Consider the following 119,228-nt stretch of genomic DNA (forward strand, 5'->3'; position numbering starts at 1 on the left):
TGCCAGGAGGCAGGGCCAGGCCGCGAGACGCCAGGGGGCAGCAAACCCACACCTGAGCCCCGCTCTCTCCTGGGCGGGCTTTAGCCTCCACCGCGGGGTCAGGGAGCTGGTGGGCAGGGGTCTGGGGCCACACTCCCTTTAAGACTGTGACCCCACGCCCCCTACTGTCGGGTTCAGTGCGGGACACTTCTCAGCCCTGCTGCCACGTGGGAGAAGGTGGGGAATAAAAGGGGGGCGAGATTTGGGGGACCAGGAAGAGGTATGCTCGGGGAGTTCCACTCCTTGCTCTGCTCCGTCATGCTGGGCGGCCACAGCAGGGGCAGGGAGGGGGGAAGGAGGTCAGGGCGAGCCCCCCCTGCTGAGGGGCACCAGCCCACCCCCGACTCCTGGTGTGTACGTGGCAGGGTCCCCGAGTCAGCAAGCTCTCGGAATGCTCTGCTGTGATCTGGGGACCATGACGTTCCTGCCTTGGAACCCACGACTTGGGCGCCATGCGGGGCTCACACAAGCGGAGGCTCCCCCAGGAGGCCTGGGGGGGGGGGAAGCTGTGGCTGGCTCAAGCATCCTGAGGGTCTTCTTTGTCATTAGGGGCCAGGGGAGTGGGCTGGGCATTGACCACGGTTCCAGAGAAGAGGCCAGCAGGGCAGGGGTCTAGCCCAGGATACCCTGGCACAATGCCCCACCCCAGCAGGCCCAGTTCCCTCCCCGTGCGCTGGGCAGGGGCCCTGAATCTCAAGGGTGGTGGTCAGCTTGGGCCAGAACTTTTATTCAAGCCCCATGTTATCCAGCTCTGAGACATACATGGTATGTACCCTGCACGCATCCGCAATGCATACACCTGCATCCCACGGGGATCTCACGTGCCCCTTGCCCCCACTGGTGTCTGGCAGGTGGCCACGCCCTTCAAATGCACAGCATCCCCCCAGCCCACTCCCTCTCTAACGTAAAGCATCCAGCCCTTTCCTGGCCTGGAAGAAGCAGAGGTCCAACTGCAGGGCCTGGCTGGGATGACCAGGCACACCTACCCTCCCCCAGGCCCCTCCCCACTTCCCTGCCACGGACGATCTTGACCCGTTACGGCCTCTGTAACATACAAAACCCTTGTCCCCAGGACCCCTCCTTCAAGGTTAAGACCCAGGCACTCCCTGCAGCTGACGGCCCCACCAGCGGCAGGCTGGGCTGCTCAGCCTTGGCCCCGGCGCGGGCAGGAAAAGGATGGGAGCCACATTCCTTTCTTCAGGAGGAGCGCTGCGCCTGGCCAGCCCGGGCCCTCTCCTTTGGGTCCAAGGGGCCTGGCAAAGTCCCCACCAGGGCCTCACCCGGACCCTTGTGGGAGGGGGCTGCGCGGGCGTGCTGCTCTGGGGCGGCGGGAGAGGGGGGTTCTTCTGCAAGTCGCTCTTCAGCTCCGCCTGGCTCTCCATCCTCGCCTGGTGATGGGAGGGTTCAGGAAGGCTTCGCGGAGGCGGCGCGCCGTGCCTTCCCTGGATCCATCCGCGGTGCTCTCAGTGCTGGGGTGCTGCAAAGAGTGAACCCAGCTGGTGACCGCGCAGGGGGAGCGGGGACTGGCGGGGTGCCGAGCCCCCGGTTTGGGTGACACCCCCGTCACAACCCCCTCCAGCCCCCAGGCTGGGCGCGGAGCTCACCAGGGAGGGTGCCACCTCCGTCTCCGTGATGTCCCTTCCCCAGCGCAAACGTCTCGAGCAGGAGGGAGAGCAGAGCGGTGGCGTGGCATCCGCAGTACCCTGCCGGGACCCCCGGGGGCGCCCTGCTCTGCTGTCACACCAGACCCTGATTGGGCTTCACTCTGCGGGTACTCACGAGGCCACGCCTGCCGCCGGGCGCGAGAGGCTGGAGCGCCTGGCGTAGGACGGTGGCAGAAAGGAGGTAGTGGTGGTGCCTTTATGGAACTGGGTCGGGGTGGGGGGGCCCAAGGGCAATCGGGCTTCCCCACCTCCCCACTCTCGGCAGCCAATCGGAGGCTGGAGCTGGACAAAGCTCGGGACACCGAGGCCGCTGGGCTGGGTAAGGACGTTCCTCCGCCCCCCGCGGGTGGGGGCGTGGGCAGGGCGGTCGGGGACACGTGGGGCGCAAGCTGGATGCCCTGCCCCTGAGTCCAGCCCTCAAAGCCCCACAGCCCGGCCCCCAGCGGTCCAGCAGCCTCCCCAAGATGCAGGGCCAGGAGAAGGGTCCTTCCCTGGGGTCTTAGCATACGGAGCTGCTCCTTCCCTGACACCAAGGACAAGCGTCCCCGCTGGCCACCCTCTGGTCACTGCCTGTCCACCGGTGACACCCTTGGTCCCTCTTATGACCCTCTCCAGTTCCTCACACCTGACCAGGAGCTCTCTCAGCCAGGGAACCTGCTGGACCTGGCCATTCTCACTGGGTGACAAAAGTGGTGCAGGGGCCGCCCAGGATATGGGAGCAGCATAGAGATACATCCTAATCACAGAAGGGTCCTACCAGCAGAGCTGCACCCAGGGGTCAGGGCCCCCGGACTGGGCCAGCACCTCTGCCCCTGGGAGTTCCCACCCTCCCCCTTGCTTTTGAGAAGCCAGGCTCCAGCTGCCACCTCCTCCAGGAAGCTCCCCTGGCCTCCCCCGGCCTCCCCCAGGCTGGTCCTCTTCTGATGTGCTCTGGGCAGCTAATTCCTGGGGCCAGGTACCCTGCCTCCCCTCCCTGCCAACCCCACCCCCGCTTCTCCAGGACCTGCTATTTTTAAACAGCTGAACTTAGGGGGCTCTTACACCAGCCCAGGGAAGTGGCAGTGCTGTCCCGCATGTCAGATGAGGAAGCTAAGGCCAGGGAGGAGGCCTTGCCCAGACCTCTGCCCCCACCATGTCCCCCTCCTGTCACCGGCACTGTGGGGCAGAACGGGGTTGGGGTGCGTGAGGGTTTCAAAGTAAATGGGAGGTGAGAGAAGCAAGGCAGTGTGCCAGCGAGGTGATGGCCCAGCTTGGATGGCGGGGTCGGGGGGCGGGCAGCCCGATGGCAGCGGCAGGCACAGCAGCAGGAACGTGAGGTCTGAGAGAGGAGGCCCAGGATGAGTGATGGGGCCCAGGAACCGTGCCAGCCTCGGGCAAATGGCATGGGGGGGGGGCGAGTGGCTGGCCCGGGTGGCCCCACAAGGCTCTCCCAAGTGCCCAGCCCCAGGGACCACGGGGCCCTCGGTGGTCAGTGGGCAGGCGCCGCCCCGTGGACACAGGCGCTGCTTGGGGGTGGCCGGGTAGGCTGCGGCTGAGCCTCTGCTCACCCCGCCCGCCTCCGGGCCGGGAAAGGCTGGGAGCCCTTTGTGGGAGAGCAGCTGGCGGCCGGCCTTTATGCGGGGCTGTGGGAAAGTCCCCGGGCCAGCCTCTCACAGCCTCTCAAAGGCAGGGATTATCTTGGGGCCTGCAGGACACCCTCTCAAGGACATCCCTCCCGGCAGGGGTGGGGGCAGGGCGCCTCCGCAGGGGTCCTGTCCGCCAAGCCCTGGCCCTACAAGCCCCTTGGCCGGGAAGGGTCACCTGGGTGGAAACCCTGCCCCCAGCCGTCCAGCTGCCAGGCTCAGAACCACGTGCCACACAAGAGTGCCCCCCACCATGCCCCTCTGGGGCTCTCCCCTCTGATTGTCCAGGCCCCTGGCCCTTTGGGGGGCTGGTCAGCAGAAGGTCATGCTCGGGGCTGTGCCCGCACTGGGCTGACTCAGGGCAGACCCAGGGATGAGGTCAGGGGGCCTGGAAGGGGAGGGTGGGCACACTTATTTAGCACCTACTGCATGCAGGCTGAGCGGGACGTGCACCTTCTCCCTGGAATTGCTTGGAATCCTGAGGGAGGCAGGACCACTCCTGCTCCACAGAGCAGGGGACAGAGCAGGCCCAGCTCCCTGCTGAGGTCACCCTGTCCTGGGTGCACCTTGGCCCCGTGCCTGGCCTTTTCCTGTTCCATCAGCTGGCTTCCAGGTGGCGCAGACGTAGGCGGGGATCACCCACCCAAGAAACGGAACAAAGTGGGGTGGGCGGAGGCAAAGGCTCAGGGTGACCCTGGCGTTAATACCAGCAGCAGCTGCGAGGCCACCTGAATACTCTGCTTTTGTCCCCTCCCCCCATCCTCAGCACATGCCCACAGTGGGCTGTTATTAGGCCCATTTTACAGATAAAGATACTGAGGTCCAGAGAACCCAAGTACTAAGTGGCAGCACCTGGATTTGAATCCTGAGCCCACAGCGCTGTCCCAAGTCCGTGCTGCCTCCAGAGGCCCTCTGGCGGGCACATCCAAGGGGTAGCAATCCGCAGGGCTGGGGGCAGGGAGGCAGGTGGCCCCCTGGTCCCCTCGTCCTGCTGTCATGCTGTCATGCCTAGCGATGCCAGGCCGGGCGTGCACGGAACACCCGGGGGCTGTGGGGCAGGAAGGCGACGCTGGGCCAGATGTGTGGCCTTCCAGCCGCTGCCGCTTCCCCAACCTTCAAAGGCAACCGGGGCCCCGCCCCGCTGGGACGACTGCTCCCCAGATGGCCTCTGGGCCCGCAGCTCTGCACACAAAGCCAGGCGGCCCATGTAAATGAGTTTGTCGCCGGGCACGCGCCTTTTGTGCCGGATGAATGTCCTCAGCAGGGGGGCGGGGTGTGGGAAGCCACCCGGAGCGGGCCTCCCGCCGAATTCTTGCAAGACTGGGGGCGGGCAGGGCTCTGGGGCGGCTGCTGGTGGAGGGGGAGCCCCAGAGCCAAGACCCGGTGGCACAGCGGTGGGCAGCCCACACCCCCATGCCCCATACTCCTGGGCTTTCTCAAGTAGCGCCAGACAAACAGGGCTCCATGAGGCCAGCGAGACCACTGGAGTTCTCTGCACAAGCAGAGAAGCAGAGGCCCTTGGGGGACTCACAGGGCAGTCCTCACTCTCCCATGGGAGTGCGCTCCAGGGTAGGTGGCGGCTGCCCCATGGGGCCCAGAGCCTACTGGGCGAGCCCAGGTGGTGGCCTTCTGGACACCTCTGGCTGAGACCAGGAGCCACCTGAGTCCTGGAGGGCAGGGGCAGGAGACAGGATGAGGCCACTGCCAAACTCAGGGACAAGCAGAGAAGGCAGGGCCAGATTCCGGAGCCCTCACCTCTACCCAGCACCCCCGAGCCCTACCCCGCGCCAGGCTCTGGACACTCTGCCTGGCACAGAGCAGCTACTTCAAGTGGGTCATCACTGCCCAGCTGGGGGTGGGCAACCTTGCTCTGGCCTCCCCCCGCCTAAGCTTTCGGCCAGCTGGGAGCCCAGGACTGGTTTAGCCACACTTGCCTTCATCTGTGAACCAGGGTGCCATGTCCCCTGCCCCACTGAGTGGGTCCAAGGAGACACCCAGCCCAGTGGCTGTGGGAGCATCAGGTGTGCCCCGGGCCACTGCTGAGCCTCACTGAGGGGTCCCCACAATGAGCTGGCAGCCCAGAGCCCCTGACAGCTGGCTCTGACTGCCAGTCATAATGCGGGGTCTGCAGGAGGTGGGAGCCCCAGCAGGTACCCACGGGGAACGCTGATGAAGTTGTTTGGCGTCAGGGCAGGGGTCCTGTGGGGGTTGGGGAGGAGCTGGGGCATCCAGGGATCAGGGAGCAACGACCATGAAGGGCATGGAGCCCGAGCCCCACATCTGTGACCCCTCAGGTCCCCCTAATACCTGGGAGCCGAGGGTCCCGGCTGGGACGGTACCTGCGGGGCTGGGGTTCTTCTCTCCTTTCAGCCGTTACAGGATGGGGGGAGGCGGGCCTGGGTCAGCCCCGTGAGGCAAAGAGAAAGGACTTCCAAGCTCAGCGCCCCAGAGCTGCAGGTCCCCTTCCCACCCCAGCCCCCATAAATGATCACCAGCAGGCAGCCCCCAAGCCCCATGGGGCCCTTTGTCCTCTGCTGCCAGCCCCTAAAGCCCGCTTCCTCTGAGCTGCTGCCCCTCAAGAAAGCAGGGTACTCCCACGCCCGTGCTTGCTTTGCAAGCCCCCAGTGACCTGACCAGGAGGCCGGGCAGCTCCCTAAAGATCAGCCAGGCCAACGCAACAATCAGTGGGGAAAATGAGGCCCAGGGCCGGCTGCCTGGTCTCCAGCAGGCCCACAGCCGGACCGCTGGTGGAGGAAAGGAGCGGACGAGCCAGTCTAGGGCCCCCGATGAGAAAGTGGGGGCAGCCGTGTGAAAGTGACCTCAGCCAGGGAGGGGGCGCTGGATGCTTTTAGGACAAAGTGGGTCTTCCCCAGGTGTGCAACAGCACACGTGCTCGGGGCAGGGGGCAGGCACGGACCCACCCAGTGGGTGTGAAGGGGAGGATTCCCCCCAGGCCGTGGAAGAAGCACAGGGAGGGGCCTGGGGGCTGAGTGACCACCTTGGTGCTTTCTCCGGGGAGGGGGAGCTGCCCCGTCTGCCCTAACCCAGGGTCCAGCCTGGCCTCAGCCACCACCTGGGCCTCAGTTTGCTTACCTGTACGATGTGCAGAAGACCCTCAGCCTCAGCAAGGCCCCTGAGCGGGGCTCCCACACCAGCCCCAGAAGCGAGAGGGATGGGCGGGGCAGGCCCCCCCCCCGGGGGGTGGTAAGGACAGCAGTTAACACAGCGACAGCGTGGTGGGCGCCATTCCACCCTGCAGGTGGGGCAAACCTGCCCCACAGTAAATATGTCAGGGTTTAGGTGACTGTGTTTCACGCGCTCAACTCTGCCTCGCATTGGGAAAGCAACACTCCTCATAGTAAAGGAATGGCCTGGTGTGTTCCAATAAAATTTTATTTCTGTAGGCTGAAATTTGAATTCCATCTCATTTTCACTCGCCTCGAAATAGTCTTCTCCTTTGAATGTTTTTTTAAGGATTTAAAAATGTAACAGAGTCCTTCTTGGAAGGCACAAAAACGGTGCCGGGCCTGATGCTTGCCCGGTCCTCAAACGGGATGATCTCCAAAACCTAGCAGGTGTGCGCAGGCATCGTCCTCGTTTTACAGAGAAGAAAACCGAGGCACCGGCAGCGTTCGTGGCCTACCCGCGTCATCCGGTGCCGAGGTACCCCGGGAGGGGCCTCCGGGAGTCCTCCCGCCCCAGGCGCCGACCCGCGAGCCTTCCCCGGGGCGCCGGGCAGCCCCGCCGGGAGCTGCGATGCGCGCGCCCACCCGCGCCCCTCCCGCGGCCGGCGGGCTGTGGGTCCGCGCTGCCAGGCGGTTCCCACACTGCGCGGCGGGCGCGGAAGCGTGCCTGCCCCCCGCGGCATTAGTGCCGGGCTCTGCCTCTGAATGAATGAGGGCGGCCGCGGGGGGCGAGGGGGGGCAACTCCCAAAAGACCATCTGGCTCCGCGTTATAATAGAGCAATAAAGGGCTTGTCTGCCTTTCAGAGGTTGGGAACGAGCTGCTCTCTGACACCGCGGGGTTTTTAACCAGCTGGGGACAGCGACCCGGCCCTGCCCCGGCCTCGCGGGGAGGGGGCGGGGCGCGGCCACGTGGGCCCGCGCGGCCCCTAATCCGGAGGCGCCCGTGAGACGCGCGGCTCCCGCGCTTTCCCACCGCCCACCTCTGCGCGTCCCTGTGGCCACCGCCCTGGCCCCTGCTTTACACCTGGGAGACTGAGGCCCGGGAAGGGGGTGGTTGAACGAGCCTGGGGTCTATGCCCATGTCTGCCAAGTCTGGAGCACAGCCCTTTTGGGAACCTGGGGCCTGGTTTGGTCCCCAAAAGCGGGGGTCCCCAGGTCTGGCCTGGGGACTTGACAGGACTGCAGAAACTGGCTAACCACCGTCCCCCCCCACCCCGCCTTGGAGGGCAGGGGTCCCCTCAGATCTACGGACACCCTGCCCCAACCCCACAGTCAGGTCCCAGGGTAGAGCCTGACCTCCGTGAGATGAGAGAAGGGGGTGGGGGAAGCTGGGCAGCCATCCAAGGGCAGCTTCGGGGGAAGGGTCCAAGGCCCCCGAATCACAGAACCTGATCGAGTCATCAGGTTTGTGACCTGATCCCCCAGCTGGCCAGACCCGGGCCAGGCAAGCCGCAGAAATGGACACCTGCAGCCCCAGCCCAGCCCTACCTCCTGGGCACCTGCACACAAGCCTTTCTGAGCATCCCTCCCGGCTCGGAGCCCCCAGCGGCTCCCGCTGCAGAGGGAGAGGTTGCTGTGTGGCCCTGAGGCACAGAGGGCCCTGTCCCGTGACTCCGTGGCCCTGACTCGGTGCACTGGCCATCCTTCAGGCGAGAGCCACAGGCAGCCCACGCGATCAGCCCCAGCAGGGGGGGCTCCTTCTGGGCCGGGGGGCCCAGCAATGCCCCAGCCCCGCTTTGGCCACCCTCGTTCATCTCCAGCAACCTGGAGCCAGTCCCTCCCTCAGGTGGTCTTAGCAGGGAAAGCCCATGCTACACAGGTAAACTGAGGCCACAGAAAGCCAGGGGCAGAGCCCAGTCTCAGCCTGGACACCCCCTGTGCCCACCCCGCCCAGTCCCTCCTCCCCTGAGACCCAGTCCCCGGCAGTACACCCCTGAAATGTCGGAGGGAGGGAGACTTCCTTCAGCGAGGACGGTCTGTGTCTACACAGGCGGGGCAGTACAGACCCCAGAAACTGGGAGCCAGCTGCGGAGTCAACCTACCAAGGGAAGGGCATCTTGGTCCCACTCAGCACCCAGCGTGAGGCGCCATCACGGGCACTGGTTTTGCTCCCAGTGGCAACCTGGAAACCACCCTGCTTTGGATGGGGGCCCAGCCTGGAAAACTCGGAGCTTAGGGAGCAGCTGCAAGACAGAGGCTGAGAGTCTGACCCCCAGGGTCAGGCCTGGGCAGGGGCTCTGGGGCCTTAGGGTGCGAGAGAAAATCTCTAGGTCGGAGCTAAAGGGTGGGTAGAAAGGAGGCGAGCGCAGAAGACAAAGCCGCCCGCCCCGCCTCTGCCCCTGGAGCCTCCACCTCCTCTGACCTGTGGGCCCCAGCTTCCTGGCTCACTCTGTGGCCTTGGGCCAGTCCCCTCCCCTTTCGAAGCTTCAGTCTCCTCATCTGTGCGATAACAGTCATCCTTCACTCCCAGAGCTGCTGTCCAGATGCAGAGCCCCTCCTCTGGGGCTCGGCGTGCAGCAGGCGCGCAGCAAATGCCAGCTTTACGTTAGTGCCCTGTGAGCTGGGGGCAGCCTGGCCTCGAGGGTTGACTGGTGTCCACCTAGGATGATGAGATGCCCAACCCCTGACAGAGGAGATGTGGACACAGGATGGCAGACCCCCCCTCCCCAAATCACCCCCTGCAGCCTGCTCTCTGTCCTGGGGCTGAATGGGCTCTGCCACCAGGAACCCCCCACCCAGCAGCACCCAGACTCGGCTGAGAAGCTGTCTGCAGCCCCAGCTGCCCTGGGGAGAGGTCTGGGGGCCACCCCTCTGCAGCCTGGCTTCCTTTATGGGGGCTCCAGGCCGAGGGGCAGGAGAAGGCATCTGGCCCCTGCCCCCCTTCCTCGGGGCCTCAGGTTCCCGCTCTGTGTAAGCGTCTCCCCACCCACCATCACTGGCCTCCAAGTCCCCCTCTTGGGTCCAGCATAACCCTGGGGAGGAGGGGCTGGTCCTGAGCACGGAGGGCCGTGCTGGAGGGAAGGCCCGTCCCCGGCCACCCTGAACCCCAGCCCCCTCCTGGGCTCTGGGGCTGACTGACCCACCCTGTGGCCCAGGACCACAGCCACTCCCAGGTAGGGTGGTGGCAGTCCGCGGCCGCAGGCCTCTTGGCAGGCGACCGCACCCTCAGCACCTCAGCTTCCTCGGTTTCCCCCGTGAAACGGGGATAATCTTTCCTGCCTCTGAACGTGGCTGGAGGCCTGGATGAGCCATGGTGCCACACTGGGCAGGGCACTGACCCCTAGACAGTGCAGGAGAGGGGCTGCTGACAGGGTCTTCCTCACACCCACCCGGGGCCCAGGGTCCACCTACTCCAGGAGGGGTGCCCAGAGCAGCGATCCGCCCAACTCAGGCCCCCCTCCCGTCGGGGCCTCTGACGCTGGGCAGTGGGCAAGGAGGAGAGGACGCCTGAGGTGTGCCCACACGTTGACCCGCCAAGGAGAGCGGGCCAAGCTGAGGGGCTGGGGGGCAGTGCCAGGCCCTCTATCTCCAGAGCCCAGGCACGGGTGTGTATTCACAGGCATGCATGCAAGGGCACACGTGCATGGCACACACATGGGCACACACACAGGCGGGCACACGTGCATGGGCGCACATGCACAGGCACACACACAGGGGAGCCTCTTCCAGCCATTCTTGGACACTTCTGGTGCCTGCTTCCGCTCACCCCCAGGTCCGTATCCCACCATTCTCTTTTCCTGGATAAAGCTTCCCAGAATTCCTCACCTGGGACACACCCAGTCTCCCTTCAAGGACCTCCTCGGGCATCACCTCCTCCAGGAAGCCCTCCCTTGGCAACCCTGCCTTTCCCTTCATCGCCCTACATCCAGGGCTCTTCTGAAAAAGTCAGTGTCTCAAGCCTTCCCCAAGACGCCCCCTTGCTCCCTGGGGCCCCTGTGGGAGCCTAAACGTGCCTTTTTAGAAATTATACAAACAGTAGACACTCCTTCAAGAAAATCTGGAGAAAGCAGACATAAGAAAAACTAACCAAGTTTCTGGCCCCCAAAATGTCAGCATTTGGGAGGTTCCCTCCATCTCTCTGCCAATGTCAGGTGGACACTCGGTCTTCGATGTAACTCCATGGTGGGCTAACTACACCCCCAAAGTGACCTCCTACGTGCAAGGTCTCCCCAGCCCCAAGTTCAGCCCCCATCCACCCCCCAGGGCAGGGGCCAGGCCTCAGTCCCTTCTCAGCCCAGGTGTGCCCAGGTGTCTGCTGCCCCAGGGAAGGGAAGGGAAGGGAAGAGTCCCGCAGCTGGGAGGGAGGAAAGAGCCCCCTCTCGCATCCAGTTCTTTGGTCTGGTTCTGGGGGGCGCGGGGAGCTAGGGCAGAGGGGGGCTGGGGACTGCAGGGCGGGGTTTCCTCCCACCCCCCAGAGCACTCCTCCCCCAGAGCGGCCACGCAGCCGGAGGTTCCCACACTCTGGACCCTCCGCCGGCGCCGCGACAAAGGCAGCCTGCGTGCCTCGCAGGCCGCCTGGGAGCTGCGGCCGCCCTTTGTCCACGGTCCTGGCCACCCGCCATCTGGAACAAGACTCCGACCAGGGGATCGAGGGATCAATGCGGCTGCTCCTGCACGCCACGGGGGAGACGCATGTCACCCCTCCCCGGTCCCCTCTCCACGGCAGGCTCCACTCACGTCAGCGCCCCAGGTCCACAGCCCGGGCTCTGCGCCCCTTCCCCTCCCCCATCCCATCTCCGCAGGTCCAAGTCCCAGCTCCCACCCTCACCCTCCAAGTGGCCTCAGCAACCTCTCGGTGCCTGGGGGCTCTCGGAAAAAGGAAGTAATAATACTGCCTGGTCCCCAGGCAGGTCTAGCCTGGGAAATATACCAGAGCTCTTAGCCCTGCCTAGTACATAATAATAATGATAAATGCTCAGAAACCCTCTGGTTCCTGTCTGTGAAATGGGGCAGGGACACTCCCCTCACAGGGCAGTTCTAAGAAGGCAGATTCCTGTTCCCTGCCTGGTGCTTAGTAGATGCTCAGAAACTGGGACTCTTACCCCCATCCAGCTCCCGCCTGGATCCCCAGGGAGAGACCCCAAACCCCCTCCCCACCCCCAGATAGACTCAGCAACCTATAGACACCGCCTCTCCAGGGCTCCCAGGGGCCTGGCTGGCTGGGGGCAACTGTGAGCGGCACCCAGTCCAGCCTCGCCCCTTCACACCTGGGGACCCGAGCCGGGCGCCTCCCTGATGTCCTGGTGCTCTTTCAGTGGCCACCGCAGGTGGACCGGCTGGTGATGGAGGGCTGGCCGGGGGCGCCACTGGAGGGCAGGAGAGGGGCACAGCACTGAGTCTGGATGGGCCCAGGGCGAGAGCCGTGGCACAGAACCACCCCAGGGGGCACCAGTCTCTGGGCTGTGCATAGCCTAGGGTCCTTGTGGTGGCACATGGGGGTGTCACAGTGAGTTGTCGCTGTCCCTCCTCTCCCAGAAGGCCAGCCTGCCCACTCCCCACACCCCAAGAAGGAAACCCTCCTGGGACCAGAAACAGCCAGGTTGTGGACAGCCTGGGACTTCACAGAACCCTGTGGATGGCACAACCTGCTCCGGGGAATCTGGCCCCGGGCTGAGGCAGAGGCGGCAGTGCGAATCTGGGCAGAGGCCAGTGGGTACAGCAGTGTCCCTTCCACACCGGTCCAGCCTGCAGGGCACTGGGAGGTCCAGGGCAGGGTCACTTGGGGCTGGATGGGGGGTGGGTGGGAGGGAGCGTGTGGCTCTTCTCCAAGGAATCCTTTTTTATTTTTTTTTTTAATTGCGGTAAAATACACATAACATAAAATAACCTTAATTATTTATAAGTGCTCAACTCAGAGGCATTAAGCACATGCACGCTATTGTACAACCATCACCACCATCCGTCTCCAGAACTTTCTCATCTTCCCAAACTGACACTCTGCCCCCATGAAACACTCACTGCCCACCCCCTCCCCCAGCCCCCGGCCCCACCCTCTTCCTTTCTCTGTGAGTGTGACTCCTCCAGGGACGTCACAGAAGCGGGATCACGTAGGATGTGTCCTTTCGTGGCTGGCTCATTTCGCTCTGCACGGCGTCCTCAAGGTCCATCCACGTTGGAGCAGGTGTCAGAATCGCCTTTCTTTTTAAGGCTGAATAATATTCTGTCTTATGGATAGACCACATTTCACTTATCCATTCATCTGTTGATGGACACGTGTTGTTTTTACCTCTTGGTGATTGTGAATAATGCTTCTGTGAACATGGGTATGCGAGGGTCTCTTTGAGACCCCGCTTTCAATTCTTTTGGGTACAGAGCACAAGTGGAATTGCCACATCACATGGTAATTCTACGTTTAATTTTGGAGGAAGCACCACACTGTTTACCACAGCAGTTGCACCATCCCTATGAGAAGACCTCCCTTGTCATGGGGAGCAAATGCCCCTGGAGCACCGCCCCCAACATGGTGCCCTTTGCTTTGCAGTCAGCCTGGGAGGGGTGGAGTTGGGGTGTGAGTTATTTAGAAATGGGTTATGGGGCTTCCCTGGTGGCACAAGGTTAGGAATCCGCCTGCCAATGCAGGGGACACGGGTTCGAGCCCTGGTCCGGGAAGATCCCACATGCCGCGGAACAACGAACCCCTGTGCCACAACTACTGAGCCTGCACCCTAGAGCCCTCTAGCCAGAACTACTGAGCCCGCGAGCCACAACTACTGAGCCCGCGCGCCACAACTACTGAAGCCTGCGCGCCTAGAGCCCATGCTCCGCAACAAGAGAAGCCACCACAATGAGAAGCCCGCGCACCGCAACGAAGAGTAGCCGCCGCTCACCGCAACTAGAGAAAGCCTGCGCGCAGCAACGAAGACCCAACGCAGCCAAAGATAAATAATTAAATTTTTTAAAAAAGGAAACAGGTTGTGGTCCTAGATTCCTGAATTCTAGCATAATCATACCCAGCTCGTGGGTTTGGCCTGGAGCCCCACATCCACAGCAGGCACCTTGCCTCAGTGGCTGTTTCTAGACACCTCACCCCACCCTAGACTTACCGAGCTCTCCAGGGTGGAGGCAGGACTAACTCTCCCCGCCCCCACCCCCCCAGCTGCTGGGGGCAGCCAAAGCGGAGGATCCGAGCCCCCTCCACGTTCTGGGATGCTTCCCGCTAAGCCTGCCAGCCAGGAGAGGCCCTGGGCTCTCCCCCCCTCCTCCCTCCTCCGCAGCCCCCCCAGGCTGCTGGGCCACTCACCTCGGACGGACGTGTGAGCCGGGAGCCCAGCGACTTTCCCACACTTTGGCCCCATTCACAGTGTTAAACGGCCCACAAAGGCCAGGCGTGTGCCTCGGAGGCCGCGCTGCCATCTGGCCCGCACTCGGGGAGGGATCAAGCCTTTCATCCGGCCGGGCTGAGATTTAACACCATTCATTTCATATTTCCCACAACTCAAAATTGGATCAAAGCTGCTACTGTCCAGGGGGAGGGGGGAGGGGAGGAAGGCGGGAGGAGTCAGCCCCCCACGGCCCACCCGCCACCCTCACCTCCACCCTGGCCCACTGCGGGTGGGCGTGCAGCTGGGGTGGGGTGGGGTAGGGGCTGGACCACGTCTCTGGCACGTGTCTCCTTTGGGCCGAGAGCTGGCTTGGGGGAGGTGGCCAACTGCCCCTCTGAAGCCGGGCGGGGGTGGGGGGCGGGACAGGGGGACGGGCCCGGCCTGGGTGCTGCCCTCAGTTCCGGGCAGAGCCCTGGGGCCCCCGCTGCCAGCAGCCAGGCAGTCAAGCATACGCCCCTTGTCCCTGCATTCCCTCTTCCTTGGCCAAGCTCCTCCCTGGCGCCAGGTGCCAGGCTGGCAGGGTGTGGGCGATGGGGACACAGGCAACTAAGCCATCCTGCCCTCCCCCCGACAGTCGACCCCCAGGGAGTCCACAGGCGGGCGAGGGACCCCCCAAAACGTGCTGGTCGCCCAGCGTAAGCCCCACTTTTGGTGCAAAAATGGCTCCACTGAGCGTCACCGGGTGCCCCTTGCAGCCTGTGGGATCTGCCAGCCCACGCCGACAGTGCCAGCCAGGGCTGTGGAGCAGAGGGCAGAGCACATGTCTCCAGCATGCCCATCCCGTTTGCCTGGGTGCCCTCTGCCCCTTTGCATCAAACCTGATCGGACCGGATATCTGTGGTAGGGGGTCCACCTGCTCGAGAGGAGCCCAGGCTCAGGGTCACCCACCTCCCAAAGCCAGCCTGGGGCCTGTGTCCCCTTCAAGAGAGGGGCTCTGGGGGAAGAGCAGGTGCCAAAGGGTGAGTGGGGCTGCCCTCCACTCCCTTCCAAAGTCACCTGAAGTTTCGCCCCCGGGAGCCCCCCAGCCTAATCCATCCCAGTGGGTGACCAGCAGGCTCTTGGGGGCTGTCCTGTGCTGGCTCCAAGCCAAGCCTGCCCTGGCCGTCCTGACACCATCCTCCTGCTTCCCGGATGGGCCCATCTCCGGGTCCCCAAAGGCTCCCTGTGCTGCGGACTTCTTGAGCAGGCCCACCAAGCAGGCCACTCATAGCTGTGAGTCACTGCCAAGACCCTTGTTAAGGCCCTGCAATTCCCAGCTGCACTCGGACGTGGCTGCCGTCCAGGGAACTGTGCTCCTGGATTTAAACTCTGGCTAACGCACCCTGATGCCAGCCGCTGGCTGCCCGGGCTGAAGCCCTGCCTCCTCTTTGGACCTTGCTGGGTCCCGCCTTGCCCCTAGAAGGTAGCCCCAGCCGCACCCCCTCCCGCAGTCCCTGCAGAACTGGATTCCTGGCTGCAGAGAATCAAAGTAAAGTGATTGTTTTGGGTGGAGGGGGGCTCCCAAGAGGCCCTCCCCTAGGGACCCAGGGTGGGGCTGGTGGCCCCCCAAGCAGCGGCTGGCCCTCAGCTGGGCTGACCAAGTACCGGGATCAGCGGTTCCTCCAGTGGGTCTGAGCAGGTACAGCGTTCGTGTGGGCTCCAGGCAGGAGCCTCATGTCTGCCACCTGGCACCCCCTTCCTCACCACTGGCAAAATGCCTAGGGACAGCAAGCCCTACAAGCGCTCCTAAGGCAGTGCAGAGGGTAGCACGCAGCCGAGGCTTCCCCCGAGTCACGCAGGAGCAGTGACCACACACCTGTACGGAGCACGCCCGGAGCCACGCGCCCGCCCGTGCTCCATGGACAGCCACGGTCAGACTGCCATCCAGGTGGGGGTGGGGTGGGACCCTGGAGGCCACCTGCTGATTCAGAGCACCCCAGATGCCACAGCCTGATGAGCTGCTCCAGGGAGGAAGGAGTGCAGCTCCTGGGGGGACCGCCTAGGTGCCGGCCTCCCTGCTGGGCGTTTCGGGTACTCTGGCTCCCTGAAGCTCCCCAGAGCCCAGCCCAGCGTGGCAGCCCATTTTCTAGCTCTGAAGTCACGTGTCTCAGGTGACAGCCTGGGGACTTGCCACATGTGCCAGTAGGTCTGATCCTGAGAGCCTGGGCTCCTCTTCCACCTGTGCAGAGGGAGGTGACCGTGTCTGTTCAGGAAAAGTGCGGCTTCCTCCATCCCCCTCGCCTGTCAGGGACGGTGCCCATCCTCCTGGAAGCCGCCACACTTGTGCATTCTAAAGCTTCCCCTTATCTGGGCTCCTGGCCTCTGCCAGCCAGCAGCGGGAGTCGCTGGGGAGGGGGGGAGAAGGGAGAGAAGAAGGGAAGGGGGGGAGGGGAGGGAGGGAAGGGGAGGGGAGGGGCGCAGCTCCTTCCTGCCCCCACCCTTGTCCCCGCGGCCTGGGAAAAGGCAGCATATTGAGGCGCGGGGCTCCCAGCATCAGGCCCCGGGATGCTAATGAGGGCGAGCGCGTTCCCACAGCCCGGACATTGTGCCGCGCGGCCCACCTGCTCCTCGGGGAGCGCCCATTGTGCCCGCGCCAATTCACAGGCAATTTAGCGTGCGCTAATGGGCCGGCGCCTTTGTGCGGCCCGCGCCGCCATTGGCCGCGGAGTGTGGGAACGGCCGCGGCGCCCGGGCCCCAGGCGCCAGCCCGCCGCCCGCGCCTATATAGGGGCCGGGGCCCGCGCCAGCACGGGACGCGCCCGCTCCGCTCCCTGCTTCCTCGCCTCCTCGCCTCTCCCCGCGCCAGGCATGGCCCCCAGCACCGTGGCCGTGGAGCTGCTCAGCCCCAAAGAGAAAAACCGAGTAAGTGCGCGGCCGCGGCCCCTGCGGCCCCCGCGCTGGCGCGGCCCCGCTGACGCCCCCTCCTCCCGCCCGCAGCTGCGGAAGCCGGTGGTGGAGAAGATGCGCCGCGACCGCATCAACAGCAGCATCGAGCAGCTGAAACTGCTTCTGGAGCAGGAGTTCGCGCGCCACCAGCCCAACTCCAAGCTGGAGAAGGCCGACATCCTGGAGATGGCCGTCAGCTACCTGAAACACAGCAAAGGTGAGCCGCCCGGCGCCCTGGAGCCCCGGCCCGCGCGCCCCCCGCCCCGCCCCGCGCCCCGGGCTCCCCGGCCCCGCTCACCGCCGCCCCGACTCCCCGCAGCCTTCGCCGCCGCCGCCGCCGGCCCCAAGAGCCTGCACCAGGACTACAGCGAGGGCTACTCGTGGTGCCTGCAGGAGGCCGTGCAGTTCCTGACGCTGCACGCGGCCAGCGACACGCAGATGAAGCTGCTCTACCACTTCCAGCGCCCGCCGGCCGCGCCGGCCGCGCCCGCCAAGGAGCCCAAGGCGCCTGGCTCCGCGCCCGCGCCCGCCCCGGCCAAGGCCGCCGCCGCCGCTGCGCGCCAGCCCGCCTGCGGCCTCTGGCGGCCGTGGTGACCCGCGGGCGGCCGCCCTGCCCGGAGGACCAGAGGGCCAGCGCGTTCCTCTGGCAGAGGGAAGGGCCTGCCCATCGTCCGGGCCGCCCCTGGCTTGGACTGGCCCCTTCTCCGGAAGGCTCTCTCTCCAGGCTGGCGGGCCAGCAGGAGGCTCATTCTCAGAGAATGTGCGTGCAGTGTCCTTGTCATTTAGGGCCCATCTTCTGCCAAATGTCTGACCCCATGGGGTTGCTCTGTGTTTGCATTTCAGCAAGTGACTTCTGGGAAGTCCCCACTGCCGGGGTTCTATGATATTTGTAGGCGGCGGGGCTCGGCCAGCCGGCGCCCCATGCGTAGAGGGCTTTCTTCAGATCCGGTGCTGCCAGGCCAGTGGGCCTGGCGCAGGCCGTGCCGTGGGCACATTTGCCTTTTGTGAAGGCGGAACTCAAGGTGTATCCTCGTAGGAACGAGTGTCAGCCTGGACGGGCGTGGAAGGACAGGGCAGAGCCGTGGGCGCAAGGCCCCTGGGGATGCTTTGCTGTCTGGTCGGGGCTCACACCGGTGCTGTGTGGGGCGGCTGGGGGTCTCCACCACGATCCTTAAAGGATTCCCGTGTGGGTGGGTGCGCGTGGGCACAACTTTGTACTCAGAATTTGAACTCTCAGTCACGTGGGAGCCACGGGACTGCTCTAAAGACTTCTAATAAAATCCGACTAGTTCAGCCCCCTCCGTGGTCTGTCTCTTGTGCCTCACACGTGTCCTTGGTGGCCACCGGGCAGGCGGGTCTGCAGGGATGACGGGCAGTGGGCACTATCATGGTATGCAGCCACAGGTGGGCAGTGTCCTTGCCAGTGACCCCCCTGGACACAGGAAGAAGGGCTGGGCTCCTGCTGAGGGGAGAGGGGAGGAAGGAGGGCAGGCAGAGGAGAAGCCCAGAGGGAGGAAGCGGAGGAGGCGACAGGCAGGGAGGGAGGAGGGGGAGCAGAAGCTGGAAATGAGGGGTGAGGGGTCAGGTCAGGAGGCTGGGGAGAAAGTGAGTGAGAGGCAGGGAAGCAGGGGAGAGGCAGGCTGGAAGGGAGAGGGCCTCACGGAACACATTAGGTCCCCCGTGTGCAGTAGGAGGGGACATGGCGGGGGACCTGGGTTCCCGCTCTAGGCCTCTCACTATAGCTCCCTGCAGGTGGGGGTGGTGACGAAGTGACAGGAATGTCCAGCTCTGTCCAGCTGAGAGCAACCCAAAAGCCACAGCCTGCAGCAGACCTCTTGCTGCAGCAAAAAGGGTGTAGCTGGGCCAAACACACAGAAGGTGTTTGCCCCTCCATGGTCCTCCCTGCCCGGTGCCCCTGTCCTGAGACAAGCTCCTGGGGGCACTTTCTCGGCTGCCGCACAGGTGGCCAGCTGCCCTGCCTTCCTGCAGGTGGACCGCTCACCAAGGCTGAAACAGGCAGTGCTGGCAATGAACCTGCCAAGGGCAGGCCCTGGCCTCAGAAAGGGCACCTATTTTTAGGCAGGCCCGGGGTGTTGGTTGAGTCTGCAGGGACCCAGAGGAACCCAGACTGGCCCTCCCTCCTTCCTGCTTGGCACCTCTCTTTGCTCTGCCTTCCATCCCTTTCTGTCCACTCTGCAGCGGAGGTCCATAGCGCCCCTTCCAGGCCAGTACTGCTAGTGGCCTCTGGGGTCCCTGCTGAGCCCTGGGAGTGGTGAGCAAGGGATGGGAAGCCCCTCTCACACCCCTCACGTTTATTGCTTGTGCGGCAGGCACATCATTGAAATTAGTGGGGGCAATCGCTGCCCTCGTCGGTGTACCTCCTGGTCAGGCTGACCTGGTCAGGCAGCTGGTGGCATGCTCAGACCGAGGCTGAGGTCCAGAGACTCTAAGTAACTGGCCCAGGGTCACCTAGGAGGCAGGTGCCAAAGCCACCGCGGGCCCTCGGCATGCTTCCAACACTGGGCTCTTTTGCAAAGTGCCCACTGCCTTTGAGGGGTACACGCCCCTTAAGAAGAGCCTCCACGCCTTCCCAGAGACTAGCCCTGGAAGCCTGTCCCCAACACCATATGGAAGCTTTCTCAGCTTGTTCCCTGCAAACTCCCACAGACTCCCTCTTTCGCCAGAAAATGGCCTCCTCCAGGAAGGCTGCCCGGCTTTCCCCTGCACTTTCTGAGGATCTCACCATCATTCACACATCTTGCCCAGCTGCAAGGGTAGCTCCTACTCCGGGCGGGGTGAGAAAGGCTTCTAGAGGGTAGGGTCCCCAACTCCCCCTGTTTGCATGGGGTTTTTAACACCCACTGTCCTGTACTCCTAGGGAACCAAGCTGGTGGGTCCCAAGTGTCTTCACGTGCAGGTGCCAGACTCACAACCGCAGTCACTAAAGAAACCGATTACCCTGGTGGTCTCCAAACCCCAGGTGCCCCCTCTGCACTAGCTCATATCATTTGAGGTCAGCATCCGGCCAACTCAGTGAAGGAACAACAAAGACGACGACAGCCCAGAGGTTTTGTGTTGAGCTGCCTCGCGGTCCGGTCTGTGGGACCCGCGCCCGCCTGCCTGAGTCGGCCCTCCAGCCGCCACCGTCGCGGCGGCGGGAGGGGCGAGGGCCGGCCCGAGCGCTCATTAGCATAATCTATGCGCGGGAGGCGTTTAGCAGTCAAATATATGCGCATATATCTCCATGGCTGATGAGGCTGGCCGAGCACATTCAAAATGGCGGAGTGTGGAGCGAGCGGCAGCGGGAGCAGCGGGGACAGCCTGGACAAGAGCATCACACTGCCCCCCGACGAGATCTTCCGCAACCTGGAGAACGCCAAGCGCTTCGCCATAGACATAGGTCGCCGCGGGCGGGCGAGGGGAGCGGGGCGGCGGGGGCGGGCGCGGGCGCGGGCAGCGAGGCCGGCGGGCCGGGGCGGTGGCAAGGACGAAGGGCGGGGCGCGGGCCGTCGGCGCTCACGGCCTGTCGGGCCTTGTAGTCCGCGGGCAGCCGGCGGCGCCGCTCGCCGCGGCAGCCGGACTACAGCTCCCGGCAGGCGCCGCGCGGCCGGAGCGGGGCATGCCGGGGCTCGTAGTCCCGCGGGAGAGGCGGCCTGGTGGCAGCTCTGGCATCCCGCCTCAGGAGCGGGGGTGGGGGTCGGCCGCCGGGCGGCGCAGCTCTCCGCCTGCCGGAGATCGGGGGCCGGGGCTTTGGAGGACCTGGGCGCAGACCTCAGGTCGGAAGCACCCCGAGCCCCGCCCCCCGCAGGGCCCTCCTTCCCTCTCCGACGCGTTGACGCCTCCCGGCGACCGCTTTCTCAGATGTGGACACTGAGGCGCGGATACCCGGGCGGTCCGCGGCCGGTCCATGCCCTCCGGCCCGGGACCCCCGCGCGCCTGGCCCGCCGTGGCCGCTCAGTGAATGCTGGGACGGACCGTGCGCTTCTCCCCGGAGGGGTTGGGCCGCCCCGCTCCCCTGTCCTTGGGGGCGGTCCCTGGAGTCACGGGCTTGGGGGAGGGGCGGCGTCCAGAGAAGTGGGGAGCGTCCTGAACCCCCACCTGCAAAGCCGGAGGCCGGGCGGAGCCAGGCAGAGGGCGGGCGAGGGCAGCTGTGAGCCTGAGGTCGTCCCCGCGAAGGGGACCCGCCAGCCGGTGCCCGGCTGGACGTTGGGCCAGAGACGGTGAGCGCGGAGGAGCCGCCTGGGGGCTCAAGTCAGCCCCTCGGGGCCCCGTGCACTCCTGATGTGATGGCAGCCCAGTGGCCGTGTGCCTGGAGCTTCCGCACTTCATGCTGCTGCCCTAACCCGGGGGCTGGGGGCTCTGCTCCAACGAGTCGGCACCTAACGTTTCTGAAGCGCCCCCAAAAATTGGCTGGCCACAGGGCTTACGTGGGTCGTTGTGCGTGGCCCTAGCTTGTGGCGCGGAAGGAGGGGTGCCTGCCTGTCCTCCAGGGCCCAGCCCTGTCAGGGTTCCTTAGCAGAAGGACACTCAAAGGCACGTTTTCAGTGTCCGTGTTTATTTCCTCTCTGAAATTTCCCCCGGCTCTGGGTCCTCTGTGTGGTTCTTTAAAAGACGTGTTCATTGCTACTAAGGACAAACATTTGTGTGTTTTTTGTGGGGGGGCAGGGTTTGCCCCCTCTGCGAGGTTTGTGGGGTCTTCATTCCCCGACCAGGGATTGAACCCGGGCCCTCAGCAGTGAGAGCGCCGAGTCCTAACCACTGGGCCGCCAGGGACTTCGCAGGGACAGACTTTTGTTGGTGTAGCTGACGGGAGGTCACGGCTCAGGGCTTCGGTCCTCCGCCCAGGAGTCCGCAAAGCCGGAGCGCTCCAGCGGTGTGGTTCACAAGCAGGTTTCCGGTTTCCTCTCCCCTCCCCAAGCCTCTCAGTCCGGCTCTGACGGGGCACCCCTCTCCGCTGGTGGAGTCCCTGCTTCAAGAGCCTCAGGGACGCTTTGTGTCAACGCATACTTGAAGCTGACCTGACTCCAGGTTTCTGCTGGGCGGAGGGAGGGTCCCTTGGGTGAAGCAGAAGGGGCCACAGGGCAGGATGTGCACGGAGGTGGCTGGAGGTGGAGGACAGCCCCGCACCAGGCCCCGGGGTTCTGGATGAACTGGCGGGTCCTGGCTCAGGTTCCTCCCATCAGTCGAGGATGCTGTGGGCCCCGGGGTGGAGCGTGGGGTGGGGTGGCCTGCAGAGCCCATGGCGCCCACCAGAGAGCGCGGGACTGTGCCGGCTCGCCTGGTCACTGCCCTCGGCACGTGTGACGTGTGCGGCCCCGGGCCGAGCTGGCATTCACTCTAATCGCAAGGGACCCTGAGAGCAGATGGGCTTCCGCAGGCGCCCCCTGTGCTGCTCTGTGAACTCACCCCGGCTCAGACTGACCGCACTTCTCCGCTCGCAGCCCCGTGCCCCATCCGCTGTCTCCTGGCTGGGGTGGGAGCCAGGTCTGAGCAGTGCCGGGCTTCGCCCCACTGGGGGTGCATGGTGTGCGGTGCACAGAACCCAGCTCGCCCCGCACGGCCCCCCACAGACCCCAACACTGTGTTTTGGTTGTGATTTATAGCTGACTTGAAGAGCACACTGTCTGGAATTGGATTTCTGTGACCCGGGTAACTTTTGATGAGCTTCTCAAAAGATGTGTTCATCCCTTTGCGTTGCCTGTCTTTTTAGGAAACGATTTATTCACAGAGGTGAATCGGGCAACAAGCATTTCAGTGAAAGATGCTCTGGGCCAGGCCGGGACTGGGGGCAGGGAGGAGGGATAAGGAGGCTTAAGGCCAAGTTCTGCGTCTTAAGCTCACGGTCTGGGGATGAGAGCAAGCCCAGGACGACGGTGTTCAGTGACCAAGCGTGGCCCAACGAGGCCAGGTCGCAGGACGTCCCGGGAGGCCCTGTCCACACTGCCAGGCAGGCGGCTCCGATGGGACAGGTGTGATTGGTCTCGGAAGCTGGGGTTTGATATTTGTTACCTGGAAGAGCTTTGGCCTTAGGATACTGTGTTTCCAAATCTGTGTTTCTGACTTGAGCGTTTGTGGTATATTCTCTTAGTATTCTGTCACAAAACAACAGTTGTTAATAATTTTAGCCGCCTTCTCAAGGCAAGGCGTTTCCCCCTTATTTTTGTCGGGCTGCCTAAGAAACACAGTTTGTTCCAAGGTCACTTTGCAGAGCTGAGCCTTCTGCCTCTCTCTGCTCTGCCGTTCGTGGCTTTCACGCCGTGAATCACCTGTAGCCTCCCAGATGCCTCCTCTGACTCAGGAGAGGGGCTCGCCAGAGCTCCTCCTCCAGAAGGACTGCTCTGGGGATCTTTTTAACTTGCCCAAAGGCCTCGTCTGCTTCCTGATATTCTGTCTCTGGTCACACGCCAGGGGCGTCCAGGCTTCCCGGGGGCGTTAACAAGTCCCCGCCGCCCTCTGCAGGGCCTCCCTGGTGAGTCCGGGCCTCAGCTGCTGCTCTCCGGCCTCTTCCTTGCACATTCCTGGTGAAAACGCCCCTCCCCTGCCCGTCCGCTCTGGGAAAGGCTCCTTGCATTGCCTTCTCCACCTCTTTCCACGGACCCGTCAGTTGTGTGCTTTTCAGTAAAAACAGTGGATTTGTCAGCTTTTTCCTTTGGTTCATCCTCAAGATCAGAGTTTGAAACAGAATTTTCCTAAACCACTGACGATCGCCGAGTCACCCAGAAACAGCAGGTTCCTTGCTCGTCAAGGACTCAGTGCTGGTGGAGAAACGGACAATCTCCGTTTCCGTCTGGGCCCTGAGGAGGAACAGAGCTCTTCAAGGAAGGCAGAGTGTGTTTAGGTCTCACAGTTCATTCCCTTCCTCTGTTTGGTGCCCTGCAGGGTTTTCAAGTTCAAGTAGCACCAAACTCCTTGTGGGCAGGACCCAGGTCTGGCAGAGGAGGGCCTGTTTAAGGGCAGCCTCGGGTCCCTTCCAGCCGCTTCTGAATCCGCTGCATCTGTGTCTCCCCCGTAGGCGGGTCGCTGACCAAGCTGGCCTACTACTCCACCGTGCAGCACAAAGTTGCCAAAGTGCGGTCCTTCGACCACTCAGATAAGGTGAGCCTCCTGGGAGGACCCCGGGCAGGCCCTGGAAGCTTCTAGTGCCGATGCCCCTCCCTCCATGCTCCCAGCTTAGTTCCCCTTCCATCCCAGCCCTGACAAGAGCCCCCCCGCCTGCTCGTGCCTCCCCCCCGAATCTCCCACCTGCATCGGCATCAAGACCCCCACGGACTTCAGGGTAGGCAGAAGTCGTCGGCGCTGCCGAGGGTACTCAGGGGCTGTGTCTCAGCGTCCCCTCCCCGAGGCAGTGCACACACGTGGGTTCCCCACCCTCACCCCCAGGACACAGAGCAGGACCACGAGCCGCCCTACGAGATCTCCGTCCAGGAGGAGGTTACCGCCAGGCTGCACTTTGTCAAGTTCGAGAACACCTACATAGAAGCCTGCCTGGACTTCATCAAAGACCACCTCGTCAACACCGAGACCAAGGTCATCCAGGCGACCGGGGGCGGGGCGTACAAGTTCAAAGACCTCATCGAAGAGAAGCTGCAGCTGAAGTAAGTGGGGACCTCGGGGCGGGGAGGGGGAGCTTGGGGGCCGGTTGGCCTCCGCTCACGGGGCCAGGCCCTGACGTGGTGGCCGCAGTGTCCCATCTCCTGCATCACCCCGTTCGCCCGGCTCTGGGGACTCCTAAGACCTCAGGACCGAGTGAGGCTCTGGGTGGCTGGTGGGTGGCCGCGGGCCTGAGGCCAGGCTCTGGGCCGGCTGCAGTGGGATTCAGGTGGCCGAAGCTCAGGAAGGCTCCGGGGACTGAAGATGGTGGGTGGGGAGAGGCGAGGGCTGAAAGGAAAGGAACGGAGCCCCGAGACCAAGTCTGCCCCGCTCCCGTGGTGACGCGACGCTTGCCGTCCCGCTGGACGGAGGGTCCCGGGGCCACGGCCCTGCCACGGGGGCGGGGAGGCGGGGGCCACTCGTGCCGTGGCCCGTGCCGGTGCCATGGCTGGGCTGCTCCCTGGCAGGGTTGACAAGGAGGACGTGATGACGTGCCTGATCAAGGGCTGCAACTTCGTGCTGAAGAACATCCCGCAGGAGGCCTTCGTGTACCAGAAGGGCTCCAACCCCGAGTTCCGGTTTCAGACCCACCAGCCCAGCGTTTTCCCCTACCTCCTAGTCAGCATCGGCTCTGGGGTCTCTATCGTGAAGGTGGGGCCTGGCTCGTGGGAGGGGACGGGCCTCCGCAGCGCTTTGTTGAGCACTGGCTGAGTGTCGGAGCCGTGCCGGGCACAGGCACGCGGGCACAGGGAGGCGGACACAGACCCAGGCCTGCCTCTGGCGCTCACGGGCGCGAGGCCGCACGCGGAGTGCCCGGCGCGGGTGGCCCGCGGGGAGGTGGGCCCCCTACTTCCAGCACGAGCACCTGCCGAGCCCACCCAGACTTGGCCTTCAAGGGCGCCGCCACCCAGGGCGGGGGATACCCCTGAGCCACCGCGTCCCCGGGACCTGCTGGGCAGTGGCTGGGGGCCCCCTTGCTAACACACCTGCCCTCGTTTCGCTCCAGGTGGAGACAGAGGACAGGTTCGAGTGGATCGGCGGCAGCTCCATCGGGGGCGGCACCTTCTGGGGGCTTGGGGCTCTGCTCACCAAAACTAAGGTATTTGGGCAGCTGCAGGAGGGCGCTCCTGGCTCCGCGGAACAGCCTGTTTCCTGGTGCCCTCAGCAAAGGGGTGGCGGCTCTGGGGTCGGAGGCTTGTGCTTGGCTGGGAGCGTTGCGAAAGTGGCTCTTCCCTGTGCCTCGTCCTGCTTCCCGAGTCTCTGGAGGATGGGCGTCCAAGTGGCCAGAGTGTCACCCAGCTGGGTGGTCCACAGAGGCTGCCCGTCTCCCCCCACCTCTGGGCCATGACAGGAGAGGGCCTTCCCTACCCAGCGCCGCGGCTGGCCTCCTTCCGTGGGCTCGTCCAGGGCCATGGGGCTCTGCCAGCTTGCGGCGCCTCAGGTGCTCCCGTCTGCTCTGTCCCCACAGAGCTTTGACGAGCTGCTGCACCTGGCCTCCAGAGGCCAGCACACGAACGTGGACATGCTGGTGCAGGACATCTACGGGGGGGCCCACCAGACCCTGGGGCTGAGCGGCAACCTCATCGCGAGCAGCTTCGGGAAGTCGGCCACCGCGGACACAGGTACCGGCCTCTCGCCCGCTCTCACTCCCGGAGGCGCACGGCGCCCACCTGGCCGCTTGCCCAGCGTGCTGCTTCCGTCCCCCCAGAGTTCTCCAAGGAGGACATGGCCAAGAGCCTGCTGCACATGATCAGCAATGACATCGGGCAGCTCGCCTGCCTGTACGCCAAGCTCCACTGCTTGGACCGGGTGTACTTCGGCGGCTTTTTCATCCGCGGCCACCCCGTCACCATGCGCACCATCACCTACAGCATCAACTTCTTCTCCAAGGTAACGGGCCGCCGCGTCCTTCCTCTGCCCTGCCCGCCCCGGGCCCGGGCCCGGCCCCCGTGTCTCCAAACTCGCAGGCCTGAGAGGGGACGGGAGCAAGGCGGGACCCAGCTGAGCACCTCCTAGCCCCTGCCCCCAGCCCCTTCCCACCCACTAGCTCCGGGCATCCTGCGCTTGGAGCGCCGTGGCCATCCCTGCGTTTGGCACGTTGCCGGGGGTGGGGTCTAGGGACCGCCTCCCACTGTCCGCAAGCTCCAGGTGAGGTTCTAGGTGTCGGTCACGGCGTGGGGGGATGTGGCCCCCAGCAAGGGTGGGGAACTGGGTGGGTGTCTGTTTTGTGGAAGAAGTTACTCACCCTCTCAACCAGGGCTCCCCACGCCCCGGGCTGCGGACCGGTACCGGTCTGCGGCCTGTTAGGAAGCAGGCCGCTCCCCATCTCACACATTACCACCCGAACCATCACGCCCCCCCCCACCCCCGTCCATGGAAAAGTTGCCTTCTGTGAAACCGGTTCCTGGCGCCAAAAAGGCTGGGGACCGCTGCTCTAAACGATGGGCCCTTGAATTCCGCGTGTGCGTACAGCCCCGTGGACAAGCGCCGAGTTGGGAGGGAGGCCACCTGTGTCGGGTGGACTTGCAGCCTCGGGCTGAGTGGCGCTTCAGGGGCCTCTCCGTGGCAGGGGGAGGTCCAGGCGCTGTTCTTGAGGCACGAAGGCTACCTGGGCGCCATAGGAGCGTTTCTTAAAGGAGCCGAGCAAGACAGTGAGTACGGCGTGGCCGTGGGGCGTGGCCTGTGTTGGGCAGCGGCATCGGGAGGCGGGGGGCCCTTGGGGAGTGACTGGAGTGGCTGCTCGTGCTGAGTGACGATCGAGGGCTGTGGGTGGACGTGGTGTCTTCGTGGGCTGTCCCCGGCAGTGGCAGGAGCCTTTGCTATGATTCTCCTGCGGGGCCAGTGGAAACCGACTCGCGTGGGCGCCACATCATCGACCCATTGGGTCCTTGTGAGCGACGGGGCTCCGTGCAGGGGCTGCGCACATGGTCTCGCCTCCGAACGCCTCGGCCCTCCGGTGCCCTCCGGCTCCTCCCGGCCGTCTGCCCAGCTGTCGCTTCAGATGCACATCCGGTCTGTCCTCTTTGAAGGACACGAGAAGGAATCGCAGGCGTGATTCTGTCCAAGGAAGCACAGGGCAGACTGCTTGGGGGTCAGCGCCAATCAGAGCAGCCCAGGCAGACCTTCACTGCATCCCTAAGTCCAACTTCTTACTTGAGATAAACCACGGATACCTTTCGGAAGCTACTGCCCAGCTTGCGAGGTCTCCGTGCCAGTAAGAAATAACGCAACAGAGCAACGCCCCCGGCTCGCCTGGCGCCAGGGAGACCTTCGGCAGCTGGTCCTCCCGGAGGCAGTCCGGCCGCCCAAGGTTTACCGAGCCGCTCGCCCCTCGGTTGACGCCGGCTCTCTTGTCCGCAGACCCGAACCAGTACAGCTGGGAAGAGAACTACGCCGGCAGCTCCGGGCTCATGAGCTCGTCGCCCGAGCTCTGCCCGACGCAGCGGGCCAGGAGCGGCACTGTGAGTACAGGGTCGGTGGCCCCGGGTCCCGCGTGCGCCGCCTCCGCTGGGGCCTCCTGGCGGTCCCCGAGGAGAGCCCCTGTGCTGCCGTGGCCGGGCTCAAAGGCGCCTCCTCGTGGTGCAGGCCGGTCACGAACCGCAGACTGGGGCCGAAGGGAGACGTTGCAGCCTGCAGCCGGCTGTCCTCTTCCTCCTGTAGCGTCGCACGTTCTTCGGGCGTTCAGCCGGAGCCCTCGGCGCCACGCAGTCCCCGCCGTGTTTGCAGGGAGAATATAAAGTTTCGGGAGCACAGGGGGTCTTTCCTAGGGCCCTGGGACCGTTCACAGCAGAATCAGGTTAAAACCGTGGGTTGCAGGCACCAGCCTGGACCCCTTCTCTTAGACCACATTCTCTGCGTGATGGTTTCAAGGCGGTACCGGGCATGCAGAGTCTGCGAATTTCCTCAGGAGATTCCACCCTTTCCTCATTCGCCCCTTGGGGTGAGGCCCACCATGTCTGGATGGGGGCTCCCCTGGCCAGCCGAGCGGTGGGGAGAGGGTGTCCCAGCTGGGACGGGATGGTACTGCCGTGGCCCCGTCCTGGCCCAGATCATCGCTGGACGAGCTGTTGCCGGCTTACTGACATCACGCCCCTGAGAACCCAGGGAGCGGTTTATCAGAATCGCACGGGGGGCTGGAGGACAGGCCCAGGCCTGCAGCTGCCTGGCCTGGCCTGGCCTGTGCACACAGGTCGGGACGCCACCTTCAGGACAGGTTGCTGGCCGTTTGGAGGGAAAGTTGCTTTTTAGTCATAGACGCAGATTCTCTTGTAAATCAGTGTAAACATGGCAAGAATGTGCCTCATCCGCCTCTCACTTCCTGGGGAGAGTCCCCCGCGTGTGGCACCACCAGTTCCCACAGCTCCGCACCACATCTTTCGCAGCCAGCTGTGCGGGGGTAGCTGGGCCCTTCCCAAGGGCAGGCGCCAGGGGCAGGTTTGGCAAGGCCCAGGCCCGGTCGGAGCCGTGACGGGCGTGCAGAGAAAGGCCTTAACGTCTCTGACTTGTCGAAGGGCGACGTGGATGCCGGCCACACGGACGGCAAGATGAAATGGGTGGGCGGGCCAGAAACCTTTCAGCCAGCGCTGACGTGCAACACGGCCCCTCTCCGTGACAGCTTGGGCACCCCACGCGCCTGTCGTGCTGGGGTGGCCCTGCGAGTGGGCGTGGGGATCCCCAGGGGCAGGGGACCAGGCCGTTTCTCTGGGTGTCCACAGCCAAGGCCAGGCCGAGCTCAGGTCTGAGCTCCCACTCATCGGGGGGCAGGGCAGCCCCTGCATGCCAGCCGGGCAGGAGGCAGCCATTGCCACCTTTGACCCCTATGGAAACACACCGGCTCCTTCCCTGCTAAACGTGCGGTCACATGGCGCGTCCCCAAAGCCAATCTCTCCCTCGTGGGGTGGATTTTCTCATCCAGACCATCCCTGGTCCGAGCACACCTGCCGCCTCACCCTGCTAGTGGGCCGGTCAGCAACACAGGGCCAAGTCCCAGGTGGGCAGCTCCCTGGAGGGTGGGGGGCAGGAGGGGTGCCTGGAGGACGAGCCCTGAGCTCACTCGCTTGTCACGTCCCTGGAGCAGCTGCCTGCCACAGTTCTCATCCGAGAACGGGGCCAGGCGCACAGGACCCTTCGTTTGAAAGACACTGCCGTGGGCATCGAGCATCCCGGCCTTGCTGAGCGTGGCAGGGGCAGTGGGTCTGGATGCGGGGCGTCGGGGGAAGGGGCGGTGTGTCCTCGCCTGGGAACCGACCCTGGGCAGGAGCCGCAGGACAGAGCCCGGCGGGCAGGGAGGGAGGACCAGAAAGGCAGTCGGTGTGCAGGGGTTCAGAGCGCGGAGCAGAGAGCACGGGGTGCGGCAGGAAGACAGGGAGGGCGTGAGCGGACCCAGGGTCGGGGCATCGGGCTCAGGCCCCCGGACAAGTGGAGGGCTCGCCCGGGCTGAGAGAGGCCGTGAGAGGGCGGGCAGGGCCCTGGGCCGGGGAGGGACCGGGCTCTCCGTTAGCCGCGCACGGCAGCTTCCCTTCGAGCAGGGAAGCCGGTTCCAAGGCCTGTAGGAGGGGGTTTTGGTGTTTCAGAAAAGACACGGCTGACGTGCCCTCCCACTTCTCGTCCTCCCAGTTCGACTTGCTGGAAATGGACCGTCTGGAGAGGCCGCTCGTCAACCTGCCTCTCCTCCTGGACCCGTCCTCCTACGTGCCTGACACGGTCGACCTCACGGACGACGCGCTGGCCCGAAAGTACTGGCTCACCTGCTTTGAGGAGGCCCTGGACGGGGTGAGGGCCTGGGGCGAGGGCTGGGGGCGGGGCTGGACAGCCCCAAGAAGAAGACAGCCGTCCGTCCAGGAAACTGGCTGTGGGCCTTTGAGGTCCTGGCTATCTCTGACTGTCTCAGGTTCCCAAGGGGCGGTGAGAGGCGGGATGGAGGAGAACAGGCGTTTCCAGGAACCTTTTATTTGAGGTGTAATTCGCAGTTCCCAGGTGGGAACCTGACTGAGTAGTTTGTTGGGACGTGGTGTCAGCGAGGTGCGTCCTCATCAGCTCGCAAGTGGCTTTCCCGGCTACCGTGTCTCTTTAAAAAGCAAGCAGTTCGCACACGGCTCAGGGGCAGCAGTGGCTGGCCTCCGGGCTCAGGGGGGTCAGATCTCAAGGCCTGGGAACACCCATTCCTCCATGAAGCCCCTCAGAGAGGCCCGTGGGGTCTGTCTTCAGGGCGAGGGGTCCCACCCTGCTCTGGACCCTGCACACCACCAGTCCCCTCAGCAGAGCAGGAGCTGGTGTCCAGTGGGCCCTGGGGCTGGTATCGGAGGACATGGATATGAGCTTTGGGTCAGGGCTGGCGGCAGCCCCGTTCCCACCTGGCAAGGGAAGCCCCCAGTGGCTGCCACCAGTGCCTGCCACCAATGCCTGCCATCCATGGGCTGGGGGCTGCCCTGAGCACTGCTGGCCGCCCCGTCCTTGGTAGGTCGTGAAACGCGCCGTGGCGAGCCAGCCGGGCTCCGTGGACGCAGCCGAGAGGGCCGAGAAGTTCCGCCAGAAGTACTGGGACAAGCTGCAGACGCTGCGGCACCAGCCCTTGTGAGTGGCCCGCCTGCTTGCCCTGGGCCAGAGCCCTGAGAGGCGGCCTCTACGGGGACGCGCGCTCGCACCCGAGGGCCGAGTCCCTCGAAGTTTCCCAGGAAGCTCTGCGCCCCTCCCCTGGCACACACTCGGGGACGCTCAGCATGACCGGGTGCCGGCTCGGCCTCACCACCCCGCTGGCCGCCTGGGCTTCTCCTGTTGGCGCCTGGACGCCACGAGGACGCCCCTGGGGGTGGAGGGCGCGATGGGCAGCGCAGTCAGCCGTCCAGCCCACTCAGCCGCCCTCCGCCTGGCTCTGTCTTCAGCGCTTATGGGACGCTGACCGTGCGCAGCCTCCTGGACACGAGGGAGCACTGTTTGAACGAGTTTAACTTCCCCGACCCCTACTCCGAGGTGAGCGCCCCCTTCTCGTGGGTGGGCACATGCTTGCAGGGGGCCGTGGGGAACGGGGCATCAGTCCCGTCCTGTCCAGCGAGCGGGTGTGCTGGCAGCCAGGCTGCATCCTGGAGCCGCCCTGGTGAGGGTCCATCTCCCAGGAGCGCTGGGCCGCGGCCCCTCGGTCGGCAGCACGGGCTGAACAGCTGTGGACCGAAGCCGGCACCACTGTGACCTCGTCAGCAGCGTGTCCTGGGGCCTCTGACCAGCAGCCGGTGAGGGTGGCGGGCGTGTGGCACTGAGGCCCCCTCCCCTCTTCCTGGCCTCCTGAGCTCAGCCGAGAAACTCAAAAGAGTTGGTGCCTGAGGATGTCCGTCCTGGCCACGAGCCATCCAGGGCCTGGCTGTGCCTCCCTGGGCTCTTTGACCAGGAAGCCACGTGCCCTGGAGCCGTGGGCGGGGTCCAGGGCCAGCCGACCCCAGCTCACTGCCACCTCCTCCCTGCCCTGGCACAGGAGTGTCTGGGGACAGTGGGTCTGGGTGCTGAGGATCTCACGGTCAGGGCAGCGGGCACCCGTGGGGGTGTGGGTCCTGCGCCCTCAGCCACGGCGCGGTCAAACCTGAGCCTCCGCCCTCAGTGCACACTTCACACCTGCACCGATATCAGCGTGCCCCCCTCGCTTGCTCTCAGCCCGCGTGGTTCCGAGTCAGCGCTGCTTTTAACCTGACGCGATCTGGGTTTGTTTAGCCTCCTGCAGTGGCGTCACGTGGGCGTCTTCCGTCCCCCAGGGCAGGCTCGCTGTTGGTGGCGTCTCCGCAGCATCCCGGCACGGTGCCCTCCTCTCCCCGCTCTGCCGGGGGCCTCGGGGAGGCCAGACCACGTCTTCATTCGCGTCTCCCCGCAGGTGAAGCAGAAAGACAACGGCGTGGCATTAAAGTGTTTCCAGAGGGTGATCCACTCTCTGGACGCCCTGGGCTGGGAGGAGAGGCAGCTGGCCCTGGTGAAAGGGCTGCTGGCGGGCAACGTCTTCGACTGGGGAGCGAAAGCCGTCTCTGAGTAGGTGCCCGCCGTCCTCACAGCCCCCGCAGGCCCGTCCCCGCCCCTCCTCCTTCCAGCTCGGCCTTAGAGCCACAGCCCCTGGGCCCGAACTGACGCCTGGGCCACGCGTGGCTCCGGCAGTCCCAGCCTCGGCCGGCCCAGCTTGGCCCTCGAGGAGGTGGAAGTGGGGGCACCGGGGGTTCTCGGGGGATGGGGTGCTGCTCGGGGCTTGCTGGGCACGTGTGGCCTCGGGAACGGATGGGACAGTTGCTGGGACCCCACCTCCCTGCCCGCCCGCACGCAAGAGTAGGCGCGTGGAGGGCTGCAGGTGTGGGTGTTTTCAGTGTGAAACTCCACGTTCACAGTGACTGTGGAGTGGGCTTAGACGATACTGGGTGTTTGGAGTAAATAGGTGCCTCGTGAAGTTCAGCGGTGGGCACGCGTCTCCCCAGCCCCCCAGGGGTCCTGTCCCGGGGTCCGCCGTCTGGTGCCTTCCCCGGGGCTCCCGTGCAGGGGCCTTGCTGCGTCACCCAACGTGCGCTTTTGGACCCGGACACCCAGGACAGCCGCCGCCCCCTCCCTGCCCTCGGCACTGGCTGCCCCTTGGGCGGCACGTTGGGGCGAGGCTGGTGGCCGGTGCTCCCCGGGGGCCTGGCCTGTGGCTGCAGGCACCGAGGCTTCCCCGTGCCGCCTCCCCCGTCCTCGAGCTGACGCGGCAGCAGTGACGGGTGACAGTGCGCTTGTCCAGCCCGGGAGGGGCTTTGTGGCCCACGGGAGCGACGGAGGCCAAGGTCCGGGGCTTTGGTGACTTTGTTTTCTCCTCCCCTGTGCAGCGTCCTTGAATCTGACCCCCAGTTCGGGTTTGAGGAGGCCAAGAGGAAGCTGCAAGGTAGGGGCGCCCAGGGCTCTCCTCCGGTGCCAGGACTGGGGCCGGTGGGGGGAGTAGCGAGGCGGCCGCGCGTCCCCGCTGAGCTGGGGGGAGGTGAGGACCGGCTCCCCGGAGAGGCCGGCGGGCGGGTGACCGCGTCCCTGTGTCCCACAGAGCGGCCCTGGCTCGTGGACTCCTACAGCAACTGGCTTCAGAGACTGAAGGTACATGGAGCTGTGCCCCCCTGTCCTGTGCCCTAGGGGCCCGGGCGGGGAGGTGGCGCGGGCGACGGGCGCAGAGCTGCCTGGGGTGGGGGGCAGGCCTGCGCGGTGCACCGAGGGCCCCCAGGAGTGTCCCCCCCAGCCCCCCGCCCCGAGCTACAAGCACGAGCTGACTTCCCTGCTCCAAGCCTGACTTCTGCGGGACAGCGATGAGGTCACTGGCCTCAGGTCAGAGGTCCTTCGGGCTAGCAGTTCTGGAAGAGGCCGGGGCTGCCCCTGTGCCCCAGTGCCCGCAGGACCCAGCAGCCGTCGCCCGGCCGCGGGGAGTGGAGCGCGGAGGTGTCTGGACCGCTTGGACGCGCCTCTTCCCGACTGAACGTCCTGGTTTTGTCTTACAGGGGCCCCCTCACAAATGTGCCTTAATTTTCGCAGATAACAGCGGAGTAGACGTCATTTTGGGAGTCTTCCCCTTTGTCAGGGAGCTTCTCTCTAGAGGGACGGAGGTGAGTGTGGAGGGCCGCGTGGCGGGTCGCTTGCCCGGCTCCTGTGCTCGGTGGGGTTGGCGTTGCCCTGGGCCCCTCCGTGGGCAGTGGCACGGCAGGAGCAGAGGAGGAGACCTGGCCGGTCACGTCCTGGGGCTTAGGTCAGCCTGACCGCGGGGCCCTGGGGCCGTCTCCATCCTGCCCAAGAGCCGGCCCAGCCGTGAGAGGTCGCCGGAGGCCGTGCTCCTCCGCCGGCAGCCCCAGGTGGGTGGGTGGGTGGCGGGCGGGCGGGCAGGCGGGCGAGCCCAGGCTGGCTCAGTACTGCCGGCGGCCAAGGTCCCTAAAGAGCCCGGGCGTCCTGCCGCAGGTCATCCTGGCGTGCAACTCGGGACCCGCCTTGAACGACGTGACCTACAGCGAGTCCCTCATCGTGGCCGAGCGCATCGCGGCCATGGACCCCGTCGTCCGGTAAGCTGGGCGGGAGGCGGGGGCGCGGCGGGGCAGCCTCCTGGGGCGCCGCCTCACGGGTGCCGACCCCTGTGCTCGGCAGCTCGGCGCTCAGAGAGGAGAGGCTGCTGCTCACGCGGACGGGCTCCAGCTCCCCGTGTCTCGACCTCAGGTGCGTGGCCCCTCCGCCCCCGGGTCCCCCTAGTCCCCGCAGAAGTCAGCTGTGCCAGCCGCAGCCCCGGGCGGGGTCCAGGCGCCTCTTCCCTCGGGCACCTGGCCGAGGGTGGGCTCAGTGAGACCCTGGGAGGAAGGAGCAGGGGCCCCGTGTCCCCACCTTGGATAATTATCCTTAGATAATCAGTTCATCACTGTAGTGCTTTCCACCCTGGGGCTTCTAGAATCTGGAGCGGCCCGTGTAAAGGAGGGCACATCTGGGCTCTGGGACCGTTAGCCTCTCAGTCTGTTAGCCTCTCAGTCTGTTCCGGTGCTGATTCTCCAGTGTTGACTTAATCCCCTTCCAGGTCCACTAGTATCCAACAAGGAGAGACAATAAAAACCTGTAAAAAGGACTCAGATTCTTTAAAGTTCAAAATACAAAAGTATCATTAAGGCCCAGTTTTCAGAACCGGCTTCCTTGTAGTAACGGGAGCTCAGCTGCCATGGGTCCCCGAGACCCTGGGCCCCGGGCCCCGGGAGGGCGGCTGCCGGGCTGGCTGTCTGGGGAGCAGGCTGGACCCAGGGCTCACGTAGTTGGGGGGCCGAGGGTCGGGGGTCTCCAGCGTTCCCGCCAGTCGCCACCCTTGGCGGGAGGCAGGATGCGACATCTGCCCCGGGTGCAGCTTAGTGCAGGGTGCCAGGCACCCCCCCCTGCACCCTCCTCACTGCCCCCTTCCTCCCCGAAGCCGCCTGGACAAGGGGCTGGCCGTGCTGGTGCGGGAGCGCGGCGCCGACCTGGTGGTCATCGAGGGCATGGGCCGCGCCGTCCACACCAACTACCACGCGGCCCTGCGCTGCGAGAGCCTCAAGCTGGCCGTCATCAAGAACTCGTGGCTGGCCGAGCGGCTGGGTGGCCGGCTCTTCAGCGTCATCTTCAAGTACGAGGTCCCGGCCGAGTGAGGCGCCGCCGCCGCCGGGCTGCTCTGCCCGCCGCGTCAGGAGCGTATCTCGACTGCAACAGGGACCCGCGTTCAAATCAGAATATTTATATTGTGCTTCTGTGAGAGAGCCGGCTGCACCCAGGTGTGGGCTCAGCGCTCGTGGCCTCGGGCTTGGTGTTTCTTCAGTGCTGCCGTGTTCGTGGTGGGGAGACACGACTTTTGTCCCGTGAGACGTTCTTATTGGAATATATTTAACTGTTAAATAATCTTTTATATATATATACATATATATATATATAAATATAAATATATACATATACGCCTCTGACGGGACGCTGAGGTCAGGGCACAGCGAATGGTTTCCAGAGTGAGAACAGAGCGTCTCTGCCTTTGCTGTTTGGTGTGAGGGTGGGCAGCCCCCCCGGGGGGCCCTGCCCACCCCTCCCCCAGGGAACCCAGCAGTGGGGTCTCTCCCTAGGTGATCTCTAGAACTCTTAGGCCCAGCTTGGCCCATGGGCCATGGCCGCTGCGCTGTCACGTGGCCTCCAGCATCTCTCCCCGGCGTGTCTATCTGGAGAAGGCCTCCCCCTGCGCCCCAGCCCCACCTGGCCCCGCTGCACACGGGAGGGACGGACAGGCTTCGAGCAGCACTCCTGACTCCAGAGCTGCTGAGAGGAGGCCACCGGCTTCGAGGCCCTTGAGGACTTTCAGGGGCTTGGTGGCTGGTCCACTGTCCTGCTCAGAGCACCTCAGACCACGTGGGTTCTGTCGCCACGGCCTTGAGTCCATGCCCAGAGCCCTGCCTAACAGCAGGCAGGCGGGGGGCTCACTGGGCCCCATGCTGGAGGTGCTGCGAGATGGCGGGGGCTCCTCCTCCGCTGGACCCGTCCCTCGGGGTGCGGACCTGAGCCTCAGGCAGCACGTCGCAGCGGGAGAACTGGCCGCGGAGCTGCGAGGCTGCCTGTGTGTGCCATTGGTCTCAGGAACGAAGAGCTGTGTGCGGGCCCTACTGCCGTGGCCCCGGGCCCTGTGCACTGAGGAAGCCCCACTGCCCAGCACCCAGGTCCCTCGCTGCTGGAGCACCCAGCAGCGTGAGGACGGGCGGGATGAGGAAGGCCGGCGGGGCTGCCCTGCAGGGATCTGAGCCCCGCCCTCTTTGCCCAGGACCCCCTCGCACTTGCCCTGCTGGGCCAGGGAAACCGGGGCCCTGCACCCACTTCCGGGAGGCTGAGCTCAGCGGTCCCGGACCTGCACTGAGCCTCAGAGGGTGCCCAACCCGTCCTGCGCCACAGCAGCCCCCCTGGGTGACCCACGTGCTGCCCCCCACTCTTGGATGGACGGACCTCAAAGCACTTGCTCTGTCGGCAGAGGGGGGCCTGGCCTTCCTGTGAGCGGCCGCCAGGGGGAGCAGGGGGCACGGCCGTCTAGAGGGCACAGGCCAGGCCTGTCCCGTGGGTGGTCCCTGTGATCCCATTTCCTCGAAGGCTCACCCACCTTGACCCCAGCACAGCCCCCCACTACCCCCCGGCCTGCACCCGCGCACGGCTCAGCTCCCTGTGGTCGCCCCTGTGAGGCCTGGCCTGGCCCCTCTTCTGCCCAGGCCACCCTCTGTCCTCCCGTCCCTGGTGGTGGGGCAGTGTCGTCCCAGCTGGTCTGGGGCTCCCCGTGCAGGGCATGCCCTGCCCAGACACCCAGGAGGACTCCAGAGGTCCAATCAGAGCCAGCTCGGCCTGTGTCATGCCGCCTCGCTGGGCCTCCCTCCCGTCAGGCCCTGGCCCTCCCCTGAGGGTCGCTGGACAGGCGGGGGGAGCCTGCGGTGGCCCCGCAGTGAGAAGGGCACCAGGGCTCTGAGCACCTGCCCTGCCCTCAGGTACCCCTCTTGCGATGCCCTGTCCCTTTCTCAGCTGGGACAGAAAGGCTCTGGGCCTCCCAGCAGCTGAGGGCAGCCCCTGGGAGGTAACGGAACAAGAGGCAGCGCCCACCCGGGGCTGGAGAAGGGCTGACCCCCCCATATCTTGTGAGCCCTGGCAGATTCCCCCAGGCTGTGTCCCTCCCTGCCCCCCGCCTCCCCTTCACTGCCCCCAAGATTCTAGGAGCCCAGACACCCTGCCTTGGGGACCCCTCCCTTCCGGGGTTGGGCCACAGCTCCCCCAGGCTGAGCTCCCCCAACCAGAGGAAGGAGGAGGGCCTCCCCGGTTACGAGGGGCCTGCCAGGTCCTGGAAGGAAAGTGGCACCGGTGCAACTGCCCATCCCCCAGGCCTTTGCTGAGTTTGGGCAAGCGGCTGGCGTGGGTCCCTGGGGCCTACGAGGGACAGAGCAAGAGACAGCCCCCCACAGAGCGCCTGCGCCCACCAACACCCAGCCTTTCAGACGCCTTGCCCGGAGCCCACCGTCCCCAGGGCCTCCGACCCTGGACGGTAGGGCTGATCCTGGTGCGGGGCCCAAGGCCTCCCCGAGCTGAGCCGTGGGTGGGCTGCCTGCACCCCCTGCCTGTTGTACCGAGAGAGTACACCCTTGGGGTGGCCTCTGACACTTCAGCTGGCTTCTGTGCGGGCCAGGTGCCTGGGTGGGGAGAGCAGTCAGCCCCCCAGCTTCTTGAGGGAGGGGGCGGTCCTGGAACCGTGTGCACAGAGACTTCGCGAGCAGCAGGCCCGCAGCTGGGGACCCTCTGGCCTGGGGTCCCTGCCAGAGCCAGTGTCTGCCCCCGATAAGTGGGGCTGGGAGAGAGGGAGGGAAAGAACAGGGGTGTGTTCGGGGCTTGTGGCCCTCACCCTGGGCGCAGTCCAGCCAAGCCGTCTGCGGGCAGAGGGTGGGGGGCGTCTTCTAGGTTCCGGCCCAGCGACACCGGGTACGCGGCCCACTCGGAGCAAGCGCAAGCGTGTTTATTGGAGCTGTGTTCAGGAGCTTACGAGAGTCTACAACGTCCCGTACAGAGCAGAGTGTGTGCAGAGCAAGCCAGCAGTCGGGGCGGGGACGGCCACGCTCCAGGCCACTCCGGGCGCCTCGCATGGCAGGGCCGGGCAGACGCGCGCCCGCACACGCCCTGCAGCTGAAACCAGGGGAAAGTGGAAAAGGGCACGGCACCATTTTCTTATCGTAGAAGCTTTGTCTCTAAAAATTTAAATATCTCTCTATGTGTCCATGGATCTTAAAAGGTCGTGAAAACTCTGCCCTGCACCAGGGCAGGCTCCTTCCTCCCAGGAGGAGGGGCAGGGCCGAGGGGCACAGCCACACCGGACAGGCGGGCAGCCTCGGGGGTGGCAGCTCCGCATCCTGAGCAAACGCTGGCCCCCGCAGAGCCCTGGGCTGCAGGGAGGGCTGCTCAGAGTCTCAGCAGGAGGCCAGTGGCGGCAGCACCTGACAGCTGGTTGGTGGCGCCCTTGGCGGGGGCCAGCACATCCCCACAGCCCTCTTGGCCCACGCAGCAGGCGCCCTCAGGGGTGCCCCGCTCCTCCTCTGGGGGGCCCCTCGGGCCCTGCAGCCGCTGCTGCCGCTCCTGGGCCCGGCGGGCCCGGCTGGCGATGGCACGCACACGGCTCTGGCTGCGGGAGGAGGAGCGCCGCAGGAAGCCTGGGCCCCCCGCTGCCCCCTCCCCAGCCGGGCCCCCGCTGGTGGGCGACATGATGCCCCCAGCCTGCTGGAACCCCACGAGCCTGCGCAGCTGCTCCGTCAGGGCGTCCGGCCGCGCCCCCCGCCCTGCCGGCCTCTCGCCGGCCAGGCCCAGGCCGCGGCCCAGGCTCTCCACGCAGGGGGCAAAGTCGTCCGCTGTCAGGTCCCCGAGGCTCTTGGACTTGGCAGCCACAGTGCAGTCCGGGAGGCCCACCAGGGGGTGGCGGGCCCAGGGTGGCCATGGGGCCAGGGGGCGGGGCTGCAGCTCGTCGGGCCCCACAGGCAGCTGGCCAGCAGCCTGCAGGTTGGGGTTGGATTTGCTCTTGGTCACAGCGGGCAGGTCCAGGCGGGCGGCCGAGGCCGAGCAGGGCCACAGGGGCAGGCGTCCCGCCGGGGCCCCTGGGAGGCTCTCAAGTCCCAAGCCCAGGCCCTGCAGGGAGAGGTCGATGACCGTGTCACCAGACGACAGGCTGGAGGACGAGGACACGCTGCCACAGTGGCTGCCTGGCTCCAGCGGCTGCCATAGCTGGTCACCGCCAGTGGCATCCAAGGACATGACGGGGCGGGGCCCGGCCAGGGGCCACCGTCCACCCAGGGACTCCGAGGGGACCTGCCCCTCGCTCTTGGCCCTTCTGGGCACATGGCCCAGAGCCCGGGGGTGGCCCCTGCCGTCCGTCTGGCTACCGGGGGCCCCCTTGCAGGCCCCAGCAGGGCCCCCGCCGTGGCACGCCCACTGCCTGCTTTCGGGGGCTGGCTCAGTGTTCCCTTGGCTCCCGGTCCCGAGCTGGAGGGGCCCGGAAGCTCCCAGAGCTGCTCTTGGGGGGCTCGCCGAGCTGTTGCCGGGCCCTGCAGAGCACTGGGGCCCTCCAGGGGCGTGGCTAGGGGAGAAGGCCCCCGGCGGTGGGGGGCCAGGACCCCGGGCTGGCTCCTCGGCAATGGTTTCCAGGCTGCACAGGGAGGAGAAGGGGTGGGCGTCTGCGGGGAGAGGGAGAGGCAGGTGTCAGGGGCGCCCGCGGGGCTCCATGCCCGCAGGATCCCCGCGCTCAGGCCCCTCCACGTGCTCAGAGCTGCCCCCACCCTGCCCTCCGGCTCCGCTGCTGCTGGGGGAAGAGATGGGCCTGGGCGCACAGGCAGGGTCCTCCTGGGGCCGGGGCAGCTCAGGGCCCGCGGGCAGCCGGGCCCCGTTACCTGGCACTCGGCCGCTCTCAGTCCCTGACTAGGAAGGCAGCGTGGGGACAGAAAGGAGAAGAGGGTGGTCAGCGCCGGGGCGGGGCTGGCCGTGGACAGACGAACGCAAGGCTGGGCGGGTACAGAGGGGAGCGGGAGGGTGGCCCAGCTTCCAGCACGCCCTCCCCAGGCTGGGACTGCTCCCTGTGACCAGGGGCCACAGGCAGTTCTGTCACGACCAGCCCTGGGGCCGGGGTGGGGGGGTCCAGAGCAGAGCTGCTCATACGTGCGTCCCCAAGGCCTAGGGCCACGGTCAATCTGCTCCCCTCACACTTTGCAAACAGAGGCCTCTACGTCGAGACTCTGAGCCCCAGCCAGGAACCCAGGCCAGACTCCCCAGAGGACTGCGGTGCCGGCCAGGGGCCAGGAGGAGGGCCTGGGAGCTGCCCCCGGGCCCTGGTGGTCAGGCCAGGCAGGGAGGCTCGGCCCCGGGCACTGGGGCTGGTCTCCAGAGGCCACCCTTTGGGCTGCAGGCCTCGGCAAGCAGAGCCGGCTCGGACTCCCCAGTCCCCAGCCCGGGGTGAGGACGGCTGCGGCCAGAGCTGCAATCACTTTCCCAGCCCCTTGCGGGCATCGGGGGCCTGCGGGGCAAATCATGGTCAGACAGGGGTCTGGGGGCTGAGGGGCCCATGGACCAGCCAGTGGAGCCAGGAAACAAAGGCACAGTGAACACACGGAGGCCACGGTTCTGGACACGGAAGCGCAGCGGGGACGCCAGCCAGGCCATGCGAGGGCAGCGTGGGAGCCACCACGGGACACTGCGGAGGAGCGTCTGGGCTTACCGGCGGAGAGCACGGGGGCCTTACTCCTAATCGCCTCCAGCGTTTGAACGAACAGGGCATTCATCTCCCTCTGCAGGGCCCCCGCCTGCCTGCGGGCGCCCTCGGGCCAGCGGGGGGCCCCCTCGGGGCTGCCCGGGCTGCTGGAGTCCGAGGACACGAAGCCGCGGCCGCCTGGCCCCGGCTGCCGGGACCCAGGGCCCTTGGGGGCCCCTCTGCTTCTCCCGGGGGCAGTGTGGGGCGCCCCCAGCGAGCCCGCCCAGGCGCGGGGCTGCTGGCTGATGGCTGCGTGCCTGCCCTCGGGCCCCGGGCTGGGCAGCTGTCCCCTCCGCAGGCCCTCGGCGTCCTCACCGGTGCAGGAGCCCACCACGCACTTCATGCAGGCGGTGGCCATCCCGGCAGGCCCAGGGCCCTCGGGGGCCTGCGGGGGCCGCGCCTGCACCGGGCTCCTCTCCACCGGTGCCTTACCTCCAGGGCTGCGGCTGCCCGGCTCCTCCAGGGCCGGGGCCTCGGGAGCGGGGCCGGGGCTGGAGGGTGCCGCGTCGCTGGCCTCCCCCCCAGAGCCCACGTCCTGCGGGCCCAGGACCAGCTCCGGGAAGGCCTTGCGGCCTGGCTTCTGACTCTTGGTTGGGGCGCTGGCCGTGCGCCGCAGGAGCCGCTGGCTAACAGAGGGCCGGGGCGGGGGCCGCCCAGCAGCATGACTGTCCAGGGAGCCGGGCTTTGGGCCTCGGAGGAACAGGCCTTTTAGGCCCAGAGCCTGCTTGACCTGCAAGAGAAGGAGATACATAGCCGACAGCTGGGCACCAGGGGCCGGAGACTGCCCAGCCCCGTCCAGCTGTGCTCCGGAGGCCGTGGCCCGGGAGAGCCTGCTGCGGCCCGACGGGCCGGCTCGCTTGGGGCACCACTCAGGGCTGTGTGTAAGGAGGACGGTCTCCAGGGAGGCTCTACCAGGGGCGGCGGAGGCTGTGGCCTCAGCACAGCGTGGATGGCGCCTGCCTGCACCAGGGTGGAGGGAGTGGCCGCTGGCGGAGTGTCTGTGGCTCTCAGGGCAGGTGGCCAGGGAGTGCCGGAGCGGGGAGGCCCCCCCAGGGTCTCCCGAGCAGAGACCTGGACCCCAGCCCTGTGCCCACCGCACGCTTCCCCCCTCCAGCCCCTGGGGCCCCAGCTCTGGCAGGGCAGGCTGGCACGGGGCCCCCAGGGTGGCCCTGGTGTGGAGAGCAAGACGGGGTGTGAGCCAGATGGAGCAGCGCGGGGCACGTTCACCCGCCCGCAAGCACAGCCAGGTGCAGCCCCGCGCTCGTCTCACCCATGCTCCTGCCCGGCCCTCTCCCCCGGAGGTGCTGCCTCTTCCAGGAAGCCTTTCCAGACGCCTGCCAGGCAGTCCTTCCCAGACGGCCGGGCCCGGGAGGCCCCTACAAGGCCTCTCCCCCCAGCCTCCCTGCCTGAGGGAGGCAGCCAGGGTCCCCAGGACCAGCTGGCACGTGCCTGGGTCAACATTGGAGAGGCCGGCAGGGTCCTCACATGCAGAGACCCTGGAGACAGCCACGGTCCCAGCAACACAGGGGCACATCTGGGCAGAGGCGTTAGTGGGCAGCACTTGAATCAGCTGTCTGATTCAAGATCCCAAATCCAGAGCGATTTGGTCAAAGTTGGCTAGAAAGTCATTTAGAAGAAGGTCCAGAATTCAAGCTCGGAGCTCCTGGTCCCTGGGATCTCCCCTGCCCCCACCCACCCCCCCCCCCAGCACTGGGCGTCGAAGCACAGACAGATCAGAGGGGCACACAGGCAGGCGGAGCACAGAGGGAAGGGTGGGGAGAGGGAGCGGGCACGGGTACTGGGAGGGCCAGCAGCTAGAGGACCAGACACAGGGAGGGACAGGGCAGGGCAGGGCGGGGGGTGGGGGAGGTGCAGGAGTCGGAAAGGCCAAGGGCAGGAGGAGACGGGCCAGACCTCGGGGCGGACACACAGGAGGCCTGGCAGAAGTCCTGGACCTGCCTCGTAAATGCTGCTCTGTGCCTGAGGATGGCCCAGGGGACCCGGAAACACGTCCCGACCCATGTCACATGAGCTGACAGTCTCCAAAATGCTACCAGGAATTCACAGATGCTAACGGGGTGGCCTGAGCATGCAGGTGGGGGGCGGGCAGGCCACGCCGCCCCCGTGCTGGGGTACCTTCGAGCTCCTAACAGGGCCGTGCTTCTAAAAGTAGACTTTGGACATACAGAAGCCCACTGCAAGACCAAAGAGACAGAGTGAGGCCGTGAGACACCGACAGCGGGCGTGGAGCGCAGAGACGGAGACACAGGACCGACAGGGCGACCACGGACGCACAACGGAGCTGGGAGGCCTGCGGGGCCTCCATCGGCGGCACCCAGGGCCAAGGAACACGGCAGGAGAGAGGCGGTTAGTGCCAGAAGCCACGTGGACCCCCGTGTGTGCCTGACAGACCACCGCGTGCAGCCTTGCTAGGCCCCAAACTTAGAACCAGGGACCCCGGGCTCTGCAGACTGGGGAAGTCGGAGTGAGACCCCGTCCTGGGGCAAATGTACTGGGAGCAGGTGAGGGACGGGGCAAAGCCAGGCAGACGCCTTCGAGGAGGGACAGAGAACCAGGGGACCCCGAGCAGTAGAAGGGGAGGCTCAGGAGAGACGGGAGGGGCCGGGGCTGCCCAGGAAGGGCCATGGCTTCCATATGCTAGTGGCCACACTGGCCCCGGGACATAGAGGCACACCCGGGGGCCCCGGAGACTCATTTCGTGGATGGAGACACAGGCCCATCAAGGTAACCACTAGGCCTCATGGCCCCAGGGACACGGATTGGGGGGGGGGGGCTGGGGCACCCGGGGGCTGGGGCACCCCTTCCCAACAGCAAGTGACCTTGCAGTTAGCACTCACCTTACCACTGATGTCACTGACGGCCACGTGGACAAAGATGGAGGCCTCTTCCATCCCCTCCAGGTACACATGCCGATAGCCTGAAACAGCCGGGGTCATGCTCACCACGGCTCCTACCCACCCACGTCCCCCACACTCTACTTAAAGGTCCCAAAGCCCTGAAAAGAACCCGTGAGCCCGGTCCTGGGGACTCCACCTCCTCCAGGAAGCCTGCCAGGATTGCTCTCGCCTGCAGAGCAATCATCTGCTGGGGGCTAAGGGGCTCCACAGCTGGTGCTCCCCTCCCCCACCCTGACCACAAAGTGCCGTGGCCTTGAACCCTCCTCCTCAGCTCCCTCAGTATCCCCAGGCCCACCCGTGGCAGGAGCCAACTCGCAGGAGGAAGCTGAGCCCCACCCTGTCCTGGCGTCCTCTGCTGGCCTGCGGGGGATGTGCTACGGGGGGCACTGGCCCAGGGCTCTGCCCTCCCCCACCCCCACTGGCCCCCTGCCCACCTGGCATCATGCTGCTGAAGGCCAGCGTCCTTTGGCCTATGAAGTCACGCCCAATGGGGTCATGGTCCCAGACGAGGAAGCGCACCAGCGCTATCTCAGGCATGTGCACCGTGAACACCAGGGTCTCCTCCCACATGGGGTTGAATCCTGGAGGCCACCAGGAGGAGGTGTCTGTCACCTTCGCCCCGCCCCCACCTCTCAGACAGGCCCGTCGCACCACAGCTCCAGCCTGGAGGCCACATGGGCCCACGCCCTCTCCCAGCACCTCCTCCTGGGCTGGCCACCAGTTGAGAGAAGCAACACCGGAAGGCCAGGCAGCTGTCACTGGGCGTCCAGCCGAGGGGGCATCCTGGACAGTTATGTGGGTCACAGGCGGTGGCCCTCACCCTTCCCTGCCCCGTCAGCCTGGTGCCGCCAGCACAGGAGCCGTGACAGGGCCTCTGGGCGCCGCCGGCCCTCCCGCATCCTCACCGTTGTCGTCCACCACGCGCGTCTGCCCCTTGCTGCAGTCCACGGGGAGCCCAATGACCTCCACCTCCACGAAGGGGTCGATGATCTGGCACACAGTGCAGGGTGGCACCGGGGCCCGGGCCGACGCCCCGGCCCTCCCCGGCCCCCAGGCCCTCCCTCCTACCTCCCCTCGGTCCCCCAGCATGGAGTCCCGCGGCTTGGGGAGCTGCTGTCCGCTGATGATCCGGAGCACCAGCTGCTTCTTGAGCTGACCGGGCAAAGGGTCCTCGGAGTTGGGGTTGAAGACGCCTGAGGGGGGCCAGGGTGAGGCTGAGCGGGCAGGGCAAGCCCACCACCAGCTCCCGGGGCAGCCCCAGTGCATCCACTCCCACCCCTACCCCATCCACTGGATGGGAGCCCCGCGCGCGGGAGCGGGAGGGGAGGCAGCCTTCCAGGGCAGGGGTGGGTGCCGGGGCCGTAGGCCGGTCGCCTCTGTGACCACCCCATGATGTGGGCCCAGCTCGTTCCTTCCACAGGTGGACCACGGGGGCTCAGTGCGAGGCCACACCGCCTCTGGGTGGGGGGCCGGGTGCCCGGGGACAGGGTCCAGGGTGGGGGGCCTGGGGCTGCGCACGTCGATAACTCGAAGAGGCCACTGCAGATAAACGTTGCACAGCACAAGCCAAGAGGCACGTGGGAGGATGGGTTAGGGTTACGATGGGAAGAAACCCACAAGTCGTTTTTAGCACGTCGGGGAGAAAACTGAGGTGACCGAGAAGGGAGGAAGTGCCAGGCAGACCTCACCCAAGGGCGCCTTGCCCAGGGACCCTCGCGCTGGGGCAGGGTGGGGAGGGGCTGCAGATGCCCGGCAGGGTGGCGGCGCTTCCCTGTGCCCCAGCCTGACCCGCCAGGTGGCCTCGCCATGGCCGCCCCTTGCCACCTCCGTGCAGCAGCCCCCACCCCCATGTCCCCGTCCTGGGGCCGCAGCCTCACCCTGGCACATGCACTGGGGCTTGAGCACGTAGCCGCAGCTGCCGTTGGCGCTGAACTTGGCCCGGTTCAGCTGGAGCATCCGCCCCTCCGACTGGTAGTTCAGGGCGACTGCGGGGAAGGACGTGAGGTGGCCGGCTCAGCGCCCAGCCCGTGTGTCCCGCCCCGCCGCTGCCTGTCAGCCCGCGTCCACTACGTAAGCAGGGGCCCTGGGGCTCACGTCGGGCACAACCAGGGCCGTGCGTCCCGGCAGGACTTCCCGCAGAGCCAGCACAGCAGCCCCGCGCACCTGAGGAGCCTGGACGCGCCTGTATCTTTCCCGCCTTGCCCTGGGGTCCTAAGGCCCCCGCCCCAGCGGCACCCCCTCACCAGCCCGGCTGCCCCAGGCGCCGGCACCCACCCATCTGGCAGCCGGCACCCACCCATCTGGCAGCCGGCACCCACCCATCTGGCAGCACCCACCCATCTGGCAGCCGGCGTTCCAGAAGGGCTGCGGGTTGTAGTTGCTGGAATCTACTCGGTAGGGGGAGGGGTAGATGCGAGAGAGCTGGTGCTGGTTGAAGCGCAGGTACTGAGCTGGCTTCTGCTGCAGGATCTGCTGGGCCTTGGTCTCGCTGAAGGAAGACACCTGCCAGCTGGACGCCACTGCAGGTGAGACGGGCGGCGTCAGGGCACCGGGTCAGCAACCCCCCCAGGGCCCCGATCCCCCCCTCAGGGGCCCACCCGGCAGCCCCTCACCCGGCAGCCCCTCACCCTCCATCTCCACGTCGTGGATGCCCACAGACTTGGTGTATTTGACCAGGTCTGAGAGGGCCCGGGACAGCTTCATGGTCTTCTTCTGCCGGGCGGCCCTGCAGGAGGGGTGGGGTCAGGACCTGGGTCGCACCCCTCCCCATTCAGGCTCTGGGGAGCGTCCATCAGGTGTCCACTATGCCCCTGTGTTCCAGGCGTCGGGACATGCGGTGGACGTGCTGAGAGGTGACACTGGGGGAAGGGGCAGGTAGCCAACCACGACAGGTGCTACAGAAACGATCACAGGGACCCGCGCTGGCCAGTCTGGCCCTGCACCCCGGGGTCCCTGCCCTGGGCCCCCACTGCCCCTCCCCACCGTGCGGTCCCTGAGCCTGCGCATCTGACGCCTGCTGTTGCCGGGACAACGGTCTCAGCCCTGCCTGCCGCGGTGCCTCTTCAAGGGCCCGGCGTGGAGGCAGGGCACTGACCCTCGGCTCTGGCTGCCTTGGGAGTCCAGGTCCTCGTCCCCCTCCTCCACGCTGGCTGCCTTCTTCAGCTTGCTGCTCTTCTTCTGTGCAGAACCAGGGCAGAGTCAGGACTGGTGGAGCCCCAGGCTCAGCAGGGCCGTCTGCAGAGGCCAGGAGGCTGCGAGGGGAGGGACGGGCCTGCAGCCCTGGGGTCCTGGCGCCCACCCTGCAGCCGGGCCTGCCCCCTCCTCTGCAGTGCCCTGCTCGGCCCGGGCCCTGGGTGACCTGCACTCTGGGCATCGACCAGTGTGGACCAGGGGAGGGCCATCGAGGCACCTGCTCCATGCAGCCCCGACCAGGGCTCCAGGAATCCCGGAGGGCCTCGGTCCTGGAGGAGACCCCCCAACTCTGGCTGGCGCAGGGACAGCTGGGGCACATGGGGGCAGGGAGCCCACCCAGGAGCCCGGCAGACCTTGCGCCTGGAGAAGCTGCCCACGAGGAGCCGGCTGTTCTGCCTGCTGGTTCCGGCCTCCTCCCCCGACTCCGCGTCCTCCTCGGCCTGGGAGGAGAGACAGACAGCGGGGGTGCGGTGAGCCCAGCCTCAGACCCGGCCGGGGGTGGGGCTGGGCAGCTCCTCCCAGAGGCCCCGGGCCGCCTTCCTGGAAGAGAGGGAGCTGAGAGGGGCGTGGAGGAAGGGGGGAGCCGGGCCCAGGCTGGCCACTGCTCCAGCCCCCCGGGGTGCACATAGGCAGCTGCCGGGAGCAGAGACGTGAGAACGGGGCGCGCGTATCAGTTCCCCACGATGTGCCATTCGGAACTCATCAAGCGCCCAGTTCTGATTTTTTCCCATGGATGGTGACGGCCTAATAAATGCCGCTTGTGTGTCTGGAACATTCCTCGGCGTGCCCGCTTAGGTAATCCCTCATACGGGGATCCCGCAGCTCAGGAGTCTCCACCTGCTTCTTGCAGCGGCAAAGCTATTACCTACTTAGACAATTCCCTGGGCTGTGGCCATTTACCGTTACCGTTTGCACTCGGGGCTGCGGTGAACCTCCCGAGGCTGCAGGACCAGCTTATTCGCTGCTGTTTACAGATCATGCGCGTTGGCGGCTCCCCTCCCGGCCCCTGCCCCCACCCGAGGGGCCCCCGGTCCCGGCGGCACCGCGGCCTGTGCCCCTCTGGGGCCGAGGCCCAAAGCTCTCATCCATCCTGAAGCTCAGTCACACCTCTGGAGCGGCTGGGAGTCTGTGCCAGCATCCCCGAGGTCCCTCGTCACAGCCGTCACCAGCCGCCCCCCAGCCCCTTCCACAGATGCCCCCCCCCGAACTCTCCCAACTTTGCTCAGGACGTGCCCACCAGGGTGGGAGACGGCTTCGCAGCTGAGGTTCCCTGTCAAGGAGGGGCTTCAGCAGGGGCACACACATCTGCACATATCTGCACACGCACCCTGCGTGCACCCGCACAAGCTTGTACGCACCCCCCTGTGGGCACCCCTGCGCACACGCGCCTCCCTCGGCCACACCCCTGCCTGGCTTGCTGGCCTCACCCAGAAAATGAGCAGAACCCCTCAGGTCTGGGCTCCGGTTGCCGAGCAGGGAGCCTGGAGCTCAAGCGGGAGATGCGGGGCCCCCCAGGCCCGGCCAAGGAGGGCAGGGGGGTAGGGACAGCCACGGGGCCGTCCCCCACCCCCTCCTCCACCACCTGGGGAGTGCTGTCTCCCACCCGCTGGCTGGCTGCCCGGAGGGGCGCTGGTCCAGAGCCCAAGGCGCAGCAACGGAGGCGCTCAGAAAACCCGCGAGCTGGCAGAGGCAAGGGAAGCCGTGTTCACGGTGCGTCAGGAGCCGGCGGGGTTGACACACCTCTTGGCTCTTTACACCCCGTGGTCACCCAGCACACGAGCACCGCTGAATCTGGGCACAAGCGCGGAGAGGCGCCTACTGGCCCAGATCCTGGAGAAGTGCTGTGGCCGAAGCCAGAATCTGCCGTCACCCACCCCCACCGCGCGCACCCCGACCTCAACAGGGGACGCAGCCCCCGCGTGCCGTCCTCAGGGGGTGTGGGCAGCCCCTCCCACCAGGACACAGCGCCTGATGGGCCTCGTGCTCGCAAAGTGGGGTCTGCAGGGCCAACCGGCACCCTCCTGGCCCCAAGGCCAGCTGCCCCGCCCATCACAGCCCCCGCAGGGTGCCGGCTTTCGGGCCACTCAGCTGATGTGACCATCTCCGGTGTCTGCCGGCCCCTCCAGACGGCACCACAGCTGCTCAGCCTCACTGGCCCGGCCCCCATAGGCTTCACGTCCGCCGTGACGGCCCCCACACTGTTCTCCCACAGAGGAACCTCCCAGAGCTCAGCGGCCCTCCCCTATGTGGCTGGAGGGCCTCCGGGCAGTGGGCTGCACAGCTGCCCAGGACTCACTTGGCTCTGAGCGCCTGGAGCCCCTCCCTGTCACCACCAGACCCCCCAGGCCACGCCCAGGTCCTCTTCTGCAAGGAGCTGCAGGTGCCCCGGGGGCTGCCAGGCGCTCCTGCCCACAGGCAAGGAGGGTGTGGGCTAGAGGAGCTCCGCAGGCCTCCAGGGGACAGGCTGTCAGCCGCACAAACAGGGCAGCCCCTCCCTGGCCATTTGCCTGTGACAGGGTGACGGCTGTGGATCCCTCATGATGAGAATTGGAACAGCCAAGTGTGAGCTCCTGGAGGACCCGGGGTGGAGACGTACACCAGGGGCAGTGTGTGTGTATGCGTGCAGGGGTGTGTGTGTGTGTGTGTGTGCAGGTATGTGTGTGTGCAGGTATGTGTGAGTGTGTGCAGGTGTGTGTGTGTGCAGGTGTGTGTATGTGTGCAGGTATGTGTGTGCAGGTGTGTGTGAGTGTGTGCAGGTGTGTGTATGTGTGCAGGTGTGTGTGTGCAGGTATGTGTGTGAGTGTGTGCAGGTGTGTGTATGTGGGCAGATTTTGGGGGGCAGGTGTGTGTGTGCAGGTATGTGTGTGAGTGTGTGCAGGTGTGTGTATGTGGGCAGGTTTTGGGGGGCAGGTGTGTGTGTGCAGCTATGCAGAAACCTCACGCTCTGGCCCCTCTCCCAGCCGCAGGCCGACCCCGCCTGCCTCAGGGCTCTCACCCTTTTGGCCTCTGCCTTGTGCCCGCGTTTGCCAGGCGGGGGCAGCGTGGACGCGGTGAAGTCACTGGGGTCCTCACAGTCCCGAGTCTTCGACTCCTTCAGTAGGGAATCCAGTTTCCTCTTGGCAATGTTTTCCACACGTTTCAGATTGGTAGAGGCCTGCAAGAGGCGGACGGCCAGCCCATTGGCTCCGGTCCGCAGCTCGCGGGCAGCAGCGGGGATGGCGTCCAGTCTCGGGCAGGGCCAGCACCACCTCACGCTCACCCCATGTGAGCCCCGGCTCACGCTGCTGTGCACCCAGGCACGTGATTTGTCCCGGGGCCTCAGACAGTGCCAAGCAGGCCCTGAGCCCAGGCCCATCTGATTCTAACTCCTGTCTCCTTCAGGTGCACGATGCTGCCCGCAGGACCCAGTGGACCGCTCACCGGGCACCCGGCGGCCACACTGGGCTCTGAGAGCCGCTCGGCAGCTCAGGATCTGGGAACCCACCACCAGCCACCGTGCGCCTCAAGGAGACGGATGGGGTGCGGACAGCCCCCAGTGTGGCTCTGACCAACTTGGACCCTCCAGGCAGGGCCTGGGCCTTGGGCATCTGGGCACCCCCATGCCCAGGCTGGAGTGGGTGCAAGGTGGCCACCACAGACCGAGGGTTTACTATCACCCCTGGCCAGGCAGGGAAATGTGCAAGCCCACCCAGAGCGGGAGAAATCCAGTGCCTCAGGGCTTTCTAAAACAATTAGCGAGCCGCACAATTATTTTCCCATCCGATGGCCCCTCAGGGAGAAATAATACCTTGGCGGTACCCAGAAGAGGGAAGACGCTAATTAGACAGTCCCCCCCCTCCCCCACCTGCCCCTTTGCTGCTCAAAGCCCTTGTGGACTCCTCAGCCTCCCAGCATTGCCCCTGGTCCCAGCGACCCTCTGTGAAGAGGTGACAGCCGCTAGCTGGGAACTCGGGGTTCGTGTGCTGTGTGGAGGGGTGGGCAGGGGGGTCCCCCACTGGCCCAGGCTGAGTGCATGCCCAGCAGCCTGGCAGCTTTGCAAATCACCCTCAGAATCTGCCCCATGCCCCTCTGTCCCTGCCGCCTCCCTTCTACAACAAGGCCTTGCGCTGGCTCTTCAGGGCTGCAGCTCCCCCGGCCCCCGAAGCCCCCCACCCCACTCACGTCCCCGTCGAGGAGCCGGCTCTTCAGGGCTGCAGCTCCCCCGGCCCCCGAAGCCCCCCACCCCACTCACGTCCCCGTCGAGGAGCCGGCTCTTCAGGGCTGCAGCTCCCCCGGCCCCCGAAGCCCCCCACCCCACTCACGTCCCCGTCGAGGAGCCGGCAGTCATCATCAATGTCGTCCGCACTGTCCTCGTCAGACACCTCGCCCTCCTCAGCATCCTCGCTGATGTTGGCTGGGAGCTTCTTGCCCTGGGGGAGGAGGTGGACCTTGGCAGGGGCCCTGTGGGAAGTGCTGGGGGGCCGGCACCCACAGGAGCAGCAGCAACGCGTGGGAGCCTTTCCCAAGCTTGCTCGTGGCTCTCAGGTCGGGGGCAGGGCCAGCCCACCCATCCTTGCAGCACCAGCGTGGGAGAGACATGCCCGGGTGTGCATGCCAAAGGCCCCAAACTGATGGACCACCATGGGGAGATGGAGGCCAGGTCAGGGGCAGGGCTTGCCCTGACCTCTCAAATCTATCACAGATGGTGTGGAACCCCAGCCTGTCTGGAGCAGGGCCTTGCCCTTGATCTGACTGCAGGTTAGAGGTCGGAGGTCAGAGGCTCAGCAGGATGCTGGCCCCAGGAGGGGTAGGCAGGGGCTCACCTTCACCAGGATCTTGCCCTTGAGCATCTGTGGAGAGGGTAGCATGGTGGCATCCTCGCTGCTTACTGATGACAAGTCCAGCTTGTCCCCAAGGATGTCGGTCAGATACTGGGCCATCTTCTTCTGCTGGACGACACTGCAGTGGTTCTCGAGGGACAGGATCACTGGATACCTGTGGCCCCAAGAGGGAAGGAGCAGAATGAGGCCAGGGGAAGGCTAGGTCCCAGCTATGTAGGACTGCAGGTCACCTGCACCACTGAATGAGGAGAAATCTTCACAGGAGCCCAGGATAGATGGGGCTGCCAGCCACTCTGGGAGGGGGCCCACCAATGGCTTTCAAAAGCAAGTGAGCGTGGGGGAAAGGAGCTGGGAGACCTCAGGGATGGGTAAAGAAGGCATGCACTTCTTCTCCCAATAAGAAAATAACAAAGGCAATTAGAAACTCCAGGAAAAACAAAAGGAAACGTTCAAACAAGCCATGGTTTGAAAACGATGTGGGGGACCTCCCTGGTGGTCCAGGGTTAGGGCTCTGCGCTTGCACTGCAGGAAGCACGGGGTTAGGGTGAGTTCCCCTCTGGTGGCGGAACTAATATCCCGCAAGCCACGCAGTGCGGCCAAAAAAAAAAATGATGTGGACTTCACTGAGGTGCAATGTGGAGCAATGGATAGACTGTGAGAAAGATACTCCCATTCACCGAGATACTGGAGACACTGTCCTGTGCATGGCCCTGGGGCCCAATGTTGGCCCAATGAGGAAGGAGACATAGCCTGGTACACACCATCTGGGGGGAACATCATTATTACCTACGTGGTGCAGAATGGGAAGTGCAGCGTGGGGATTTTCATGATAAGTTCTTCAGTTGTTTGGTTTATTTTTTTAGTCATGTGCGCATTTACTTGGATTTTTGCCAAAAGGCAACATAATTCTTTTAGAAAATGTAAACGACCCAGACCTAGAAGTCATCACCTAGAGCAAGAGATGGGCGAGTCCTGCGATGTGGAGAGGCACGGCCTGGGGCAAAGGTGCTCCCCTCCCCGTTTCCCAGTCAGGGGACCAAGGCCTGGGGGAGAACCTTGTGCCCACAAAGATTATGCTGGCACGGGAGGTGCAAGCCCCGTCCTGAGACCCCAGCAGGCCCCTGGCTCCTTGGCAGCTACAGGACACCTGTGCGTCCCAGCCCCCCTGCCCTGAGACGCCCCCTCACCTGCAATTCCAGAGGCCAGAAGGCCCTGCAGAGGCCCCTCACTCCCACTCCCTTCCAAGACAGAGCCTGTGCCAGGTCTTCCCGCAGGGGCACCTCTGTTTCTAGTTCTTAAATCAGTCTTGCTTCCCCTCCCCTCCTTCACTCAGTCAGCTCCTCCCGCACCTGTGAACCTCACCGAGCTGAGACCCGAGGGTAACAGTGTGGGGAGGCAGTCTTCTATCTCCAGAAACTAAACTGGATTTTGTTCAGCAGCGTCTATAGCCATTCTGAGTGACAGCAAGTTGAGTCTGGACACAGAGTAGCTTCTTAAGGGCAATTAGTGCCAGAGCCACCACTGTCGCAGGCGTCTGACACCAGGTGTCTGTGGCCCGGGGCCGCTGACACACACACGCCCTGCCTGGCCCAGCTGTTACTCCTGCATCCACCGCCTTCCCTCTCCTCCGCCCCTCCCCCGCCCCTCATCCTCAACAAGAAACCAGCCGCCAAAATGTTGCACTGCTCCGCAGAAAGGATGTGCAGGAGGGGCAGAAAGAGGCCCTTGAGCCCCTCCCCCCAACCCCCTGGGCCAGCCCCCCCCAGTCCCAGCCACTCACTCGTTCTTGACAAAGGCGTATTTGTTGATGGTTTCAACGACGTCTTTGAAGAGGATCTTGGAGGTCAGAGTGTAGCCATGGTGCACAATGGGCTCCCCGTCAGGCCCATCCCAGCAGTCCACTGGAGGCAGACAGGGCTCAGTGGGTTCCGGGGGCCGGACCACCAATGCCCAGAGACCCACAGTCCGTGGAGGCCAACCGGAGGCGGTCCTCTTGTTCCGCAGTTAACACCAGGAGAGACCTATCCCAGCCCCTGCCAGGCAGAGGGCAGAGACCGTGCCCGGAGACTCCAGAGGGCTCCTCGGGGCCACCCCGCCCTCCCACAGGAGATGTCAGCCCACGGCCAAGGCCCAGCCCCTGGGGCCGAGGGGCGCGCGGGGTCCCAGAGCCCCGGCACTCACCCTCCACGCAGCGGCAGCCGGCCTGCAGGACCCAGGCATACGTGTCCGCCCTCGACTGGGACGTGAGCTGGTCGCCCACGAGGTAGGTGTTGTGAGACGAGGTGATGAAGTAGTGGCTCAGCGGCCACGTCATGTCCTGGTGTACGCGGCGGTGCTCCGGGTTGAAGATGTCGCCCGCGGGGCTCCGAGTGTAGTTGGTGAAGCCTGCTGGGGGAGCACGGTGGGGGCAAGGGGCTCAGCCCCGTGTGCCAGCTCCGCCGCGGGCTCATCTCGGGGCCCCCCGCCCCCAAACCGCGTGGACCCCTCCGCACCCCGCTGACCTGGCAGCGCAGCTGGGCCGGCGCGGCGCCCACTCACCGTCAATGCCCATTGTCCCCTTACTCTTGTTCTCCGGGCAGGGCTCAAACTGCTCGATGATGTCACGGCAGCTGTCGAGAGTCACGCCCGTCATCTAGGCCAGAGCAGGGGCTTGAGGCCAGGCTGGCCCATCTCCGGGCCCACCTCGGACCGCCTCCGCGCACGGGCGCTGACCACGCGAGGCTGAGGCCCTGGGCCCTGCGGTGTGCTCCCCCTGACTGGGGGGCTCCCTGGCCACCCCCAGTGGCATGAGACTTGGGACTCAGTGACCAGTAGACTACAGAGGGTCCCCTGGGTTGGGAAGAGCTGGCGCTGACTGAGGATCCTTGGCAGGGGAGGGGTCTTTGGCATCATCGGCCGGGCCACCCGCCACCGCTGCCGTGTTAGGGGTCTCGAGAGCTGTGGACCAGGGTGGGCTGGCGGGGAACGAGGCCTGGTGTGAGAAGGTGCGGGAGAGCCAGGACCACGTCCCACCTTGGAGGAGCCCAGGGGGCTCCCCTGGCCCCTCCTGTCACCTCCCCAAGTCCCTCGCAAGAAAGCTGCGCATGGCAGCCGAGCCCAAGGAGGTCTTGCCCATCGGTGGACCCGTGTGTCAGAGGCTGAGTGATTTCCCAGGGCCCCACGGTACAGCTCCCAGGAGCCCCCCGCTCCCAGAGGCGGGCCTACCAGCGGGGCTACCTGCGCGTCCCCGGGAATGTGGGGGGGTGGGTGTGTAGTGGAGGGGGAGGGGCAAATGGGGTTAGAGCTCGGAGCTGGATTTTGTTCAACAGTTTCTATAACCATTCTGAGTGACAGCAAGTTGAGTCTGGACACAGAGTAACTTCTTAAGGGCAATTAGTGCCAGAGCCACCACTGTCGCAGGCGTCTGACACCAGGTGTCTGTGGCCCCGGGCCGCTGACACACACGCCCTGCCTGGCCCAGCTGTTGCTGGACCAGGAGGCCCAGAGTCAGGGGCCCAGGGCTCAAACCACCCAGCTGGTGGACAGTTTTGGCCCCAGACGGTAGGAAGAGTTCTGGAGAGCTTAGGGCAAAGGTCAGGGAGCAACGGGTCAGTTCTGCCCATCCCAGCCCAGGCCACATTCCCTCCCTCCACCCCCGAGCATGGCAGCTGTTGGAAGAGCGGCCCCTCAGCCTCACTCCGGTGCTGCCCACAGTAGCCGCACCCAGGCTGTCTGCGGTCCAAGCTCCCCTGTGGGAGCGCTGTCCCCTCAGCGGGTGGCCTTCCCCTCCCCAGCCCGGGCCCGGGATGAGGGGTCCAGACCCCTGAGCTTCAGCTAGGCAGTGCCCGGGGAGCACTCGGCCTCTCAGGAGGGGTGGGGCAGCCTGGGGTCGAGGACGGTGGGCAGGCACACCCTGCTGGCAGCCAGAGGCATCTGCACGTCTGCTGGACGAATGCTGGAGTGAGTTGGCAATGGGCCCAGAGCCCTGGGGGTGGGAGCCGGCCAGACCCACGTGGCTGGACCAGGCCTGAAGGCTGGGCCAAGGGACCTAGGCCAGGAGACGCTCGACGCTAATGTCGGAGCCGTGGTCAAGCACGGGCTCCCCTCTGGAAGTTCTGGGGGGGGCCACGGTCAGGGCTGAGCCACGCTCCTTCCCCACCGGCTTGGTGGCTGGCCCTTGCGGGGAACCGAGGCAGGTCCAGTAAGTGGGCCTCAAATGCCAGACTGGTGCCCGCACTTCCACAAGCTCTCAGCCACGCTGTGGACGGGCTCAAATGCCCCGGGAGGCCGAGGTGAGGCCACGGCGCCTGCGGGGGCCCCACCTTCTGCTCCGCCTCCAGGAAGCGCTGCAGGTCAGCGGCGTCCAGGTGGTCCTTGTGGTTGCTGTAGGTCAGCATGAGCAGGTAGAGGTCCCGGCGGGTGGACATCGTCTTGTAGAAGGCACAGAACTCCTCAAAGCCCAGAGTCCCCTGGTGGTCATCTGTGTCTGCTTCCTGTAACGCAAGGCCTCCGGGTCCCCTCGCATCCCACCCTGGGCCTCAGCCGCGAGGGTGCCTGCAAGCTCCCCGTTCCTCAGTCAGCCCTGAGTCGAATCCCCCCTACCCCTTCCAGCATCACTGCCCACGTCACGGGCTCATGAGTGCCCCCCAAGCCCGGCAGCGGCGTCCTCACTGGGGTCCCCCGCGCCTCTCCCACCAAGAAGCCACCGAGTGACCCGTTAACACAGATCTCACCCCACCTTCCCCTTTCCGAGCCTTCCAAGGTCAACCTGCATCTGAACCCAGCAAAGTCACCCAACTCTGGAGAAATACCCCGCCCTGCAGCCAACAACACCCCACCCAGGAGTTAGTGCCCACGCTGGGCTGTGATCTGTAATTAGGGTTGGCCATCCATTGATTAGAAAAGCGCAGGGCCCCTGGGCATGTAGGAATCCCAGACTCTGGCTGCCACAGCAGAGATGAGAGGACGCTGGTCTCAGACACTGTCCTCATTTTGCTCATAAAGCAGCTCACACACTACCCACAGGAACCCCCCAGGCAAACCCACCAGGCTGCTAATGAGACCACAGACTCCTTCATGAATCCACTCACTCAGGGAGCACCTGCTGAGGTGTCAGACCCTGGGGACACCAAGAGCCAAGGCCAGGGACAGACCCAGAGGACAAGGGCACCCAGTGATGGAGGCCAGGCGGCCCCTAGGAAGCCTGAGGTGCTACAGGGTCATGGGGGTCCCTGGAGCTGGGCAGGAAGGGCCATGTGGAAGGTGCTCAAGACCCTGAGTGCCGAGGTCGGGTCCTTAGCCCGGTGAGTAGGGTGGGGGTGGGGGGCGGGGGGCGGGGGGCGGGGGTGGGTGCGACTCCCGGCAAAAAGAGACCCCAGGTTCAGCACCATGGATAGCAGTGCACTCCAGCCCCTCGGGGCGGCTGCATTCTTTTCTCCTATGGCCACACAACCTGGGGTGGCTGGAGATGGGAATGAGGTCCCCTCTGAACCAGAAGGATCACCAGCGAGCCAGGTGCAGGCCGCAGCCACCCCCATGTCCCCGGCGCCAGAGAGAGTCGGGCTCCTGGGAAGGCTGCCCTGCCTGCCCCGGCCCTGTGGCTTGGCCCCCAGGTGGGCGCCCAGTACAGCCCGAGCATCTCCCTCCAGGACCCGGGTGCCCATGCCAGGTGCTCACACCAAGGCCAGGACAGGGCCAGCTTGGTACGAGGGGCCCAGCCCAGGGCCACCTGCACGGGGCCAGCAGATGCCAGATGAGGACCCCTGTGTCTGTGCCAGGTTTGGGGGCGGCCCTGTGCCTAGAGCTGGTGGGACAGACCCGGGCAGGGCACTCACTGCAGGTCAAAGGGCCCCTCTGGGACAGAGTCGGGCTGGTAGCCCTCCCAGGGGCCGTGGCTGCAGCTGGGCAGAGATGCCCATCTGCTGAGTGTCCACCTGCAGGGTGATCTGGCCTCTCCGCGGGCTCCGGGCTGGGCAGCATGCCGAGGTGGTGGCTGAAAATGCTTTGTGACGACGAGGCCCTCAGGGGCCCGAAAGGCGGCTCTGCGCCCTCGGCCCCAGAAATGCCCCTCTATGTGGTCACGCAGCCGCTCTCCTCTCCACAAAGGGAAACCGCAGCGGCTGAAAGCACACGCCGGCCGGAGCTGTGCTGCTGGGCCAGGCCTCAGAGCCGCCCAGGGTGCGGCCTCGCCTATGTTCCACGGTTATTTTAGGCTTAATGAAATTACGCTCAAGCCACTCTTGACCCACCATACAGATCTCTCCTTTGATTAGGGCAGTTCCAGGCAGTGGAAACAATATTGAGGTTTCTCGACCATAAAATTGTTACTAATTATCAGAGCCGCTCTGCCCGGCTGGAGGTCAGCCCTCCTTCCCTGGGCTCCCGAGCGCCCACAGAGGGCCCCGTGCAGATGGGCAGGGAGGCCCAGGTGCTCAGGGGCCACCGTGGACAACGCCCACTTGGGGCTGAGCTGCCCAGGGTCTGGGGTCAGCAGCTCCTGGCCTACAGCCCCCTGCTGGCCTTTCTCCACGGCCCCACTGGCAGGTCCTCCTTGAAGTGGTCTGGACAGCGCCTGGACACCACTAGTCCTGGGGCTGGTCAGAGGGCTTTGTGGGGAGCCCCTTTTGTGCCCAGGGGGTGCGGGAGAGGCCCAGCCTCCTTACAGGAGGGGCAGGGGGCGTGGGCTCTCCGGAGCTCCCAGCGGGGGGCATTTTCAAGCCAGGTCTTGGTGGTGGACCTTCAGGGCCCAGAAGCCTGTGCCCACTCGCACCCATTCCGTGGGGGGCACTCGTCTCTCGTCCTGCCTCCGAGGCCAGTCTGAGCCCCTGACACAGCCTCACCGCTCTGGAAGGGACTGCTGACCCCCCAGCTGCCCCTGGAAGCAGGGCAGGCAGGGAACGGTGGGGCTGCTCTGCGGGCCTGAGCTATCTGCCGGTTCCCCACTGCCCAGGCGGGCTCCGTCCCCGCTGGGGCCTTCAGGACGGGCCCTGTGAGCCCCCCAGTCCTCACCCAGCAGTCAGGGTATCCTGCGCACACCACCCCGCCCCCGCCATTCACGCACGGACCCACGTGCTCTGAGCCGGCCCGCTCCCCTCGCTCCCGCCGAGCACAACCTCCCGCCCATCATGAGAGCCCAGAAGGGAGCAGCCGGGGGCCAAGCCTCGTGGAGCGGTTGGCTGTGTGAGTGTGTGTGTGTGTGTGTGTGTGTGTGTGTGTGTGTGTGTGTGTGTGTGTGTGTGTTGGGGCGCAGGGCCTGATGCAAGCTCGCGGAACCCTCTTCCCGGGTGGCAGCAAGACAGTGAGGCCTGAGTGAGGGTGGAGTTTGCTCGCCCATCCCCACCCGGATCCAGGACCTGCTGACACCGCCTTCCTCCCCCGGCCCAGCAGGGGTTCCGCAAAGGGAGAAACTAATTACAGACAATAAAGGCGGCCACTCAGCTGAGGATGCATTTTCATAACTGCTAACACCGGGGTGGCTGGGGACCACAGGCTGGGCGGTGGGTAACCAGAGCTGCTGCCCAAAAGGCAGGGCCCGTGCACCCCAGTAAGTCTGGGGAATCGCGGGCCAGTGTGGGACATGGGGTGCAGGTCCTGTGGGTGGTTCCCCTTGCTGACCCGGTGCCTGCCCACACGCCCGGTCCGCCGGCCTGGGGAGGCCCCGGGAGCTGCTGCAGTGGTGCCGGCACAGCCGCGAACAGGGGGCAGCTTGGGGCATTTGACTGACCGCCCCGCACAGGTGCAGGACGGCTGCTTCCCTGCCATTTGCTGCAGCTTGGACGGCACCACCCGGGACCTCCTGCAGCTTGGACAGGGCCGGCCTGCTCCCGGACACACGCCTGCCCCCAGGCGCCCTCGCTCGGGGCCCAAGACCCCCGGCGGCCCCGGCGGCCTCACCTGGAACATCTGCTTCACCCTCTGCCGCGGCAGGTTCACGTTCAGCTTGCGCAGCAGCTGCAGGACCTCCCCGATGCTCAGACTGCCGTCTCCGTTCTTGTCGGCCTCATCAAACGTCTGCTTCAGCCACTTTGGGGCCAAGTTAGGGGCCAACGGAGGTGCAGCAAGGCCGGCCGCGCCTCCCCTCCCCTCCCCTCCCCTCCCCGGGCAGGAAGGCGTGGAGGACCCCGCCCAAGTTCCCCTTCCCGAAATATGTGAGCCAGCCGGGGCTCACCCGCCCCACACGGTGGACAGTGAGCGGTGGTCCCCGGGGTCCCCCCGCCGTCCGCGAGGATATTGGTCCCGGGTGCGCTGGCGGCGGGCCAGGCTGTCCTCGTCGCGGATGCCGGCCATGAGGTAGCGCAGGCCGGTGACCCAGGTGCGCGCCTCGTCGCCGCTGGGCGAGACCAGGTCCAGCGACTCTCGGTGGCTGCCGTAGTAGATGCTGAAGCAGCAGTTGGGGTCGAAGCTGCTGTCGGGGCAGCGCTGGAAGACCTCTGACTGCCGCCCCTCGCTCACCTCCTGGATGGAGTCGATGGAGACTGCAGGGGGCGGGGGGCACGGTCACGGCCCTCCCCGGGGCCAGGCGTCCTCCACCCGCAGGCCCCAAGGTGCTCTCAGCAACAGCTGGGGCCCTTTGGGGTTGCCCGCCCCGTCTGAGCCTGGGGCCGCCTCGGTAATAAAGTCTGGCACCAGCAGGTGGGGGCCGGGGGGCAGCGGGGTCCCGCTTGGCGCGCACCAGCTCAGGCGCCATCAGGAATTTCATCACTGGCTGCAGCACCTGCAGCTCCGTGCAGCCTCCGTTCAGAGGCTGAGTCACCGCAAGCAGATGCGCTGGGAAGGGCGTCTGCAGGGTCTGTTCCTGTGCCTGAGGCAGGGCCCCTTCTCAGGTGGTCGGGGCACAGCTGGGCAGCACCCCGCTGGGAGCAGGCACCCTGGGCTCGGCACAGCCAGGGACCCCGGCACTGCACCCCCTGCCCGGCTCCTGCTCCAGGCGCAGGCTCGGCACCACCCTGGACGTCACCGTGTCCCGTGCAATAACGATGGGTCCTCCCCACTCGCGCAGTGAAGGGTGCGTGAGTCCTTCTGTCTTCTGCCCCCACTGCCCCCTCCCCGGGAGCTCCCGCTTCCCCTGCTCCCCCGGCCTGCTTCTCCAGCTGCCTGTGCGCACGCATGTTCGTGGCGGGGGTGGGGGTGCTGGGTCCCCAGATTAGGGGGCGCTGACAGTCAGGAGACAGCTGCCCCCCACACTGTTCCTCCCTCCTGGGGACCCCTCCACGGCCAGAGTCAGCTGGTCTCCCCCTGTCCTAGCCTGCTGGTCTCTGCCCTATCACCCCTTCCCCAGAGGGGCCTCCACGACCTCCACGACCCCCACCCACCTGCTCCCCTCTATTTGCCATCCTGTGTTCTTCTCGTCACTCAGCATGATGTGAAGTTATCCTACCGTTAGGTGGTGTCACCCACCTCGCACTCAAAGACCAGCCTCATGGCGGCTCAGTTCCCAAAGGATGCCCGGTGCTGGGAACAGTGCCTGGCACAGAGCAGGCGCTCCGGATGGAGCACAGGGGCTCCTGCCTGAGCAGCCAGTGGCGGTTCCACCCCCCCGGGTCCCACAGGGCAGTCCCAGCCCCCTCCTCCAAGACACCCTCCCCAGGGGCTCCACAGCGTGGCTCTCTCCTGGGCCCCATGGTGGCAGCAGTGCCCTTAGCAACCACGGGGCTGAGGCCCTGCCTCGGCACACCTGCATCTCTCCAGTCGCCAAAGCCAGAGGAGGGGCCGTAAAGTCCCCTCTGTCGCCTGTAAGGACTCACGTGTCTCTTCCTGACCCCCAGGACCCCCAGCCTGGTCCCTGCCCAAATCCTCACAGCTCATTGCCCGCCACCAGCCATCCGGACAGCTCTGCAGCCTCCACACGCCTGTCAGCTGCTCACACCCCAGGCTGCCTGGGCCAGCATTCGGCACCGAGGTCGTACCCTCAGGGTGCCCGGGAGGGTCTCTCTCTCTCTGCTCATGAGCGGTCTTATCTCCTCAGCTAGACTGAAGGACTTTTGCCTCTCAGCCCATCTCAGCACCCGGTGCAGGGCTGGGCGCTGGGGCCACTCAGTCTCCACTGAGTCCCAGAGGGCTCTGCTAGGTGGGCAGCAGGGCCAGGGCCCTCACCTCACTGCGTCCAGATGTCACCGAGGATCTCCAAGGCCAGCTGAGCCCGTGGGCCAGGCCTGGGGACTTCCAGGGCTCAGGGTCTTGCTGCCCCTTCAGCTGCCCAGTGCCTGCTCGGGGAGGGTCCTCTGCCCCCCTGGGTGCTGGTCTGCGGGCTCTGCCCTGCCCACCGCTCCCCCACCCAGGGCCACCCCACTCACTCTTGGCCTTCTCGTTCTTGCGTGAGGGCCGCCAGCGGATGCAGGAGCGATGCTCGTCCAGGAAGTAGAAGCGGACCAGGCCCTTGGAGCTGCCACGGAGCTTCACCATCTGTGTCCCCGCCTGCATGGCGCTCATGCATCGCTCCACTGGAGGCCCGCCGACCCGGCACGCAGACGGACCGACACAGACAGGCAGACAGACACAGACGGGGGGCCGGTGAGCGCTGCAGCAGCCCCTCTGTGCTCATCGCAGCCTCAGCCCCACCCCCCACGTGCTCAAGGGGGTGCAGAACCGGGGCACCGAACTCAGACCCCCCAGGCCTGCCTGCGGCCCCAGGCGCCGGCCCACGTCACAGATCCAATCTGGGACCCTGATCAGAGGCCAGAGTCCACACAGAGAATCGGACCGATTCTGCCCAGCCGGGCTCCTGTTGGCCTCCCCAGTGGTCCTGCGGCCCAAGGGCCAGGCGAGGTCCCAGACGGGCCCTGCCCACCCCCCAGCTCTGCCCTGCTTCAGCAGCCTCCCACCCACCCCCTTCACCACCATGACCTGCCCCAAAGGCTACGACACACGAGAGGACACAGGGATGGGGTGGCCGAACCCGCTCTCAGGAGCTGCTATGCAACGAGGTCCCGGGCCAGGCACAGTGTGGGCCCAGGTGGGCAGCATGCAGGCAGCCCCCCACGATGCCCAGCCTGGCTCACTGACCCGGCCGCAGGCACTCCTGAGAGCCTGCATCCCCTTCCCGTGGCATCTGCAGGAAAGCCGCCCTCCTCACACACGCCACAAGGGTGGCACCACACACATCCACCCGGAGGCCACGGAGGAGCCTCCGTGAGGCCAAGGCGCCACACAGGTCTGGGAGGGCACAGAGCCCACACCTTCCCCCAGGGGGCGCCGCTGCCTCTCCCCTCCCCTCCCCTCCCCTCCCCTCTCCTCCTCCCCCCTCCTCCTCCTCCCTCCCTCCTCCTTCTCCTCCCTTCCCCTCCCTCCCCCTCCCCTCTCCTCCCCCTCCCCTCTCCTCCCCCTCCTCCCCCTCCCCTCTCCTCCCCCTCCTCCCCCTCCCCTCTCCTCCCCCTCCTCCCCCTCCCCTCTCCTCCTTTCTCCTTCTCCTCCTCCATCCATTCAGCCTCCTGTCTGCAGCTTGCATGTCTCCCAGGTACCAGGAGAGGCCGTGGCTGGCCAGGCTGGAGAGGCAGCAGGCTCCAGAAGTCCCAGGGACAGGTCTGTCCTGGCCCACCTCAGGCCCTTCACAACTGCCTACAGGAAGCCCGGGACCCAGGAGGTACCATCAGGTGAAGCACCAAGTAATTAACCCACGAGGTCCCCCCGATGAGGAACCCTCAGGTGGTGTTGTGGAGGCCCGTGGGCAGTGTCAGCCCGAGGGAACAGGCAGTCAGGACCTCTCAGAGGAAGCCAACCTCTGACCTTGAACTGCAGGCACTGGGCGGGGGGCACAGCGGGCAGCCGGGCACAGCAGGGAGCCACGCACAGGGAGGCTGGGCTCCAGGGGAGACACTGGGAGGAAAAGACGCAGTGTGCCTGCCAGGACGCAGGTAGCGGGGGGAGGCGGGAGGCCGGGGATGGGGACAGGGACGGGCCCCAGAGGCCTAGAACCAGGTTCTGGAAGGTGGTACCTGGACCAGGCCCCATCCGCCAGCTGGAACAGAGAGCCGGAGGGGCGGGTGGACCTGAATGGGGCCCTCCGTGGGCCGGCCCCGCTAAGACAGACACTCTACCCTCCAGAGTCTCACCGCAGTGACGGGCACTTTGCCGGCCTCTAAGGGCCGACACATCCGGCACCAGCACGCTGGCCTCACCACACCTGGGCTGAAGGTGCCACTGCCCCCCAAAATAACAGGGACCCCCCAGAGAGTGTCCAGCCGCACATCCACCAGGACCGTGGCCCCGGCCCCTCCTTACCCCTGACTCCCCCACCCCTTCCTTCCCCACTGCCCGCCTGGGGTTCAGCCTCCAGGCCCTGAGCGGGGGGGTCAGAGAGGCACCCCGGGGGCTGCTGCTGGAGCCCCGTGATCCCCAGAGGGAGACCCGAGGGGTCAGGAGGCTACAGGTTTGCATGGAGGTGGGGTGGGAGCCCCTAGGCCTTTCACAACCCCAGGAGCAGCCCCCCCTCCTGAGCCCAGTGACCCTGGGGCTGGGCGGGGCTGTGGCCAGTGAGGAGCAGGCCAGTCCCCGCCCCAGATGACCAGACAGGGCTGCTCCCTTACCTAGTGGGCCAAGCTGCCACTGCGGGGACACAGCCACGCTCCCGTCGACCCAGAGGAGGGCCTCCGCCAGCCAGGCCACCGTTCCCTTGGTCCGGCTGGGGGTAAATGGCCAGGGGACAGACATGCCCCAATGATGGCCAGGGGTGGGCTCACGGAGGCCAGAGAGGGCCAGCCCCCAGCCCCACCTCAGCGGCAGGTCAGGCGGTGGCAGGCAGCCTGGGGGCTCCACGGGGCCCCCTTCTCTCCTCGGCTTCTTCCTCCCCCTCACTGCCCACCGAGGTCCCCACAGGGCTGCTCCCAGGCGCCTCTGGCATTGGCCTCTCACCTGCTGTCCCCGATGGCCCCCGAGCCAGCCCACCCACCACCAGGGCCACAGAGGGGTCCCAGGAGAAGCAATGCCCCAGGGCCTGAGGTGGGGAAGCTGCAGGGCCTCTGCCCGCCCCGCCCACCCTCTGCCCCATCCCCTGCGCTAATCCAAGCCTGGATGAGCCCAGCTGGCCAGAGGATTTAGGCCAAGGGAACTCCCAGCTGGGGACCAGGAGGGGACCAGGCAGGTGGCAGTGTCGACCAAGGCTCCAGGCCACCAGCCCCCACGCCCCGGCTGAGTAACGACAAGCAGGAGAGATAGGTGGTCTCCCTGGGGACCTGAAGACCACAGCTGTAAGGCCTGGGGTGATGGTCCTCATGGGACCACCCACTGGGGCACACTCTCAGGCCCTGCCAGGGGGTCTCCCTACCCCCCTCTGCAGGCTGGATGCTCTGCTCCATCCCAGCCTGTGCCCCAGGAGAAGGCCCTGCTCTCACCCCACATCTCTCGTACTCCAGGGGAACTCCGAGTGGATTCCTGAAGTCCCAGTGGGCCTGGAGGTGGGACGGAAGCAGTAGTATCCTGCCCCCCAGCACCCAGCTCCCCGTGGGCTGGCGCCCTAGAGCCAAGCTGGGCGGGACTGCCTGCAGGCCCGTTTGGCCGAGGGGGGCCCCGGGGCCTACTGGGCCCCTTTCTGCTGCGACTCCCAGCACTGGCTGAAGGTGCAGGTCCCCAAGCCTGGGTCGAGCCCTCCTTGCCTCCGCCACCCAGCTCCAGGCCCCTGGCGTGCAGCCGCAGTCCCCAAGGACCAGCCCCCAAGACTGACCTTTCCCAGTGGAGGGGGCACATTCCTCACAGCATTCTGCCCCCAGAGGCTGGGCTGGCCTGGGCCAGCTGCCCTGCTCATGACTGACCTGTCCTGGGGGAGGAGGGCCGGGCCTGGGGAAGACCCGCCTGCTGGCTGCTGACCGGACACAAGGCCCAGTCAAGGCCACCCAGCTAAGGCCCAGACGAGGGGCAACCAGGAGAGGCAGAGCAGGCGGCACCCCCTCCTCTTGTGGGCCAGGGGCTGCCGGGCGTCGGAGGCTCCCAGGGCAGGCCAGCCTGGCAGACAAGGAGGCACAGGCCAGGGGGCAGAACCCCACCCCAGTCACGGCCGCGGGGAGGACTGGAGTCTTGCCCCGAAGACCTCACGTTGCTCCTGCCGCTGGGCCCACGAGCCCCCAGCCTACCCTGTGCCCCCTGCCCAGGCACCGCAGGGACGGCATGAATCCGTGTCCCAGGCCGCCTGTGGCAGTGCTGGGCCTGCGCCCCCGGTCCTCACTGCCATAAACCCCACTGCTCCTGGGCTGTGCCGGGGCCGTCAGCCTTCCCTCCCCAGCCAGAGGGGCGGAGCCCGGGCCAGGCCACAGAGCCAGGGCCAGAGGGCGCAGGAGGGCACCAGAGGCTGGGCAGCCTGGGACACTCCCTTGGGTCCAGGGTCAGGGAGGGTAGGTGGCGCAGGCTCTGAGGAGACAGGACGGGTCACGTGGGCTGACCACAAGAACCAGGGTCCCGTCATCGACTCAGAATCAAACACCCGAACCCAGTTAGGAGCTTTGCCCAGGAGGCACTGGCTCCGTCCCTGCAGGAGGTGGCTCTGCACGAACTGGAAAGGGGACTCCGTCCTGGGCGCCCTCAGGAAGACGCAGCCTGCCGGAGCCCCTGTGATGGGCGGGGGGGAAGGGGAACCAGAAGCCCCGGGAGCACCAGGACCAGAGCAAGGCCAGGGAGAGCCCCGGCCGAGGCCCAACGGCCCACACGCTCGCTGCCCTGGGCCCCGTGTGATACCCACCCCTCCTTCCTGCCGACCCTTCCTGTGGTCACTGCCCTCATCCCCTCCGTGGCCCTGGACCACACACTCCTGCCCCGAAGCCTGCGTCTCCTCGAACCCAGCTCACACCTGGTCCCTCCTGCTTTTCCCTCCCCAGAGCTGGCTCCAGTCCAGAGGTGCCCTCGCCTCCCCCCCCAAGCTCCCCCACCCCAAGCTCTCCCCCCAGGCCACGCCCTTGGGCTCTCGGTCACTGACTGATCAAGGGTCTCCCGCCACCAGCCCGGGGGGCTTGGGTGCCCCATCTTTCTGGGCAGGGGCTCTGGGAGGGGACCCGGCCCCTGCATCCCAGACTCCCTGAGCCTCCACGGCTGCCCCAGGCCGTAATCCTCCACTGACCAGGCAGATGAGGTCCGGCTAATCTGCCTCAGGCAGGGTTCTGCTGGCGAGGCCGCTGCCCAGGGAACCCCCGCTCCTCCTCTGACGCTCCAGGAGTCAGGTGGGCGCAGAACCACAGCTGCTGTGCAAAGCCGGGGACGCCCCAGGGCTGCAGGACGCTGGTGGGGAGCATCCGTCCCAGGGGTGCCTGTGTCAACCGCTTGGTGCAGCCGAGCGCACTGGGGGCAAAGGCCACACCCCCGGTAACTGCCAAGCCGGAGGTGAACCCCCTACAGGCCCCAAGCCCACATGGCTCAGCCCCCCAAACCAGGAGGTGTGGGACCCCTGCCTCGCACCCCCAGCAGCCCCCCAAAGGTGCCAGGCCAGCAACACCAGCTGGGACCTTCACTCCAGCAGAGTCACACTCGGGGCCCAGGTCCCAACGCCTGAGAAACAGCCCCCCAGGGCGCTGCCTGAGAGCAGACTCAGGGGACCCCTGGAGGGAGCAGGGCCTAGCGACCCACCTGGCCCCATAACGGGGACCACAGATGGGGCCCTGGGGCGCCCTTCACACCTGGGCCAGGTTCACCCCACCCCAACAAAGGCAGGGGAGCCCACCGTGACCTGGTGTGCTTCCCCCACTGCCTGGGACCCACGCACCCTTCCCCAGGGTGGGGGGCTGCCATTCCTTACAAGGTCCCAGACCCCAACTGTGGTCCACGCCCTCGGTCAGGGGCCTCCCTGCTCGAGCCCCGACACCTGCTGCAGGTGCCCAGCCCGCCGCCCTGGCCCGACCCTGTGGGGCTCAGGTGGGAGGGGGCAGCGCACCTGGCCTCCAGGCCCTCGTACCTGTCCCACCCTGAATGACAGGCCCACCCGGGAGGCCTGCCCTGCACTGGGACCCCCTGCACCCCCAGGCCAGCACAGCTGGGGGCCAGCTACCCAGGTCAGGAAGGGGCAGGCGGGCTCCGTCGGGGAGGGGGGCTGCCCAGGCCCCTCCATCCTCACGCCCACCCTGCACCCACAGGGGCACCACGTGCCGGGCCCTCCCCTGTGCTCCGCTCTCCGGGTCCTGCCCTGTGACCCTGGGTGATACCTTCAAGGCTCCTCACGCTGCCTCGTGGCTGCTCACAGGACCACGTGTACTCGCCTGCACGCTCTGTGCTCCAGGGAGGGGACGCCCCGGGCCGTCCGGCTCTGCCGCTGCACCAGGGGGACCAGGCGCTCGAGTGGGGGTGGGCACAGGGCCAGGCCACCAAGCCAGCTCCAGGAGGTGACACGGAGCCGGCGTCTGGCCTGGCCGTCCAGCCTTGTAGGGCTCGGCCTCACCAGGCAGCACCGACACCTCCAGCCGCAGAGCCTGGCGTGCAGACGCGCCCAGCAGACGGGACGGGCAGGGCCAGCTCCCGAGGCGGGGAGCGAGCACAGCACCCTCGACCCCACACGACCCCCAGAGGAGAGGCGCCCGGGGCCCTCCTCGCCCCGGCCGCTGCGCTGTGGCGGAACCGCCGCCCGGGACGCCTGGCCCAGCAGCCGCCAGGAAGCGGAGGCCTCAGACGGGCCTCGCCCGGCCCCCTGCCTCAGGTCCCCCAGCCGTAAGAAGGTGGCCCCCAGCCCCTGGCCCCTTCCTGCCCCAAGCCCCACGGAGGACGGCGGCCGGCCGCGGGACACGGGCGGCCATGGCTCCAAGGAAGGGGCGCCCTCGCGGTCAGAAGCCGGGTAGCTCTGGCTTAATCTTGTTTTTATGGCCGAGCTTGATCTTGTCCTAACGCGGGGGAGCAGTGGCAGCGGCATCTCCGCCTCTGCCCCAGGGGAGGCTGGGAAATCAATTTAACCTTCCAACAAAACCCGCAAATTACACCCACAGGCTTCCCAGCGCGAGCGCACACACACGCACGCACTCGCGCACACACACGTGCACGCGCGCACGTGTGGACCCCTGCGGAGCCGCAGACCGGCCCCAGCAGGGCCACACGCCCTGTTCGCTTGCCCTTCGTGGGGCAAACCAGCATCTGCCCTCCCTGCTTGTCTGCTTCCAGCCCTTTCCTCCTCCGAAGCTTCTTTGCCTTCTTGAAGGACCTTCCAGTGGACCCTCCCCGTGTCCACTTTACTCAGAATGGTCAGTAACAGCGGGACACACAGGGTCCTCAGCCCCCCACCAGCCTCCCCCGGCACTGCACGGGGGGCCCAGCTCAGCGTGCAGTAGGCGTTCAGACGGTGCTCAGGTGGAGAAGGGGAAGGAGGCCGGGGCCTCCAGGAGGGAGAGACGGGCCCACTCACGTATGGTGGAGATTATTTAAACGTCTGAGAAGCGGCACGCCCCCGCACGTCTGGGTGTCTCCTCCCCAACTATTTTTATTTTATCAGTGAGTATGAGCTGCCTCCTTCAAGCCCACCCTCCCAGGCAAGACCTCAGGGTGGCTGTGCTCCGGGCCGGGGGACCCAGGAGCCCTGGCTGGACCGAGGGCTCCACACCACGGCGGTGGAGCCGGAGGGTCCTTTGGCCGGGTCAGCAAGGCCTGGGTCTGGCCCCAGACAAGCCTGGGGGAGAGCTGAGGGCCTGGGGGGCAGGGCAGCAGCCGGGGAGGGAGACACCCCGTCACCAGGATGTGCCCTTTTCCTCCTGCAGGGCCCCCCCCCACGGGGCAGTCAGCTCGGTCCTCCAGCGGGAGAGATGAGCGTTTGGTGGGCGGGGGCCTGGTCCCCCTGTATCGCCCAGCTGGGCTGTGGGGAGGGCCAGAGGGGGGCGGGGCGGAGCGGACCAGGCTCTGCTCTGCCCCCTTGGGCTGCTTCTGGCCACCTGCCCTCTCTGGGCCTGTGTGCTAGACCTCAGGGAGTCGGGGACAGAGAGTGTCCTAGAGGGTGGGGACAGACTGGTGGCCAGCCACGCTCCATCCAGCAGGCCGACTGACCAGCCGGGCTGGGCCTGCACTTTCCACCTGCCCACAGAGGCCTCTGGTGCCCCTGCTCTGGGTGGGGACGGCAGCAGCCTGCCCCCCTGCCCCTCCAGCCGGTGGCCTGAGCGCCTTCCAGGATCAGCCCTGGGAAGGCCAGCGGGAACTTTCTGTCCACCACCCAACAGAGAGTGATGGAGCAGAAGCGATCGTGATGGTCACAGCTGTCCCAGCCTCCTGGGGCAGTGGGCATTGGTGGACAGGACACTCTCTGAGGCAGACGGTGTCCAGTGCCCGCACCTGCCCCCTGGAGAAGCCCCTTCCCCCGCAGTGGGCCCCCACGCTGACATGGAGCCGTCAGCACCACGGGGGGCCGGGGGGTCTCCAGCACAGCGGGGCCCCAACGTTTGGCCTTCCTCTGCCCACCCAGCAGAGCCGGGGCGTCCTCGCACTGGCCAGGGACAGGCCCAGCCCTGGCGGTCCCCCGCTCAGCTACAGCGGCGGCATTAATCACATCCGACAGACCTTCGGGAGAGGACTCCGCTAGCAGCCGTCCGCGGCCTCCTGCCCTCCAAGCTGCCCTGGTGCCTGTGCTCTGGGGCCTCCTGCCCTCCAAGCTGCCCTGGTGCCTGTGCTCTGGGGCCTCCTGCCCTCCAAGCTGCCCTGGTGCCTGTGCTCTGGGGCCTCCTGCCCTCCAAGCTGCCCTGGTGCCTGTGCTCTGGGGCCTCCTGCCCTCCAAGCTGCCCTGGTGCCTGTGTTCTGGGGGCTCCCGCCCTGGCATCACTTGGGTGAGGCTGCAAGGGCGGGCAGGCGGTGGGGGGCCGAGGCTGGTGCCGGCCCACATCGGGACGGGCCCAGGGAGCCCCAGGGAGTGGCTGCAGAGGGAGAGAGAGGCTCACAGCGGCACCGGGGGCGGGGGGCACTTCCCTGCAAAGTCACCAGATGGAACCTGGCCCGCCTGTGGGGAGGAGAGGAAACTCCTGCAGGGCTGGGGGGCAGCTCCAGGGGAGGGGTTCTCGCGGTACTGGCCAGCCGGCCCCGCCCCAGCCCTCACCCGCCCAGGCCCGTGCGGGGAGTCCGGGCAGCAGCTGGTGGGGCTGGACGGCCATCGGGCAGAGCCACGGGGGAGACAAGAAACAGAAGAAGGCTGAGCCCTTCCCCCAGCCCGGCCGCGCCTCCCAGCCAGGGCGGCCAGCCACCTCCACGGCAGCTGCCGCGAGAGCCCTGGGGCCTCGGCACAGAGGGGACGTTCCAGAGCCGGGCAGGTCCGCCAAGTTTGACTAGTGTCCCACATCTCGTGCAGGACGCCCCTCCCACCCCACCTGGGGGCTGGGCCAGCTGCCTGCCCCTGCTCCTGCCCCGAGGGGCCCGGTGGGCCTGCCTGGGTCTCACCCTGACTCCCCTCCGTGAAGCCCCCAGACGCACACTGCTGACCGGGGAGGATGCCCAGGAGGACGCCCACCCGGCCCGCGGTCAGCTCCACCGCGGGGCCTGAGCGCCAGGGAGAGCGTCCAAAGGAAGCAGCAGCTCGGCTGAGGCAGGGCCCGGGGCATGGGCCAGGCCAGGTCCCGTTCAGTGTGGAATCGGGACCGCCCTGAGTCACCTGGAGGCTTGCCTGTGGGTCCCCAGACCTGGGCAGGCTGAGGGGACCCCCAGGACAGGGTGGCCCTGTGTCCCTGAGCGGTGGCTTCATGGTGGCTCCCGAGGACCCGCCTGCTGGTGGAGCCTGCCTGGGCCACCACGCCTGCACTCCCCACCCTTGGGACACTGAGCTTGAGGGTCCACGGGCTCTGGCGCTGCTTGAGCAGGCAGACTCTGAGCAGCTCAGTCCCCTCAGCTGACCGGCTGGCACACGAGGCCCCACCCTGGGACCCTCCGCACACGCTGCCCCGGCGGGTGTGGAAGCCCTGGTCGAGCGCTGCCTAGGTGGGTGACTTCCTCTCCCCACGGCTCGCAGGAGCCACGGAAACATCCTGTCCTGGGGAGGGCATCCGCTGCCCCACCTGGAGGCCCACGCCCACCGGCCTTTCCCACGCGGGACGTCCGTCCAGCCGGCGGGACCCCACGAGCTGGAGGCAAAGTCCCAGGAAGAAACAGACATTTCCGATTACTCATCCCCCACCTCAACCCCACTCCCACCGACAGCTCTCAGAGAACGTGGAGCCGCCTGGGCAGGGCACAGGAGGGGGCCCCGTGTGCCCCTCACCCGCACCCTGCCCCTGGAGAGGGGCGCTTCCCGGTGGGGGCCGGACCACTGGCTGTTCAGGAGACGGGTGACAGGAGAGCCGACACCTCGGCCATCGGCTCATCAGCTGTGCAGCTGGAGGCCGGACCCAGGACTCCAGCCATCTGCTGCATCCTCAGCTGCGCGCTTGAGACTGCTCCCTCCCTGGGAGGGGGGCCCAGCACGCTCGTCCCAGAAGATAAGGGCCACGCCGCACATCCCCACCCTCAAGGCTGACCGAGCCCTCAGCCCAGAGGACGGGGCACGGAGGTGGGCTCACGGCGGCTCCTGCTGCCACCCCACCCGCCTCCCAAGCCCAGGCTGCTCCCTCGCTGGCTGAAGACACTGGCGATGTCGGGGCTACCTGGACCTTGGGGCCCTGGGGCCACATGGCAGTGGCCATTCCTGCACCGTCTTCAAGCAGGCATCCTGCACCCAGCGGTTCTGAACGAGGCCGGGCCGGCCCAGGACTGTTGATTCCACAGAGTTCTCTGCAGGCCAGATTGGCAGGAATGTGCTGGGCCAGGCCCTCCCCAGGGACCACCCACCCATGGGAACCCTGCCCTGCGCTGGGGGCTGCGGTCAGGGAGTGGGTGCACCGGGGGTGGCCTGAGCACCCGGCCAAACTGGGAACGTCTGCACCACCAGCCCCGTCTACACCCGCCACACCGTCCTGAATTCATAAAGGGCAACTCATCTTGGGAGGCAGGAGGGGACAGGCATTCCTGGAGCAGCCACACGGGCCAGGCGCGCTCTTCTTAAGGCCACCCTATGAAGGCAACCCCATGCTGTCCCTCTCCTCCATGAGAGGCCCAGAGAGGGTCAGTGCCTTGCTTGAGGTCACACAGCTCATCAGAGGCACGGGTGGGGACCCATCCTCAGTCCGCTTGGCAGTAATGCCCCTGCCTTTCCAAGGCTCCCCAGGCCCTCCCCCGTGTCCATGCCAATCAGAGGGCAGAACAAATTGGGTCCAGAACAACCAGGATCCAGACAAATCACCAGAAGGCAGCTCCTACTGTCCTTGGAATCCCAGCCCTTAATCAGGAAGTGCTTTTGCTGTCTGGCCCAAGTCACTCCTGCTGCAGCCGTGGTGCTGGCCCCCCTTCCCTCCCTGACACTCCCACCCCTGGTCCGGAGCAAGTGCTGCACTGGGGACAGACAGAGACCCTCTTTGGAGAAGCTCTGCCCCATCCCGTCCCTGCAGGACGGGCCCTGACACCAAGCCCCCGGCCCCTCTACATCCAAGCTCCTTGGTGCCGGGCAGCTCCTGCCACCCCTGCTGACCTATGCTGTCTGCCCGGGGCAGTGCCCTGGCCCCCACATCAAGACGGCATGACAGATTTGAGCAAGAACTTGCCCACACAGGTGCCAGGGTTCAGCAAACAAGGGCAGGTCCCTCAGGTAGAGGCTGCCGCTGCCCTGTCCATGGTGCTGACAGAGGCTCGGGGCTGCCTCCACGGCCCTGGATGGGGACGCCGTGAACAGGCCTGGCCCCTGGGTCCCACAGGTCAGGACACCCAGCTCTGACCCCCAACAAGGCTGAAGTCCGTTGGGGGCAGGGTGGCGGTCAGGGGACTGTGTTGGCTATCACAGGGCACCGCCTCCTGCTGCCCATCGGGATTGCCACCACCCTTCAGAGTGGGTGCCAGCACAGGTAGGGATGACGTGGGGGCCGGAGGCCGGGGGTGGGGAGAAGTGTGCGGGTGTTGGTGCGAATGGGGTCGTCGGAGAGGTCCCTGGTCGGGGGTGTCAGGCACTGCCCACGTGGGGTCGGTGGGTCACCGATGGGCAGCTCAGCACCTGGTCCTGGGCTCCCCACAGGGCCGATCACAGTCTTCTTCCTTGAGCCCCTCCTGTCCCACTTACCTTGGTCCCGGCTGAGCCCACCAGGGTCCCCGGGCACTGCCATGGCCCGCAGGCTCCACCCCGGCTGCCACCGGCACAGCCTGAGGGGTGCCCAGGCAGCGTGCTGGCCCCGTGTGTCCCCGTGTCCAAGCTGGGCACCCCTCGCGTGCCCATGCCCGACCAACGCGCTGCCCTTGCCCGGCTGCCGCTGCTGCTGGGACCGCCCCTCCCGCGGGATCCCCGCCTGCCTTAACCCTTCGCTGCCACTGCCGCTGACAGGCTGGGAACCACAGAGGGTGGAATGGTGCATGCGGGGCATGTGTAGGGGTGGGAGTGGGGGGCAGGGGGTGCGGGCAGAGGCAGGAGCATGGGATGGGGGTGGTGCTGTGCGCTCCTCCAGCAGGGGCTCTGCCCACCACCCCTGGCTGTTCCTGGCCTCCCTCCCATCCTCCAGGTTGGCCCTTCTACCAGAGCGGGTAGACGCTTGCATCCCCCCAGGAGCCAAATGTCCCCCAGCTGGCATCCCCCCACGCCACTGCACAGAGCCTCCTCCCAGGCCCATGGGCTGGATCCAGGACAAGTCACCCCACCCCACAAGGGGCCCCCGGAAGGCTCGCCGCTTCAGAGGTGGCTAGGGTGACATTTCACTGGCTGTCCTGGGGGGGGGGGTGGGCAGGATGACAACGGTGGGGGTCCCAGGGCCCCTGGTGACAGCCCAGCCCCCTCGGCACCCAAACCCCTCCCGTGCTCCCTCCCTGCCTTCCACGCATCCCCCAGTGAGGGTCCTGCAGAGGCCTGTGGGGGCTGGGAGGTGGTGGGGCTGCTGGGGGTACCGGAGAATAGCCCCCCACGCCCGCCTCTGCACGCCGCCTGGAGGGGTCCTGCTGGGAGCGAAGCCGGGGGCAGAGTCTCAGGAGGGCAAGTGCCAAGCAGCCCCCACCTGGTCCCGATCCCCAGCAAAGCCTGCCTCCCCCCCCTGTGCTCTGGTTTGACCTGCTGCATCCAGCATCTGAGGGAAATTACATTTCCCACATCAACAAAAGAGATTTCTGTCCCTCGGGGGCTGTTTGGAAAGCTGCCGCTTCTGCCCGAAGCCCCGTCTGTCAGGGCTGACCCACAGCCCAGGGGGTGGCCTGGGGAGGTTTACAGGGAATGGGGAGCCTGGTCTGGGGACGGGCAGGCGGGCATCAGGCCTGAGCAGGAGGACCTGGGGCTCCTCAGGGCTCTCTGAGTTGCCGCCTTCCGAGGGGTGACTGCCTCTTGCCAGGCAAGGCACCCAGGTGCCGATGGGGAGGGGAGCACGTCAGCTGTCACCACCACCACCTGGATCCCACCCAGGGAAGGCCCAGGGCCCACTGCCCAGCTCCCTTAGAGGGGCAGCCGTCCCCCCTTGGGCCAGATTGGCCACCGCCTGTGCTCTGGGGACCTGCCCTCGTGACCTGACACTGGGACCCTCCCGTGTCCACGCTGGTCGTGTGTTTGCTCAGCACAGCCAGGGTCCGCAGGGCTGGCAGAGACCACGGGAGGGAGGGGCGGCACCCTCCCTCCGGCGCCAAGTCTGACTGAAGTTCCTGCTGGTGGCAGCAGGAGGGGGTCCTACAGCTGAAGCCAAGGACAGGGGTCCCGTCAGTGCAAGCAGTGGCACCAAGTGCAAATGTGCAAGAGCCGACCAGAGGCCAGGGAGCGAAGCGGGGAGGGGCGGTCCAGCAGCCCACACCTGGGTTTGGTAAGTCCGGTCCCCTCTGGGAAAGGCCCAGCAGCCCCAAACTCTCAGAAGAGGAGAAACCGAGGCAGGGAGAGAGGGGACCAAGGGAGAGGAGATGAGAGGCAAAACCAAAGCCAGACCCGAGAGAGTGAGAATGTGTGGGAGGGCGTGCGGACCACAGGGTCCCCGGGGGAGGGGGCTCTGGCCGGCCCAGCCTCGTCTCCCTGGAGTGGACCAAAGGCCCCTGAGCCCCACCCTGCGGAGAAGTCGGATGAAACTCAGGTTCAGGTTCTAATGAATAATCCATGGGTGTCGCCAGCCCCGCCCACCGCTTGCAGCCCAGCGAGATGATTTCCGTTACCCGGGCCTGCGATTAAAGGCGGTGATTAAAAGCCTCCTGCTGAACATGTTAATTTGCTTAAGATTCTGATCTCCTAAATCTCCTTTCTGGGCATTTAAGCAAAATTCCGCCTTTGAGAGCCTCTGGCCTGGCTAGCAGTGGGTGGGAGGAAGGGCCTGCCAGCCCCCGGGAGTTTAATTTCCTTCTTGTTTGAGGAAGGGGACTGGAATACACAGTCAGGTGATGGAGAGTGGGCGCGGGGCCCCTGCCTGAGCCCCTCGCGCTGGGGTGGGCACCTTGTGCCCTTGAGCCCCACTTCTGTCCCCGGCCGGGTGCACTGCCCTTCTACAGTCTGAGCTGCCTCCCTCCCACCACCCTGCTCCTGTGTGCAGCACCCCTGCTTCGAGATCAGGCCCAGCTGCATAAACCTGCCTGACTGGGGGGCAGAGGGCCGGGGCTTCCCCAGCCCTGAGGACAGAGCCCAGGCCTGGACACCCAGGGCAGGGGCAGTGGGTGTGGCCTCACAGGTCTAAACAGCGGAGGAGGATTGAGCCTAGAGCAGTCGTCCCTCTACCCCCTCTCTGGGATGGGGTCCCTGCGTTCCAGGTCTAAAGTGCTGTGCCCGGACAGGGGCCAGTCTGAGGCTGGACCTGGCCATGAGCTCCAGTTGGGTCCACCCAAGCATTGCCGGGAGGAGACTGTGCCCTAAGATCTGGAGGCCAGCCTGGACTTTGGACCCAGAGCCCTGGGTTCCCGGCCAGGCCTGTAAGTGGGCAAACCTCATGTGTCACCTCAGTTTCCTTGCCTGAACAATGGGAACACTGCACACGTGCTCCGGGGGCCAGGCTCTGCAAAGGGGGGGCAGCCACTCACTGTCTGCTCCCAACAACCAGGGCCGCGTGGGGACCCTGCCGAGCCCTCCCCTCTTCCCGGCCCTGGGCTGCCCCACCCAGACCTGGCCCTGATGCTCCCCACGCGCGCCCAAGAAGGGCAGGGGCAGCCCAGGGTCTCAGGGGGCAGAACCTGGGTCCCCGACTTCCATGGGCCACCAGTGCCCTGCCACAGCCTGAAACCCACTTTCCACTTAGAGTTTCACGATTTACTTGAAGGGTAAAAGGCAGCCCCTCTCTTGTGGTCCTGCAGGAAGAACTCCTACACCTCTGATCTCCCAAAAAAACCATTAGGCAGCCCCTGTCCCAGGGCGAGGCTGGAGACGTGGGCCGTGACCAGGCCAGGGCCTCTCCTGTCTTGGGGGGGCCGCAAGGGCCTGTGTGTGTGCACGTGTGCGTGCCCAGAGGCTCGTAGGGGCGCCTCCGTGCACAGCCTGGGTCAGCCTCCACGTGACACGTGGAATTCACCGCTCTCTGCCCTCGGCGTCCCTGTCTGTAACCGAGAAAGGTCCAGCAGTTCTGAGGGGGTGGCCAGCCTGGAGCCCCACCTGAGGCCACGGAAGAAGGCCTGGAGGGCAGTGCGGAGCAGTGGGTACCTGGTGGGGTACCAGCCGGGGCCAGGCCATCTTGCGCCGAAGGTCCAAGGGCAATGCCCACTTTGTGGGGGGGGGGCCGCTGTGCGAAGAGCGCGGCCCTGACCCGTGCCTGGGCGGCAGCAGCCACTGAGCCTGACACCCCCAGGAGCAAGAGGCCGTGAGCGATCATCTTCCCACCAGGGGAGTAAAAGCAGACTTACACCCTCAGAAACCTCCATGGGGCACCTCGGATTTCGGCTTCCGACTTCCGTCCTACATAAATCTCCAAGGAGACACTTCCCCACGACCCGCTCGAGAAACTGATTTGAGGCTGCAGCCCAGTTGCAGGCAGGGCTCTGCCGAGGGCCCACCAGCAGCGGGCAACCCGTGCACAGCAGAGGGGCCCCGGCGGGTCCCTGATTCTGCTTCTCCAAGGCTGCTTCTTCAGAATGTCCCAGTTAGAAGGGGCCCCAAAGGCCACCGGGTCCAACCTCTCTGCTTTTCCGAAAGGAAAACTAAACAGAGGGGTCTTGCCCGGGGTTCACAGCCAGGCAGACCCAGAGCCGAGACCAGGACCCAGGCTCTGACCCCAGGCAGCTCCCCTTCCAGTTGGGTCACCCCAAAGGTCACACTGGCCCCCTCCTGCCACCTCAAGTGTGGGCACCGCGGCCCACCCCAGCCAGCACGCGGCACATCTTAAACACCTCTCCAAAGAGTCGAGCGCTTGTTTGAAGATGGAAAGGCGGCTGCTTGGGTGACGACACAGTACTGACGGCCCCACTGTCGGGAGAGACACACGGCCCGGCAGCCACGCAGGCGAAGTTTTATTAATTATTCAACACTGAAGCCAATTTAGTGTCGCTTTCTTGGTTGGTTTAAGAGCTCTGTAAATGGTAAGGCTTCTGTTAAGGGACTGAGCCGCTCGGGAGGCCCTCGTGGGTGGCCGGACCCACCCCACCACCTGAGACGCACACTCAACACACCACTACGGGCTGAGCAACATCCTGCCTCGGGAAGCAGCTGGGGAGGGAGAAGCAAGTGGCACACGGGGAGCAGGCAGGGGACAGCCCCTCTGTCTGGGCCCTGCGATGTCCCCCACATGAAGAGTCCCTGCTCCCCCAGGCCCGGAGGCGCCCACGGGGTCACCCCTGTGATGAGCTGAGTCCGGGGCTCGGGCCTGAGGCTGTGGTCACAGACCCAGGGGAGCCAGCCTGCCCACAGCTGCCCAAAGTGACCACAGGCCGTTGGGGGAGACGGAGGGGGCCGGCTGGAGTGTAAAGTAGCAGTGAGGTATGCAGCCTGAGCAAACCAAGAGAGCGGCATCTGAGAAGATGCCCCAAGAAAGTGGGACCCGAGGATCCCAGAAACTTGGGGTGCGGGGTGAACAGCCCAGGAGACCCCCGACGCAGAGGCCCCGGGTGGGCAGGGTGCTGCTCTGGGCCTGGCACCCCCACTGCCCCCGGCACCCCCGTGCCAGCCCCCAACAAGGGCATGAGCCTGTCTCCTGGTCCCCCAAGCCTGGTGGAGCCAGCAGACACTTCGAAAGGACCATCTTCGCCACACTCCCAGGCAGAAGAACGAAACAAACTGGAAACGACAGCCCGGAATGGTTGGATTCAGGGTGCACCAGGGGCGGTGGAGTCCCACTGGCCAGGGAGGTCCTCATCCCCACAGCCTCCTCAAGGGCTGCTGGGGCAGGAGGGGAGCCGAGGCCCCCATCTGGCCAGAGCCCTGGGGCCGCAGACGAACCCGTGGGAGGAGGCAAGAAGAATGGGGCGATCCAGGGCGACGATGGGCCGGCAGGGGGAGGAAGCCACGGACAGCGGGAGGGAGGAGAGCTTCCAGAAGGCTCTGCCTGAATGGCCGAGGCCACACCCTCGTGCCCAGGCCCCCAGCTGCCCAGGGGCCCGGTCTGCACTCGGACAGTGGTACCTGCAGCCACAGCCCATCCACGCGCCTCCCTCCGCGCCCCCTCAGGACAACCTCAAGCCCTGATCAGCCAGGGGCCCGGCCGGGTCACTGGGTCAGCGCCCAGCCCCAGGCTGCCACGGCCCAGTCACAGGACAGAGCCCGTGGAAGCTGGCACTGCCCTCGCCTCCCAGACCCCCTGCACTAGCCTGACCTAGATTCCGCGCCCGCATGCATGCCGGGCAGAGCCACGGCCAGCCTGGCACCAAGACAGGGGCCAGACGCCGGGCCAAACGCGGCCACACAGTCGCTGGCCCGGCCCACCCAGGGCAACCCCCAACACCCCCAGCAGGCTCTGTGCGGAGCTGCCCACCACTTGCCCCGTGGCAGGCCAGGCCAGGCCCCCAGCACCTGGGCGTCCCCTTCAGCCTCACCAGCCTGTGCTGCACCATCTTGGCGCCCGTGTGCCACCCAGGCATGGGGACGGGAAGCCACTTGGCCACTTGCATCAATTAAAAATACAGACATCCTTGAAACCAGAAGCACATGCATGCAAAGCCCTGCCTTTGGCTACCAGGCCCGCAGGCCTTGCACGTGTTCCCGGGCCAGAGGGGGCGCAGGCGGCATGCACCCCCCATCCCAGGCCAGGTTCGGCCACCTGTGTGTCCCTGGGACATCTTCCCTTGCCCTTCCCCCTCCCACCTATTCCACTGCCCACCCCGCAGCCGACAGCCAACGTTTATTAAGCACCTGCTGTGTGCCAGGCATTGAGCTTGGGGCCGGGGAGTAATGAGCAAGCAGAAGCAGCGTCCACCGTCAGGGAGCGCCAGGGCAGGGGCAGAGGTGTCGGCGGGGCCATGCTCACCACGGCGAGAAGAGCTCTCGGCCCAGGACCCAGCTCAGGGCACAAAGGGGCCGAGGAGAGCGAGTGGGGGGGGTGGGTACTAGACCCCTCCTTGGCCATCAGCTCCCACCCCCTCACCGTGCCGAGGATGTACGGCCCTGTGACAGGGCATTCGCCATCCTCCAAAGGCCGCCTACCCCGGGTCTTCCCGGAAGTGCAATTTTGTGTACAAATTATTTCCAACTTTACCGCATCACTACATCCAGACAACTGCTTACTTGGTGTTCATTGGTAGAATGGAAACCATTCAAAAATCCTGGGTGCTAGCACGTGTCTCCAACCACAAAACCCAATAAACAAGTTAGAGAGGGCTCATGGTGAGGGTTGAATTTGTCATGATGACTTGCACGGGGAAGGCGAGGCCGCCTGGGACGAGGCCACGGAGGGAACGGCTCACGGTTCAGCCCCGGGGACTCCTGGCGCGTGGAGAGAGCCTTGCCAACCCTCGGCACCTGCCAGATTCCCAACCGGTCCCTCAGCGCATCCTGAGCTCCAGCCCCAGACGTGGACCGGGAGGGGCTTCAGGGCTGACTCTTTACAAAGAGGGGCCGGGTCCCCACAAGGCCATGGTCAGCACAGGGGCGAGAACTCTCTGGGGGGTCATGTAATCCTAACCAGTGGCCACGGGCTGCCCCGGTCACTGGGAGACGGAGCCCCAGTGCAAGGAGCCGGCCACCCACACCGCGACACCCCGACTGTAATCGCCTTTACACCAGAGGGACGATGGTTGCATCCCCACAGATGTTCAAAGCCAGTGAGACTGGGGACAGAAGAGGTTGACGAGGGGAATGAAGCTCGGCCTGAGACCATCCCGTGGAGGTGGTCTATGCGGGGTCGGGGGCAACCCCGTACCAGCTTCTGGGAGCTCAGGTGCGCCAGGAGGCCTCGCCGGCCCCCAGTCCAGAGCCACTATCCCTCCACCCCTCCCCCCACACTGGAGTCACTAGGGCTCTAATCCTGACCTCGCTCCTCTGGAGACTCGGGCAGTGCCCTGAGCCCCTAGCAAGGGGGACGCAGGGTGTCGGGGGGGGTGGTGTGAACGCACAGCTGGGGGGGGTGTGAACACAGAGCTGGGGGAGGTGGGGGGTGTGAATGCACAGCTGGGGGGGGTGTGAACACAGAGCTGGGGGAGGTGGGGGGTGTGAACGCACAGCTGGGGGGTTGTGAACACAGAGCTCGGGGAGGTGGGGGGGTGTGAATGCACAGCTGGGGGGGTGTGAACACAGTGTTCGGGGAATTGGGAGGGTGTGAATGCACAGCTGGGGGGGATGTGAACACAGACCTCGGGGAGGTGGGGGTGTGTGAATGCACAGCTCGGGGGGTGTGAACACAGAGCTCGGGGAGGTGGGGGTGTGTGAATGCACAGCTGGGGGGGTGTGAACACAGAGCTCAGGGAATTGGGAGGGTGTGAATGCACAGCTGGGGGGCGTGAACACAGAGCTCGGGGAGGTGGGGGGTGTGAACACAGAGCTCGGGGAGGTGGGGGTGTGTGAACACAGAGCTCGGGGAGGTGAGGGGGTGTGAATACACAGCTGGAGGGGTGTGAATACAGAGCTCGGGGCCAGGGCACCTGGAAAACATTTTCCCTCAAGACACGACAGAGACCCCAAGATCCTACTCGACCAGGGGGCCCACCCACCAGACAGCCGTGGGTTCAGTGCCTGGTAGGATGTGGAGGGGTCCCTCCGGCGGCCCCAGGAAGAGGGCACCGGCCACAAGTGGTCAGTCTGGGCACCCGTGTCCATAAGCCTCCTGCTCAGCTTCCCCGAGGCCCCAACCCCAGCTTGTCACCTTTCCTTCACTCTCAGGCTCCCGAGGATGACAGATCTTGGGTGGTGACAGGTCACATCCCCTGCCCCACGGTGACTGCCACACGGGTCCCCTCGACACACACTTTCACCCGCAGCCTGGGGGGAGTCAAGCCCTGGAGGACACAGCACTGGGAGCCCGGGCACCAGGCCCTTGGCCGCCTGCCCTCCCCTGTGCCCTCTGCACCCCCAGCTCCCCCCGCGGATGAGTGGACCCAGCAGCCATCAAGTGCTACATATGCAAATGTTTATTTTCTCTTTAGGGCGAAAAAAGAAAAGAAGCAAGAGTGTCAGCCTATGGGGCGGGTGAGTCACTGGGGTGTCCAGCAAAGGGCGGGGAGCAGCGCCCAGCACCCTGTGGGCAGGACGGGAACTGCCCCGCCCCACCCACCCACCCCTGCAGGTGCCGCCTTGACACGGGGCGAGCGCTGGTCAGCCTCTGGGCAGTCACTTGGAGGAAAGCTGCCCCCTCCAGGGAGTCCTCTCTGACCACCTGCAGTTCCTCGGTGCCCCTCAGGAGCGGAAGCCCATCCTGCAGGCTCACCCCCCCATCTCAGCAGACCTCGGTTCCCCCAGGAGCCTCATTCACTCGGGCGACCCGGAGAGAAGCCGCTGGCAGCTGGAGATGGAAGCAGAGGGGACACGGACGCTGTATCACGGCCCACGGGGCTGCGGAGGTGCACGGGCCTCCCAAGCCCTTGGTCCCTCACAGCCCCCACCCCACCGCCAGACGCGCCCCCAACCCCGGAGTGGGCAGGCAGGCAGGAGTCCCAGCAAATCGGGGGCAGGCTGACCCAGAACGGGCCCCCAGGGCCAGACCGCATTCCTGTCCCCGATGGATGGAGCCACCAGCCGGTCAGTCCAGGCTTTCTTCCAAGAGTGGCCCCCCCCCATGCAGCCCACCATGAGAGAGCCATGAGTGCCCCAACCCCAGGCCACCCTGGGTAAGGACTCGCCAGTGTAATGACCGTCAGGGCAGGACCGAAAGCCACTGCAGCCACACATGGGTGCCTGAGGCCAGGAGAGGCCAGCCCGGGGGTTTTGGGGACGGCTCCCCACTCCTCAGGAAAGGACGGCGGCCGGGGACCCAGGCTAGCCAGAGGACCCGAAGCAGAGGCCCAGGGAGGTGTCACCCACCCCCGTGGTGTCCCAATAGCGGGAGCAAACCCGAGGCCCCTTCCCTCTGGGAGCCTGCGTGGCCCTGGGACCGGCTCTCGGCCCCCCAAGCGCAGCCCTGCCCCGGCCCTGGAGTGGGTGGGAGGGGTCCTACCGCAGCTGAGGGCTGGTCCCCTGAGGACGGGCTGGGCTACAAGCCCGAGGCACTCCTCCCACCAAGACCCCTGGACAAGCCAAGGTCAGAGGAAGGCCCAGCTCCCGAGTCCCAGGAGGGGAGGCGCCTGAGGTGGTGGCAGCCCCCAGCCTGGGTCCCCTACGCGGGCCAGCGCCCCGTCCTGCCATCTTCCCTCCCGCCCTGTGGGGCCGGGGGACGGTCACGAATAGCCTGGGCTCCACAGGAGGCCAGCTGCTGGGGAGCTGCCTGGGGGTTTCAGTGAGGCCGAGCGGCTCCAGTGACCTTATGTGTCTCCAGGAGCAGGGCCCACTGGTGATGGCTGAGTCACCGCCCGGGACTTTTTAAGGCACAGCTGAGTGCACGGGGCAATTTAGGTCTTTTTTAGGAGACGTGAGAGCACGTGGCAGAGAACATGAGGTCAGGGCGGAGCACACAGCCACGTGCCCCCCACGGGATGCCCCCCAGATCCTGCAGGCATGGGGGCCGCAGCTGCAGCCGGGGCCTCAGCGGGACAGGAGCAGGCGTCCCGGAGGCAGGGTGCATGATGCGCTTGCTGGCCCGGCAGGGCCAGGTGGGCCTTGCTGCACGACCGGGGGTGTCGTGTCCTAGAGACGGGCTGTGGCCCTTTGAGGGTCTTCCTAGGAGGGATGGCCTGGCAGCCCCCCTCCCACTCCTGTCCCCCTGTCCCGGGCAGCTGGTGGAGGAGATCAAAGGCCAGTAGGGGTCTGGCACTGTGGTCTGATGTGCCATCTGGTCCTGGCGACTTGGTGACCCCAACTGCAGCTACAGACCCAAGGGGTGTGGGCTGGGGGGCTCCCTGTGCCCCACGTCCCCACGTGGCCGTGCTGACTCTCCCTGGGCCTTCGTCGGCCCCTGTCCGTCTGCCTGACTGTCTGCTGTCCTGAGAAAAGCCCCCCGGGATCAGGCACCGCCCAGAGCCTATCCTGCCCGGCCCCTCGGCCATCCAGCTCAAGCCGGCAGGTCTCTGCAGAGCAGCCCCTGCAAGCGGGGCCGGGGAAGGACTCCCCAGGCAAGGCCATCAGAACCCATGGGCGGGCGGAAGGGGGCAGCCCCCGGGAGATGGCCACCTTGCCGCTCTGACAGCCCGCAAGGGCCCCACCTCACTCTGGGCCCCGCTTCCCAAGATGCATCGGGTACCCCCCAACTCAGCCTGCAACGATGCTGTCTCCTTACAGACACAGAATATAACTCCCAATAATGCCGAGCCCAAAATAACCCCACAATGAGCCACGTGCCGAGCTCCCACCGGAGAATGCGGCTGAGTCGAGCACAGCTGCAGAGTTGCTTTAAAAATACTCTAAACACGCACACGCACACACAAACACACACACAAACCCTCTTCGAGGATGCCTGCCCCGCCCACGGCAGGTAGGCGGTGAAGGTGAGGGCACAGGCGGGAAGGGGACCCTGTCCTCCCCACCCCAGCGGCTGACAGAAGGCCCCAGGCAGCGGTGCAGGCGGAGGGGCAGACGGGGCGCCCCGAAAGTGCTCTCCCACCCCTGACCGCGGCAAAGTCCTCCAAGGGCTCTGACCCCCAACCCTCCCCAACCCTGCCCCCAAGACCTCCTGGGACATGCTCCCCCAGCATGGGGGGCGGTGCTGGACGAGCTCTCCTCTTCCAGAAGGTGGGGCTACCCAGGCCTCCACCTGCCCCCGCCCGCCCCGGCCCCCTCTTGGGCCCTCCGCCCCTCTCCGCTCTCCTGTGCTCCCCCCACCAACCCGAGGAGCAGCCGATGCCCGCCACACCCGAGGGAGACACGGGTGGGCCTGTCGGGCGGCCGTCCTCTAGCTCCGCTGAGGGGGCGGGGGGCCTCTTGCGGGCCAGGTGCACATCTGTCCAGGGCAGGTGCAGGAGGCGCCTGTTGGGTCTCTGGCAGTTCCAGACCCAGAGCGGCTGGCACCCAGTTCCAGGTGCCCACTGGCCTTGGCTCCCTCGCCAGAGGGTCCTGGGACGGGCCGGCTCCCTGCATCCCACGGCACCAGGTACTGTACCTGAGACATCAGGTCCAGCGGCTCTTCTTCAGCCACTGAGAATGCAGCAGGGCCCAGACGCTGCAGAGGCCAATCGGACCCCATGAATGGCTGGAGAAGCCCACCGGCACCCAAATCCTCCCCTCCCCAAACTCGGGGCTTCTTCCGAGAGGGGAGCTCCAAGGGCCCTACTGAGTCCCACACCCCAAAATCCTGACCCCAGGATCCCCAGGAAGGCTGGGGCCGGCCATCAGGACACCCCCTGCCGGTAAAGGGGCCCAGCCCACACAGGGCACTGCTGGTCCAGCCCCTACAGAATGAGAGGCCCAGGACTTGGACACCCAGAGCCTGCACAGAATGACCCCTCATTGCAGCCACTCCCGGGGACAGCAACGCAGGCCACAGCAGGCTGGACAGGTGAGGGCAACGAGGACAGGCCACGGTGACATCCATTTGCTCAGTCCCTCGGGACGCAGCTCCACCCAGAGGGGCACAGGCTGGCTTTGTTCTGGGGAAGCAGACCCCCTGCCCACCCCTCCACCCCCCTACCCCCAAGGCCACCAAGGCAAACGGAGGTCCGCTGGAGCCCTGGTCCTCGCTGCCCGCTGGCTGGGGCGGGCAGCCACCTGCTGCTGTGGAACTCCGCTTTGCCAATCCCGCTGCAGCCTGAGAAGTGGGCCACGGCCTGGCCTGGAAAGCGGTTGCTCGGAAACGCTCCATGGTCACGGGATCTGCCTCTGCGGCAGGTGGCCTGCAGGGAGCTGCGCGCAGCAGAGGTGCCCTGGCCCGGAGCCCCTTCCCCGGGGTGCGCCCACCTGCCTGGACCTGGGGAGGGGCTCCCCAACGGTCCCCTCCCTGCGCCCCTGGGGAAGCAGGCCCGGGCAGCCCCAGAACTCCTGCCCACCCAGGGATGGGGGCTTCCCTCACTACCCCTCCCCACTTGAGAAATGCAGGAAGGGCTTTCCCAGCAACCCCTGCCCCATTGTGGGCCGAAGCCCTGGGGACACTGGGAGCTGCAGCAGCCCACGCCAGCTCGGGGAGGCCACACCCGGGGGGGTGCCCACTGCTGGGGTTGGCGAGAGTGGGGCGATGGCATCCCGGGGGCAGTGTGCACAGGCACAAGGGCCCCGGAAGGGCAGCAGGACCTGGACCCTTGGGCACGGCTTTCCTCAGAGGGGAAGACAGCTTGGGGAGTGGACAGAAGGGCGGTGCAGAGGGCGGAGGGCCCTGTCCGTGCCAGGAGGAGTGGCCCTGACCCCCGCACCGCAGCCAGCATGCCCGGGCCCCACGACCCCTTCCATGAAGAGAAGCGGAACCAGCACCCAGTGAGCGCCTGCTGTGTGCACAGACGGCCCTAGCGAACCGGACGCCGAGGGTCTCGCCCGCTCCTCGCCTGCCGCCCCAGGGCCCCGGCAGGTCACCCCACCCAGCCTCCACGTAAATGGGGCGATAGCAGGACCAAGGCTTCTGGGCCTGGGAATAACACGCACAAGGGGGTCTCCCAAGACCCAGATCGACGGGCGAGGCCCCCGGGAAGGGAGGCCTGTTCCTGCTTCTGGTTGGGGAGCCCTGGCCAAGCCTCCCCCACCGGGAATTATCTAGGCACCTCCCCAGGCCCACCTGCTGCTCTCCTGGGCAGCGAGGGGAGGGCGGGGGCAGGAGGGGAGGGCAGAGGCAGTACCACGGTCCACCTTGGCCAGCCCTGTCCCCGGGGCTCACTGTAGGTCGGCGCTGCTGCCTCTGAGCTGAGATTAAATCCTCCCCCCAGGCTGATCTCCCGCGCGCAGGGTGGGCCGCATGGGCAGCTGGGGATCCCGGCCCAGGCACGGCTCCGGGAAGCCCCGGTTTGCTCCCTGAAGGGTCCGGTCCAGCACCCAGGCCCAGCCATCCCCTGGGCTCACCTCTCCTTTTGTAAACCAGGGCGGACACGGTGCCCGTGGGGAGACAGTGACACAGGCCCCCACCAGTCCCCAGGGGCGCCCCCTCCCGGCAGGGGCGCCGTGCTGTACCCGTGCTGCCGGGGGGCCCTGCTCAGCCCGCCCTCCATAGGCCGCTGGGAACACAAGCCCCACGGCACGGGGCTGGCATCTGTGGAGGGTGACAAAGGTCCCGGGGCTCCGAACCTGTGTTCTGTGTGAACAGACGCTTGTGCACGGTGTGCCGGATGCCAGAGCCTCCCCATAGCTCGGGCCTGAATCATCACCTCCCAGCAGCCCTGGTGCACGGCGGGGGGGACGGGGCTGGGGGCCCAGAGCCCATGGACGCAGGAGGCGGAGGCCTACCGCCCCGTGGGGCCACCCACCTGTGCCCCGCGATGCTGGCCCAGCCCCTTGGGGAGGCGTCCGATCCACGGTCACAGGGGCACTCTGCTCCCAAGTGCAGGGGACCCTCCCCGGGCAGCCCCTGCACAGGGTGAGGGGCCGTGGCCGCCCACACCACAGACCCGCAGGGCTGCCCACAGCCCTTCTCACGAGGGGGTGTAGGGGTAGCAGCTCTGGGGGTGAGCTGAGGCCCGAGGAGCCAGTTCCCGCGGCTGGAGAGAGGCTACCGGGCAGGGGGAGGGGCTGCCGGGGAGGCAGGAGCTCACTGGGCTTCCCAGCGGCCGAATCCATCTTCATTAGCCACTTTCTTGGTGGCAGTTCCTGGCCTGCCGCTGCAGGTTGCAACCCTTGGCGACGCTCCCCCAGGTAACTGTGTGGGATGAGGCAGCACCGCCGGGCACACACAGCTCCAGGCTCCAGACCCGCAGTTAGGAGCCGGGGCAGCGCCGCCTCCCGGGCCCCATCCAGAGGTGGCGGGGCCTGGGGGATCGAGAGGCCCCTTGGCCCCTCAGCGCTGTGGAGGCCAACAGAGGCCTCCTTCCCGGACCACCGGGCCCCATCCACTGCTCCCTGCCTGGCATCCTGGGTCCTGCTTCCAGGGGCCGAGCAACAGGAGCCCACGTCCCCTCAGGGCGAGCAAAGCAGCTCCAGGTCTGGTGGAGCGATCCCCACCTTCCGGCGTGTCCCTCACCTTGGCTACAGGTTAACTCGCTCACCCCACCATCACCAGCACCCCTTGTGACAGGTGGGAACACTGAGGCCCGGGGAGACCAGCATCTGGCCCAGGAACCCACAGCCCAGGAAGCGGCAGCCCGGAGGCCTGGGTGGGTGGGAGGCGTGCCTCAGGACCAGGCTCGTGAATTTGCCCCTTGGCTGTTTTCTGAAGGCTGCAGGGGGCCTCCCGGAGGCCCTCGTCCTCGCTGCTCGGAGAGGCACTTGGAGGCTCTTGGAAAAGTGGGCCATTTGGTAACTGGCCCAGAGCAACACCCTGCACTGAAAGGCCACCAAGGAAGGAAGCGATCCTCGAGGACACGGAACGTCTCCGGTAGGTAGGAGGTGCAGGAGGGCCCCCACCATCATTCTGCAGGTGGAGAACCAGGCCCTGGTGGGTGGGGCTCCCGGTATCGGCCGCCTGGCAGCTCAGCCACGGGGAGGGGATGACCACCTCCAACCAGCCTCGGGGTGCCGGCCGCCGCTGGGCGGGTGCTGTGGGCTCCCCTGGGCGCCCTGGTGGAGGCTGAGCTCCGCTGAGCTCTGGGTGCAGAGAAGCGGCCTCGCTCACCCACGCCCCAAGGCCCGCGAGGCCGGCAGTCGCTACTCAGCGCTCGGAAGCAGGGGACGCTGAGCACTGGCGGTTCTCCAGGGAAAGGCAGCGGGAAGAGCCAAGTTCTGCGGAATGGCGGGGAACAGGCCGAGGGGAGCTCGGGGAACGGGAGAGGGGCGGGGGGCGGCGGTGGTCCCCACAGGCGGGGGCGGAGGGCAGAGCACCACACACAGCCTCTCCTTTACTGCTCTGCAGGCTACTATTCGCCCATTTCACAGGTGAAGACACTGAGGCTGAGCCCCCGCCCAAGGCCACATGGGAGCCAGTGGCAGAACAGGAGCCAAGCCACATCTGCCCACTCTGGGGCAGGGCCCTCCCACCCCGCATCCCGCCCATCCTGGGAGGGCCAGCCCCGAGCAGAGGGTTCTCCCAGGAAGCGCAGAGCCACCTGCAGACCTGGTCTCCACCCACCCCTCACCTGGCATCCTGTTTAAAACGCGTATTTCTACTAAAGTAGCCCCCACCTGTCTCAAATATGTTTTTCCACGCTCCCAGGTAATGCCTAAAGCCCGCTACATACCATTCTGGGGCTGTTCAGAGCCGTGCTGGGGCCAGGAGGGCCTGGTCAGAGCAGCCAACGACGCGCTGGAGCTGCTCTTGGCCCAGAGACGCACTGGAGCCCCCAGACCGCTGGCCACAGAGGTCAGGTTTTGATGAGGGGGCATTTGGGAGACCCTGCCTGCCCTCACCAGCAGGGGCGCTGTGAGCACTGGGCCTGCGGGATCTGGGAGCAGCCATTCACTGAGGGAGGGTCCTGCCCAGGACCCACCTGGCCGCCACATCCCCCAGGAGGCCAGGACCTCCAGGGCCCCCTTCCCTCCTCCCCCCAGGTGCCTCTGGAGCCAGTGTCCAGCCCAAGGAGAGGCTGCGGTGGTGGGAACCCAGGAAGCAGTGGGCAGGGCTCCACCCTGGGCAGCTCTGCTCGTGCTGTCAGGGAATTCCATGCCAGCCCATCCTCAGCCCATGGGCCCAGAGGGGTGAGATACGGGCCCTGCCTCTGGCTCACAGGTGTCCACCAGTGGGTGCAGCGGGCAGACAACACAGCCGTTGTAGTGGGCTGAATGGTGGCCCCCAGAAGGTGCGGCTACATCCCAGAACTTATTTGGAAAAAGGTCTTTGTAGATGTAATCAAGTTAAGGATCTTGAGATGAGGCCATCCTGGATTACTCAAGGGAGCTCTAAATCCAATGACAAGTGTCCTCGTAAGAAGAGGGGGGACAGGACACACGGGGGACCAGCGCATGTGAAGACAGAGACAGAGGCTGCAGCCAAGGAAGCCTGGGGCCGCCAGGAGCTGGATGAGGCAGGAAGGACCCTCCCCTGCAGGTTTCAGAGAGAGCGCAGTCCTGCCGACACCTTGACCTCAGACTTCCAGCCTCCAGACATGAGAGAATAAATGTCTATAGTTTTAAGCCCTCTAGTTTGTGGTCATTTGTTCCGGAAGCCCCAGGACACTCATGCCGCCCTCTCGAGCTGGCCGCAGGGCACGTGAGTTCAGGAAGCAGGATGCCTTCCTGATGAGGTGGGTGTCTCTGCTCAGGTCTGGCTGCCCAGGAGGCCACCAGGACGAGGACCACAGAGGCCTCAGGCCCAGGAGCCGCCCCATGCTGGCAGGGAGCTCCATTAAAGAAGCATTTGGTCATAACCCTCTGGAGGAGGGCAGGGAGGGCAGGCACCTCAGTGACAGACCCAAGGTCCCACAGCAGTGAGGGGACCAGGGGAGGCGAGGCGGGGGAACCGAGCTCCTCGCTCAGGCCAGAGGCCCCCTGGACTCTCCCTCCCTGCGGGACAGGGCAGGGACATTTCAGAGACTGCACCCTGCCCCCCACCTCCCTGCCCTCCTGGCTCCTGGGGTCGGGGGTTCAGTCATAAGTGAAGCCCCAGGTAAAGCCCCCCCACCCCCGGACCCGCATTTGGTCCCCAGATCCCTGCGTCACACCTGTAGTGCCGGCCCACGTCTCTCCCTGCTCCCCACACCAACCCAGCTGCTGGGTCCCATTAGCCAGTGGGACGGGCCCCCCTCTGAGTACAGGTGGAAAGTAGGAGCCCCAACGTGCCGGCCACTCACCCCCTTCCCCAGGGGGCCTGAGACTGAGCGTGTGTGCACGAGGGCCGGGGTCTGCACGTCTCCGAGGGCCCCACGGGGAAGGAGGCAATGAAGTGGCCGCTGACCCCAGGGGATGCAGGCGAGGTGAACATTTCGGAGCCTTCCCCCCCACACATGTTCTGGGCTGTGAGTGGACGGCCCGACCCTGGGCCTCCCCAGGCCCAGCTTGTTTGCCATTGAGCCTGAGCCTCCTGGAGCCCCTGGCCCACCCCGTCTGAAGCGGAGCAGGAGCTGTGAAAACAGGTGTGAAGCGTCTGCTCCGATCCGTGGGGGTGGAGACCCTGAGATCAACGCCCCAGAGGCTGCTGGGAGCAGAGAGCGGGGATGAAGGCAGGAAGAAGAGCCGGGTTGGGGGGGGCGCAGAACAGGAGCGGGGTGGGGCCCCCCCAGGCCACTCTGCCCCAGAGGGACACACACACACACACACACACACACACAGACGGCTGCAGGGGCCGGAGGCTGGAGGAGACCCAAGCCAGATCAGCCCCAGGGAGCGAGCGCCCACCGGCCCTGGGTCTCTCTCCACAGCCTGGGCTGGGCTGGGCGGCCAGGCAGCCTCCTTTGTCCCTTTGTGCCGGGCAGCAGAAGGGACAAAAGCTCTGCTCTCGGCTGGCGGGCGGCTGCACCGGAGACGTCTCCCAGGAGCCCTTCCTACCCGAGCCGTGGATGCGGGCCTGTTACACAACAGACCTAAGAATAATCCGGGGGGAGGGCAGTGCAGGGGAGAAGGCCGTCCAGCCTCCTGGGACCCCTCAAGCTATGGTGGGCGATGGGGCCGGGCAGGTAGGTCCTACTTCTGCCTGGGGCCTGGGGCCTGGGTCTGTCTGGAGGCCCCGGGGGCACCTCGGGGCACACCCACCCCCAGCACCTGGGAGACCAGACCACAGAGTCCTGACTCCTGCCCGCCCCCCTGGCTCCCAGGGACCGGCCTGGCTGTTGGCAGTGGCAGGCGGAACCCCAGAAGACCCATCTGTGCCCTGTGGCCCTTGGGGTCAAAAGCCCCAGCTAGCCCACAAGGAAGCTGCATTTTCAGTGGCCCCGATGGCTGTCCCTTCCCAGTGACCCCCAGCACACAGGGCCTGGGGGCTACAGTGGACATGGGCGCGGGACAGGGGAGGGGACGGCTGGCCCAGCAGTGACAGCAGTGGAGCAGGTGGCAGGCAACCCGTGGGTCTCCAAACCAGACTCCCTTCCAGGGAGCGGGGAGCGGGGAGCAGGGCGGGCACCATAGTTAGCAGCTAATGAAGTAGGCCTATTAGGCGCAGGGTAACAGAGTATATACAAATTGGTCCATATCTCTCCATCTACTGCAGACATTAAAAATTAAAATCCAATTACAACTCGTATTGTCAAACCTGGCTGCTGCTGCTTACGGCAGCCCGTGTGCCAGGCGGGGGGATTATGTAAGCTGAGCTCTCAGCTACACAGGGCGAGGGCCTCGGGGAACCCCCAGGAGGGTCTGCAGGGGTCTCTCCAGCCACAGGTCCCTCTGGCACCTACGGGACCCCACGGACCTGGCCCAAGCACCGGCTGCGGGGGCCCCTGGCTGGTCACCCACAGAGGGGGGCCACTGCCAGCCTGCGGGACAGCCCCCCAGTGCCCCCGGCTGCCCCTCAAAAGCAGCATCCGTGGCTGGGTGTCAGGCGTGACCCCTGGACACCCCGGCCCAGCCTCGGGCTCACCGCGCACCCTGGATGCGCCACGTCCAAGACATCAAGGCCACTGGACCCCCCACCCTATTCTGGGAAGCCCCAGGCACGGCACACACTGCTTGGCCTGACAAAGGCTCAGCCCTCTCACACCGCGGGCACAGGGCCGCGGCCTCTGGTCAGGCGCAGGCCAGGCGGGGCCACCGAGCTGTCGGGCCTCTGGAAAGGGGGCCGTGGGGACCCTGCAGACACGGCCAACGGCACACGCTCCACCTGCCTCCCCACCCCTTCTGGAACCCCCAGACCCTCCCCACAGGGCCACACAGAGGATGTGGCTATGGGTTAAGTACAGAGGAAATATGACAGGGTCGGGGGACTGCTGGGGGTCTTTAGAGCCAATTTCTCCCATTATCCCAGGGTCCTGGGGCGTACAGGCAGGCTGACTCCCGCCCCCACCACCCACGAGAGGAGGTGGCGACATCTGGCCCGCCAGAACTCCCCTCTGGGGCTGCCGCTCTTTGACGGGGCTGTGGGCTCATCACAAGTGGGGTCCCCGTGACAGAAGCATTTGAGCACCAGGTGCCAGGGGAGCCGAGTGTCACCTCTCGGAGGTCAGGCACAGAGGGACAGAGAGGACACAGACTGATACATTTTCATGGGTGCGGGGTGGAGAAGGCCAAGGGGGAAAGGCCAGCTTCAGCACGGCATCCGTGGTCACTCTGTCCACCTCAACGGTCGCCAGGCAGGATGGGGGCTGGGAAGGTCTCCTGCTTCCTCGGCATCTTCCCTCTGCCAGTTCCGGAAGTGTCCACGTCCCCTAAAGGACGCCTGCCCCACAGCTCCGCTCGCAGGCACAGAGCCCCAGGAGGGCCTGCTTCCCCCACCCCACCAGCACCTGCAGACAACCTGGACAGAGCTGTCCCGGAGCCTGGCTGGGTCCCGCCTGAACCGGCAGTGCCCGCCCGCACGCACGCACGCCTGCCAGTGTTGGGAGAGGCTGGCCCAAGGCCAGAAGCGGCACCTGCAGCCCAGGGAGATGTGCCAGGCCCCTCTCTGCGCAGTGTCCCCCCAGAACCTCGCCGCAGACCCAAATGGCAGTGCACCACCTACAACCAGTGAGGGGGCGGGGTGCCCTGGCCTGGGCTCAGCAGGGCTCAGCCTCAGCTCAGGGGCCCCGGTGAGACATCCGTCCTCAACCAGGGCAGGAAAGTTCGCAGGGGGCGGCCCCCAGATCCCTCAGCCCGCCCCGGAGGCCTCCGAAAGAGCCCGGACCCCTCACCTGCCCCGCGCCATCCGACACCCACACCCCGGCCGGACCCCTCCAACATCGGGGGCCCCCCCTCCGGGGTCTAGACCTCAGAAGCATTTCGGCCCACCAGGCGGCCGTGGCGAGGGGAGCAGCGCGCGCCCCCTCCCCGCGCCGGCCGGGCCCGCCGCCCAGGGCAGCGGCGCCCCCGCGCGTCCACCGAGTCCCAGGCGCAGCAACAGGAGCGGCGCGGCACCTACTGTGCTTCCGCGGGGCGGCTCCCGCGTCCATTGTCTCCGCGGCGGCGGCGGCGGCGGCGGCGGCGGGGGCGGCGGCGGCGGGGCCGGGGGCGGGGGTGGGGGCGGCCGGGGGAGGGGCGCCGTCAGCGGCCGGCCCCGGGCTCGGGCTGGGGTCGGGGCTCGGGCTCGGGCGGCATCGCCCCACCGGCTCGGAAGCCCGCGGCGGGCTGTGCGCGCGGCGGGCTCGGCGCGCTGACACTACGCCCCGTGGAGGCGCCGCGCGCGGAGAGCGCTGTCACTCGTGCCGCCCGCACCACACCCCCTGCCCGCCCCGCGCGGGGAGGGGGCCGGGGGCGCGGGCTCGCGGCCGGCGCAGATCCGCGGGCGTGGGACGCGGAGCCCAGGCGCAGAGCGCGGGAGCCCGGGCGCACACTGGTGCCTGCCGGCCCGCCCCGCGCCCGCGGCCAAAGTATTTGCCCCGCAGAGATGCGCCCGCAGCCTCCCCGCACCCCCCACTTCCCCCTCCAATCCCCTCTCCGGTTGGCCCAGGCCGCGGGACTGGGAAGGGGGCGGGGCCGAGAACCGCTTCGCCCTCCAGAGGCTGGGCACTTGCACAGAGAGCGGCTCAGCTCCGTGAGACGGGTGTTTGCCAGGCACTGCCCCCCACGTTCCCAACCCACCGCCACCCTGGTGCTTGAAGCGAGGGGCCTGGGCCACCCCTCCCCCAAGACGTAAGGTGGCACGTGCAGAAACCTGCACCAGTGTCTGCAGCTGCGGGGGAGGGGTGGCAGCCCAGCCCCGGAGCGGCTCCTCTTCGGGACACCAGGTACCGCTCAGCTCACACCAGGGGGCAGACGACCCTGGGTTGGGGGAGGGGCGCTTAGCGCTGCTGTCTTGGAAACTTGTGACCCCCGAGTCTGGAGAGAGCGTGGAGACCAAAAGCAGTAGTGGGAGCTGCCCACCCCCTTGTCTCCCCAAAGGGCCCCCTGCCTCCCCAAACGGGCCCCCTGCCTCCCCAAACAGGCCCCCTGCCCGACGGCAGCGCCAGCCCCAGCACACTCGCCCTCTCACTGCTCCAGGTCCTAGAGGGTCCTCCAAGCAGCGACAGAGCCGGGGTCTGGACCCTGGGGACCCTCGTTCGTGGGACCTCCTGGCCAGATCAGGCTTCTGGGAGCCCCCTACAGCCTGCCTTTCTTCCCCTTCTGCTGCAGTGGAGGAGGGGCAGGAGAGGCAGGTCAGGAGAACAGGTCCGGCCAAGCACCGGTGTCCAGAGAGGCCGAGATCCCACCCGCTGGGCCTGGTCTAGTGACAACAGGAGACGAGATGCAAGCTCATATCCCAGCTCCCCGCGGACCCACAAGTAGCCTCAGCTAAACCCCTCCCCTCTCTGGGCCTCAGTTTCCCCAGGTATAAGACCTGCTAGTTTCTAAGGTTCTTTCCAGATTGCTGCAGCCCAGAGAGGTTCCTGACTTTCCCCAAGCCACACGGCAGATTCCTTGGCTGTGCCACAGACCCCAGGGTGGACCTGAGAGCCCTCTCAGGGCCAAAGCTGAAGCACGAGAGACAGCATCTTGGCATCTGCCAGGACCAGCTGAATTCCCGAGGCTTCCTGCTTTCCAGCTACACTGGACAAGGGCTGGGCCCCAACTCCCAGCGCAGCCCTGCACACCTGCATTGGGAACTGCCCAGGTGTGTGTTTGGGGATGTTTCGTTTGGCTGAGGCTGACCTGGCTCTGGCAGCCCCCACTCAGGGAGGCATCAGGCACTCCCACCGGGCTGTGAACTGGAGGCAAAGACCCCATCAACACTTCCGTGAGGGGCTGTCAGAGTAATGCATCCAGAGCTGCAGAGGCAGCAATTAGGGCATCCCTCCACCTTCAGGACCACCACGGCGGCTCCGGGCTGCTTCCTGTCCTGGAATACCATCTCCAGCAGCTTCTCTGCCCACCCCCCAGGTCAGGGCCTGATGCCCAGGCCGGGCCAGGGCCGCCCACTCCTCTCCCTCCTCCCCAGCCCCACCTGGACAGTGCCCAGGACCCGAGATGGCTGAGAAGGTGGAGTATGGAGACGCCCAGAAACGTGCAGGGGGCTCAGTGGGGTGAGCGCAAAGGCAGGGTAAGAGTGAAGGAGCCCCCGCAGGTCCTCGGGAGCCAAGCCCGGCCAGGACGGGACTCCCACCGGGAGGCCCCACGACATTCACACCAGTGGGTGCTCACAGCAGGGGCCTGGCGAGCAGGGCTGGGGGCTTCCTTCTGCCCTCTGCCCATCCCCAGCCCTCCAAGGCTTTCCTGAGTGACAGCTGGGCTGGGTGCGGGCAGGTGGGGAAAATTCCTGGGTACCCCGAGTGGGCAGCACCTCCTACCTGCACACCTTTCTCAGGCAGCATGGGGCCCTGTTGGGGGGAGGGGGTGGCTCCTCTCACGGGGACAGAGTTGCCGGTCCTGGGCACAGGGAGATTCCAGCAGCCCACAGGGATGTGCCCTCTGTGCCCAGGGGACACGGCTGAGAGCCCAAGAGCCAGGGACAAAGAGACACACAGACACACACCCAGAGACAGAGACGCGGAAACCAAGGGCAACGACGAGACGGGGAACCCGGGCTTGCTCCTGCACGAAATCAAAACTGAAATGCAAATCAGAAACCTCGAAAGAAACCTCCATTCTGCTCCAGAGACTCCAAGAATCCCCGGAAGGAGGCCACAGGACCTCTGGGCAGGCGGGGCTCAGGGCCTCCACACAAGGAGGCTGCGCGCGGTGTGTGGTGTGTGGACGTGCCTACCACGCCCACCAGGTCGTCCGGGGGGCAGCTTCAGCAGCCAGGGCACACAGCCTGCCCCCCGCCCCGCCCAGCATCGCCCCCGCTGAGAGCCACCCCGGCCACCCTTCCTTACCTGTGTCTCCCAGACGGGCTGCTATCCGGGCCTCCCCTTCACCCCCTCTGGCCTCTGGGCCTCCCTCTGAGGCACCCTACCTGTGCTGCTTCTACACAGGCGTGAGAGTGCTACTCCGGTTCGAAACCCTCAGGGACTCTGCTCTCCTGTCACTCGACACAGCTCCCTCGGCCTGGTACCCAGGGGGCCCCACCCACTGGCCTCCGCCCCTCCCACTTGGCTCCCAAGGCCTGGAGTGAGGCCCCTCCTCCAGGAAGCCTTCCCTGGTTCCCTCATTCCACGTGCACACGTCCCCTCTGAGACTGCATCACAGAACTTCCCTTGAGATGTCACAGGGGCCTTGCCCTTGTTTCGAGTCTGTCTCCAGCAAGATGATCCCCAAACACACCAGCTAGCCTGGCAGCTAGCCTCGGGCATGTCTGCTTGCCAGATTGACCTGCTGCCCCGTGTACCCAGAGACCATCCCCGTGGGCAGCGTTGCCTGGCTCTGGGTGTAACAGGTGGCCCCAGCGAGAGCCCGGCTCAGAAACCTTTCTGCAGCTGAAGGTCACCAGCGAGCACACAGGGCCCAGAGACACACACACAGAGGCAGCAAGAGGCACAGCAAGTGCCATGGGCAGAACAAGGGCATGCTCGCCAGATCAATAAGCTTAATGGGGTGAATGTGCAATTCTCACCTGCTAAATTTAGAAAGTGTGTTTCAGTTTTCACCAGCAGCTGGTCTTAAGACGTCTAGTTCTCAATCAGAACTCAAGACAACCTGCAGGATCAGATCCAGCTCTCCCGTCTCCTGCTTCCTACACACGGAGCCCAGGGCAGCCCTGGCCAGGCCAGTGTCAGCCTGGGTGGTCGCCAGGCATCTCCATGGGCACAGGAGGAGGGCTGGCCCACCTGCCCCAAGCCCCCAGGGCACTTTGCTGCACCAAGGTGGTGCCGACTGGGGGGCATGTCTGATGGGCCAGAGGTCTTTGTGGGCACTGCCAGCCCTTAGGAATCATTGATTCCTGACCCCACTTTTCCTTTGAGGGGGAAGCTGAGGTGCAGAGAGAGGAAGGCACCTGCCCCAGGCCCCCCGAGACCAGGTATCCTGCCCGCAAAGGACCTCTTTCACTGGCAGGGGTGGGCGTTTCCATCTGGGTCTGGCAGGACGAGGACGGGGCCCCTGAGCTGGGTCAGGACTGAGGGGGCCTGGTCAAGGCCATGTCTAATACGGCCATCCACAGGGCCAGAGCCTCGGCTCTAGGCCAGCCTGGACCCCTGGGTCAGGCAGTGCAGCCACAACTGAGTGCAAGAGGTAGACCATGTGAGCAACCCCCCGGGGGCTCTCACGTCCTGGGACCTGCAGGGGAGGTGCCTGTGGATGGGGAGGGTGGGAGGCTGGTGGCAGGTGGGTGGGAGTGTGGAGGGCTGCTCCCAGCGCAAGAGCCAAGGCCAGCTGGGGAGAAAAGAGTCGACAGCCGCAGCTCAGGGCCAAGCCAACGTGGATGTGGAGGCCAGCAGGCCAGGGAGGAGGGGCCCAGGGCTGCAGTGGGGGGCGGGGAGGAGGGCAGAGTCCTTGACCTGCCCAAGCCGGGGTGGCTGGAGGCGCCCTCTCCTGGCCCTGGGTGGGGGCAGGACAGGAAGGAGAAGCACAGCTCCCTCCCCATCCTCCCTGCGGCCACCCCAACACTCAGTGCCTGCCACTGCCTTCTCCCCTAGCTGGGGGCCACTGGCCTGGGGGGAGCAGGGAAGGACCTGGGTGACAGGGAGGGATGTGGGTGGGGGAGGGGAGTGTGCCTTGGAGAGTGGGAGGGAGCAAGAGAGAGGGGGTGGCCGGAGCACAGGGAGGTAGCCCTGGCAGAGAGACCCCCCCAGGGCCACCCCAGGGCATCTCTGGACCAGGGGATGCTGAGCCCTGCCCCCTCTTCTCACCCCACGCCCAAACCCCTGGCCTACTGCACCCACCACTGTTATAAACCAACTATGGCTCTCACGCAGCAGCCAGCCCGTCTGCTGGATGATGGCTCTGTTCATTCATTCATTCACCTTTTTGTTCTTTCATTCCTGCAACCACTGACAAACACTCTCTGTGAGTCCCCAGCGTGCCCGGCTGGGTGGCTAGGAATTCAGTGGGCCCCCATCCCAAGGCCCCTACCCCGGAGGCCTCTGCCCACTGACCAGCAGGAGACGACCAGCTCCCCAGTTTAACTGGCACAGCTGACACTAGGTGGCTTCCTGGCACAGCAGGAGGGGTCCTCGGATGGGAGGGGCTGAGCAGAGGGCTGGGGGGCGGCGAGGCGGGAAAGGGATGCAGGGGCCAGATCACAGCGGGCCTTAGAGACAAAAGTGAGGGGCTGTTCTCGGGTCAGGCCCAGAAGATCATTAAGACAGAGGGCTGGGGGGCGGGGAGAGGAGAGGGGGAGATGCGGGGTCTGGCTGCAGGCCTTCCTCAGCGGGCCGGGACACCCAGGTGGCTCAGACAGGCAGGGCCGTAGGGGTGGAGGAAAGCGCGGGGACCTGAGACACTGAGGGGCAGGACTTGGGCTCCAGGGGTGAGTGCTGTCCGCTCAGACTGGGAAGCTGGGGAGGCTCTGACGTCCAGTTCTCATGCTGACGAGTTTGAGATTCAGGCAGAGCCGTCCAGCTGGCCTTGGGAGGTCCAAGGTGCACCCGGCCAGGAGTGGGGCCCGGGCACCGCGAGCGGGGTGACCCCTGGTGGACCTCAAGTCTCTGGGGCGGGCGACCATGCTCAGAGAGGAGGGGGCCCGAGCTGGACCAAGTGATGCCCGGCTGCTGCCCAAGTGCACCCCTCGTGTCTGGCTTGAAAGAAAGCAGAACCCGAAGCCCCTCATGCAGGGTCTGCTCGGGTCCAGCACCCTGTGCCGGCACACGCTGAGGGCTAGCTGTCCCCAGTCCACAGGGCTGCCCAGCCCAGCAGGAGGGCAGAGGCTCTGGGCTCTGGGCTCCGGGGTGAGTCCTGGCGCAGAACCCTGGGAGGGGCCGAGCAGGACTTCACGCCCCCCTCGCCCACTCCCCACCCAAGGGGTGTCCTTCCTGGCCCCAACCCCTCCTCATCCAGCCAGACTCAGGAGAGGCCGTGCCCTGGGCAGCCCTGTGTTCCCCGGGGCCCAGTCCGCAGGGGCAGGGCAGCAGGGCACTGGGAATAGCCAGCCAGCCCAGTCTGCACGGCCACCCCACCCCCAGCTCTCCCGAGCGACAGGGCCTGCAGGCGACGGCGTGGCTCAGCTCAGGGAGCTGCTGCCCCCAGGCGAGATGGCGGAGAGGGGCCCTCGCTTTCTCCAGGCCAAAGAAGGAGGCTCCCAGTACCCCACGCCGGGCACGGCACGAGCCCCCAAGGTTGGGCCACACCAGGCCCGGGCTGGGCCTCCTGTAGCAGCGGGCCTGACCCCCAAAGACTCCAGAAACCCAGGCTCCCCTGTCAATCACAGCAGCGCCAGTGCAGGGTCACCTCCCACACAAGCCCCATCGGTGAGCGGCTGTTCCCAGCGCTGCCCTGCCCAGGCTCCATGCACCAGGAGGTTCTGCCACCCGGGGACCCCTGTCGGGGCCTGGGCCCCTTCCCCAGTCCCTGCAGAGAGCCCCCCCCCACCGCCACCCCTAACATCCCTCACCTTACAAACCCAAAGCAGCTTCTGATAAGCTTGCTGCTGGCCTGGCTGGCTTCCTCTGGCCAGGCTGGCTGGGTAGGGCGGTTGGAGAGCCAGCCCCGAGCACTGGTCAGCTCAGAGGAGTCCCAGGCCCAGTGCACTGGGCCCCCTGCTCCCCTGGCCCAGGACCAGGTTTCCTCCTGCAGGAAGCAGCACCCAGGCCCCCAGCTGCAGCTTTAGCCTGTCCACTGGCCCCAGCCATCCTGAGGACCAGCCCCCAGCTCCATCCCCTGCTTCTAACTGCAGCAGCCCCTTCCCTACACCCTGATGTGGAGCCCAGCGGTCCGTCCCCCTTTCCCAGCCTGCCCTGGGCTGCCTGCTCCCCTGCAGACTGGGCAGGATGGTCTGGGGCCCTCCTGCCCATCTGCCATCAAAGCCAGGTCTCTGTCCCAGGGCCCAGCCCAGTTCTAACGCATGCCGCATAGTTAGGAGCTGCAAGCCCCGCACTTCTCAGAAGAAATCTCCCCTGTGCAGCAAGCTCTGGGCATGGGGGAACCCCCCATGCCACCCCTGCGTGTGGAGCCTCGGGCATCCCTGTGCGCCCAGGCCCAGGGTAGATGCCCGAGGACAAAAACAACTCATGGCTTCGTCCACACAACCTGCCCAGGATTCATGATGACAAGGAATATCAGTGCATGTGGCACCAGGGAGAGGGGCCCGCTGGATCCCAGAGAGGGGACAGGACCAGAAAGGTTCTGTCCCCCGTCCCCTTGGCTAGGAAACCCCGCAGTCAAGTGCTTCTCTGCTTGCTTGGGTGGGGTGTTTCCTGGAAGAAAGACCCTCACCACACTCTCCAAGACTGGAGAGTCAAATTGGCCAGCGGACGCTTTGGGCTGCCTGTTAGAACTGTGCGTAAACTGAGAGTTAACAGGCCACGAGAGAGCACCTGAGGGAAGCAGATGAACTCACAGTACTTGGACTTACTAACTTGTACTTTATCTACTCAGAGGCAGGGTTTGGTTTTGCTTTTCTGAACCAGGCTGCATTCTGTATTCGTGAGGATTAGGACCCTCTGCGCAAGGGGAGCGCGTCCCTGCCCAGAGGCCCCCAGGGGTGTCCAGAGAATGAAGGAGCCCAAAGCCACTATTGTCCAGGAAGCCGTGATCGCTTCTCCCAGGCGCAGATCACCCTGAAGGTGAGTCCTGCCTCTTCCGGAAAGGCCTGTGACCCCTCAGCGGGTGGGGCTAATTCTGGAAAAGCAGCGGGGGAGGCCGGCTCGAGTGCACCAGACACCGAGGCTGCCCAGGAAGCTGAAGGCGGGAGCTTCAAAGAGCTTGGTGAACATCCAATGCCAAGGCCGCCGTGCTTCCAAGGAGACAGCCAGAGGCACAGACCAAGACGCGAGCATGCGTCTTCTCCGCCACATTATTCATAACAGCCAGCGCTCATGAGGTTCCTGGATGCTCGGCAATGCCCGAGGGGCCGCGCCCACCAGAGTGAGGAGGCCATTAAAAAGCAGGCTCCAGAAGAAGACGCCAAGGTTAGAAGGGAGCCGAGCGGGTCTAAGCCCCCAGGGCCGGGCTTGTCGGGAGGGGTTGGTTGGGGGGGACAGAGAGACGCAGCTGGTAACCTGGAGCAGTTAGAAACCCACGCACACAAGGGCTCAAGGAAGGTCGTGTATTCTGTTCTTTCCAAAGCATCTCCTCGGAGCAAGTCCTGCTTCCACAGCCAGGAAGAAAGAAATACAGGCGAGGCCAACATAGAGCCGGCGCGAAGTCCCAGGGACAGCAGCGGACCCGAACACACTGTGACGCCCCCAGAGCTGGCGCTCCTGCCGTGTGGACTTGCGCGAGCCCCCTCCCCTAGCCTCATGGCCCAGAGGCTACAGCCGCCCAGCCCCTCCAGCCCCAGGCCAATAAGGACTCAGACTCAGACACATGGTCCAGCGCCCCAGCGCTGTAAGACCCAGTGTGGTGAGGGGCCAGACCCAGGCCCCGCGTGCCTCCCACGTCACCCCCAGATCCATAGCCTCTGGGCAGCTCATTTGCATTCTCCCATCTTTCGGCCTGTTGAATGGGATTAAGTAGCTCTAAATGAACCCCGTTACCAGGGACGTAGGAGAACAGGGTGAGAAGACAGCGCAGTGGGGGTGTGGCCGTCCCGCTGCCCCAGCCGTGGGCCTGGTCCCCACACTGTCCACCCACCAGGCGCCTCTCCGGAGTGCACGGGCTCTGCTCTGCGCCAAGGGCCCAAGGCCGAGACGAGAGCCACAGCGCCACGGGAACGCCAGCCACACTCACTGCCTGGGCTGGAGCAGGGCTTGCCCCCATCGTGGGCACCGTGGACGCCAGTGGCCCCGAGTAACGTCACTGGCGCCACCTGCACCCGGCCCCAGAGCCCAAGTAGCCAGGGCTCCAGAGCGGCCCCCGGGCCCACGCCTCTCGTGCACCGCTCTGACCCGTGGCCCCCCGCCCCCCCGCCTGTCTGCCGCTTGGGGACAGAGCTGGCTTCAGCCAGGGCAGGCACTGCGGCGCAGAGGAGCCCGGACGTGCTTCAGTCCAACACAAGGAGGCGCCTCCTGACCGCAAGGAGACCAACCGTCCCCAGGCAGCCTCCAGCACACACCGGCCCAAGGGCCTCCCCCGCCCTCGTGGCTGGGAAGCCTCCCTTGCTCACAGGGGCTGCCTCAGGAGCCTTCTGGAAGGACCTCCAGGGCCAGATCAGGCATCCCCCCCAGGCCTGCCCTCCGCCCCGCACCCAGCGGAGGACCTAGCGTGACGTCAGCATCAGCAAGCCGGGCGTGGGGGGGACAGGGAGCTCGGGGCGGGGGGAGCCGGGGAGGGGTCGGTAGTTTGAGGGTGGAGCCCCCTCTCCTCGACATCACAGCCCCTCCGCACGCCCAGAGCTACAGGCTCCGTCCGTCCCGCCCCCCGGAGGAGCGGCCCGGTAGCCTCCCCTCCCCTCCGCTCCCCCGTTCCAACTACCCCTTCCTCTGGCGTCCGTTCCAGACTGAGCTGAAAAGCAGGGCCCGGAGCCCAGGCAGGGGACTGTGCGCCTCTGAGAAGACACGCCCCCTCAGGCGGAAGAGACCTGTCCTGTCCCGGCGCATCTGGGGAATGTGGGGGGAACAAGTCCCGGCCGGCTCGGGCCCACGGGGGCAGGGAGCACGAATGCCCACAGGCGCGCACACGCTCTCGCCATCAGCGCACATTCCTGGGGCCTCGGCCGCCCAGGAAGAGCAGGCCTCCTGTGCGTGAGCACGTGCGCGCGCACACACACACACACACACATGCACACACACATATGCACACGCACACCCCACTGAGGTGCAGACCTGTCATCACGCCCACAAGCCTGGTGCTGGCTGGGCGCCACGCAGACCCTCACCCGGGACCGTCCCAGGAGAGCTGAGTCAGGGTCCCACGAGCAGCTGTGTCCGCCAGGGAGGGGCCACGAGGAACCCCTGCCCGCCCCGCCCCCCAGCCAGAGGTGGACCTGCCGCTCAGCAGAGCCTCCCACTCCAGGCGCACGAGACCCCGGGGCCTCCCACTCCAGGCGCGCGAGACCCCGGGGCCTCCCGCTCCAGGCGCGCGAGACCCCGGGGCCTCCCGCTCCAGGCGCGCGAGACCCCGGGGCCTCCCGCTCCAGGTGCGCGAGATCCCAGAGCCCTTGTGACCGTCCCCAGGCGCCCGGCCCAACCACACACCTGAGAAGGAAACGCTGCCGAGATGCCAGAGACAGGCCTGCACCCACCAACGGGCTGGGCTGCCCCCCGGCTCAGCCCATCCCCTCTCCCAGGTGCGCCGAGCTCCCCCCTCGTCCTGCAGCTCCTGAGGAGCCCGGACTGCAAGGAGACCAACCGTGCCCAGGCAGCCTGGTCCATAGCTTGATAAATTTCAAGACCAACCGTGCCCAGGCAGTTGGTCCATAGCTTGATAAATTTCAAGACCAACCGTGCCCAGGCAGTTGGTCCATAGCTTGATAAATTTCAAAGGCAACACAGGAGTCATTTTACAGAGAGCGACCAGCCCCCCTCTGTTGTGACGGTGCTGGATGCACTGGCCAGCCCTGGGCCACGCTGGGGCCCCACGGACCACAGGAGGAGCCCAAGGCACAGGTGGGCCCCTCAGCCCTTTCTCCAGCCCTCTGAGGCGCACAGCCCCTGCCTGGGCTCGGGGCCCTGCTTTTCAGCTCAGTCTACCCAGGGCCGGTAGGGGGTATAGGCACACACTGCAGCGGCCTCAACTCCAACTCAGCCCAACACGCTAGACTCTCGGGGCAGAAAGCAGCCTGGTGCCCTGGGCGGGGAGGGGATAAGCCCCCCACCTCCCGCAGGCCCAGGCCCAGCCTGGTATGTAAGTCTGCCACGCGGTGTGGGCATGGTCTGTCTGGCTGGACGTGGAGCCTGGGCTGCCCAGGGAGGACCAGGTCACCGCCAGGCACCCACCCTCCCCTCAGGCAGGGGCTCTCGCACCTGGCCAGGTCCACCCGTGCACCTGTGTGATTCCAAAAGTTGGGAGTCGAGATGCAGCAAACAAATGTTGGGTGTTGGACGTGAGAAGCACGGTGAGCCGGGGGTTGCTGGGGGCAGGGGCGCAGCCCCAGGGCAGGCGGGACGTCCCCCTCCCAGTCTGGAGGGCGGAGCGTGTGACCTCACCCAGCTGCGCCCCTGAGGTCTGTGCGCTTTCCAGTCTGGATACTATAGTCCCATGGCTTTTAAAGTTGACAGAGAGAGAGAGAGAGAGAGCGGGGTCCTCGACCCACACAACCCGCTTCCAGAGGCCACAAGTGTCCCGGCCAACAGGCCACAGGACACCGAGGCCTGGAGGCGCCACACGCAGCCAAGAGACCGGCTGAGGCCCCCGAGCCAGCACAGGGCTCTCACGGGTCTGACCAGGCCGGGCGGAGCCGCAGGGGGAGCTGGCAGCCCCCAAGCTGCCTTCCCAATAAGTCTGCTTGTGCCTCTTCCCTTGTGCCAGGAGACGTCCCACTCCTGGCAGGCCGCAGCAGCCCCCCAGTCCTGGAGGAGCAGGCGGGGCACCCTGTACCCCAGGTGGGACCAGGACGTCACGCCCGCTGGGGAACTGAGCCCAGAACGGCATCGCCGTCTACCCGGAAGCCTCACTCACCCACAGGCAGAATGTTCGTGCTCAGGAAAGGCCGTCTGCTCTCCAGATCGGGGCCTGGGTCCTCGGGCGAGGGCACCATCGCGGAGGGACCGAGGGCTCTCGGCAGTGCGGCGGCAGGTGAGAGGTGGGACTGGCCTGGATTACCAGCTGGGGCCGGCCATCTGAGGGAGGCAGGGAGAGGCTGCTCTGAGGTCCCTCTGCCCCGAGGGCCCCAGCGTCCTCTGCCGGGATGGAGGCTGGGTCTGTCGCTCATCACTCCTAGAGAGGCAGGGGCAGCGGGCTGGTGAGCGAGGCCTGTCCGGCGTCCAGGTGAGTGCTGGGCGGGAGTGCAGGAGGGGGCTGTATTGCAGCCCTGCTCCACTCCCCCCACCGCCCCCCACAAGCAGCCCTTCAAGGTGGGGTGCAGGGCAGCCTGGCAGGGAGTCTGGCGGGAGGCGACCCCGCCCGGGACACTGAGGCTTTGTGGGAGGACCAGGTGCAGCCAGAGGGCAGGGGATCTTATCAGTGGCTGCATCACCGAAGTGCTGATTGTTTCTCTGTGCTGGGACTTGTTCCATAGCTTGATAAATTTCAAAGGCAACACAGGAGTCATTTTACAGAGAGCGGCCAGCCCCCCTCTGTTGTGACGGTGCTGGATGCACTGGCCAGCCCTGGGCCACGCTGGGGCCCCACGGACCACAGGAGGAGCCCAAGGCACAGGTGGGCCCCTCAGCCCTTTCTCCAGCCCTCAGGTCCCACTGCACTGTCACCCCCAGGTCCTCAGTCTCAGGCCATTCCAGCCACCACTCAGTCTGGGTGGTGGGTGGAGGCCACGCTGGCCTCCCAGGCAGCCATCGGCCCCGGGGCTGTCTGGCTGGGCTCCCACCACCCCCCAGTGGGCCCAGACCCCGCCCGGCCTCCGCGTGGCCTCCATAGAGGCTCAGTCCCACCCTGGCCTCTGCTCAGGCCCCCCTGCTGTACCTTTCCAGCTCCTCCCCAGCCAACCGCCTCCTCGCTCCCACAGGCCAGCTCCTTCCAGAGACTTCTTCTGTGCCACTGCCTCCTGTGAGCCTCCTCCCGGGGGCCACAGAGAGACCACAGAGGCCAGCATGGGAGGCCTTGGCCGCTGGGCTCTGTTGCACTTCTGACGTGCCCAGGACGGAGCTTCTGAGGCCTGGCCCTCGGATGGACATCGAGACACCCGGGCCCCAAGACACCCGGAGCCACGCTCTGCCCAGGTGGGAAAAACAGCGGGGGCGGGGGGCAGCACCCCTCCCAAGGGCCCCTCAGAGCCGCCCTACCTCGTGGCCCTTCTCCAGCCACCCGGGAAGGAGGGCCCCGTGGCGGTCTGCCCTTCCTTCACCCTGGCAGGCTTCAGCCCCCAAGCCCTCCACCTGGCCCACCCCCCCCAAGATCAGCAGCAGACCCGGAATCGGCTGCCCCCCAGGGCCCGACAGCCAGGGCCCTCGTCCCAGGCTTGCCCATCCCCCTCCCTGCTCCCCCAGGAGTTCCCTGGGGTCCTGCACGTCCCACGAGCACAGAGGGGATGCCACGCATCCCCCGCTTGCCCACCCAAGCCCCGCCGGGCCCACACAGCCCTCCACAGGCCCACCTCCCCTCCTGGGCGCCCCCTCGCCGCCGCCCGGGCCCCCGGCTCACCTGCGGTGGCTCCCCCGAGGCGGCTGGACCACCACGGCCCCTTGGCCACACAGCCCAAGAGGCCGGCGCCAGCTCTGGCCGCTGAGCCGGCTACTGCCAGGGTTCCGAGCAGGCCCCACGCTTCCTGCCGCGGCGGGAGCCCAGGAGCTGTGCCCGGACATGTCTGCCAGAGCGGGGCCGGGCGTGGGGCTCGGGCTGGGCTGGCACAGTCGAGCCTAATTAGGCAACAGCACCCACCAGGAGCTGAGGCGAGGCCACGGAGGGCCGTGAGGTCAGCGGTTGGCGAGCTGAGGCCCCGGCAGCACAGGCGCCGGTGAGCCCCGCCCCCCGAGCCACGCCAGGGCCCCTGATGGCGCTCCTCGCTTCCAGCCACGCTGGCCCCCGCGGGGAGGGGCTGAGGGTCAGAGGAGCTGCCCGCCGTCCCCAGCTCGGCCCCTCCCGCTCTCACAGGCTGACCCCCGGGCTAAGGAGGGGCACCGCCCCTCTCAGGCCTCCAGCCTCTGCTCAGACCCCGGCCCAGATGCCAGCGCCAGGCCTGGGAACTGGCTACTGCCCACGGGTGAGCAGTCACGGTGACATCATTCAGAGCCAGGCCGGGTCGGGGGGGACAGGGCCGAAAGGTTTACTGGACTCCTGACCCTCAGAAGCCGGCCGTTTAATCAGGACCCTCGGCACAGGCCCGGATAGGCTGGAGGGTGGCCCGGCCGAGCCCAAGCGCACAGGGGGCGATGCCCACACCCAGACGGGCAGATCCACCTCCATAGAGTGGCCAGTGCCCAGCCTCGAGGCCCCGGGATGGAGTGGCTGCCATCCTGGTGAGTCCACAGCACCCACCCGCCCTGCTGTCGCCCGCTGCGTGGGCCTAGGTGTCCCTCAGGTCCGGTCTCCCGGCCTGGACACTGGCTACTGCTTCCATCCCAACCCCGCCCAACCCCGCGGTGCCCCCGCACCATGCTCCACAGAGCAGCGGGCTCGCAGTGAGAGCGCCACAGGGGCCACCGCGAGCCCCCCTCCGGCCACCCTCTCCCTCTTGCCCCCCGCCGTCTGTGCCAGCGCCCAGGAGGTGGGGCCACCACATCCTCCACTGGCAGCACTGGCATGAGAAGAATCCCAACTCACCAACCCCAGCCCAGCTGGTGTGGCTGCACTGGGCCTGGCCCCGAACATCCAGCCTTTCTAGACCCTCTGCCCAGGTCCCCCCTGGTGTCCACCGCGGGCTGGACACCTGGCCCGAGGCCCCCAAGGGCTGACACGGAACGGTATCAGGGAATCAAAAGGATGGCCCGTCTGCTGCCCAGGGCCCCCACCCCAGCCTTGCCCATCCGCCTCCCCGCTCCCCCAAAGCTGCCTGCGGAGTCTCCTCCCCAGGTGGGACCCTCACTGCCCAAAGCCTCCCCCGAAGCCCCCTCCCACACAGAGCCTGCTTATTCCCGCATCCCTGCCACCCCAGCACAGCCTCCAGGCTGGGAGTGGGGTCCAAGGTGGAGGAGCCCTGATGATGGGGCGACAGGTCAGGGCTCCCCTGTGGCCTGAGAGTCTGGAGCTGGACCCTCTACCAGGAGCCACCTGCTGCCGGAGCCTCCCCTGTGCCCCACCCTGGACCTAGCGGATGAGGACGCAGAGAATGGAGGCTGGACCCCGACAAGCCCGGCCTCCCCCCTCGAGTGGGTCAAGCCAGCCAGAGCCCAGCACAGAGGCTGTCACCCAGGGCCCGCCAGGCCGCACATGGCAGCAGCCCTGACCGCGAGGCCGGGCGGGAGTGACGGGGCGATGCAGCCACACGTGTGGGTCCAGGGGCTTCACGGAGCAGGACCCTTGCCCGGGGGCAGGAGGGAAGGGCTTTAGTTGAGGGCAAGTCCTGGGTAAGAGCAGGGATCACTCAGCCAGGGCACGTGTGTGCAGCCTGGGACCCAGCTGCTCTGCTCCGGAGAAAGAGCCCCTCCAGGCCCCAAGGGATTGGGGGGGGGGGCGGATATCCAGGGCAGCCCTGTCAGGTCGGGGAGCTGGAGGCCCCAGGGTGGGGGACACACACTTGGAACAACACGGCATTAGAAGGAGGAAGAAAGAGTGTCTCGCGGGAGAGAGATGCGTCTTGAGAGCACAGTGCCGAGCGAAGAAAGCAGAGGTCAGAAGGGGGCAGACGACCAAGACCACGCCACAGAGCACTGCTTCCCGAAGTGTGGCCCACGGAACCCCAGGGGTCCCCAGAACCTTTGGGGGCCCATGAGGTCTGAACTATTTTCATGATTCCGCTCTCCTTCCCCGTGCTGACGTTTGCACAACAGTGGGTAACATTCCGCACAGATCAAGGCTGCGGGACCACAGCCGCATCGCCTCCTGCATCACGGCGCGCTCAGGATTAAACAAAGAAAACGCCGTGTCCCTGAGCCCATCCTCGACAGAGCAGTAAGTATGACAAATTTGATTAAACCTCACCTCTGGGTTCGCATCTTTCTAGTATTCTGTTCGAGACCACGGGGAAGGGCTCCCGAGTACACACAAAGCTGCCACCCCCGAACTGGTCGCGGACACAGCTCACAGACAGCATTTTTTACCCGAAAGAACAGCTGGCAAACTGGCTATGCCGTATGGGTGTGCAGACATCTGGCAGAAGTTTCCTCAAAAACAAGTGAAGTGGGGACTTCCCTCATGGTCCAGTGGTTAAGACTCTGCCTTCCAATGCAGGGAGTGCAGGTTCGATCCCTGGTCGGGGAGCTAGGACCCCACATGCCTCGGAGCCAAAAAACAAAAAAAACATAAAAAAAAGACAAGTGAAGTAAGCACGCCATTAAGAAAATAAATGACAGGATCTGTCGCCAACAATCAAAGCCACAGCTTAAGTGAACATCAGCATTTGGAAGAACTTGACTCCACCACTGTGAGTTTGACAGCTTCCAAACAGTGAAGGCTGTTTCTCATGAGAGTGGTGGTGTTAATGTGCTCTAATGAAACGTGTCAACATTTGGTAAATCCACCGAACTCAGCAAACCAATATTTCCCAGACGACCAAGACAGGATAATCCAAAATCACTCACAAGTGAAGATCCTTTCCAAGCGAAAACCAGACCAATGGGTGTTAGTGTAACAGAGCCCCTGACGGCCGTTGACAGGGATGCAACTTTCACATCTCAGCTCCCTTAAAGAAGCTCTCATTGGTTCCGTTTTGGCGGAGCATCCGAGAATATCCACCGTTACCTGAGTCGGCAGACGTCCCCGTAGTCTTCACCACAACGCACTGGGACAGATGGAATGCTGTGTTCTCTACCCAAACACGACAGAGATTTGCAACAATGTAAAAAAACGTCCCTCTTCTCACTGAATTTTTTGTTTGGAAAAAACCAGTTATTTTCATAAAATGTTATATTAACGTGTGATTAGTTGATTGTTATTTTTAGTAAGGCCTCATCCATAACTGTTTTTTTTTTTTTTTAAACTAATTGCCTTTTTTTTTTAATTTATTTATTTATTTTTGGCTGTGTTGGGTCTTCGTTTCTGTGCGAGGGCTTTGTCTAGTTGTGGCAAGCGGGGGCCCCTCTTCATCACGGTGCGCGGGTCTCTCACTGTCGCGGCCTCTCTTGTTGCGGAGCACAGGCTCCAGACGCGCAGGCTCAGTAGTTGTGGCTCACGGGCTTAGTTGCTCCGCGGCATGTGGGATCTTCCCAGGCCAGGGCTCGAACCCGTGTCCCCTGCATTGGCAGGCAGATTCTCAACCACTGCGCCACCAGGGAAGCCCCATAACTCTTTTTTTTTAATGATCACTTTTACGTTCTATTGTGGTAACTGTCAGGTGATCATAACCAGGGGTGTGCTGGGCAAGACTGACCAACCAGCTCTCGGGGGAGGAAAGCCCTGAGGATGGTGTTTGCTGATGCCCATGGTGTAAGCACACCCACCGCAGCCAATTTCAGGCTATGATCGTGAGATTACTGAGCGCGGAGTTGGGAAGAAATGGGCGACATTCCATCCCCTGGGATTTCCAGTCCTCAGATGGAACAGACACAAACCCTATCTAGACAAGAACATGGATAATAGTAAGATGTGAATAATTAGGAAGTGCTAAGTTTTGAGTGTTGATTGCTTGTGCTTTTACATAACTTATATGGTTTACGTAATTTGATTTTAATAATGGCTGTGTTTAACAACCAGCTCACAGAATTACCGGACACCTCACAGCCGGCTCTCGCCAGCTCTCTCTCCACTGGACACAAAGCTCTTCGGGGTCCCCAACAATTGTTCAGAGTGGAAAGGGGTCCGGAGACCAAAACCTTTGCACCGCTAACACTGATATGGATCAAAAATAATTGCAACACAAAATGTGGAAGCAACCTGAGTGTCCATCATGTCCATAACAGATGAACGGATACAAAAGATGTGGTACATATACACATGGAATATTACTCAGCCATAACAAAGAATGAAATAATGCCATTTGCAGCAACACGGATGGACCTAGAGATTATCATACTAAGTGAAGTAAGTCAGAGAGAGAAAGACAAATACTCTGTGATATCACTTATACGTGGAATCTAAAAAAATACAACAAACTAGTGAATATAAGAAAAAAGAAGGGGGCTTCCCTGGTGGCGCAGTGGTTGAGAATCTGCCTGCCAATGCAGGGGGACATGGGTTCGAGCCCTGGTCTGGGAAGATCCCACATGTCGCGGAGCAATGAAGCCTGTGCGCCACAACTACTGAGCCTGCGCGTCTGGAGCCTGTGCTCCGCAACAAGAGAGGCCGCGATAGTGAGAGGCCCGCGCACCGCGATGAAGAGTGGCCCCCGCTCGCCGCAACTGGAGAAAGCCCTCGCACAGAAACGAAGACCCAACACAGCCAAAATTAAATAATAAAATAAATTTTAAAAAAGAAAAAAGAAGCAGACACACGGATATAGAGAACAAACTAGCGGTTACCAGTGGGGGGAGGGGTAATATGGGGATGGGGGATTGGGAGGTACAAACTATTGGGGGTAAGATTGACTACAAGAATGTACTGCACAACATGGGGAATACAGTCAATATTTTGTAATAACTGTAAATGGAGTACAACCTTTAAAATTGTATTAAAAAAACTTTTAAGGTAAGTGCAACAAAACACAGTATGCATTCTGAAAAATAACTAAAACAACAGGTGCACACTGAACACCCATCAGAGTGCACCCCAAGGAGGGGCTGGATGGGGTGAACGCAATCACTCAACCATGCACCAATCAGCCAAGAGCAGGGCCGGGATGTGAAGAGGAGTGGTCCCCAGAGCCCTCTGTGCCCGAGGCCTGCAGAAGGGATTGCTGTGGAAGTGGGCGTCTCCAGGTCGGAACTTGGTTTGAAGCCTGCCTCTGCGTAGCCAAGAAACTCTCCCTGAGCTTTGGTTTCCTGGCCTGTAAAGCAGGTGCACAGAGAGCCCTTCCCCAACAGGAGATGGCAGGCGCCGTGTCCACCAGCCAGGTCTGGAGGAGCCCAGCCTGGCAGGTGGGCACAGACCCTTCTTCACGCTCTGGGACCCCTGCCCTTGGGGGCGCTTTCCCCACCCCTGCGCCAGGAGCACACCCCACAGGGGCCGGGCTGCAATCACTGGGGTCCACCCCATGAACAGAGATGGGCCCTGGGAGCCCCCCCATCCTCCCGGCAGCTCCAGCCCCTCTGTCCCTGCCTGAGCCCCACCCTCTCCACAAAAGCGTCACTGCCAACCTCCGTGCTCCGCGAGAATCTGCAAAGTGTGGCGAGTTCAGTCTCCACGTCACAGTGGGGGAGGGTGCTAAATGGGTCAAACGGCTCCCCGGGGCCAGAGGAAGGGCCCCAAAAGGGACAGCAGAGGTCCTGCCTAGACCACCTCCATCAGACGCCAGCTCCCAGCGGCCCCGAATGGCATCCTGAGTCTTTGGGTGGGGTGGTGTCTATTGAGTGGAAGAGGTAAGTCAAGGCTTGGGGTAGGGGGCCGGTAGGAGGGAGGCACAGGGCATGTCCCTGCGTCCCTGCGTCCTTAACCCAAGGACGCAGAGCTCCTGACCAGAGCCCCAGGGGTGGCTGGGGGGGCCCTGCACCCACCCTCACCCCACAGTAGTACCCAGGCTGGCAGGGAGGAAGGTCTCGCTCGCCACAAAGGTCCAGTGTCGGGGAGAGTCCAAAGGGGCTCAGAGGGGAGCCATCTGCGGGAGGGGGCGCCTCAGGCAGAAGGGGCAGCAAGTGCAAAGGCCCTGCAGCCAGAAGGGCCCGTCTGGTCCCTGGGGCCGAGGGCTGGCTGGGAGTCCCCAGTCCCAGTGCAGCTCCCTCAGACAGAAGCCCCCTCCCTCCCCCAGGGGAGCTGAGGGAAGAATTTCTGGGCTCCTCCCGGCTCTGCCATCTCCACGGCCAGGCACCCGACCCCGTTCCGTCGTCCTCCCTCACCGTCCTCACGCCCCCAGGGGAGGCCGGCTGTGGCCCCCACGCCCCGCTGCCGGGTGGGCATCAGCCCCTCCCTCTGCCGGCCTCCAGCCGTGTCCCCCGCTCTCGTCCAGAGGCCGGTACCTGCTCGCCCCTCCGTTTTCCCCTGGATGTCTGTTGTCTCTTGAAATTCAGCGGGAAACTCAAGGCCAGGCAGAGAGGACAGACCCCCAGACCAGCCCCGAGCTGGGATGGCCGCTGCAGACCCCTTCCCGGGGGAAGGCGAGGACCACGGCCTGGGGGGCCTGGCACGGGGGCTGCTGGGAACCCCAACAGGAGCGGATCCCGTTGTGGGGAGAGTGGAGGGGGACCTGGAGAGAGCATCCCCTCTGAGAAGTTTTGTGCCTGGAGGGGCAGCGGTGGCGGGGGGGCGGGGAGGGGGACTGGTGTTTGGATGAAGGGGGAGCACAGGGGACGCTGAGGTCACACTCGGCACCCAGTGAGGGTGCCAGCCACAGCTGCCACACCCGGGGGAGAAAACTAAAGACGCGCCCTGGGGCCCCCACTCAGCCCTGGCCTCTGAGGACGGGGCAGGGGGCGGGCGGGGGATCCGGAGCCTCCTGCTGGGGACCCTGACCCCTGGCCTCCAACAGACCGGGAGCCACTGTCTCCACACAGCGCCTCGCGGGAGAAGCCCCAGGCCACGCCAGGCCACGCTCCAGGCCACGCCGGGCCACGCTGGGCCACACCGGGCCAGGCTCCTGCGCTTCTGCCTCGGGGAGCCCCCGTGCCGCACGCTTGCTGCCCCCAGGCCCTGGTTGCTTCCCGATCTCACGACTCTCACGTCTGAAGTGAGGAGCTCGTGGCCTTCAATAGCATCAGCTCTTCTACTTTGAAAGTAAACACCCCGAGGCTGCAGAGGGGCCGTGAGAAGCACTGGCCGTTGGCAGCTACCGGTCGCTGTGAATCAGGACAAACCCCCGCAAAACCCAAAGTCAGAACCACATGGATGCAGAGGTGGAAACCAGCGCACAGTGGTTCCTTCCAGCCGTGGCCGGCGGGGCGCTGGCAAGGCAGGCCGTGGCCTCGGGTTCCTGGCGAGCACGCGCCGTGGACGGTGCCCGCCACGCACCGGGGCCTGTCCACTCGCTCTGGCCTCGGAGCTCGGTCCACACAGACACCCTGAGCGCCGCCGCACGCCGGGCGCCCGCTGGGAACAGACGGGAGATGCCCTCGGGGACTCTTGTCACCGTCACCCGAGTCCACAGACCAAGCACTGCTGCTGCTGAGATGCCTGCAAACCTCTGAGGCCCTACCACCCATGGCCCCCATGCCACCTCCCAGCAAAGCCCGAGCCGCTCAGCCCTCGGGGCCCGCCCGTGAGAGGAGCCACAGCGAGCCTCGGGCTGGCCCCGCGCCACCCGCGCCGCACACGCGTGGGTCCCGGGGGCTCCCCGGCCCAGGATGTAAGACCCTCTATCCTCCATTTGGCAGGTGAGGACCTGCGCGAGGTCACACCTCCAGCACAGAGGTGGCAGCCCCCGTGGCCGCCCCCATTAGGAGGATGCTGTCATGGGGACAGTGACATGGGGGGCGTCCAGCACAGCCCCCTCCACGAAGAGCCCCAACAGCAGGCCTGACCTCCCTGTACCCGTCCACACGCGGAGACACGAGTGGATGCCGTTCCCTGGGCTGGAGTGAGGCAAGCGTGTGGGTGACCTGCGTCAGCCACTGTCAACACCCCTGCCCAGCCAGCGGCCTCTCTCAGGCCGCCCTGGCTTTGCCTGGTGCCCACAAATCCTCAGTCTTCTGGGTGCCCCACCCCACAGGGTCCTGGCTTCTCCCCCCTCCCTCCAGCCCCAGGGGAGGCGGGGAGGACGGCCTCTGGTCTGGGCGGAGCCCTCCCTCTCCTGCCAGTGCAAAGCCTCTTCCTCCAGGAAGTCCTCCCAGATCACCTCTTCCTTGGGCCCTTAGGGTCCAGGTCTTAGTTACCAACCAGCTCAGCCCCAGATGATGATTGCACTCACGCCACCCCCACCCATCCTGGCATCAGGCAAAGCCATTGGGATCCAGATGTGGGACCAGACAGACCTGGGATTCACCCTGCGCCTGCTTTGGACCAGGCATGGTCTCTCCGAGCTCTGACTCTTAGCTCTGCCACATGGACGGTGCCCCTTCCCTCCTTGGCCCCTCAGGCTCCAGATTCCTGTCCCGCCCCCTTGAAGCTCTGACAGTGGCCCAAGGCCCCGGAGTCCCAGCACACCGTTGGGCCAGGAATCGTGCCTGCCTGTCCCAGGCCAGCACAGGGACAACCGGCCCTGGCCACCGGCAGAGTCCCTGGCCAGCCCCTGTGCCCTGAAATTGCTTGACATTACTTCCCAGACCAGCCCAAGCCCCAGGCAGCCCCTGTCCTGCCCCACCCTACAAGCCCCTGGCAGGGCACCGCTCTGGGTCCCGCAGCAGGGCCTTCCCACCCCTGCACTGAGGGAGGCCTCTGCCCAAGGGGCTGGTGGGAGTCCCAGCTCAGTTCTGGGGCCCGCCCACCTATGCCCGCGGCCCCTCCCACCGCAGGCGGCCGAGCCCACCCTGTGCCCACTGCACCCCCGCCCCACGCGCCCCGCCCTGGGGCCAGCTCCGAGGCTGCCTGCTGGGGTGAGGTGTGTTCCCAGACCTCCCAGCGTGGCCACCACGGCCAGCTGGAGGAACCTGTTCTCCAGGTTTGTCCCGAGGGAGTGCTGTGCCCAAAGGTCAGCGGGGGGCGGCGGGCGCTTCCCCGGGCTCTCCACCCGCCCAGGCCTGGGGCCGGAACTGCAGCTGCCCACCCCTACGCCCCACAAAGGGCAGCAGCGCCCATCTCTGCTCCACACCCCGAAGGCGCCTGCCCAGTCATGGACGCAGGCCCGCAGCAAGGCTGGTCCCCAGCAACCCGTGTCTCTCCACCCCCACCACCGGGTGGGCATCTCAGCCTCAGTGGCCCCTCTGCCATTCTCCGACGGTGAGAAACACCCGCTCCCCCTTATAGGATGGGGATACAGGGGGCCCAGCGAAGGCTCTGCCTGGGAGACCCCACCCCACAGTCCCAGGGCAGGGGTGCACCCAGCCCGCTGTCCGGCCGGCCTCGGATGACCCTGAGCCCTGGGATTGGGCGGGAGAGGTCACACAGTGAGACTGCCTTGGCTAGAATCAGGGGTCTCGAGCTGACCCACCTTGCCCCTCCTCCTTTCTCCCGACAGGTGCTCCCGAGCCAGGCTCCACGGCACAGCAGCCACCCAAGCAAGAAGCCCATGTCGGGCGAAGCCGGCCTCCCAGGAAAGGGATACAGAGCTGCTGGCCACTGGCTTGCCCACCAGTCTGCTGGGTGGGGCTGTGCGAGGTTGGGAGATGAGCGGGGGAGCTGGGAGAGTGAGGGGTGCAGCAGGGCCACGCCCCACCCCCACCCCCAGCCGGGCTCAGTGAACGTCCTGGAGGAGGGAGCGATCTGACAATGGGAGGAAGTGAATGAATTTGGTGGTGATGTAATCGGGAGGAACATCTGTATTCTACTACAAGTTAATCACTACAGGGATGTTGCCCGTAAGTGTAAATTCTACATAGTGGCCCATCTCTGGGAACCCTGCTTCCCAGGTTATGAGCATTCAGCTAAAATGCCTTTGTTTAGCTCACAGGAAACATCCTGACCAGGCCCACGTGTGAATGACTGCAGGGAGGAAGAAATTCACATATCCCCTCCGGAGGCTGACCGGAACCAGGAAATGCTTGACTTTATTCCCTCCCCTTTTAGTACAAAAGGAGCCTGAATTCTAACTCAGGCACAATGGCTCTTTGGAGCACGAGCCCACCATCTTCTCGGTCTGCTGGCTTTCTGAATAAAGTCATTCATTATGCCTTGTCCCAACAACTCATCTATTATTGGCCTGCTGCGCGGTGAGCAGTACGAGCTTAGACGCAGCCTGCGTCTGCCGATGCGCGCAGAGGACACGCTTAATAAACATCAGCTCGTTGTATCGGCATCTCCATTCCGGGGACCAGAAAACTGAGGCCCGGAGGTCAGACAGTGCGTGTGAGAGGTCCCAGTGGACGAGGTCACACAGCCGAGGTCACAGCGGGTTCCTGGCTCAGCACGCTCGGTTTGTACACAGCAGTGGACGTCAGGGCCCCACGCTGGGGCTGGACCCCGGTCAGATACCTCTGCCCGGCGCGGGTGGCCGCTTCCCCGAAGTCCACACGGCTCTTCCCCTTGCTGTCCCAGGAGCCAGGTCAGAAGTCATGCGGTGAGGCCTCCAGCAAGAGCCCTCATCCCTTCAGCCCGTCCGGAATCCCAGAACCCGAGAACACAGCGGGCAGTGCACAGGGCTCCGGCTCGCCTGGCTGCCAGGGGACCCGGAGAGCTGACTTTTGATGAGGCAGGGACTTCTGTCTGTCCCTCCCACCCGACTTCCCTCTGAAACCATCTCGTCCCCCTCCTTAGTCGTGCGGCCATCTCTGCACCCGGCGAGTCGTCACTCTGTTCTCCTTTGGTTCTGATCCAGATTCACTCTTTGGGGTGAAACTCACTCCCCAATCCATAATTCTACCCGCTAACGTGGTGGAGCAGATGGGCCCACGGCACCATCTGCTGGCCATTCTGGGCTCTGACCCCAAACTCAAGTCACAGTAGGGGCCCTGGGGCGCCAGCGGCAACCCCAACCAACCAGCCCCACGGCAAGTGAGGACACTGGGGAGATCTGAACCCAGCTGGACCCCAGGCCGCACATCCCCGAGGACAGACGCTTGGTAACACTGTTTCTGGCCTTGCCCTGCCCAGTACAGCTGTGCTGGTTAGAAGACTGGGAAGATGCAGTTCTGGGCAGGGAGCCGGGACCAGCCAGTGGAGGGGGTGCCCTGGGCAGGCCCCACCCCTCAGGCTTCCCTAAGGAGCCAGCCGGTGACCCTGAGGAAGGGGACAAGACCTCTTCCAGATCTGACTTGGTGCCGGTGGACACTGCATCCATCTATGCAAGCCCATAGGCCAGGGGGTCTCAGGGGCCAGCCTGTTAGTTGGCCAGAAACTTGTGAGGCCTCAGTGTCTCCACCTGGCCCCCGCCCGAGGGCCCACCCCTGGCTGCAGACCAAAGCAACAGGTGGCCTCTGTGACTAGGAAACTGGGTACACAGACAAGGGCACCGCTCCAAAGGGACACGGGGGCTTCGGTAGCAGGAGGCACTGCGGGACCATGCAGGTCCTGCCCCTTCCCTCTGAAAGGTGCCTGCCTGCCCCTGGTGGAAGCCCAACGAGCTCTGAGCCTGTCCCCAAGGCCTGGTTCTGTGTCGCTGAGCCGTGCCAGCCTGTGCACGTACCCACAGCTGACGCCCAGATATGGGAGCAGAAGTGAGGCCGAGAGCTGCAGCCTGTCTCAAC

General features: G+C 65.7%; 3 protein-coding genes and 3 long non-coding RNA genes across 11 annotated transcripts; 4 read left to right on the top strand and 2 right to left on the bottom strand.

Moving 5' to 3' along the window:
* Window positions 1-12,292: 12,292 nt before the first annotated feature.
* LOC309642889 lies at window positions 12,293-16,187 on the bottom strand. 2 transcript variants are annotated; one of them, XR_014253428.1, is made up of 3 exons: window positions 15,629-16,187; window positions 13,752-13,908; window positions 12,293-12,762 (listed from the first exon to the last, which is right to left on the bottom strand). It is a non-coding gene; the product is annotated as an uncharacterized lncRNA (long non-coding RNA). The 2 variants fall into 2 exon arrangements; XR_014253429.1 differs by having other exon boundaries at window positions 12,293-12,710; window positions 15,629-16,182.
* A 71-nt stretch (window positions 16,188-16,258) lies between these two features.
* On the top strand, window positions 16,259-19,761 carry HES5 (hes family bHLH transcription factor 5). Of its 2 annotated transcripts, XM_082424956.1 has the most exons (3): window positions 16,265-16,674; window positions 16,750-16,915; window positions 17,018-19,761. In XM_082424956.1, the coding sequence occupies exons 1-3, from the start codon at window positions 16,435-16,437 to the stop codon at window positions 17,290-17,292; spliced, it is 681 nt and encodes a 226-aa protein (XP_082281082.1). In that variant the 5' UTR covers window positions 16,265-16,434; the 3' UTR covers window positions 17,293-19,761. The 2 variants fall into 2 exon arrangements, with proteins under 2 accessions (XP_082281081.1, XP_082281082.1); XM_082424955.1 differs by having other exon boundaries at window positions 16,259-16,915.
* A 193-nt stretch (window positions 19,762-19,954) lies between these two features.
* Window positions 19,955-35,712, top strand: PANK4 (pantothenate kinase 4 (inactive)). 4 transcript variants are annotated; one of them, XM_082451800.1, is made up of 19 exons: window positions 19,955-20,098; window positions 23,711-23,793; window positions 24,079-24,293; window positions 24,756-24,939; window positions 25,295-25,387; window positions 25,757-25,910; window positions 25,997-26,178; window positions 26,858-26,939; window positions 27,649-27,749; window positions 29,905-30,060; window positions 30,749-30,861; window positions 31,170-31,257; window positions 32,144-32,295; window positions 33,111-33,166; window positions 33,320-33,369; window positions 33,765-33,869; window positions 34,216-34,316; window positions 34,399-34,467; window positions 35,198-35,712. In XM_082451800.1, the coding sequence occupies exons 1-19, from the start codon at window positions 19,975-19,977 to the stop codon at window positions 35,409-35,411; spliced, it is 2,322 nt and encodes a 773-aa protein (XP_082307926.1). In that variant the 5' UTR covers window positions 19,955-19,974; the 3' UTR covers window positions 35,412-35,712. The 4 variants fall into 4 exon arrangements, with proteins under 4 accessions (XP_082307926.1, XP_082307927.1, XP_082307928.1 ...); XM_082451801.1 differs by lacking the exon at window positions 35,198-35,712 and adding an exon at window positions 34,694-35,167; XM_082451802.1 differs by lacking the exons at window positions 19,955-20,098; window positions 23,711-23,793; window positions 24,079-24,293; ... (2 more) ...; window positions 25,757-25,910; window positions 26,858-26,939 and having other exon boundaries at window positions 26,056-26,178.
* A 2,542-nt stretch (window positions 35,713-38,254) lies between these two features.
* Window positions 38,255-109,944, bottom strand: PLCH2 (phospholipase C eta 2). The gene is made up of 23 exons (XM_082451788.1): window positions 107,476-109,944; window positions 105,838-105,998; window positions 62,246-62,392; window positions 60,184-60,427; window positions 59,847-59,976; window positions 56,276-56,446; window positions 54,513-54,606; window positions 54,156-54,359; window positions 53,755-53,875; window positions 51,957-52,128; window positions 51,456-51,563; window positions 50,150-50,308; window positions 47,508-47,594; window positions 47,057-47,139; window positions 46,590-46,687; window positions 46,299-46,481; window positions 45,840-45,947; window positions 45,031-45,155; window positions 44,868-44,952; window positions 44,397-44,543; window positions 43,903-43,982; window positions 41,012-41,774; window positions 38,255-39,977 (listed from the first exon to the last, which is right to left on the bottom strand). The coding sequence occupies exons 1-23, from the start codon at window positions 107,634-107,636 to the stop codon at window positions 38,716-38,718; spliced, it is 4,893 nt and encodes a 1,630-aa protein (XP_082307914.1). The 5' UTR covers window positions 107,637-109,944; the 3' UTR covers window positions 38,255-38,715.
* LOC309655903 lies at window positions 106,175-110,277 on the top strand. Its single transcript, XR_014261045.1, has 3 exons — window positions 106,175-106,536; window positions 106,841-107,054; window positions 109,934-110,277. It is a non-coding gene; the product is annotated as an uncharacterized lncRNA (long non-coding RNA).
* Window positions 110,278-116,513: 6,236 nt separating this feature from the next.
* Window positions 116,514-117,729, top strand: LOC309659384. The gene is made up of 2 exons (XR_014262766.1): window positions 116,514-116,826; window positions 117,065-117,729. It is a non-coding gene; the product is annotated as an uncharacterized lncRNA (long non-coding RNA).
* Window positions 117,730-119,228: the final 1,499 nt, after the last annotated feature.

The sequence above is a fragment of the Balaenoptera physalus genome (genome assembly GCF_965194825.1).
Source record: "Balaenoptera physalus genome assembly, chromosome: 1".
Classification (NCBI taxonomy): Eukaryota; Metazoa; Chordata; class Mammalia; order Artiodactyla; family Balaenopteridae; genus Balaenoptera; species Balaenoptera physalus.

What these genes read in the sequence shown, in the direction of transcription:
- HES5 (XM_082424955.1), top strand. Translation starts at nt 16,435, where the DNA reads ATGGGCCGGCGCCTTTGTGCGGCCCGCGCCGCCATTGGCCGCGGAGTG. An exon ending in CTACCTGAAACACAGCAAAG is followed by an intron (nt 16,916 to 17,017) that starts GTGAGCCGCCCG and finishes GACTCCCCGCAG; the next exon opens with CCTTCGCCGCCGCCGCCGCC.
- PANK4 (XM_082451800.1), top strand. Translation starts at nt 19,975, where the DNA reads ATGGCGGAGTGTGGAGCGAGCGGCAGCGGGAGCAGCGGGGACAGCCTG. An exon ending in CTGGGGTCTCTATCGTGAAG is followed by an intron (nt 24,940 to 25,294) that starts GTGGGGCCTGGC and finishes GTTTCGCTCCAG; the next exon opens with GTGGAGACAGAGGACAGGTT. An exon ending in TAAAGGAGCCGAGCAAGACA is followed by an intron (nt 26,940 to 27,648) that starts GTGAGTACGGCG and finishes TCTTGTCCGCAG; the next exon opens with ACCCGAACCAGTACAGCTGG.
- PLCH2 (XM_082451788.1), bottom strand. Translation starts at nt 107,636, where the DNA reads ATGTCCGGGCACAGCTCCTGGGCTCCCGCCGCGGCAGGAAGCGTGGGG. An exon ending in GGGGACAATGGGCATTGACG is followed by an intron (nt 54,360 to 54,512) that starts GTGAGTGGGCGC and finishes CTCCCCCAGCAG; the next exon opens with GCTTCACCAACTACACTCGG. An exon ending in TACGCCTTTGTCAAGAACGA is followed by an intron (nt 52,129 to 53,754) that starts GTGAGTGGCTGG and finishes TTGGGGCCACAG; the next exon opens with GTATCCAGTGATCCTGTCCC.